Here is a 143885-nt window from a genome sequence, read left to right as displayed (position 1 = left end):
GAAATGATGATTTTTAAAAGCACTTTTTAAAACTCCTATTTTTTCCCCATTTTGTTTTCTTTGTTTTACTAAGCATGGAAATCCTTCTGTTAAAAATCCAAATTTTTTTAACAAAAAATTTGCAGAAAAGCATGTAGAGCTACAAATACAACTGATGTTGCAAATAGGTGGACTAGACTTTATTTTCCCTTTAAGAGCTTGGATTAAGGTCAAACAATCAGGGTTTTTGAATCTCAAATGTACCACATGCCAAGTGTGTGACCCTGGGCAATCACTGGAGTTTCATGTTCTCTCTCTTCATCCTATTTTCTGGGACAGGGACACGGATCTTGGTGTACCTTGCAGAAGAAGATTTGACTGAGGTGACTACTCTCTCCTTCCTGAAACGCTCTCCTCATTTCACTCCCAGGACACCACTAGCCCATGACCTCTTTCTCTGGCTAGTCATTCTCAGCCTCGTTTTCAGGTTTCTCCTAGGCCTCTCTGTCACATAAATGCTGGAGTCCCCACAGCTCAGGCCTTTGTTTCTCCTTTGGTGATCTCGTCCATTCTTGTGGCTTAAAGCACTATCTACATGTCATGAAAACAGATTAGCCCGACCTTGACCCTGAACTCCAGACTCATACATTCAATTGTCTGTCTGACGTGTCCATTTGCACCTCCTCACAGGCTGTAAGATCCAATACAAGATGATCTCCCAAGACTTCTCTTCTCACAGGCATCCCCATCTCAGTAAATAGTACTGCTCACAAATCTTGGTGTCATCCTTGATTTTTTTTTTTTCTCCTCTTACTCCTCATGTCTACTCTTTCAGGAAAATCCATTTACCCCACCTTTAAAATATATCCAGAAATTAAATCACTTCTTACTACCTCTGCTCGACCAACCTAGTTCAAACCACCATCATCCCTTGCCTGGGTCATTGCAAAAGTCTCCTACAGATCTTCTTCAATAGAGTAACTAGATGATCCTGCTAAAACAATGTTGTCTGTTCAAAACCTGTCAATGGCTCCCCATCCCACAAACAATAGTAGTCCAAGTCACTACAGTGACCTGTGAAGGCATACCTGGTGTACCTCTCTCTGTCCCCTGGCCACCTAGCAAACACCTCAGGGCCTTTGCCTTGCTGTTCTCTCTTCCTGGAATGCTCTTCCCCAAGGTTGTTGCGTTGCTCACTAGCACACTACCTCTGGGCCTTCCCTGGTCACTCTATCTAAAATTGGAAACCTGCCCCCCATACTTCCTACTCTCCTCCCCTCCCTTTTCTTTATTTATTGTACTCACCACCATCTAAAATCAAACATACTGCATATTTCATACATTGTTCATTGTTACCTACTACAATGTAAGATCCAGGAGGGCAGAAATTTTGTCTGCTTTTTTCCCCACCAATCTTTAGTGCTTAGAAGAGTGCCTGGCACATCGTAGGTGCTCAATAAATATTTGTTAAAAGAGTAAATGAATAATAGACAATGACACACTTTATTAATTCCATCCGTTTCCCATGAGAAGGAAAACAATATTACATGAAGGCATCAGAGAACTTTCAGGCCTCAGTGTGTCTTCTGAGGCTCTTCCCTATAGTCTATTATTTTATCATCATCATTGTTGTTTCTCTCTAAGCTGCCACAGTATAACTGATGAGAAAGCAATGACACAATGTAAAAATATGCATTTCTCTTTTCAACTCTGCAGTTTTCTTTTATTTCCTTGGATCATTTCAACATGGCAGTTATTTTTAACCACCTTTTTAACTTTTGACTGAATTCCTTACTACAAATAGATTCATATGGCAGAGTTAATAACACCTCAGTGAGCAAACAATACTTTCCGGGCTTCCCTGGTGGCGCGGTGGTTGAGAGTCCACCTGCCGATGCAGGGGACACGGGTTCGTGCCCCGGTCCGGGAAGATCCCACATGCCGCGGGGTGGCTGGGCCCGTGAGCCATGGCTGCTGAGCCTGCGCGTCTGGAGCCTGTGCTCCGCGACGGGAGAGGCCGCGACAGTGAGAGGCCCGCGTACCGCAAAAAAAAACAACAACAATACTTTCCATTTCTTCAGGAGAAAATGTTTCTAGCTACCACACTAATTAGATAGCTTTCTCTGATAATCAGGAGCAGAAAAATTGTGTGGTGTGTTAAAGAAAATGAGCAAACCAACAGATGTGCTCACCTTACAGGACATTCATTAAATAGCTCACTAATAAAAAAATCACCAGCTGAATTCTGAAAGATCAGGCATTTGCGTCGATAGGAACTTTGGTGTAAAGAAAATCACTATATTCTACTAAAATAGTAGAGATAATACATAGAATATACTTACTTACTTATTACTTTTCTAAATGTCATCTATTTTGTTTCAATCTAGCCTGTTAATTTTTTCAACGAAGCTGGGGTCGGCTCGGTGATTTATGCAGTGTGGCAGAGCTGGGGGCACAGCCACTTTCCTGACTCTTACTCCAGGGTTCTTTTACCACCTAAACCAACTTAACCGCTTAGAAACAGACCAGTAGTATGGACTTGGAGGGCATTATGTTAAGTGAAATAAGTCAGACAGAGAAAGAAAAATACTGTATGATATCACTTACATGTGGAATCTAAGAAATACCCAAACTAGTGAATATAACAAAAAAAGAAGTAGAATCACAGATTAAAGAACAAACTAGTGGTTACCAATGGTGAGGGGGCTGGGAATAACAGGTATAAACTACTGGGTATAAAATAAGCTACAAGGATATATTGTGCAACACAGGGAATATAGCCAGTATTTTATAGTAACTAAAGTATAACCTTTAAAAATTGTAAATCACTATATTGTACACCTGTAACTTATATAATATTGTACAGCAACTGCACTTCAATAAAAAATTAATTAAAAAGTAAACTATTGATAAAATAAAACCCTTAATCAATTCAGAAAAAGAAAGAAATAGACCAGTAGTTCTTACCTGCCTAAACTTTAGAATCACCCGAGGAACTGAAAAACCAAACAAAAAAGAAAACCCAAAACCTCCTGAAGCCTGATCACGGTCTCCAGCCCCATCAGTACCTTTTTAAAGGTTCATCAGGGGTATCTTGTGCACTGCCAGGGTTCAGAACCAGCCACTTAAATGTTTTTCCTTGTAAAAAGGAGCTTTTTGCCTTTGTCCGTTATTATTCAGCATCCCCACTTATTCCATGACCTCTTCTTCTCAGGGACAACAGACGCCAATCAATGGAGCCCCTTCCTCACCACCACCTCACCTACAAATTGCTTTCCCCCATCCTCTCTCCTTACTTCCATAAAGCAAAAGAGATACACCTTTCCCTTGTCAAGCTACTCTCTCCACCTGGCACTGGACTCGCCCCCTCATCTTGTGCCTCCTTAGGGACTGGCTATAGTTAACTGTTTATAAATCACACCCACCTCGTTCTTGTTTACCAGTGTCTGGCTCACCGTAAATGTGGTAGAGTCTTCTAGTTGTCTCTTCAGCATCCATTCTCACATTCTTACTTACTATCAGGACCTCTCTATTATTGAACCACTAAAAGCCATTTTCCAGCCTCCCTTACGACTACGTGTGGTCGTGTGATTGAGTTCTGTCCAATGAGATTTACATAGAAGTTTTTAGAGGGATTTCCAGGAAGTCTTTTAAAAAGGGAAGACAGACACATGGAGAAACCTCTTCTCCTTTCCTCCCCCTTCCTTCTTCCTGATGGCTGGAAAGTAGACATGATAGCTAGAGCTCCAGCAGCCATCTGGGACTGTGAGACGACCTGAAGGATAGAAGAAGCCACACACTGAGGACGGTGGAGCAGAAAGATGGAAGGAGCCCACGTCCCTGATGATTTTGAGGGGCTGCCCTGGAGAACTTACCTCTATTTTTAGGTGAGGCTAATATTTTTAACTCACTGTTATTGGTAGTCTAGATATTTGTATATGAGTTAATCATTATGGATGCAATAAGTAATCAGAAACTAATTTTCCTAAGAAAGGATGGAGTACACCCCTATGGTGGCCGTCTGTCGTCTGCCCAGTTCCCCCTCTCTGGGAACTGCCCCTTTCCTCCCTTCCACGTGTTCCTTCAGTGTCACACTGGTCAGCAGACTGCACTTGATTAGTGTGGGGCAGGCCGACCAAATGCCCTCCTAGGACTTGACTCTGGTTATAACAATTGGGCTAGAGGTACACACTTGACCTAAGCTGGACCAATGAAAGGCCTTCCCCAGAAATTCTGGAGAAACAGTCTCTCCAGTGATAGAAGTTTAGATGCAGAGTTCAGAAGCTGTTGTTAGTCATGTTTTTTTCTCACATGACCAGAATTTAAAAAGGAGGATGGTTTGCAGAGAGCAAGAAGAATAAACAGATGAACAGAAAAGGGCAAAGAGGAGAGGTGGAATGAGAACCCCAAATGTATCACAGTCCCTGGTTTTAATTGTTAACAAGGTTCAATTACATTCGTGACCTACAGTATAAGAGAAAACTTTATCATACAGTCATCTTTTTGCATAAACTACTTAGAGCTGTATTTCCGTTATTTGTAATTGAGAGTCCTAATACAACCCTCCAGAGTTATAGCTTTGTATTTTGCTCCCAGAATCTATATAGTTTTAATAATGATTAGCAATAGTGGTGTTTATCTTGTGCACTAATTTACCTGAAATTGAATAGGGACTACTGCACACACATGTATTTGGTGTTGTTTTCAGTAAATTTTTAGTAAACTGGAGTTAAACCTCAAGCCATCCTGACAACTTCTTCCTCGATCAACCTCTTTGCAATTACAGACAGAAGAATTGGCCATAAATGCAATTCAGCTTAAAAAAACACCAAAAATTTTAAAAGCCTGTGAGGGGACCACTGGATTGCATTATCAACTCATTGTACTTCCTATTTGGAAGACTAAAATTAGAAATGAAATTCTAATGTTTTTGTTTATATAAATGTTTATAACTGTCCTCTTTCCATCTCAAACAATTGTGCCTCAATAAAGACATTGCACGCTATTTGAGAAGAGGAAAATACCTTTAAATTATGTGACAGAGTTTTAGAATGTTAATAAAGTATGGCTAACCAAAATGTTCAAACTAACTGATGAAAATTTCCTTTTCTATGACTACGTAAACAAAAATCTTTTGCGCAGTACCAAGTTGTTTTCTGTTTTTTTTTTTTTTTTTGCGGTTTGCGGGCCTCTCACTGTTGTGGCCTCCCCAGTTGCGGAGCACAGGCTCTGGACGCGCAGGCTCAGCGGCCATGGCTCATGGGCCCAGCCGCTCCGCGGCACGTGGGAGGCACGTGGGATCTTCCCGGGACCGGGGCACGAACCCGTGTCACCTGCATCGGCAGACGGACTCTCAACCACTGCGCCACCAGGGAAGCCCCAAGTACCAAGTTTTATGTGGTATAATGTGTAAAAGAGAAAGCACCTTATCTGTGTTTGTGCAGAAACCAGGTAACCTTGTCATAAACTGGGGAAGAAATGACTTAAGTGTCACCGCCCACTTCTGCTGTGAATAGGCTTAAGGGCTACTAGGTGTCATAACCATTAACACAGACTTGACAGAAACTAAATCTCAGTGCACAAACTAAAAACAAACCCAATCTGCTCTAAATGAGTTCTATGAATTCATATGGGGCTATTCCCAAACACTGTTTAACTTCCCAACAACTTGTGAGGTATTATCATCACCACTTTGCAGCTGAGGAAACTGAGTCAGAGAGCTGTTGCATTGTGCCAGGGTCACCCAGCTTGTAAGATTTTGAACAAAGGTCACTCACTCCCACCATATGCCTAACTCAGCACTGTGCTCTACTTTGAATTTCTCAGCTGTGGTTTAAATTGTTTCTTTAAAATTAACATTTGCTACGCAAGACTGGAGTTTTCTTCTTGGTAGTAATACTGTACACAGCACCAAGAATATAGTAATTATACCAAGAGTATATTAAAGTCAGCAGGTGTGTGTAATAGAGCAATTACAAAAAGCACACCTGTGAAACATGTTCAGATGCAGCAATAATAAATCATTTGAAAACTAGGCTTGACCACTAAAACCGACACATGATTCTGGACTGAATCCTATGCCGAGGGCAAGTATGAGGGGCAATTTACTATCAAGACTATTAGTGGGACATTCAGCAGAATTTTAATGTGAGCTGCAGTTTACTTTTAAAATGCTGTATCAATGTTAAAATTTCCTCTATTTGATACCTGCACTGTGAATATTTAAAAATATATTTATATGAAAACACATTGGAGTATTTCAGCTAAAGGGCAATAATATATGCAAGCAATCTCTCTCAGATAGCTTAGTGAAGAAATTGTGTCTCAAGAGAGATAGGAGAGAGATGACAAAACAAAAGCGACACGTTAAAAATATCCAGTAAAGGTATATGTCAATTCTTTGTGTTATTTTCATGGTTTTCCTGTAAGTTTGAAATTATTTAAAAATATAAGATTAATTTAAAAAGAGCCCTATGGGCTTCCCTGGTGGTGCAGTGGTTAAGAATCCGCTTGCCAATGCAGGGGACACGGGTTTGAGCCCTGTTCGGGGAAGATCTCACATGCTGAGGAGCAACTAAGCCCGTGCGCCACAACTACTGAGCCTGTGCTCTAGAGCCCGCGAGCCACAAATACTGAGCCTGCGAGCCACAACTATTGAGCCCGAGTGCCACAACTACTGAAGCCCACGTGCCTAGAGTCTGTGCTCTGCAACAAGAGAAGCCACCGCAATGTGAAGCCCGTGCACCGCAGTGAAGAGTAGCCCCTGCTTGCCACAACTAGAGAAAAGCCTGCACGCAGCAATGAGGACCCAATGCAGCCAAAAATAAAAATAAATAAATTTATTTAAAAAAAAACTTACACACAAAAGAGTAGATATTAAAAAATAAAAACAAAGAGCCCTAGGTTAGACCCAGGGGTTCTGGATTCAGGCTCAGATTTCCCACTGTTCAACTGAGTGACATTTGCCATTTCACATAACCTCTCTGGACCATGTAAAATACAGAAGTTATTTGTTTTAATTATGGATTGGCATTCCATTATATGAATAAACCTCAGCTCATCCATTCCCCTACCTGGGGTCGTTTCAACTTTTTCACCATCACAAATAGTGCTGCAATGAGCAGCTGTATACATGCTTCCTTGTGCTCACATGCAAGCTTGTCCCAGACCTGATCCACATTATCGACAGGGATAAATTCAAGAATATGAGTGAGTGGGGAAAAAAGCACACTGCAAAAGGATATGTCAATCTGATTCCCTTTATACAAATTTTCAGACACTAAAATACATCATAAAAGTACAAAAACATATACCGGATTGATGTATACCAGCTTCACCATAGAGCTAACCTCTAGGCGGGAGGGAGGAAAGGAAGGATAGGGTGGGCTTTGGTCGTATCTATAATTTCCTTTTTTTTCTTTTAAACTTATTTTATTTTATTTTATTTTTGGTTGCATTGGGTCTTCGTTGCTGCACATGGGCTTTTCTCTGGTTGCGGCGAGCAGGGGCTATCCTTCGTTGTGGTGCGCAAGCTTCTCACTGCGGTGGCTTCTCTTATTGGGAGCATGGGCTCTAGGTGCACGGGCTTCGGTAGTTGTGGCTTGCGGGCTCAGTAGTTGTGGTTCACGGGCTCTAGAGCGCAAGCTCAGTAGTTGTGGTGCATGGGCTTAGTTGCTCCGCGGCATGTGAGATCTTCCCGGACCAGGGCTCAAACCTGTGTCCCCTGCATCGGCAGGCGGATTCATAACCACTGCGCCACCAGGGAAGCCCTATAATTTTCTTTTAATATTTTATTTATTGGAGTATAATTGCTTTATTGGAGTATAATTGGAGTATAATTGCTTTATTGGAGTATTGGAGTATAATTGCTTCACAGTGCTGTGTTAGTTTCTGTTGTACACCAAAGTGAATCAGCCATATGCATACACATGTTCCCATATCCCCTCCCTCTTGAGCCTCCCTCCCACCCTCCCTATCCCACCCCTCTAGGTGCTCACAAAGCACCCAGCTGATCTCCCTGTGCTATGCAGCTGCTTCCCACTAGCTATCTGTTTTTCATTGGGTAGTGTATGTATGACGTTACTACTCTCACTTTGCCCCAGCTTCCCCCTCCCACCCCGTGTCCTCAAGTCCATTCTCTATGTCTACATCTTTATTCCTGTCTTGCAACTAGAGAGAGAGAGAGAGAAGCAGAGGGGAAGAGACAGTGAGAGAGACAGAGAAAGTAAAAGGATTCAGCTAAAGAATCTTTCAGTCCTTTCCAGCTCTCATGTTCTATATTCGAGTTAGATTTGTAACCTTAAGAAACTTTATAACCTTTAGCCTAGTAGACAAGTCAGAGACAAGTAAAACATAGTTTAGTATGCTTTGAAGGAAAAAGGACTGATGTTGTATTGAAGAAAAAGCTTGATTAATCATTTCCTTGAGATAATGGAACTTAAGCTGCAATTAGAGGAGATAGTGAACATGGGGAGAAGGGCAGGCTTTGGTTACAGAAGTGCTTTTAGCCATAGATTCCTGATGGGGAAAGAGGACCTTTTCATTCTTAGCATTGTTTGCTCAGTGAACCACCTAAGGAAGTTACACCCCAGAAGGAAACCTGTTATTACACATTGGAATTGACTGGTCCTCCACTAATAGCTACAACTGAATAGCATGTTTTGAAACAGCAGAAAAGCACAAAGAAAAAATATTTTTGATCCAAGACTGGTGTCATTTAAAGTAAACAAAGTAGAAATTTCGTAATTATCTGGTGAATTTCTGCAACTTGATTACTAGACTGGATAGTTCAAGCAAAAAGTGCATCTATTGGGACTTCCCTAGTGGAGCAGTGGTTAAGAATCTGCCTGCCAACGCAGGGGACACGGGTTCAATCCCTGGTCCGGGAAGATCCCACATGCCGTGGAGCAACTAAGCCTGTGTGCCACAACTACTAACCCTGCGCTCTAGAGCCCGCAAGCCACAACTACTGAACCCGAGAGCTACAACTACTGAGCCTTCATGCCACAACTACTGAAGCCCACGCGCCTAGAGCCCGTGCTCTGCAACAAGGGAAGCCACAGCAATGAGAAGCACGCACACCGCTACAAAGAGTAGCACCTGCTCACCGCAACTAGAGAAAGCCCGCGTGCAGCAACAAAGACCCAACACAGCCAAAAAAATCAATCAATAAATAACATTTTTTTAAAAAAGTGCATCTATTGGTGAGTACACACAACTGCAGCAAAACATCTCTCTAGCTCTGAGGGTCACCTTATATAAAATTAAACAGAGAGGGGTTTATCCATCAGGGCTCTTTTGGTACCAAAGAGTAGAAAACCTGATTCAAATGAACTTAAATGAAAATAAGAGTTTATTGCATCAGGTAAAAAAAAAAAAAAAAATCCAAGGGTAGATTTAACTTTAAGTACCTCTTGATCCAGGAGCTAAGGCGATGGCATCAAGACTTTGTTTTCCCCCATCTCTTGGCTTGTCCTTCTACACAGTTGGCTTATTTTCAAGCTTCATATGGTGTCCACCATCAGGTCACTCTTACTGCTAGCAGTCCCAGGGAAAAAGAGATGGTCTCAGCTGAGCAGCTCCTACACAAATTCCGACAATTAAGGTGCTTGGAATAACCCACATCACATACTTATCTCTAAGCTAATTAATCACTGTTGCTAAGGAGTGCAATGCTTTCATTGGCCAGGCCAAGTCACATGCCCAGGAGTCAGGGGTGGAGTTAGTTCCAACCTCAGCTCCTAGGGGAGAAGAAGTGTTATCAATGAACACTTCTCCCACTTTAATGTGCACTAAATTGCCAGGGAACTCCTAAAATGGAGATTCTGATTCAGGAGGTCTGGAGTGGACCCAGAATTATACAGACAGAGAGTCTGTATTCACAATAATCCTGGCCATATATAACTCCCAAGGAGAATGCTAAACTACTGTTTAAGGATCTCAAGTGTTGTTAGTTACAGGCCAAGCCAGCTACATAAATTAAGGGGCCCAGTGAAAAATGAATTGGAGCTCCTTGTTCAAAAATTATTAAGAATTTCAAAAATTGGGGACAGCAGAGCATTAAACCAAGCGCAAGACTCTTTTAAGCTTGGGACCTGTGCATCCTTACAGGTCACACATCCATGAAGCCAGGCTTGATTGAAGGCTTCTGTTTTGATGAGTCTATGGCCAGAGCAGGATTTCTGTGAATACTAGGGGACAGGCTGAGGCAGACCCTGAGGTCCTTCTCTGCTCTTCCCCCAAAGAGATTCAGCCTCATCTTTGAATAAATGTTGAATATCTATTTGAAAATCATCTCCCTGAAGGAACACCAGTTATTAGGCTGCCTGTGGAGCCCACGAATCTCAGTCTGACTCTCATTAGAAGAGCCCTGCAATGCTTACTCCTCTTCTTAATTGCCACTGATTTTACTCCCATATTAGGCTAGATATTCTTGCTGTGTGTCCCAAGGCATCCCACACTTTCACAATCATTGCACTTAGCACATATATATTATTTGTTAGCTAATTTAGCTCTCTGTCTTCCCTCCAAGACCACAAGTTCAAGGAGTGTAAGAAAAGTGTCTACCTTGTTTAGAGTCCCTTTCTCTAGTACAGTGCCTGGGACAATGTTTTACAAATATCTGTAAACTGAGTCGACAATTATAGCAATAGTTAACACTTTTGGCACTGTCAGATGTTTAAATTTTAGCCATTCAGGTGGGTGTGGTGGTAGCCTAGTGTTTTTAATTTGCATTTCCCTGATGATTAGTGAGGTTGAACACCTTTTCGTGTATTAACTGGCCTTATGAATACTTTCTGCATCTGCTGGCTGGGGCTGCCATAACAAAGTATCACAGACTAGGCGGCTTAAACAACAGAAACTTATTTTCTCACAATTTTGGAGGCTAGAAGTTTGAGATCAAAGTGTTAGCTGGGTTGCTTTCTTCTGAGGCTTTCTTCTCTCTTTGACTTGTAGATGGCTATGTTCTTCCTGTCTTCACGTGGTTATCCCTCTGTGTATGTCTGCGTCCTAATTTCTTCTTATAAGGACACTAGTCAAATTGGATTAGGGTCCATCCTAATGACCTCATTTTAACTTACTTCCTCCTTTAAAGAGTCTATCTCCAAATACGGTCACATTCTGTGGTGCTAGGGGTTAAGACTTCAACATATGAATTGGGGGAGGGGGTGCATAATTCAGCCCATAACCCCTCTTCTGTAGAAGTGCCTTCAAGTCTCTTGCCCATCTTTCTTTTGAGTTGTCTGCTGCTAGAAGCTCTTTATATAGCCTGGATTCTGTCCTCTGCCTTCTTCTCTCTCAATGGACTCCAGCTCCATGTATGTTAGACCTTTTTACCGTGTTCTACGTGTCACTTAGCTCTTTTGTCTCTCCCTGCTTCAGTCTGGATATTTGACTCTGACATATATCCAATTTTATTTTCTCTTTAGCTGCATCGAATCTACTATTAAATCAATCTATTCAGTGCTTACTTTTTATTTTTCAGTTCTAGAACTTCCATTTGATTCATTTTTATAGTTTTCAGTTCTCTGACAAAATTATTCATCTTGTTCTTTAATTTCTTAAACACATTCTCATAGTTATTTTAAAATCATGTCTAAAACCCCCAACATTTGTATCTCCTGTGGCTCTGTTCATATTTTCTTTCTGGTTTAGGTTAATTATTATTTTGGTAGGCTTCATTCTTTTTTATTGAATTCTAGACATTGTACATGAAGAAATATGAAGGCAATTTGGGGCCCTGGGTTGATCTTTACTTTTGGCAGGAAGTTTGGCGAGAGGTAGATCATCTTAATGCAATCTGGGATTAAAATAATGCAAAGCTAGGCTGGAGTTCTTGTGAAGCCTATTTCCTACTCCCATTGACTCATAGGCTGAAGCCCTTCAGGATCCCAACTGAATGCCTGTAGAGTTTACCAGGGAACATTTTCTGAGATCCATTTTTTTGTCCCTGCAACTCCTGGGACTTCTCAAGGAGCTTCTCAGTCACACATTTGTCTGGCATCTCTAAAAGGAAAGAGTCCAAATGCCAAGCTCACATACCTAGACTTTACTTCCAGGTCTTGCTCCTGCAAATTCTCATGGTCTTCCCTGGCCTCTTGCCAGCCAGGTTTGGATGGGAAGAGGTAACCAGAATCAGTTTTTCAGAAGCTGACTTTCTCAGAGGGTCCCACTGTTGGGACACACTGGCTGGTCCACTGAGCTGTGCTCAGGTGTCTCTTGGAACCAGTAGTACTGCCTCTTCAACAAGGAGCCCCATCACCAATCTTAACGTTCTCCCACAGGCAGGAGTGTATGCCTGGGAACAAGTAAGCCTTAAAAAAATGTTCTCTAGAGAATCTTTTTTTTTTTTTTAATTTATTTTTTTGGCATGTGGGATCTTAGTTCCCTGACCAGGGATTGAACCCACACCCCCTGCATTGGAAACGTGGAGTCTTAACCACTGGACCACCAGGGAAGTCCCAAGAATCAATGTTTTGAAGGCATTTATTTTCAACAATTCCTCCTCTGAATCTGTGTATGTTTCAATTAGATAGGAAACTCCATCTTGAAGCTGGGTTGTTGCATGTAAGCACAGCCGGCAGCATAAGCTCTCTATGTGAGCAGCCTAATGTGAGAACTCTGCCTCATACCAGTTTGGAGAGTGACTGTGCTAGATTCAATAATGTCTCCAAAATTCATGTCTATCCAGAACCTCAGAATATGACTTTATTTGGGGAAAAAGTCTCTGCAGATATAATTAACTAAGTTAAGATAAAGTCATACCGGATTAGGGTGGGCACTAAATCTAATGACTGGTGTCCTCATAAGAACACATCATGTGAAGAAATAGGCAGAGATTGGATGCTGCTACAGCCATGGAATTCCAAGGACTGCTGGGAGCCACCAGAAGCTAGGAAGAGGCAAAGAAGGATTCTTCCCTAAAGCCTTCAGAGGGAGCATGGTCCACCTTGATTTCAGACTTCTTGCCTCCAGAACTGTGAGAGAATAAATTTCCATCGTTTAGGTCACCTAGTTTGTGGTAATCCTTTTTTTTTTTTTTTTTTTTTTTTTTTTTGCGTTACGCGGGCCTCTCACTGTTGTGGCCTCTCCTGTTGCGGAGCACAGGCTCCAGACGCGCAGGCTCAGCGGCCATGGCTTACAGGCCTAGCCGCTCCGCGGCATGTGGGATCTTCCCAGACCGGGGCACGAACCCGTGTCCCCTGCATCGGCAGGCGGACTCTCAACCGCTGCGCCACCAGGGAAGCCCCTGTGGTAATTCTTTATAGCTGCCTTAAAGAACTAATAATACAGTGACAAACAAATTTAATCACAACTTCTCCCATTAGTAATATTCAATCCGAGACATTGTCTTGATTGTACTTGGGATTTATTTTACAGAGATGACTGAGTGATGACATGGAAAGGAAACTGTGAGGGTTTTTTTTTTTTTTAACGTCTTTATTGGAGTATAATTGCTTTACAATGGTGTGTTAGTTTCTGCTGTATAACAAAGTGAATCAGCTATACATATACATATATCCCCATATCTCCTCCCTCTTGAGTCTCCCTCCCACCTTCCCTATCCCACCCCTCTAGGTGGTCACAAAGCACCGAGCTGATCTCCCTGTGCTATGCGGCTGCTTCCCACTAGCTATCTATTTTACATTTGGTGGTGTATATATGTCCATGCCACTCTCTCACGTCGTCCCAGCTTACCCTTCCCCCTTCCCGTGTCCTGAAGTCCATTCTCTACATGTGTGTCTTTATTCCTGCCTGTCCTGCCCCTAGGGTCAGAACCATTTTTTTTTTTTTTTTAGATTCCATATATATGTGTTAGCATACGGTATTTATTTTTCTCTTTCTGACTTATTTCACTCTGTATGACAGACTCTAGGTCCATCCACCTCATTACAAATAACTCAATTTCGTTTCTTTTTATGGCTGAGTAATATTCCATTGTATATATGTGCCACATCTTCTTTATCCATTCATCTGAAGATGGATACTTAGGTGGCTTCCATGTCCTGGCTATTGTAAATACAGCTGCAATGGACATTGTGGTACATGACTCTTTTTGAATTATGGTTTTCTCAGGGTATATGCCCAGTAGTGGGATTGCTGGGTCATATGGTAGTTCTATTTTTAGTTTTTTAAGGAACCTCCATACTGTTCTCCATAGTGGCTGTATCAATTTACATTCCCACCAACAGTGCAAGAGGGTTCCCTTTTCTCCACACCCTCTCCAGCATTTGTTGTTTGTAGATTTTCTGATGATGGCCATTCTGACCGGTGTGAGGTGATACCTCACTGTAGAAACTGTGAGCTTTATTACTCACAGTTCCCAAGAGAAGGGGGCACACCACACTGTGCAGGGCCACATAGGGAAGTTCCAGGATTGGTCAGGAGGCAGAAAGAGTGAGGTGAGAACATGTCCTACAGCCTTTTGGGGGGTTTTCATGGGAAGGAATGAGCAGGGCAGAGCAGGTAAGTTTGAGCAAGTTTAGGATTGGGTAGTTTGAATAATCCCAGTGGACTCTGGGCTATAAAAGTGGTCTTTAGTCGTCTGGTACTCGGACGTGGGGTGGTGTGAGGAATGGGAGATACTGACTTGATGCATGGAAATTGTATAAAGGAGGTGTTCAGGGATATGGACTTTAGGTTAGTTGGTGTTATGGACTGAATGTTTGTGTCCCCCCGAAATTCATATGTTGATGCCCGAGTTCCCAGTGTGATAGTATTTGGAGGTGAGGATCTGGGGAAGTAATTAGGCTTAGATTAAGTCATGAGGGTAGGACCCTCCTGATGGGATTAGTGTCCTTGTAAGAAGAGGAAGAGAGTGAGAAATCTCTCTCCATGAGAGTGCACGGAGGAAAGGCCATGTGAGCACACAGCAAGAAGGCAGCCATACGCAAGCTGGGAAGAGATCTCTCACCAGGAACAAATCTGCTGGCACCTTGACTTTGACCTTCCCAGTCTCCAGAACTCTGAGAAGTAGATGTCTGTTGTTTAAGTCATCCAGTTTATGGCATTTTGTTATAGCAACTGGAGCTGACTAAGACAGTTGATCTGTATATGAAGAGTGTTTGAAAGCAAACTGTTTACTATCTTAGGAATTAGCTAGTCCTGGGAGGGGAGGTCTCTCCCCAGGTCTGCAAGGCCCCAAAATGTCAAAGCATCATAAAACACAGAAAGTAAAAAACATGATCATCAAACTTATAAAAAAGCTTTTGCACAGCAAAGGAAACCATAAACAAAATGAAAAGACAAACTACAGACTGGGAGAAAATATTTGCAAATGATGCAACCAAAAATGGCTTAATTTCCAAAATATACAAACAGCTCATACAACTCAATATCAAAAAACCGAACAGGGGCTTCCCTGGTGGTGCAGTGGTTGAGAGTCCACCTGCCGATGCAGGGGACGCTGGTTCGTGCCCCAGTCCGGGAAGATCCCACATGCGTGGAGCAGCTGGGCCCGTGAGCCATGGCCGCTGAGCCTGCGCGTCCGGAGCCTGTACTCCACGACGGGAGAGGCCACAACAGTGAGAGGCCTGCGTACCGCAAAAAAAAAAAAAAAAAAAATGAGCAGAAGACCTAAATAGACATTTCCCCAAAGAAGACATACAGATGGCCGACAGGCACATGAAAAGGTGCTCAACATCGCTAATTATTAGAGAAATGCAAATCAAAACTACAATGAGGCATCAGAATGGCTATCTTCAAAAAGTTTACAAATAATAAATGCTGGAGAGGGTGTGGAGAGAAGGGAACCCTCCTACACTGTTAGTGGGAATGTAAATTGGTGCAGCCACTATGGAAAACAGTATGAAGTTTCCTTAAAAAACTAAAAATAGAACTACCATGTGATCCAGAAATCTCACTCCTGGGCATATATCTGGAAAAGACAAAAACTCTAATTCAAAAAGATATGCACCCCAATGTCCACAGCAGCACTATTTACAATAGCCAAGACATGGAAGCAATCTAAGTGTCCATCAACAGATAAATGGATAAAGATACGGTATGAAAGAATAAAGAATGGTATGATATGTATGTATATACATAACTATATATATATATATATCTGAATCACTTTGCTGTACACCTGAAACTAACACAATATTGTAAATCAACTATACTTCAATAATAAATAAATAAATAAATAAATAAATAAAAACATGATCAATACAGACATACAGACAGAAGTCACCAGAAGCAGAAGCTGAGAGAGAACGAGACAGAACCTGAAATTACCCCTTTGTATTCAGGGCCAAATTTCTTGAAAGGATAACTTACATTTCTTATTTATTTATTTCTCATTTACTCCTTACCAACTACAATTTGACCTTTTTCCTTACCTCTAAAGAATTCCTCTTACGCAGGTGATTGCCAAATCCAATTAATACTTTCGCATATGTCACCTTCTATATGAATCCTTTCCATTTCCCCTGCCCTCCACAGGTAGAACTGGTCTCTCTTGCATTGGTGTTTTTTGGTATAACTTACGGAAATTTTGATCAAACACCTTAAATATTTCATTGTACATATTTGCTTATATAAATACTCCTCTACCAAAATGTAAGCCACCAAACTCTGAATTTCTATCCTTAATATTTAGAATTGCTTCTATTCTTAATGTTTAGAACCTGACACAGACTATGTTCCCAATATATATTTCACAAATCAATTTAATGACTAAATGCACTCCTCTGAAGCAGAACTTATCATTTTGGACAGTTCCTTGCCTTTTTAAGTTAGTTCCTCCCTCAGTTTCCATGGTCTCTTTCTCTTCCTGATTTTTCCCCAGCCTCTTACAGTTTCTTGTCTATCCCTTTTTTTCTCACATTCTTTCAAGATTAGTGTTTCTAAGGTTCCCAAGGACTTTATAAAATCTCCCTGGATGATCTCATGTACTTTTATGTTTTCAATTACCACCTTCATGCTGATGCCTTCTATATGTCTTGGCTAGATCTCTCTTCAAAGTACCAGGCTTATATAGCCAGTTGCCTACTAGACATCCTCCGTCATAACTCCAAACTGCCTCAAACTCAGCCTGTCCAAAGCTGAACTCACAATCCTCCTCTATGTGACATTCCATAATCTGGTTAAGTCCTATTTTGGAATCTGTTTCTAAATGTCTCTTAATTCCATATTCTCCTCTGCATCTCTGCCCCACTCACAGAGTACCCAGTCTCTCCTTCCTCCAGGTCACTCTCCTCTCTATTTCAAGACTTAAAAGGAGAATTAGGTCAATGTTTTTAGTGCTTCAACAGTTCTCTATATACTTCAGGATAATTCTCTCTCCCTAAACATAACATGCTTATTCCTTTGTCCTCTACTTGGGAGACCCCTCCCTGTCACATCAGCCAGCCAGTCTCTTGTCCATGTAATCATCCAAGGAACTTTAATGTGTGCCTTCTATGTGCAAAACACTGGGCTCATATATCTTTTCTTTTTTTAAAGTACAATGATTATACATTGTAGTTGTTAATAACACTTTCTTTTTTTTAATGTTTATTTATTTATTTATTTGGCTGTGCCTGATCTTGGTTGTGGCATGTGAACTCTTAGTTGCGGCATGCTTGTGGGATCTAGTTCCCTGACCAGGGATTGAACCCTGGCCCCTGCATTGGGAATGTGGAGTCTTAACCACTGCGCCACCAGGGAAGTCCCTGGGCTCATATATCTTCCTTCAAAAAGCTTCCCTGATCTGCCTCCCCATTTTACAAGATGGCCACTTTCACAGAATTCATCAAACTCTATTATGATTACTTATCTATACATCTCTTTTTTTCCCCTCAGCATTAGTGAGGTATAGATGAGAAACAAAATTGTAAGATATTTAAAGTGTACAACATGACGATTTGATATACACATACATTGTGAAAGGATTCTTCCCTGCATCAAGTTAATTAACACATCTATCACCGCATATATTTACCTTTTTTTTTTTTTTTTTGGTGAGAACATTTAAGTTCTACTCTTTTACAAAATTTCAATTTGTGTCTCTTATCACCTCTTTCCTGTGGGGCCTATCATAACGCCCAACCCATACCAGGCATTTAACAAATTGCCACTAATGGAATGGACGGTTGAATCTTTCATGGGTCCTCACAAAAGACAAATGAGAATCTTCCAATCTGACCAACCCTACATGTCAGCTCATTTCTCACACTCCACCCCGTGCATCTTTAGGATTCGTAGAAATTATTCAAACCTTCCCAAGCTCAACCTACACTTTGACTCCTTACATCTAACCATACAATCCATCTCCATCGATGATCTTTCCACGCTCCTTTGGACCTGCAAAGTTCCTATTCATCCTTCCAGACCCACCGTGAGTGTCACATCCTGTGACTCTGTTTTTTATTCCCTCAGGATGAGTTAGATCCTCTTCTGATTATTACCATAGCAGTATACACATAGTAAAACTTACTCTTGCACATATGCTGTTGTTTAAAAATATCTTTATATCTGTTTTTTTTTCACCAAAATGGGAAAAGATTGAGGATATGAAATATCTACCCATCTTGGTATTCTCAGCAATTGGCACTGTAAACTGAATGAATGGTTGACTGGCTAAACACATGTTCAAATTTGGGCTTTAGGAAGATTAAATTGGCGAAAGAGTAATTAGGAATATAATACAAAGGCAATGAATACCTGAACTAGGATGCTGGTAGTGATGACAGAAATACTAAGAATATCAAGGTGGCAATGTTGAAAGAAATTGACAACCCAGCCAAAGTTAAAAAGGAGAGAGAAAAAACAAAATTAACTCTAAGTCAGTTTTATTCAGTTATGCACACCTTTGAAAATCTAAAGAAAGCTAAGGGCATCATTCCTGGAAAAGAATGCACATATGCTCATTCGCAAAAGCTTCTTTGCATAATAAATCAGGAGATTCCTTCCTTTCTTAAATATCACCACTTAAGTTCACACACCACTACTTTAGAGTTGTAAGACTGGATGGTTTGGAGGATGGTGATAGCATTAAGCAACCCATGAACAACTTGAAAAATAGTTGGTTTAGAGGAGTAGAGGGAAGTTGGGTTTTAAAAATACAGAACAAACACCTTATAGTGTGCGTGGTTTTGACTACTCTAGAGAGACCGTTGAGGAGCATGACGTGTAATTTCTAAGGATGCTGAAGCCTGAGGCAGTGCTCTATAACAGCAAGTGACTTAGTAGTTAGCCCAGCTGAGTGCCTAGCCAATGAAACTCAGCTTTTAATGCAATAGCCCTAACAAAGTGAAAAAGATCAGCTTGTGGAATGGGTATGTGCAGAGGAAACTCATGACTTTAAAGGCTAAGTTTAAATTATGAACTCAGACAATCATCTCCTTATGTGAGAATTAGATACATCATTGATCAAGGTTTACCGTATCGAGTTTGAAATGCTCATGGGCCACAGAAGCAGAGACGCTCGTTAGATGGCTGAAATGGTTATTGAAAAAGAAACTGAAGTTAAGGTACAGACTTGAGATTCATTCCTGCTAAAGAGTGAATTTCAAATAGTATTCAAGTATAAGATTACCAAGTGTGATAGGCAGACTTCTAAGATAGTCCCATGATTCTCACTCTCTAGTATTCATACCTTTGTATAATCCTCCTTTCTTGAGTGTGGAACCTGTGACCTGTTTCTAACCAACAGAAAATGGTAGTGGTGGTAGGATATCACTCCTGTAATTATGCTACCTTATATGGCAAAGGTGAAGGTATTTTGTGGGTGTCATTGAGGTCCCAAATCAGTTAGCGTTGAGTCAGTTAAAAGGGAGATTATCAGATGAGCCCTCTAAAAGAGGGACTGAGGCCTTCCCCACGTTCAAAGAGATTCTTCTGCTGGCTTGAAGGAACAAGCCACCAAGAGTTCTATCGTTGCATGGAAATGAATTCTGCCAACAACCCTGTGAGCTTGGAAGAGGATAGCACGCTTCAGATAATGTCACAGCCCTGGTCAACACCATGAGTGCAGCCTTGTGAGACGCTTTATGAGCAGAGAACCCAGCTGAGCCATGCCCGGGCTCCTGACCCACCAAAACTCTGAGATAATAAATATATATTGTTTTAAACTGTTACCTATGTGGCAATTTGTGATGCAGCAGTAGAATACTAATACACCAATGGGAAAAGAATATGAAGAGAACCAAAGAGGGTCAAAATTTCTGACAAATATTGATATATCCATATTTGAATGACTGGGAAAAGAAATACGGACAAAAATGGGTATTAAAAAGGGGTGGTGGTCAGACGGTGTCTTAGTTAGTTTGGGCTGCTATAACAAGAATTCTAGAGACTGGGTGGCTTAAATAACAATATTTAATTCTCACAGTTCTGGAGGCTGGAAGTTTGAGATCAGGGTGAAAGCATGGTCAGGTTCCTGTGAGAGCTGTCTTCTTGATTTCCTCACAATGTGAAGAGAGAGCTTAGGTTTCTTTAACTCCTTATGAGGGCACCAATCTCATCATGGGAGCTCTACGCACATGACCTCATCCAAACCTATTACTTCCCAAAGGCCTACCTCCAAATACCATCACACTGGAGATTACGGCATCAACATATGACTTTGGGGGGGAACACAAACACTCTGTCCAAAGCAGATGGAGACTTCCTGATAATAATATAGCAGGTGATATAAGAAGCTGTCTCTAATTCCAAATACATTGAAATTCTGAATTTTTTAAAAATTTTGTTTAAAATACATAGCCAAGCCAAAAGTAAGAAAGAACTACCCCATTTGCCAGAAATGAAGAGAGGCCCAAAGTAAAAGCACTGAGTAGGAGCTAAAGCAGAATTCACAGGGGTGAAGGAAATAATTACAGACCTTTGGGACTGGAGTTTCACTACTTGTGAGAAGAAGAAGCACATAGCCTCAGACCCAGGTTTGATGGAAAGCTTGAATAATTCTGTGAACCACTCAAGGTTGACCTGTTAGGGGAAATGGGTCAAGGAAAACTCCACCAAACCAACACAATAAGACAATTAAAAAAATAAGAAGTATAAGAATTAGAAGTGACAAAGGTTTCATATTTTTAGGTGATACAATCATTTATATAAAAAAAAGATAAACTATGATAACCAGTAAGATTAACTATTATAAAAGAGTGTTATAATAATTTATCAGAACAAGATCTGTATATAAGAATCATTAGTGCCCCGTGGTTCCAGCAATATCCAATTAGAAAACATAATAAAAAGATTTTTTTTCCAATTAAAAAACATAATAAAAAGATTTCTTTTATAACAAAAGATAAAGTTGGAATTAGCATAATAAGTAATGCCAGACCTTTATGCAGAAAATTTTAAGTAAAAATTATTCATAAAATAACTACAGCATACATATAGTTCGAAAATTTAAAATACAAAAAGAAAGAAATATTATTTAAAAATGACCTCCCACCCTTTCTCAGCCACTTAATTCCCTTCTCCAGGGGAAATCACTCTTGGTTTCTTATGCATTCTTTCAGAGATATCCTAGGGATACACAGGCAAATATATATTTTTCTTTCTTTTTTTTTTTATAAAATGACAGCATAGTGGAACATTGCTCAGTACCCCATCTTTCTTCACATATCAATATATCTTGGGGATAAATTCATATTAGTACATATGAAATTGCCTCATTCTTTTAAAGTGTAGCACTGCATTCCATTTACATAACCAGTCCCATACTAATTAATATTGGTACAAACAATGCTATTGTGAAAAGCCCTGTACGTAAATCACTTTCCACATTTCCATATGCAAAAGTATCTCAAGTTCAAATTGCTAGAAGAGGAATTGTTAAGTCAAAGGTTTTGTGCATTTAAGATATCAATAAATAAGCCAAATAGCCAAAATACCTCCCTAGAGGTTGCACTAATTCACATTCCCACCAGCAATGTTGGTTAGTGCCTGTTTTCTCCCGATATACTCTCCATCTCAGTGTTTTTTCAAAATTTGATCTTTGCTAATATGACAGGTAAAAAATGGTCTCATGCAAGTGAAAACCACAAAGAGATAACCACTTCACACACAGTGGGATGGCTATAATAAAAAGACAGATATTAAGTTTTGGTGAAGAACCTGTATACACTGCTGATGGTAGGAATTTTAAATGATGCAGCCACCTTGGAAAACAGATTGAACATTTCTCAAAAACTTAAACATAGAGTTGTTATATTAGACCAAGCAATTTCACTCTTAGGAATATACCCAAGGGAAATGAAAACATATGTCCACACATAAATTTGTACATGAAAGCTTATAACAGCATCATTCCACCAAAAGACAGAAACAACCAAAATGTCCATCAATTGATGAATGGCTAAACAAAATGAAGTATATCAATAAAATGGAATAATATTTAACCAGAAAAAGGAATAAAGTTAGTGATACATGCTACAACACAAATGAACCTTGAAAACATGCTAAGTGAAAGAGGCCAGCTGCCAAAGACCGTATATTATATCATTCCATTTATATGAAATGTCCAGAATAGGCAAATCTACAGACACAGAAAATAGATTAGTGGTTGCCTCCGGTCAGGAGGGTTAGAAGGGTTGGAGGTGATAGCTAAAGTTTACAGTGTTTCTTTGGGAGGTGATGAAAACAGTCTGAAATTGATTATAGTGATGGTTGCACAACTCTATGAATATACTAAAACCATTGACTTCTACACTTTACATGGATGAGTTATGTGGTATAATAACTATATCTCAATATATCTCAAACTGTTACCAAAAATATCTCAAATTGTTACAAAAAAGTTTCAGTGTAGTTTTAACTTGCATTCCTATTATTAAGAGTGAAGTTGAGCATCTCTCCATATATTTATTAACACTTCAGGTTTTTCCTTTTGTGACTTGTCTATTTATATCCATTACTCATTTTCTATTCATTTTTTTCTTATCAATTTATAAGATTTTTTTGTACATTTTAGCTACAATGAGATGCTTTACAAATTGGCAAGAACTATAAAGTTGGTGTGGTAGGCAGAAAAATGCGCCCCCCCCCTAAAATGATCCTGACATTTTAATCCCCAGAACCTGTGAATATATTAGGTTACAGGGCAAAAGAGAATTAAGGTTGAACGTAGAATTAAAGTTGTTAATCAGTGGACTTTGAAAGAGGGAGATTATCCAAGTGAGCATAATGTAATCACAGGGGTCCTTAAATGTAAAAGAGGGAGGCAGGAAAGGGAGAGTTAGGGTGATGTGACATGAAAAACACTTGACTGACCATTGTTATCTCTGAAGATGAAGGGAGCCGTGAATCAAGGAATGTGAGTTGATTCTAGAAGCTGAGAAAGGCAAGAAAATGGATTCTCCCTTAGGGTCTCTAGAAAAGAGTGCAACGTTGCCAACAAACTGATTTTAGCTCAATATGACCCGCTTTGGACTTCTGACCTTAAGAATGTAAAAATCTGTGTTATTTTAAGCCACCAAGCTTGTAGTAATTTATTGCAGAAGCATTAGGAAACTAATACAATTGGATAGTACAAGTTTCTGAAAAAGATGAGGAGAAATGGATATCCTCACATGCCACTCATGTGACTGCCAACTGGTGCAGCCAATTTTAAAGAGCAATCTTGTAGTACTTAGTTCATTTGAGTGTGTGCATCACTTATGACTCAGCACTTCTATTTCTGGGTGTACACCTTAGAGAAACATCCACATACATGCACAAGAGACATACACGAGGATGTTCAAGGTATTATTTGTGGCAGCAAGGAGTTCGAAGCAACTGAGAAGCCCATCAATATGAGAATGAATGTGGAAATGTGGATTATGCTTTTGAAGGAATGTTATGCAACAGGCTGAAACAATGAACCAAAGCTACTTGTAACAACATGAATCGATCATAAAAACACAATGTTGAGAGGGAAACAAATGTGAAAACAGTATTAAATTTATAAAGCAATACCATTCATTTAAATTTTGTAAAACATAACAATGTTAGATATTTATCATAAATTCATAAGTATGTGAATAAACACACAGAATGCAAATTGGAAAGATACATTATATAAATGAGTGTGTCAGTGAGTTGGGCAGTAATAAGACTGGAGATAGACAATTAGAAAGGAAAAATAAAAGTAAACAAAACAAAAAGTTAAAAGGGGGTGTGAACTAGACTCACCAAAAAAAAAAAGAGAGAGATAACTCAAATAAATAAAATCAGAAATGAAAGAGGAGACATTACAACTGATACCACAGAAATACAAAGGGTCATAAGAGACTACCTTGAATAATTATATGCAAAAAATTGGACAATCTAAAAGAAATGGATAATTTCCTAGAAACATACAAAGTACCAAGACTGAATCATGAAGAAATAGAAAACCTGAAGAGACTTATTACTAGTAAGGAGATTGAATCAGTAATCAAAATCTTCCCAACCAATAAAAGTCCAGGACCTGATGGCTTCACTGGTGAATTCTAACAAACACTTAAAGAAGAACTAATATCATGCCTTCTCAAAATCTTTCCAAGAAATAGAAGAGAAGGGAACCCTTCCAAACTCATTTTACAAGGTCAGCATTACCTCACTATCAAAACCAGAAAAGGCCACTACAAGAAAAGAAAATTACAGGCCGATATTCCTGATGAACATAGATGTACAAATACTCAACAAAATATTAGCAAACCAAATCCAACAATACCTTAAAAGAATTATATACCATAATCAAATGGGATTTATTCCAGGGGTGCAAAGATGGTTCAACATCCACAAATCAATCAAAGTGTTACACCATATTGACAAAAAGGAGGATAAAAATCATATGATCATATCAATAGATGCAGAAAAGTTATCTGACAAAATTCAACATCCATTTATGATAAAAACTCTCAACAAAGTGGGAACAGAGGGACTAGACCTCAACATAATAAAGGCTATACATGACAAGTCCACAGCTAACATAATACTCAGTGGAGAAAAGCTGAAAGTATTACCCCTAAGATCAGGAACTAAACAGGGATGCCTACTCTTGCCATTTTTATTCAGCCTAGTACTAGAAGTCCTAGCTAGAGCAATTAGGCAAGAAACAGAAATAAAATGCATCCAATTGGAAAGGAAGAAGTAAAACTATCATTATTTGCAGATGATATGATACTATTAGAGAAAACCCTAAAGGCTCAACTAAAAAAAAGCAAAGAAATTGAGAAGTAATAAACAAATTTAGTAAAGTTTCAGAATATAAAATCAATATACAAAAATCAGTGAGGTTTCTATACACTAATAATAAACTATTAGAAAGAGAAAATAAGAAAGCAATCCCATTTACAATTGCATCAAAAAGAATAAAATAGTTAGGAATAAATTTAACCAAGGAGGTGAAAGACCTGTACACTGAAAACTATAAGACATTGATGAAAGAAGCTGAAGAAGTCACAAATTGAAACATAGTCCATGCTCATAGATTGGAAGAATTAATATTGTTAAAATATCTATACTACCCAAAGAATTTACAGATTCAATGCAATTGCTATCAAAATTCCAATGGCATTCTTTCACAAAAAGAACATACAATACTAAAATTTGTATGGAACCACAAAAGACCCTTAATACCCAAAACAATCTTGAGAAAGAATAAAAAGCTAGAGACATCATGCATCCTGATTTCAAAGTATATTACAAAGCTATCATAATCAAAGAGTATGATATTGGCATAAAAATAGACACAGATCAACCGAACAGAATAGACAGCCCAGAAATAAGCCCACACATATGTAGGTTTATGACAAAGAAGCCGAGAATACACAAGGGGGAAAAAGCAGTCTCTTTGATAGATAGTGCAGGAAAAACTGGACAGACACATGCAAAAGAATGAAACTAGACCACTCTCTTACACGTTACACAAAAATTAACTCAAAACAGATTAAAGCTTGAACATCAGACCTGAAACCATAAAACTCCTAAAAGAAAATACAGGCAGTAAACTTTTGACATTGGTCTTGGCAATGATTTTTTGGCTTTGACACCAAAAGCAAAGGCAACAAAAGCAAAAGTAAATAGGTGGGACTATGTCAAACTAAAAAAGCTTCCACACAGCGAAGGAAACTGTCAACAAAATGAAAAGGCAACCTACTGAATGGGAGAAAAAATTTGCAAGTCATATATTTGAAAGGGGTTAATATCCAAAATATATAAAGAACTCATACAACTCAATAGCAAAAAAACAAACAACTCAATTAAAAAATTGGACAGAGGATCTGAATAGGCATTTTTCCAGAGATAATATAGAGATGGCCAACAAGCACATGAAAAGGTACTCCATATCACTAATTAAAAGGGAAATGCAAGTCAAAACCACAATGAGATATCACCTCACATCTGTTAGAATACTATTATTAAAAAAACAAGAAATAACAAGTGTTGGAGAGGATGTGGAGAAAAGGGAACCCTTGTGCACTGTTGGCAAAAATGTAAATTGGGGCAGTCACTATGGAAAACAGTATGGAGCCGCCTCAAAAAAGTTAAAACTAGAGCTACCATATGATCCAGCAATTCTCCTTCAGGGAAGAAAACAAAGACAATGACTTGAAAAGGTATCCATACCCCAAAATTCATTGCAGCACTATTTACAATAGCCAAGATATGGAAACACACTAAATGTCCACTGATGGACAAATGGATCAGTTGTGTGTATATATATGATGGAATACTATTCAGCCATAAAAATGAAGGAATTACTGCCATTTGCAGCAACACGGATGGACCTTGAGGGCATTATGCTAAGTAAAATAAGTCAGATAGAGAAAAACAATGCTGTATGATCTCACTTATACATGGAATCTAAAAAGCGAACAAACAAACACCAAACTGGTGAATACAGAGAACAGATTGGTGTTTGTTGAAGGCAGAGGATGGAGAGTGGGTGAAATAGGTGAAGGTGGTCAAAAGGTACAAACTTCCAGTTATAAAATAAAATAAATAATTCCTGGGGATGTATACAGTATGGTGACTATAGTTAATAATACTGTATTACAGGGCTTCCCTGGTGGCGCAGTGGTTGGGAGTCCGCCTGCCGATGCGGGGGATGCGGGTTCGTGCCCCAGTCCAGGGGGATCCCACGTGCCGCGGAGCTGCTGAGCCCGTGGGCCATGGCCACTGGGCCTGCGCGTCCAGAGCCTGTGCTCCACAACGGGAGGGGCCGCAGCGGTGAGAGGCCTGCGTACCGCAAAAAAAAAACAAAAAAACTGTATTACATATTCAAAAGTTGCTAAGAAAATCTTAATAGTTCTCATCACAAGAAAACAAAATCGTAACTCTGTGGAATGATGGACATTAATTAGACACTGTGATGATTATTTCACAATATACACATATATCAAATAATTATGTTGTACACCTGAAAGAAATATAATGTTATATGTCAATTATATCTCAATAAAAATTGTAAACATGCACTTTTTCTGATGCTTAAATTCTACTTCCAAAATTTATCCCATGAAATAGCCACAAATGTTCAGAAATGCGTATATAAACTATGTAAAGTATGTTTCTTGCAATATCATGTTGATAATGGAAAATTACAAAACAAAATGTCCATTAAAATGAAACTAGTTCATGAATTGTGGCCTATTTGTGTTATAGATGTGATGAAGTTGTTTAAGAAAAATACGAGATAGGCTTACACACTTTGACATGGAAAGAACTCCAAGATGAACAATGGTAGAAAAGACCAATATGTATACCATGGTCCCAAATGTACCCACACAAAGAAAGGCGTATGTTTGTGAACACAATGAATAGAAAGTGGGTGTAGAGGTTAGAAATTGTTAACAGTAGACCCAGCTAAAAGTTGTGTTTGCTTGGGACTTTGCATAAATTCAAACAACAGAAGGTGTCACTATCAAAGTATGGTCTGGATGGACTGATAGATATAATAAGAGGACCAAAATCTCCCTAAACTTAATTTGATAGTTGTTGGGTTTGTGATGAGGGTGGGGAACAAAGGGCATTGTTTATTTTGCTCTCCACTCTTATATTCTTGACTGTTGCCTAATTAAAAAAAAAAAAAAGTACTGATGTATTAACTGCAAAGAAAGAAAGAAGAAAGGCGGGGGTGGGATAGGATTTTAAAAGACAACTGCATGCTGTGTACTCCATGTACTGGCAGTTATACTCAACATGATTCTATACATCTAGGGCAAGGTTAGCAAATTTATTTTCTGTATAGGACCAGATAACAAATATTTTAGCCTCTGTAGATCCTGTAACATTTACAATATCTAGGATTCAGTAAAAAATTACTACATGGGCAAAGAAGCACAATTAATGTGACTCATAAGCAGGCAATAGAAATAAAATCAGAAATAGCAAAGATGAAAGAAATAGCAGACAAGGACTTTACTACAACTATTATAAATGCACTCAAGGATTAAAAGGAAAAACTGATAACAAGTGAAAAGGAAACTATTAAAAATGGAACTTCTAAAGATGATAAACATTTTAAAATTCTTTCTAAAACTAACTGGATAGGGGGCTTCCCTGGTGGTGCAGCGGTTAAGAATCCACCTGCCAATGCAGAGGACATGGGTTCGAGCCCTGGTCCAGGGAGATCCCAGATGCCACGGAGCAACTAGGCCCGTGTGCCACAACTACTGAGCCTGCGCTCTAGAGCCTGCGAGCCACAACTACTGAGCCCGCATGCTGCAACTATTGAAGCCTGTGCGCCTAGAGTCCATGCTCTGCAACAAGAGAAGCCACGATGATGAGAAGCCTGTGCACCGCAACAAAGAGTAGCCCCTGCTCGCCGCAACTAGAGAAAGCCCGCACGCAGCAATAAAGATCCAATGCAGCCAAAAATAAATAAATAAATAAATAAAACTGGATAGATTTAACAGATTTGACACTGCAGCAGAAAGAGCAATAAACTTGAAGACACAGCAATCGAAACTATCCAAGCTGAAGCAAAAAGAGAACAAAAAAACTGAAAAAGAAAAGGTTTACAGGAACAATGTCTGAATATTTTTCCAATTTTGGCAAAAACAAAAAAACCCCACAGATCTACCAAGTTCAACAAACACTAAGCAGAATTAACACCAAGGAAATCACACCAAAGCACATCATAATATAATATGAATATCAGTGATAAGGAGAAAAATCTTGAAGACATCAAGGGGGCAAAAAGGACATTACATATAGGAGAACAAGATAAGAAATCCATTGACTCTCATCAGAAACAATGCAACCCCAAAGACCATGGAATAATATCTTTAATATACTACGGAGAAAAAAACCTGTCACTTTATATAAACACGAAAAATACTGCAAAATGCAGGTGAATTAGACATTTTTAGACAAATAAAAGCTGAGAAAATTTGTCACTAGCACACCTGCACTATAGGAAATGTTAAAGGAATTTCTTTAGACAGAAGTGAAATGATACCCAGTGGAAACTTTGATCTCTACAAAAGAATAAAGGGTGCTGGCAATGAAAAATATGTGGGAAATATAGAAAATTTTGTTTTCTATTTTTAAATTTCTTTAAAAGATAGTTAAAGCAAAAGTAGTAATAATGTATTGTGTGGCTTGTAATATGTATGAAGGTAAAATGTGCAATGGAATAGCACAGAAGATATGAAGATAGAAGCCTACTGTTGTAAAGTTCTTGCATTATACATTATTTGAAGGTAGGCTGAGATAAATTAATAATACTTATTTGTAAAAACTATCAGACATAGGAAAAGATGATCGTAGTCAAGGATATACAGTTTAAAGCAATGAGATACCATTTCTCACCTGTTATATTGATAAAAATTACAGAAGATGGATAGCATTCATTGTTAGTGATGATGTGGTATGCTCGTAAGAGTGTGAACTACTACAGTTTGGATAATAATCTTGCATAATACATTAAAGTGAAAAAGCTCAAACCCTTTGATTCAACAAGCCACATGTCAGATTCTACTACACGCTATACATTTGTATACGTTTATGTCCAAGAATATTTTTCTTTTGGTGAGTATGTTGTATTTTTGTTTGGAGGAAAATAGGACAAAAACTGAAGACCTATAAATGAGAGAAGGGTCAAATAAATCTTAGTGTATACATAGTATGGAATACTTGTAGCTATGGAATAAATGAATTAGATCTATTATGTATGTTGTGGAATGAAGTTTATGCCAAGTGGTAAAGAAAAACAAAAGATAGATAGAATGACTCAATTTTTGTTTAAAGCAGAAAAAAAAAACCTATACATCTATAAAGACATGAAGAAAAATGTGGAAAGATTCTCACAAAACTATTACTTTAGGGGCTTCCCTGGTGGCGCAGTGGTTGAGAGTCTGCCTGCCGATGCAAGGGGACACGGGTTCGTGCCCCGGTCCGGGAAGATCCCACATGCCACGGAGCGGCTAGGCCCGTGAGCCATGGCCACTGAGCCTGTGCGTCCGGAGCCTGTGCTCTGCAACGGGAGAGGTCACAACAGTGAGAGGCCCGCGTACCGCAAAAAAAACAAAAGAAAAACTATTACTTTGGAGGGAGGGACTAGAAAGAAAGGCCAAATTATTAATTTACCCTATTATTACTCTGTTGTGTTTGACTTGTAGCAAAGGATACTTAATTGAGATTCTGTCTCAGTTTTAACAGAGGTCCTGTAGACTAAAATCAAAAACACTAATACATCACCCAGCAGATAGCAGTGCTTCAGACCAATGACTTCCGGTGTCTCACATTTTTCTCCCTTCCAAAGGGGAGCATTCATTGTTCCTGTTCCACAACTTTACATCATGGGTGAGGGAGTGGGGTACAGGTAATGTGTGTCTGGCGGTTATAGGCAGTGGACCAGAGGAGTCATAGCTCACTAGGCAGCCACTGTTGCTCACTACCCAGAAAGCTTGGCTCTGAGCTGGATACACTGACGGGACAGGATTGGAGGTTATCTCACTACAGAAATCAAAGAGTATTTTTTTTTTAACATTTTTGTTGGAGTATAATTGCTTTACAATGGTGTGTTAGTTTCTGCTGTATAACAAAGTGAATCAGCTATACATATACATATATCCCCATATCTCCTCCCTCTTGCGTCTCCCTCCCACCCTCCCTATCCCACCCCTCTAGGTGGTCACAAAGCACCGAGCTGATCTCCCTGTGCTATGTGGCTGCTTCCCACTACCTATCTATTTTACATTTGGTAGTGTATATATGTCCACGCCACTCTCTCACGTCGTCCCAGCTTACCCCTCCCCCTCCCCGTGTCCTCAAGTCCATTCCAGAGAGTATTTTTATGTATGGAAAGCATGGAGCAAAGAGATATTTGGAGCCTAAAAGACTGATACATAGAAAAGAATGTTGATGCTCACCAAGCATCTATGTTCCAGAGTGCCCTTCATTAGATTTTCATTGAGCAAATCTATAACTAACTAACTAATTAAATAAATAAGAATCTACTGTGTGATTTTATGCAGGAATGTTTGTAAGAAATTTGTCTTTTATGTGAACCACTCTCCTCTTTAGAAGAACCTAAGAACTTTCTCTTGGGCCACCGCAAGTTCTGCTTCTGATGCCCAGGTTACAAGCCATTATATGATGGGATCTGTGAATCCTGTGTGTCATATGTCTCTTAGATTTAGCTGTTGAGAAGAGCCAAGCCAGACTGCGAATCAAACTTATATTGTGCAGGGCCTGTGGCTGTCAGTGTTTTAAATTTGCCTCCCGTCTCATTTTACTCTTTAAGCTTTATTTTCATTTAATAAGGCTTCTGGCAACCTAAAAACCTCTTGTAAATGCATTGTTCCTATCTAAGACACGGCATTTTCCATGTGGTTTGTTCATCTATAAACAACATCTGTGCTTGCTGAATGTCAGCTGTGGAAAAGTTATGACTCTGCATTTTAAGAATCTTTGGGGATCACAAATAATCTAAGAATCTTACACTACAATATTTTATATTTTCAACATATGACACTATAAGTATATTTAGGAGTTACATTGGTGTCCTATCAGTGTAACACTTTGGACAGATGAGTAAAATTGATAATTAAGCAAAAACTTTCAGAAATGGAACTTTTGCAAAGTGAAGCAGTAAGAATGAATAATTAATCTTAGATTCTAATCTTCTTATTAAAGTAAAAGGTTAAAATGTATGTCAAAACTTCTTACCAAGCTTAAGTGGTGCCAGCATTTGTCTGATGCACTAAATCACTATGTTGGCAACCATCTCTTAATATTTATTCTGACAAATGACACTCAGTTGTTCATAGCACAGTATGATTAAGTACTTTCAGGACTTCTGATATCAACAATGAACCAAAATAGACATTTAAAGGAATTGAAAAATACCAGAAATGGAAACTGAACTAGTATTTCCTAGAAAAGTCTTTGTCACTGTCAGTGTGGTTATTCACTTAATTGAGCTTTTGATTTGCAAGTGCTACAGCTACACAGATGACCATCTCATATCCAAAGACTTAAAAATAATCATCCTAACCATCATAGGTTGATAGTTTGGTTTGTATGTTAGGCTCTTGCTTCACCAGCCTTTCTCAACTGTCTAGGGCTTGTTCTCAGAAAATACAGAAGCAAGATTTTTTTTTCTCTAACTAGATAGGCAACCACTGATAACCACCATGTATCTACTAGGGAAACTCCCCAGAGATTCAAAGAAGAGGAGGAAGGAAAGGAAGAGAAAGGAAAAAAGAAAACAGAAAGACCTCTACAGATGGTTAAATTCCATACGGAAGGGTCATTGACGTGCTAAGCAAAACTATATATAATTTCCCAACTATTCTTTTTTAACTCTGTTGAAAGTTTGAAGATTCAATACCACTTATAACTTTGGTTGACCAAAGAGAATGAGATCTCTCCAGAGCAAGTCAATTCAACTCAACAAGAATTGGTTGAGCCCCTATTCTGTGCTGCTCACTGTGCCAGGTGCTGGAGATAAGGGGGCAAACAAGACAGGACTCCTTGCAGTCCTGGAGCTTACAATAACAGGAAGGATGCAGGGAGGATGGGAGAACCCCTGTTATCAATAACTATTAGCACGAGCTTTCCCTCAATATTTAACCCTAAATTGAATGAGCTACTGATGAACTTAGAAGAAGATAATTTCTCTAATAATGCTTATGTAAGATAAGTCATCTTCTGATTTATTTGCATCCACGGAAAAGAAGAGAATAATGAAGGCTATCATTGTTGCCTGCATCTTATAGTTTTCTCATAATTTGTTTAGCTTGCTTAACTGATTCAAGTCCTTTCTCCAATACCTCTCATCTGTTCCCCTACAGAAAATGGCTCAGATGTACTGGAATACCAACTTGTGTCTGATTTAGCAATTTTATAACATGCTTCAGTTAGAAGTTAACAGACTAGTGGTTTCTAAACATTTTAGATTGTGCATGCCTTAAGAAAAAAGGGACTTGAGAATATATTCCCAATATATGGTCAGCTTTTTAAAAAATTTACTTAAAAATTTTATATATACATAAATATATATTATAAATATAAATTTCCAACATATATATTGTAAAATGTACACAAAAATAGAAATTAATTTTAAAATGAGAGTAAAATTCATTTTTTGAATAATTTATTAACAAAATAAGAAGCCTTTCTTCTCACTAAAAATTGTAGAAAAATAAGCTAATCTATGAATTATATAAGCTTTTTATTAACATTTGGTTACATAATTTTATTACTCCTGATATTGATTAGTTGTCCTTTCAAACTGAGCAGAAGCTGCTGCATTTTCATACTTTTTAACACCTGGGTTGAAAATTCACTCAATTACTCAACTGAAAGACTGAAAAAGATAGTAAATTGTTTCCAAGTTTTTTAAGCATTTTTTTGTAGGTGACAAAGTTACATATTTTTAGCAAAAAGAAAAAAAAAATCCCACAATAGTGGTAATGTTTTGAAATATTTGTTTTCAAATGTTCTCTTTATAGCACTTTCTCACTCAGTGTTGAAATGTTATCTTTACTTGAAGGGACAAAAAAGCCTTGTTTTTTATTTTTTTCCAAAAATATCTATTAGGTAACATACTACTAAGAGACACATCATTACAGAAAAGATCAGCGAGTTTAAAATATTTGCCTTCTTTGTAAAAAAATAATAATAATAGCTCAGTTTTAACTAGATTCTTTTAACTTTGTTGCAAATAATTTTCACAGTCACTCACCAGCTCACTAGGCAGTGATGTTAAGATTCTATAATTTAAGGATTTGTTTTTATCAAATTATTCACATAGATAAATTGCTGAAGTATGTAAACTACATGTCACAGTCTCATAAAAGCAATCCACTGTACTTTGTCATGTCTAAGACGTACATTTTTCATATTTAACATCTTCAAAACTGGGAGGTGTCTCTACATAATGATCAAGGGATCAGTCCAAGAAGAAGATATAACAATTATAAATGTTTATGCACCCAGCATAGGAGCACCTCAATACATAAGGCAAATGCTAACAACCATGAAAGGAGAAACCGACAGTAACACAATAATAGTAGGGGACTTTAACACCCCACTTACACCAATGGACAGACCATCCAAACAGAAAATAGATACATAAACAAAAGCTTTAAATGACACAGTAGACCAGATAGATTTAATTGGTATTTATAGAACATTCCACCCCAAAGTGGGAGAATACCCTTTCTTCTCAAGTGTACACAGAACATTCTCCAGGATAGATCACATCTTGCATCACAAATCAAGCCTCAGAAAATTTAAGAAAACTGAAATTGTATCAACCATCTTTTCTGACCATAATGCTATGAGACTGGAAATCAATTACAGGAAAAAAACTGTAAAAGACACAAATACATGGAGGCTAAACAGTGTGCTACTAAATAACCAAGAGATCACTGAAGAAATCAAAGAAGAAAAAAATATATACACAGAAACAAATGACAACAAAAACACAGTGACCCAAAACCTATGGGACGCAGCAAAAGCAGTTCTAAAGAGGGAAGTTTATAGCAATTCAATCTCACCTCAAGAAACAAGAAAAATCTCAAATAAACAATCTAACCCTACACTTAAAACAACTAGAGAAAGAAAAACAAAGAAAACCCAAAGTCAGTAGAAGGAAAGAAATCATAAGGATCAGAGCTGAAATAAATGAAATAGAAATGAAGAAAACAATAGCAAAGATCAATAAAACTAAAAGCTGGTTCTTTGAGAAGATAAGCAAAATTGATAAACCCTTAGCCAGACTCATCAAGAAAAAAAAAGGGAGAGGAAGCAAATCAATAAAATTAAAAATGAAAAAGGAGAAATCACAACTGATACCGCAGAAATACAAAGGGTTATAAGAGACTACTACAAACAACTATATGCCAATAAAATGGACAACCACAAAGAAATGGACAAATTCTTGGGAAGGTACAATTTTCCAAGACTGAACCAGGAAGAATTAGAAAATATAAACAGGCCTATTAAAGTAATGAAATTGAAACTGTAATTAAAAATCTGCCAACAAACAACAGTCCAGGACCAGAGGGCTTCACAGGCGAATTCTATCAAACATTTAGAGAAGACCTAACACCAATCCATCTTAAACTCTTCCAAAAAATTGTAGAGGGAGAAACACTTCCAAATTCATTCTATGAAGCCACCATCACCCTGATACCAAAATCAGAAAAAGATATCACAAAAAAAGAAAATTATATAACAATATCACTGATGAACATAGATGCAAAAATCCTGAACAAAATACTAGCGAACAGAATCCAACAGCACATTAAAAGGATCATACACCATGATCAAGTGGGATTTATTGCAGGGATGCAAGGATTCTTCAATATATGCAAATCAATCAATGTGATACACCACATTAACAAATTAAGGAATAAAAACCATATGATCATCTCAATAGATGCAGAAAACGCTTTTGACAAAATTCAACACCCATTTATAATAAAACCCCTCCAGAAAATGGGCATAGAGGGGACCTACCTCAACATAATAAAGGCCATATGACAAACCAACAGCAAGCATCATACTCAATGGTGAAAAACTGAAAGCATTGCCACTAAGATCAGGAACAAGACAAGGATGTCCACTCTCGCCACTCTTATTCAACATAGTTTTGGAAGTCCTAGCCATGGCAATCAGAGAAGAAAAAGAAATAGAAGGAATACATATTGGAAAACAAGAAGTAAAACTGTCACTGTTTGCAGATGACATGATACTATACATAGAGGATCCTAAAGATGCCACCAGAAAATTACTAGAACTAATCAATGAATTTGGTAAGGTTGCAGGATACAAAATTAATGCATAGAAATCTCTGGCATTCCTATACACCAACAACGAAAAATCAGAAAGAGAAATTAAGGAAACACTCCCATTTACCACTGCAACAAAAAGAATGAAATACCTAGGAATAAACCTGCCTAAGGAGGAGAAAGGCTTGTACTCAGAAAACTATAAAACACTGATGAAAGAAATCAAAGATGTCATAAACAGATGGAGAAATACACCATGTTCCTATATTGGAAGAATCAATATTGTGAAAATGACTCTACTACCCAAAGCAATCTACAGATTCAATGCAATCACTTTCAAATTACTAATGGCATTTTTTAACAGAACTAGAACAAAAAATCTTAAAATCTGTATAGAGACACAAAAGACCCCGAATAGCCAAAGCAGTCTTGAGGGAAAAAAACGGAGCTGGAGGAATCAGACTCCCTGACTTCAAACTATACCACAAAGCTACAATAATCAAGACAGTATGGTACTGGCACAAAAACAGAAATATAGATCAATGGTACAGGATAGAATGCCCAGAGATAAACCCATGCACATATGGTCACCTAATTTATGACAAAGGAGGCAAGAATATACAACAGAGAAAAGACATTTCTTCAATAAGTGGTTCTGGGAAAACTGGACAGCTACATGTAAAAGAATGAAATTAGAACACTACCTAACACCATACACAAAAATAATCTCCAAATGGATTAAAGACCTAAATGTAAGACTAGACACTATAAAACTCTTAGAGGAAAACACAGGAAAAACACTCTTTGACATAAACCACAGCAAGATCTGTTTTGACCCACCTCCTAGAGTAACAGAATTAAAAACAAAAATAAACAAATGGGACTTAAAAGCTGTTGCACAACAAAAACCATAAACAAGATGAAAAGAGAACACTCAGAATGGGAGAAAATATTTGCAAATGAAACAACGGACAAAGGATTAATCTCCAAAATATACAAACAGCTCATGGAGTTCAATATCAAAAAACAAACAATCCAATTAAAAAATGGGCAGAAAATCTAAATAGACATTTCACCAAGGAAGACATACAGATGGCCAAGAGGCACATGAAAAGATGCTCAACATCACTAATTATTAGGGAAATGCAAATCAAAACTACAATGAGGCATCACTTCACGCCAGTCAGAATGGCCATTATCAAAAAATCTAGAATCAATAAATGTTGGAAGGGGTGTGGTGAAAAGGTAACCCTCCTGCACTGTTGGCAGGAATGTAAATTGATACAACCACTATGGAAAACAGTATGGAGGTTCCTTAAAAAACTAAAAATAGAACTACCATATGACCCAGCAATCCCACTACTGGGTATATACCCTGAGAAAACCACAATTCAAAAAGAGACATGTACCACAATGTTCACTGCAGCACTATTTACAATAGCCAGGATATGGAAGAAGCCTAAGTGTCCATCGACAGATGAATGGATAAAGATGTGGCACATATATACAATGGAATATTACTCAGCCATAAAAAGAAACAAAATTGAGTTATTTGTAGTGAGGTGGATGGACCTGGAGTCTGTCATACAGAGTGAAGTAAGTCAGAAAGAGAAAAACAAATACCATTTGCTAACGCATATATATGGAATCTAAAAAAAAAATTGTACTAATGGACCTAGTTGCAGGGGAGGAATAAAGACGTAGACATAGAGAATGGACCTGAGGACATGGGGTGGGAGGGGGAAGCCTTGACGAAGTGAGAGTAGCATGGACATATATACATTACCAAATGTAAAATAGCTAGTGGGAAGCAGCCGCATAGCACAGGGAGATCAGCTCCGTGCTCTGAGATGACCTAGAGGGGTGGGATAGGGAGGATACGTGGGAGGCTCAAGAGGGAGGGGATATGGGGACATACGTATGCAAATGGATGATTCACTTTGGTGTACAATAGAAACTAACACAGTATTGTGAAGCAATTATACTCCAATAACGATCTATTAAAAAGAAATTGGGAGGTGTCTTATGCTTACTGCCCAAACAGTATGGTGATGGAGTTGGCTCTGCACATACTCAGCAAGCCTGGATTGGTTTCAGTGGAAGGGAAGAACATCCCAGAGGTAACAGTGGGACATTCTTTTAAGAAATGTGGCTTTATTAATACTCATGTCACTGAAGATGATATTGAGTGAAACAAAAAAGTCATCAGGAATGTTGCAGACTGAACGCGAATGTATCTAAAGAATATTTTAACCAAATTTATTTTGCTTCTATTTTCCTTTTTCTTTTCAAATGAACAAGACTGATAGCAAACACATATGTCTAATAAATCTAAAAGGGATATTTTTTAAAACATAAAAATTTTAGGGGCTTCCCTGGTGGTGCAGTGGTTAAGAATCTGCTTGCCAGCGCAGGGAACACGGGTTTGAGCCCTGGTCCGGGAAGATCCCACATGCCGTGGAGCAACTAAGTCCGTGCGCCACAACTACTGAGTCTGCGCTCTAGAGCCCATGGGCCACAACTACTGAAGCCCACGTGTCACAACCACTGAAGCCCACGTGCCTAGAGCCCATGCTCCTCAACAAGAGAAGCCACCACAATGTGAAGCCCACGCACCACAACGAAGAGTAGCCCCGGCTCGCGGCAATCAGAGAAAAGCTTCCACGCAGCAACAAAGACCCAACGCAGCCAAAATAAATAAATAAAATAAGATAAATAAATTTTTTAAAAATAAAAATTTCAATTAAAAATATTCTAAGTGACAAGAAAGCATTATGTCACAAGTTTATAAGACAGTTCTTTTTCTTACTAGTGTATAAAAAATAGTACAGGGCTTCCCTGGTGGCGCAGTGGTTGAGAGTCCTCCTGCCGATGCAGGGGACACGGGTTCGTGCCCCAGTCCGGGAAGATCCCACATACTGCGGAGCGGCTGGGCCCGTGAGCCATGGCCGCTGGGCCTGCGCGTGCGGAGCCTGTGCTCCGCAACAGAGAGGCCACAACAGTGAGAGGCCCAAGTGCCACAAAAAAAAAAAAAAATAGTACGTCTTAGAGTTGAATTCCTAGCATCAATGAAATATTGTCATAAGTAAAAGCACCGCTGTCATCCCCTCTGCATTTTGGACAGTTTTCCCTCTTCCCTCAGAATCCCACTTATAACATATGGAACATGGGACCATTTAGAGTCAGGGTCATGCCACCTATTTAATGTGAATTCTTTCTTACTTTTTAGTTACAAACACAAATTAAAGTTCTAGTATTTTCTTCTCACACCCAGTCTTACAGCCCGCTTTGGTGACCGCAGCACTAGGGTGTGGTAAGTGCTGGGCAAGCACAGAAGAAGAACATCTTTGAGGAAAGTTCTCTACAGAGTGTCAACGAAGTGCCGCTTCCCCGTGGCGGTGAAGGGCGAGAACATGATTCGGCCGTGCTTTTCATACCCTGGTGCTTAATTCACCTCACCACCCCGGCTGAGGAGCGAGGCTTTCCTACCCGCCTTGTATAGAACGGGAACCCGACGTGTGCCGCGGTTATTACCTTGCTCCGGGCGGCACGGGCACAGCCCGCCAGGAGCGGAACCGGACCCTGGCCGGCCCGCTTCGACAGCTGACAGCGCAGCCGCTTTCCCTCTGCCGACGACCACGGCCACATCCATCTCCTCGGCCCGGGCGCCGCCCGACGCATGTCCGCGCGCGCCCCTGCGCCGCCGGAGCGCCCACCCCGGGGTCACAGGCGGGGCGCGCACGGGCACCGGAAAGCCCGGAGCGCACACTGCCTGCGCCGCACGTGCGTCCCGCAGCAGCCGGGCCATCGGCTCCGCGCCGCCCCGCAGCGGGCCCGCGGGCTGGAGCCGCGCGGTGAGTGGCCGGGGAATCGGTGGGGCGCGGACGCTTGGGACCCCCGGCTTTCGTGCTTCGCTTCTACCGGGGAGGGGGATTTGGGGGCGGCCTCTGCTCATCTGGGTCCTCACTGTGGGCTGGACGTTCGCTTGAGAGTGCCGGGTCGCGGTTGGCCAGATGGAGCGGAGGGGCGCTCAGATTGAGTTTCCAAGGCGTTCGCAGAACGGTGGGAACGTGAGGAGGGGAGGGCTGGTGTCTGGAAACGGCAGCGGGTACCCGTCAGGGGCCAGCCTGGGTCCAGGCCCACGGGCGTGACTCGCGGCTCGGAAGTGGATCTTTTGAGAATAAGATATGGAGGAGTCTTACTTAGTCTTGCATGGGGGTGAATTGTCCCTTTCTCCGCAGCACTTTCCTGGGGCCTCTGTAGACGCAGAGTCCCCACCTGTCTAGTCACTAGCAGAATGCTCTGGGGCGAGCCGCCTGGCCAGTCGCTTTTCTCATCTGTGAAATGTCTCTTTAGAGAGGCTCTTTTCACTTGGTTGAGGGGCAGTAAATACAAACACTGGAGGAGATTAAGTATCCCTGCGATTAGATCCAGGTTTTACGAATAGCAATGCAAATGCATACAAAATGTTTTTTCCTGGTATCTCTAAAGAACAAGGCAAAACTCCGAATGTCTGTTACAATCCCCTACGAGTATATCCTGTGTGGATAAAAGTCTTCGCTGAGCACCTACTATGGACTTGGCCCTTGGGTATCACTGTTACCCTCTATAATTCTTTAGAAACTCAGTGAACTGGTTATAAGTATTCCTGTTTTACAGATGTGGAAGCTTTCACACTTTCACAGAGATAGTGAGTTACAGGTTTTTGGCTCCAGACTCTGTGCTCCTTGCCTTTGCACCTCTGACTCAAAACATTATATCCACCTCCACTTGGGCAAACAAACATTAGATTCTGGTTCCCTTTAACAAGGAATGGTACAGTGCCCTGTTTCTCTGTCCAGCATATAACTGAAAGGACCTTAGTGGCTGAGAGCTGATAGTCTTTCCCTCCATTTTAATGTGAAATTCTCAATTCATTACTGTCACTTTCTTGGGCACAAAAGGCTCCAAAAGAGTTTGCAGCATTCTTTTATCATGTATCATGTTTCTTGACTGTCATGATGTTTACATAAATTCCCAAATTTTGGCAAGCTTTGAATCTTTCTTACATTAGAATGAGTTCTAGTGTGGAAAAAATTCTAAAGCAGATGTGAGATTTTTATGGGAGAAGAATCCTATAAGTACAGTAGATGTACATCATTTCTCAATTGTGGACTTTTTTTTTTTAATTGTACCTGCTTTGTTCTTTGGCCAATTATTTGTCATCTTTGCAATTACACTCACAGCACTGCTCTCAACTTCTGCATGTACATTTGTGCAGGCTAATCTGGAAAGAAAGCCAAATCCCAAAGAAGCTTTGTCCAATTTCCTTTGTTCTTGGAACATTGTGGTGTTCTTTGCTAATGGTAACAATGTGTTTTTAAAGTATAGACATGTATTGAACATCTGTTATGTTCAAGACATTGTGCTGGTCATTGTAATATAAAGAAACGTAAGTCTCAGTTCCTGTCCTCAAAAAAGTTAAAACTGTTTAGGAAGACAATAATTATGAGAACACTTAGTATGTCATAAATTATAAGTGGCATGAAGTCACCTTTCATGAAGGAGGTATGGGATCTAGTTTTAATCAAATTAATTCTTCAGTGATGAGCCAGATGAATGGGCCAAGAGAGAGGTCAAAAAGCAAGGCTGTCTAGCTTAATTCTAACAATGTCCTTGATAAGTAAATGATATTATCTTTTTTCTTATAATAATAATAATGGATGATAGTATTTATTGAGCTCTTTCTATATACCAGGCACTTTGCTAAGAGCTTCTCATTTAACTCCCACAATAATCCCGTGAGTTTGGTGCTATTTTTATTTTTATTTTACAATTGAGGAAACTCAAGCATGGAAGGTAGTTCTAATTTATCTAATTCTGAATTTACTTCTGGTTTTTCTGTATTATCGTGATCAACTTGCAGATCTCTCCACCTGCAGAATAGAGATACCAATAGTTACTTTATTTAGTAGAAGACCAAATGTTAACAACTCAGTCACATGCTCTGCATTGTGATAAATTGCTAAGTAAATGCCTATAAAAGATTATTAAGATTAGAATCTTAATTTACATCCCTTTTGCAGTAATATGCAGAAGAAAAGGAAAATATTAAGTAAAACAGGCAGAGGTGCTGAGATATGGGATTATTAGTGTCGAGATTTCGGTTGAATTTTTAGTTTATAGAAGAAACCTTGAGGAATATTGTAGCATGGTGATCATTAGTCTTTGTCTGCCCCCTAGACCCAGGGTGCCTCCAATTATATTAAGATAGTTGTGAAATTCCGAGAAAACTCTTAAAACAAAGTAATTGTAATGTGCTTTAATATTTTTAATGCCTTATAGCACTAAGAAAAGACTCAGGGGTTGAAGCTACAAAACTTGCCAGGATTTTACAAGACTCAAGGATAAACCTGCCACTCCCATGCCATTGTCCACGAATAGAGACTTCAAGGTTAAATGTGTCAAAGGAGAGACTTTTCCAATAAGCTAAGGAAGAAAAGTTAGTGAAAGAGATCTAATTTTCTCAATAAATGTGGATTGCCATTTTTCACAGTTACTTGTGATGATGACACAGGTAGAAGTGGAGAAAGCAGGATGACACCTGACCCCAGGATGATCCTCTGGCCCTAAATACCAGGCTCCTTCCAGTATATCATCCTTTTCAGTAAAAGATGGCTTATTTTATTTATAGCTATTGAAGGATGCAGAGAGTGAAATTAGAGAAGATTGGATTGTTGAAACTTAATTGAACAAGTGCCATGAAAATTGTAGCCTTGTGAAGCTAATCAAAGAAAGAAAAAACATAGCAAATAACACCAACTGATCTGAAAGTACCTTGTTTCTTCAAGACTCCATCCACGTCTTATTTCTTCTTCCTTTATTTCCTGTTTATTGCTCTATTGTAGGAATGCTTGTTCAATTTATAAGACAGTTCACAGTACACATGATTCTGGGGTTGGGGCCTGATAAGATTCCCTAATGCATTTTAAATGTAATTTGTTTACACACAACATTTCAGGAGCCAGTATATTATGTCCAGGGTGATATATCTGAATTGGAAATAGAGACGAATAGGTCTGACAGAACATTCCAGAAAAACAGGAAAGAAGGGAAAAAAGCATAAGGGGATCTTTGTTAAGAAAAATTATAAAGAGGTCATAAAGCGGGAAAGGAGAAAACACCCTAAAATTTAAAAAAAGAGAGAGGGACCCAAACTTCAGAAGTCTCCTGAATTCAAGCAAGAGAAGAAAGTTCCTGTAAAATGGGTAAAATTAGGACTACAAATGCTAACCAGTGAGATGAGAGAAGGTTCAAGAGAGCCTCAGCAGCTGCATAAGAAAGGAAAACAGGTGTGCGTCCAATTCGGCTCATGTAATGGGGGTTGGAACTGTTGGCTAGAAAGAAGAAAAAGCAGAAGGGGTTGATGTGGTTACTTTCCTTCCCCTTTAAGCCATCTGACATTATGAAGGGGGTGATTTGATGATCTGAGGCTGGCAGGCCAGGGTTTGTCCGTGTTATGGCTTGTTCGATTTTTCAACAAATGGTAGACTCAGAAGCAAAAGGAGATGATGCTTTGGTCAGGAAACTCTTCTTTTTCATGACATAGCCCATGGAAAGGTATGGGGAAGAGAAGGCTGGCTCCAGTGGCTGAGTTGCAAGTTAGCTACTTGGTGGACCTGATTTTCCACTTCCATCCTCAGAGTGGAATAGATCATTAGAGATGATTACATATTGTATGTACACTGGGTTTTATTGTTTGATCTTCTTTTGAGGGAGGTGGGTGATTCAACCTTCTGAAAACTAAAGCATTAGTCATTGTAAGTGCTCTACTAGATGGGTATCATAAAGATTGTATGTAATGTACATCAAACATAATAAAAGATCAACAAACTGTAGCATTAGTATTAAGGGCAGTGTTAATATTAGTGTTATTTCTAGTTTTATGCTGCTATAGTTGCAACTGATCAGAAGCAATCTTACCTGCTAGAAGTAATCTTGGATTAGAAATTGGGACACCTCCGTTCTGATCTGGATTCTGCTATTAATGTGACCTTTGGACCTTTGGCAAGTCCCTTCTTTTCTCTAGGGCTCAGTTTATCTGTATATAAAATGAGGAATGTAGGGCTTCCCTGGTGGCGCAGTGGTTGGGAGTCCACCTGCCGACGCAGGGGACAGGGGTTCGTGCCCCGGTCCGGGAAGATCCCACGTGCCGCGGAGCGGCTGGGCCCGTGAGCCATGGCCGCTGAGCCTGCACGTCCGGAGCCTGTGCTCCGCGACGGGAGAGGCCACAACAGTGAGAGACCCGCGTACCGCAAAAAAAAAAAATGAGGAATGTAGAATACATGACCTCCAAAGTGTTGTCTCTGTACTGATCTGCCACCAGTAAGATATGTCTGTCAGTAGCTTTGCTGGCAGAAGAGAATGATTTTGTACCCTGCCTCATTGCGTCAACTGGGTAATTAACGGCATGTATTTATAAGGCAGACAGCCTTAACGCACATTCAGAACAATCACTTGGTTGTTCTCTGGTGGCCCAGACTCAAATGTCAGCTTTTGGGAGGGGAAAGGAGCAGTAGGACATGGTAATTATTGGCTAACCTTTGAGGTTCCTTCCTCCTCTGAGTTATTAAATTCTTTGATAGCCAGGGATAAGACTGCCTAACATATGACCTTTTACCTTGTCTAACAAAACATACAATTCCAATACGTTGAAAGTCGTAAACGATTTAGAAAAGAGATACAAAAGCTGGACCCAGAAGGGAAAATGGGAGCTAGCCTCCGTGGAGTGCCTACCCTGTGCTAGGTAATTCTCATGGGTCCATGACACTGGCATATTCATCCTCCTAGTAACTTTGTCTAGGTAGGTATTCCTGAACTCATTGCATGAATGAGGAAATGGCCCCCTGACAGTTAACAGCACGCAGTAGAACTGAGATTCACTAGCCTTTTTCTTTTCCACAATACCATGCTGCCCCTTGAGCTTACTATGGTGCTACAGAAGAAAAGTGATGTGGAAGTAGGAAGAGTTCTAGCCTACATGAAATTACCACCTGTGGTAAGGGTTTTTCCTAGTCTAGTCAAATATGATTTTAGCTGTTTATTTTGTGCTTCTTGGAGCAGTGGGGAAAGAGAGGCTCACTGAGGGGGAATTGTCTCTGCCCTCCTGCCAGTTGCTTTATTTCTGGCTGGTCCCCGCCCCCCCTCATTGAGATGTTGTTTTCACTGTCTGGAAATTGTCACCACTTGAGTGATGAGTCAGTGACATAGCACACTCTTTGATTTTCTGATTCAAGGCAGAGTTGTAGTTTTAATATTGACCCTCCAGGCAGACTGTATGAAGGATGTTTACAGCTGATAGGAGGTTTCATTTTATTGGAAGATACCTCATTTACTTGAAGGTCTTTGGGGTTCTGAGTTTCTTATAAATGAAGCATCTATTTTATCTGGTCATTCAGAGGAAATGAGCATGTTTGTGTTTGAATCAATGTACTATATAAACTCAAACTTATCCTCTATTTTGCCTATTTCATATATAGGTGTGTGTATAAATCTATCATATATATACATATTTCAGATATATACATTTTTAAAATTCTTATAATAACCAAGTAATGTTTTACTATTGAATATTTTACTATTTGGAGAATGTTATCGCTTCATAAGTTGCAAGGCACATTGAAAGATACCCTGTAGATACCCTTTGCAGTTAAGAAGCAGAAACCTATTTAATCCCTATATATCTGTTCATTCAGTTATCTTCTAATTCAATCCATAATTTCCTTTATGCCAGAATATTCCAAGGCTTAATGAAAACTAACGAATTTTAAACTAAACTAAGGTAGCTACAATAAAAAAAGACTTATTAATGATGTCGAACACCATGTAGCAGAATAAGATTTAATGTACTTTTAATGTATTGTAGTTATATTAAACTAAACCAGAAGTAAAAAACAGGAAAACCATTTAAATTTCATTCAGTTCAGCACATGCCTTTTATGTGCCACGGATTGTGGCCTCTGCCCATGAGGAACTTGCAAGCTAATGGAGGAGACAAGCCGATACCAGAAGAAATTAGTTCTATTTAATACAACAGGTGCTAAGATAGGAGGATGCCAGGATGCTATGAAGATACTAGTAGGAGGCTTCAGTCTACCTGAAGACATCAATAAGGCTAAGATCTGGCTACTTCTTTCCATCTCTGCTGCTATCACTGTGGTCCACATCACCATCATTTCCTACCTGGGCCTCCCCAGGTGCTTCCTAACTGGTCTGCTTGCTTCTACTCCAGCCTCCATACACAGAGCCAAGACTAGTTTTTCTGTTTGTTTGCTTTTGTATTTGTGTGTGTGTTTAATGTAATTCATATCTTGTGATACCCTAGTTAAAACCCAGTTAAATAAATAAATAAAACCTCTAATGATATACCAATGGTTTCCCATAGATTGGAGAGTAAAATCTAGGCTCCCTTCCATGGCAAACAAGCCCATGGTAGATCTGGCTCCTACCTTCTTCTCAAATTTCATTTCATACCATTCTCCCCAGAGTCACTTTCCCCAGCTACCCTGACCTTATTTCTATGCCTCAACCACAGCAAGCTTGTTCCTTTGCCTCCAGGCTTTGCACTCAACATTTATTCTGTCAGGAAGTCTTTTTGAGTCTTTGTCTGGCTTGTGCCAATCTCAGCTCAAGTTTCACCTCCTAGAAACACCTTCATTGACTGGCTTCTCTCCTCCTCGGGTTCTCTCTCCCCTTAGCCTCTCTTATTCTTTCGTCATTATCTGAAGGTATCTGTTTGTTATTTATTTGTCTTTTGTCTACCTTCTCCAGAATGTTGGTTCCATGAGACCTAAAACCTTGTCTGTCTTTTTCTCCACTCTCTCCCAAGTCCTTGGCACATAGCAATGGCTAAATATATATTTGTTGAATAAATGACTGAATAGAAGGTGCCTGAGCTGAGTTGGGCTGGATGAGTAAGACTTAGCCAATCTGGGGCTTCCCTGGTGGCGCAGTGGTTAAGAATCCGCCTGCCAGTGCAGGGGACATGGGTTCAAGCCCTGGTCCGGGAAGATCCCACATGCCGCGGAGCAACTAAGCCCGTGCGCCACAACTACTGAGCCTGCGCTCTAGAGCCCGCGCTCCTAGAGCCCGTGCTCTACAACAAGAGAAGCCACCACAGTGAGAAGTCTGCGCACCGCAGCAAAGAGTAGTCCCTGCTCGCCTCAACTAGCGAAAAGCCCGGGTGCAGCAACAGAGACCCAACACAGCCAAAAATAAATTAAATAAATTTTAAAAAATACCATTCACTAAAAAAAAAAGACTTAGCCAGTCTAAGAACAGTGGAAAGGTAAGAGAATAACATGAACAAAGACACAGAAGCATGTATTGGCATGGGATGTGCAGCTCAGTGTTACTAGGCAACAGTGTCAACAGTGGTGGATGTGGCTGGTAATGAAGACAGGAATTAGCTCACAGAAGCCATTGTGTGCCATGACCTGGGCCTTCATGATTTAGAGAGAGCGAAACTGTTGGATTTCAATTTAGATCAGTGTTTCTCAAACATTTTAAACCAAGACCCAGAGAATACATTTTACAGTATCTGTGAGCTGAGGGTCATCTCCAGATTTCAGAGGCACCACCTTCCTTGGCCCATAACCCCCTCCCTCCATCTTCAAAGGCAGCAGCACAGTCCTCGCTCTACAGCTGTCTGACCGACCCTTCTGCCTCCCTCACCCACTTTTAGGGACTCGTGTAATTAGATCGGGCGCATCTGGGTGTCCAGGATAACCTCCTCCCCTCAAGGTCCCTAACTTTAGTCACATCTCCAAAGTCCCTTTGTCGTGCAACATAATATATTCACAGGTCTGGGGATTAGGGCATGGACATCTTTGGTGGGCCATTATGCTGCCTACCACAGGGACGTTTATAGGGAATTGTCTATAGCCCCTCCATCCCTCCTTCCCTTCTCTCCTTCAAAAAAGACATATTGAGTACTCTTTCCCAATGCCAAGTGCTCGCATACGGCAGTGAGCAAGACAGTCAAAGTTCCTGCTCTCATGGTGGCTTAAACTCTAGCACAAAGACAGATGATAAATAAGACAATCAAATAAATAAACAAGATAGTTACAGATTGTATCATGAAGTAAATAAGGTGATGAGTAGAAAGGAGATGGCCAAGACCACTTTGGCTGAGTGGTCAGGGAGGGGCTCTCTGAGGAAGTGACACATGATCTGAGGTCTGAGAGATGTAAGCCAGTCAGCCACTAAGAAGAGCCAGGGGAAGAGGATTCTAGCAGAGGAAATGAAAAGCGCAGAGTCCCCGGAGCAGCAAAGGGCATGTCTTGCTCAAGGAACAGTCTGAAGGCCAGTGTGAATGAAGCAGAGCTGGCAAGGCAAAAACGTAGAGCAAATGATGGTGGCAAGATAGGAGACATGAAGCCATGCAGTGGCTGAGAGAGTCATGTATGGTAAGGACTTGGGATTTTTTTTCTAACAGCAATGGGGACCTGTTGATGTTTTTTTTTTTGCGGTACGCGGGCCTCTCACTGTTGTGGCCTCTCCCGTTGCGGAGCACAGGCTCCGGACGCGCAGGCTCAGCAGCCATGGCTCATGGGTCCAGCCGCTCCGCGGCATGTGGGATCCTCCCGGACCGGGGCACGAACCCGTGTCCCCTGCATTGGCAGGCGGACTCTCAACCACTGCGCCACCAGGGAAGCCCTGTTGACAGGTTTTAAATAGAGGTGATATGAAGCAGGTAACATAATCTGATGTATGTTTTTAAAAGGTAGTCAGCTATGTGAAAATGACTTAGAAAGGGGCAAAGATGGATGGAGAGGCACATTAAGGAGCTACTGCAGTCATCTAGGGGAGAGAGGACAGTGGTTTGGACTGGGGTGAGGATGGTAGAAATGGAGAGAAGTGGACTGATCTGTGATGTATTCTGGAGATAAAATTGACAGGACTTAGTGATGGTTTGGCTGTGGGGCATGAGAGAGAGGGTGGAATCGAGGATGACGTCTAGGTTTTTGAGCAATTCAGGGGATAAAAATGTTATTCACGGAGGTAGAAAAGGCTGGAGGAAGAACCAGTTTGGAGAAGGGAGACCAAAAATTCAATTTGAATATGTTAATATTGAGCAGTCTCTTAGATGTCCAAGAAGTGATGCCAAGGAGACATACGTATGAGACTAGAGCTCAGAGCAATGTCTGAGTTGAAGATAAGCATCGGAGAGTCTTTAGCATACACATGGTATCTAGAGCCAGGTGACCAGAGGAGATCCCTCGGGAGAGACTAGAAATAGAGACAAAAGTGTCTTGAGTACACTGAGGTCCTCCAAGACCTAACAGTCAGGAGGAGGAGGAAGAGCCACCAGCAAAGAGTATTGAAAAGATGCTGATATTACCTGGGGGCTTCCCTGAGTGATGATTGGGTTAGAGGCAGAGGAGTCAAAAGAGCAAGTGGGGCTTCCCTGGTGGCTCAGTGGCTGAGAGTCCGCCTGCCGATGCAGGGGACACGGGTTCGTGCCCTGGTCCGGGAAGATCCCACATGCCGCGGAGCGGCTGGGCCCGTGAGCCATGGCCGCTGAGCCTGCGCGTCCGGAGCCTGTGCTCCGCAACGGGGGAGGCCACAACAGTGAGAGGCCCGTGTACCGCAAAAAAGGAAAGAACAAGTGGACACTTTCTAGAAGCCCACTAGGGCAGGACTGTTGTATCTCTAGCACTTAACACGGTGCCTGGCAGATGAAAGGTAGCCATCACTGTTGAATGAATAAGTGAATTTTTCTGAGGCTCTCCAGTACGTTCTGGCCCATTTCTAGGTATGGGAATATGAGGTGAACATTTGCATTGGCTGGTTGCCAGTGGCCCAACATCACACAGCTTTTCAGCCTGCTTCATGAATTTCTGGTCCACCTTTAATAGAATTTAGGGATTTGCTAAAGCCATTCCTTAAGTTTAAAGTTGGAAACAAACAGAAATCACCAGCTTGCATTTTCCAAATCATTCAAGGTAAAAATACTCAGTAAAATAAATAAATAATGAATTAACAAGCAAACAAACAAAATTGAACTTCTATAGAAAACCCAAACAGCCCCCTAAGAACCCTTGGAATTCTTTTCTTACTGCCAAAGAGATCAATCTTTCACTGAATTCTTGGTGGGGGGGTGGGGTGTGTGTGGTTATGAGCCACTATTTTTTTATTATTATTTATTTTTTAATTTTTTTAATTTTTTATTTTTTTGTGGTTCGCGGGCCTCTCACCGCTGTGGGCTCTCCCGTTGCGGAGCACAGGCTCCGGATGCACAGGCTCAGCGGCCATGGCTTACGGGCCTATGAGCCACTTTTTAATCTCCTGTTACTTCCAGAAGCACATAACTAGATCAGAAATTCTCACTACTGGAGCTTCCCTGGTGGTCCAGTGGCTAAGACTTCGCCTTCCAAAGCAGGGGGTGTGGGTTCCATCTCTGGTCAGGGAGCTATGATCTCACATGCCTTGCGGCCAAAAAACCAAAGCATAAAACAGAAGCAATATTGTAACAAATTCAGTAAAAGACTTTAAATTTTAAAAATTAAAAAAAAGAAAGAAATTCTCACTACTCTTGGAATTTAATACTACTGCGTTTGACTATGATGATGCAGCCCTGTTTGGAAGAAAAAAGTTTTGTGTGAGACTGAAGCTCAGAAGGTTAAGTAAATTGCCCAGTAGTCTCAAAGTATTTAAACCAGTTCTAAAGGACTCCAAAGGCCAGATCTCTTCCCCCACCCTTTGCTGACCCCAAGAAGCTTAAATGACATGGGGGTTAGAGGTGGCTAAGATTTTCAGTTTACTAGTTTTAAAGGTAAACTTCATTAAAAACAAAAAAATCTTAACAACGTGAAGAAAATTAAAGGGGCATTTTAAACCCTCTGAATAGTATTGGTTCTGGTATTTTGTGAATGTATTTAACATGAATGAATTTGTCTTCTTTTACAAGGAAAAATACAGAGGTGTATCCCAGAGTTGACTGTTCATGGCACATACAGTTAACGGGTGCCCATTGGCACTTACTTTTATCATCGTGTGGCTGTTAGTTAAAGCAAAAATAGGTAAGATATTTCTGTAATCTAATCTGTGGAGGGATTTTTGGTTTAAATTCTCAGTTATAGATGAAATATGCATTTGTGGTAATTGTTCTGGTAGTTGGCCTTTTGTAGTCAATCTTCTGTCAAGTTTAAGTGGATAAGTCTGGTTCTATGTCTGTTGCTAATATGTATTTTATTTCATTAATATTAATGATTAAGAGTCCAATGATATCTTTTCCTCTTAACAAAATGGCTAGGTATCAAGCTAGGCATCATGAATGAATGTTTTACATTATAGTGCATTTTAACAGAGGGTATTCACGGATGGATTCAGCTCTGCTAAAAAAATAATGGCTGGCATTTTCTTTGCTGTTTTTATTGGCATCTTATTTTTTACTTTCTGGCCCCTTAGGATCAAAGAAACAGAAAACAAAAATATAAGTAAGATAAGAGAGAGAAAGAGATTTAGTTCTGAAAATAAAAGTGGAAACTTTTCAGAATTCAGTATTTCCTTTATTTGATTTGAATAACTTTTTTACCAATTTGTTTATGGTAGTTGATCCAAGCAATCTGATAATTACCAAAAAAGGCTTTCAGTGGAGGCTTTATATCACATCTAAAAATTCAAGGTGAGTCTATAATTCTGAGGTTTTTTTTCTTTTTTTCATCAGCAGTAGTGAGTACTACCCAAAACTGCTAATTTCTGATTAGTTGTCGTATCTACATATACAAAACCTCCTAGAGAGTAAGAATGACCTCTCTTTAAGTGTTTATTGTGGGACCTGGCATATAGAAAATAATATGGAGAACTCTTTTTAAAAGAAGAATACATTCATGTGATTTCGTATTAGCTGTATTGGGCAATGGTTCATCCTACCTAGGGTCTTACATCTTGAAGGAATACCATGGTAAGACTTGATTTCCATCCTTGATGCAAACTACACATACAGAGCCCCTAAATATTTTCTCTTTGTTATAAAATAATAGATTACACATACTTTATACCTCTAATATAGCAAGAGAGGGAATTATTCCCAAATCTGCCCTTTAACATTTGTAATAGCCTTTTAAACATTTCTAATAGCTTGTTAATCATTTTGGTATGAGTATTGAAGTAAGTGTTATAAATCATAAGTGGGGATGGGAACAAATGTGATTTATTCTGGGAAGTAATTTTTAGTAGTCTGGTGAATAATTTGCATATAAGAGAGATTGGTTTTTCCTAGAACTGTGCTCCTGAATGTTCTTCCAACCCTATTTTCTCACCACTTTCCTATTTATAGTTCTGGTTATAGTATTACTGTTTTGAGAAGGATGTACATTTTAATTCAAATACAGTTAGACTTTAATATGGTTGCCTTCTCTCCTCATTGTGCTTCACCAATACAGCCAGAGCAATGTAGCTTATGTATATTTCCATCATTTGACAGGGTTAGTTTTATCTAGCTTTGGGGAATTACACAAACCCTCCATCTTGCAGTGGGTTTCTTATATGCCATCTTATGTCTTTTGCATTTGTGTCTTATTGCAGATGTGTGCAAGAGAGGGGATGTGACTGTGCAGCCTTCCCATGTAATTTCACTTGGGTCAGCTGTCAACATTTCGTGCTCTTTGAAGACCAAACAAGGCTGCTTGCAATTCTCCAGTTTTAACAAGTTAATCCTCTACAAGTTTGACAGAAGAATCTATTTTCAGCATGGTCACTCACTCAGCTCACAAGTCACAGGTCTTCCCCTGGGTACAACCCTGTTTGTCTGCAAACTGGCCTGTAGCAGTAATGACGAGATTCGAATATGTGGGGCAGAGATCTCCGTTGGTGGTGAGCATTCCATCCTGAATTCCTAAAAATTGGTGATCTTCTTGTATTTGTCATGATTAAGCAGAAATCCAAGTAGAAGACAGTGTTCTTTCTTCTCCCACCACAAGGATATATTTAATCTTTTTGTTAATATAAATTTATTTATTTATGGCTGCATTGGGTTTTTGTTGCTGCACGCAGGCTTTCTCTAGTTGTGGCAAGAAGGGGCTACTCTTTGTTGCGTTGTGCGGGCTTCTCATTGCGGTGGCTACTCTTGTTGTGGAGCACGGGCTCTAGGCACGTGGGCTTCAGTAATTGTGGCACATGGGCTCAGTAGTTGTGACACACGGGCTTAGTTGCTCCGCGGCATGTGGGATCTTCCCGGACCAGGGCTCGAACCTGTGTCCCCTGCATCGGCAGGCAGATTCTTAACCACTGCGCCACCAGGGAAGTCCCGGATACATTTAATCTTGATAGTAACATGAGCACCTCAATGTAAGAAGTCCAGAAATCAATAGAACTGGGATCACATTTAGTAAGTCTCCTCTTCCTTCTCTTCTCTCTTTTCCACCCCTCTCCTCCCCTCTCTCTTTCGCTCCTCTTTTTGGCCATTAAGACCATTTACCTATTGCCCGTGGGCTCCAATGGCAGGAAAATGGCTCTCCACAGCTGAGTCTTCATGCCTTCTTACTTATGAGAATTGTTCAAAGCCACTGCCCCCCAAAAAGAAGAGAGATGTCTCTTTTGACTTATGCAGCCCAGGCTGATACCCAAGGCTGAGCACTTTTCCTCTCTCTGACTTAATGCACAAAAAATAGTTCTTCCATCCACCTCACTCCTGACCACTGGTTATCAGACTTAGCAGAGGTTAAGAGAGAACTATCATCATACTTAGTATCTTTTCCTGGGTTTTCTAGAAAACTGCATGAGACAAAACTGACGTGCTAAGACTTCATGGGGGGAGGGGAGTTGTACAGTTCTAGAGGAGCAAGAGTGAGGGAGTGAACTAGGAAAGGAGCAGAGCAAACACGAGGTGGTTAAGTGACTGAGCTGGCCTTGGCATCAACAGAAGATACAGCTGGTTTCTTGGTCAGTAGCAACATCCCCAGAAAGAACATATAGAAATAGAGTGACACGTGAAAGAATTAACAGTCTGCCATCGGTCTGAGTTCACCCACAGAGCACCAACTCCCCCGCACTGCTTGCTTGCACTGTGTGTGGGCTCCTCCACGCAGCCGTGGGGAGAAAGAACTAAGATGTCAGAGTTGGCGTCTACAGCCTGAGCCACAGTGCACAGGGTGAGCCGACAGCACACCTTCCTGCAGCCTGCAGCCTGCAGCCTTAAAGGCCCAGCCCAGCAAGCCAGTGAGCATACATAGGCCCTGAGCGATCCCATGGCACTCTGTGCCTCTGTGGATCCAGGGAAGCTCCGAAGGGGCAGGTGAGAGGCATAAGAAGAGTGGGAGGAATTGCTGCAGTAGGCTGACTGACCAAGATGCAAGGACAGGGTCCCTCTCATAAAGAGAGTGACATAGACCTCAGTGAGACTCTTTAGGATGGAAAGAGTCTCTTTCCCTCTTCTAGGGAAGAGGCTTCCATCCTCTTCTCTGTGACCTATAAGAAGGTGGTCGGTACCCGGTGGTCTTCCTGGAGGTCAACCACAAGCATTGAGCAGAACACCAAGCAAACATCTAAGCAAATCATTTGTGGGCACGGAGGCATAAACTAGGTCCTGTACTCCTCTTCCAGATCAGGGGCTCGTGTTCACACCACTTATGGGTCACGTACTCTCAGCTCTGATAGCCTGTGGTGTAGTAAAAGGTACCTAGGCTTTGAATCTCAACACTGCCACTAGCAGTGGACTCTTAGACAATTTCAATTCTCTGAGTCTTAGTTTCTCCATTTGTGTGATGAAGATACTAACACCTACCTCATAAGATGGTTGTAGTGATTAGATGACACCTTGTATGCAAAGTGCTTAACCTAGTACCGGTCACAAAGGAGGCACTTAAGTGATGAGCGCTAGGGTTGCAGTTCCATCGGTTTTACTCTTTTCTTCATGTGTGCAGCATGCTGAGCGCTGAGCCTGTTTCTCTTGAAAGGAAGTATAAGCATTGGTTATAGACAAAATGAAAATTTTTTCTTAAAAACACCATTAGTCCTCACCTCCCTTGTCCTCAGAACACCTGAATATTTCATCCAGGTAATTCACAATCTTACAGACCATCATACCATATTGGTATCAGACATTCTCAGCCCTGTGATGTCAGTTCCAGGTGTCCACAGTGCTGCAGGTGTTTTCTTCTTATTTAGGGGGCTAACAATGGCCTTGAAAGTCAGTATCTTTGCAGATGTCCTTAAGCCATTCCATTCCATTTCCTATCTTTGCTTAGGTGCATGAGAGTGATGTAACCCCTTTTCATTTGTTTACTTTTTTTTTTTTTTTGCAGTACGCGGGCCTCTCACTGTTGTGGCCTCTCCCGTCACGGAGCACAGGCTCCGGACGCGCAGGCTCAGCGGCCATGGCTCAGGGGCCCAGCCGCTCCGCGGCATGTGGGATCTTCCCGGACCGGGGCACGAACCCGCGTCCCCCGCATCGGCAGGCGGACTCGCAACCACTGTGCCACCAGGGAAGCCCTCATTTGTTTACTTTTCCATCCAGAGGTTGTGGATACATCTGTGACAGTTTGCAGCATCAGGAGATCTAGGGAGATGGTGAGGGGTATCTGCCCAGTGCAGCTCAGTTGGGTGACACTGCTGGAATGTTGCTTGTGCAGCATACTCAGGTGGTAACCACACTATCAAATGGCTGCTCTTTGAACAAGTTTAGCACCTTTGAGGTGAAGAACTGACTGGAAGCAACACCTTTTTCTGAGTATGGTTAGTCATTCCAAGAAAAGACACAATGAATGTTGGTTTCACCCAGTGTAGTAAGCTTAAACCTATCTAGTGAGGGAGTGAGCAGCCCATTTTCTTTTTTGTGATAAGCAGTAGCCCATAGTGCCATTGCATACTCTGAGTGGGCCTGTCATAAAGTTGACTGGTTCTTCAGAACTGGGAATGGGTAAATGGCCTTTAAGCCTTCTCTTTCTGGCCCCTTCCTGGGCTTGTGCTGCTCTGCTGCCTGGAGCTCATCCAAATTGTGCGGTAACTAAACAACCAGTGCTCTACCTAACCTCAGAGGATTGGGCCACAAACTATTTGGACAATCAAGGAAATAAATGAAAGACAATGGATCCTTGCTTAGTTGTTTTCAATATATGTTTAGCTGTTGATATTTCTGAAAGCTGTTTTTCTAAGACCTTTTACTTCACCTAGTAAGTAGGGCTTTTAAAAATAATAAGGATAATACGCATAACAATTCATTACATGGTAAACCATTTTAATTTTCAGAGACTTTGATTTCTGACCTTTCCTTAGCATCGGCTATTATATATTTGTATTGAAGAGAATCACATCTGGTTTCTCCTGGGACAGACAGTCTCTGCCCAAACCAAGTCCTGGGCTGAAGTAGGTAGACACCTTGATTTCATGGTCCAGGGAACTCACACTGAGAAAGTTGACTTGATTTGTGGGTAAGAGCTGTGGTCTTTAAAATGAGATGCTCTGCAAACTTTTAGGAGTAAAGGTGAGGGTGAGTAACATTTTCGTTAAGCAAAAGTGCCAGGTACTTTATCTCATTTGGTCATCAAAAGACTGTATGAAGCGTTAGGGTAATGATGCTGGTTTGAACACATGCATTTACTTTCATTCCTTGTGAAATAAAGCCAAGATGCAGTAAAAAAAAAAAGTTTTCTCGAGGCACAAACCCTAAAGGACAAAAGGAATGGGAGGGGAGACACAGCAACAAAGTTTTGGAAGCTGGAAAACAGGTGGGCCAGTGATAATTGGCTTAGCCTACAGCTGGCAGTGAGAAACTTCAAGATGCAACCTGATTTAATGCAGAAGCTCCCACCCCAGACAGACAGAAATTGGTGATACTGTATACTGCTGGGAGTGAGGGTAGCAGTGGGGATAAAAATGGGAGATTTTAATTGAAAAATCTATTTAAAAAACAGATTCTCAGATTCCCTTCCCAATTTCATGTATCCAGTTACTTGCTGCTTTTCTACACTGGCATAGCCCTGGAGGCCTGGTATCAGAGGGCCACTGAGCTGGTTTCAGCCCATTCAGTTGAGATTGGTGGTATGCACTGAAAAACAGAAGGATGAAAAGGATGTTGGCATATAGCTCCCTTCAGACCTGTACCCTCCTCCTGGCAGATTAGAAAATCCTTTTCTGGAAATCAGACCAGGCTAAGAGGAAATATCTAAAATTATTTGCAATAGAGGCTCCTAAGAAACCCTAGTCAGATCACCCTGGAGTGAAACCCAGAGTCAACAAATGTCCCTCAACTGACATATCCACAGAGCTCCAATCTATAATGTAGCGTTCCCCCTCCTATATATGAGTAAAAATACAAGGATCCAGGAATTCCCTGGTGGCCCAGTGGTTAGGACTCAGCACTTTCACTGCCAAGGGCCTGGGTTCAATCCCTGGTTGGGGAACTAAGATCCCACAAGCCACACAGGGTAGCCAAAAATAAAAAAAATAAAAAATAAAAAAAAAACAAGGATCTGAGGAAAATGCCTAACATAGAGAACAGAAACTGAAACAAACATGTGGAACAAAGCATAGAAGCAAAGTGGAAGAAACAGATGTATTCAGGGAGAAGAAATGTTAAGAAACAAAATCTATCCTTGATACACTTAGGAATTAAGAGCAAATATTGCATGTAGAACAAAAATAGGATGCTATAAAAAGGAAATATTCAGAGAATAAAAAACATCCCCCCCACCAAAAAATAAGTGGAAATGAAAAACTCAATAGGAGGGAAGAAATGTAAACTGAGGAGGTTTTTTTCCTCATATTAGAGCAAAAGGATCAAGAGTTTTAAAATATAGGAGATAAAATACAAAATTAGAGAAGAAGGTCCAACCTATGAAACTAGGGATTTTTAGAAAGAAAAAAACAGATAAGAATTATCAGAGAAATAATTCAAAAATGTTTCCCAAAATACTAAAAGTTCCCAGAAGTTATGATCTCTTTGAGAATCCATAAGAATGAAAGAGAAGAGACCCCATTAAGCACAGTCTATACTCAGCCAAAGTATCAGTCAAGTGTGAGGGTAGAATAATGACATTTTTAGCCATGTTCAAAATATTTCCTCTCCTGCAACCTTTCCCAGGGAACTACTGGAGGATATACTCCACCAGCACAAGTAATTAAATCAAGAAAGAAGAAAGCATTGGATCTAAGAAACAGGAGATCCAACACAGGGAAAAAAAAAAGAGAAGGAATTTCCAGGACACTGAGGTCTGGCAGTTCCAGAAAGATAGCTGTGTACAGGCATAGAGGCAAACCCATCTTACTGGAAAGTTCACAAGGCTCCCGGAAACTGGTCTCCAAGCAGATGAAACAAATATAATTCTCAGTGCTTCTGAGTATGTTGAACAGTGATTCAGATAATTGACTTGAAAGTTTGGAATTATATTAATAATAAAGAAACTAAACAAATGGAAAAACAAGAAAATGACTACCTCCAAGATAAACAAGAAGTTGTACATAAAATGAAAAGTTAACATAGTATTAGTCATAAGCGGTTGTATATACAGATGTATAAAGTATACATATAAATGTATACATGTATATATGTATATCTGTATATACACATATGAGTCTATTATCCTAGGAAAAGAAAGAGTTTATTATTCCATTAAACAAAACTCTATGAGCTACATATTGTTCTACTCACTTTATAGATGAAGAAACTGAAGCTCTGAGAAGCTCATCTGGGCAAGATCACACAGTGGGTACTTACTGTCCCCAGATCTATGGTGTGTGCTAAGGACAAAAAAAGCTTTTATTCCATCAATTACAGCTTTCTTTTTTTCTGAGCAGACAGTGTCTAGGGCTTCGGTGGTACCCTTGTTTTATCTCACCCAAAGGAAGCCTCTGTCTACATCTGGGTCTCAGTATTAGGGTAGAATGAGATGACCCAGTAACAGAGTATTTTCTCTTATCTCCATTAAATCTGAGAAACTCCTAGCTTTGAGTTCTGTCTTTGACTATAAAATGGCTTCATTTAAAAATACACACCTTATGATAGAAGGGACCATGCCTGCCTTGTTCACCTTTGCATTTCCACAGCTAACACTGCCTAGCCCATGGAAGGTTCTCAATGTCTGTGTACATAACGAATTAATTTATACATGTTCATTAAGTGCTCCAAGTGATGCTGCAGAAATTAGATTTAGGTGGTACAGCCCAGGAAGACATGACTAAGGGCCAGTGGGTAAAAGTGCCTTGGCAACAAATCTCAGGTCAATGGAGAAAGAAAGCCCCTCAGTTCTAAACGTTTCTAATATTTGAATGGGCTTCATTCTAAAAAGGTAAACTCATCATCAACCGGGGTAATGGAGCTAGCACTGGACGTTCATCTGTCAGGGAGAACAGTAAAATATGGTGGTGAAAGGCTTGGATTCAAGTCAGCCACTCCTGGGCTGGAGACCTGATTCTGCCACTTCATCGTTTTGTAATCTTGGGCAAGATGCTTCATCTCTAAGTCTTAGGTACTTGATGTAGCTGCTATGATTTCCAATTGAGAAAAACCACACATAAAACACTGAGCATAGGACTTGGCATATAATAATTGTTTGATCCATATTCACTATTATTGCCATGGTTATTAGAAGAAATTCATGCCTAGGAGGCAAATTTGAACTTCATGGGATCTGAAATAGCTCCCAGCTCCTCTGGGTATAGGAGACATAGGGGAAGTATTGTTATCTTGTTGGCAAATAATAACAATGTAATTGAAGTATCACCTGTGTGCTATTTAAAATAGGTGGTTTTGTTATTTATTTTTAAAGTTGTTCCAGAACAGCCTCAAAACTTATCTTGTATACAGAAGGGAGAACGTGGGACCGTGAGATGCACCTGGGATAGAGGACAAGACACCCACCTGTATACTGCCTATACTTTACAGTGAGTGAGACTGTATTTTTGCAGCTTTTTTGGTAGGTCTTCTCTTAGATGACATTTAGAAGTACCAAACAGTTCTAGTTTTACCAGAGAGAAGAAGCAATAAACACCTCTAGATAATTAAATACTTTAAAAAAAATTCTAGTGTTCACCAAGTAAAACTGGTTTATTCATCTAAAGTGTGACTAACTCAGAGTTCTCTTCAGGGCATCCAAGGCCCATGTTGTAGTCGTTCTTCCCTGCTTTATAGGATTAAACTGGCTGCATTATATCCCTTTCCTTTTCTGCAGTTGTGGACTCTTAGGGTCATGGTATAGACTCTTAGAGTCTATAAATAGACTCTTTTTTGTGGTAGCATTCCATTTGCCTTGGAGGAGTTTCTTTTTAAAGCACCTTTGCCTGACCTGAGAGTTCACAAAAAGAGAGAGTCTGGGAGATTCTTTTCCTTGGAGTTGATTCTGTAATCCTCTCCAAAGATCCCGCTGGTAGCACTATGCCTAAGTGAGTAGGAGATAAGGAAAAGGCAGTGGGGCTCGGGGTTCTGGTCTGTACTAGCATCTGGCATTTCTGTGCAGTAAATGCCAAGGTGGCCATGGATCCTTTGGATGATTGGATCTGTCCTAAGGAGCTAAGATGTCAGCCAGGGTTTTGGGAATTCAGACAGTGTAGAGATGGTTACTCATCCATACGAATGTCAAAAAGTCTCAGTCCTACCAAAAACAAAAGAGAGGGGTGAAGTATGGCCCTATTTATGACCACAGAATACAAATATTCCCATTGTGTATCCCCCTAGTAGTAAAACTGACCTTAAAAATGTGAGGAATTTTAAATATATGAACATTTTGTTCCTTTGTGCTAAGAAGGCAACAGCACATAAAGTATCCTGCTAAACACAATCGTCTTTCATTTACAGGTTAAAGGGACCAAAAAATTTAACTTGGCAAAAGCAATGTAATGATCACTATTGTGATCATTTGGACCTTGGAATTAACCTAACCCCTGAATCACCTGAATCTAGTTACACAGCCAAGGTTACTGCTATCAATAGTCTTGGGAGTGCTTCTTCATTCCCATCCTCATTCACATTGTTGGACATAGGTATGTATTATTTCACTTTTTGTAAGTGTCGATCTTTAGCACGTGAATATTATTTTTTAAATCACTTGAATGTTCTATGTGTGATTGTTTCAAAAGGGACAGGGGTTCATGGAAAGTGGCCAGTAGGCATAGGCAAAGGATAGATGTTTCTTTGATGCAAGCAAAAGGATGTATGTGTCTAGAGCTATAGAGAGATGTTCAAAATGGGATATTGAACATTATTCTCTCTGTTGGAGAAATAAGAGCCCCCTGGCCTCAAATCCCATGAAGGCACTGGCTGCCAGTGATACCATCTGCCTGAGGCAAGGGTCATGTGAGGTTATTCAGGTGTCTTTTCACCCCCATGGCTACTCCATTGTTCTGAGATAGGCTGCATGTGGGCCTGCAGGGCTAGAGCAGCCAGGTGCCACCTATAAAGAAAGTGTATCATTGTACCAATCCATCTTCCTCAGAGAATACCTACCTCCACCCCTCTCATCAGCTTGGGAGCTAGAGTGAGCCAGTCCCAGCACATTTCTGAGCAAATGTAATTGGCCCAGTTGAATCAGAGGCCAATCCCAGGCATTCCCAAGGTCTCAACATCCCATGTAGGACTGGGCTTCAGGCCTGCCTGAAGTTCTGGCCTCACACTATGTGTCTCTCTTCTCTCTTCCCAAAGCACCTCTTTGCACACATACTGCTAACTGTGAGTCTGAATGTCGGTATCTACTCTATATTTTCCTATCAAAGTTCTGCCCATTCTACCTTCCATCTGTTTACATTGATCATCTCTAGCCACCTTCTTTCCCTCTTATTCTTCTCTTCTATTCCTCTGTTGCTCTCTTTCCTATGGCTTTTCCTACCAATATTTCTTCTCCTTCTATGGTGATCACCACTAACCACACCTCTACCTTCTCAGCCACTGGAACTCCTGGGTTTTGGCACATTGGTTTTCTTTTAATCATTGAATTAAATGGAATCGAAATTATTACTGATGTTCATCGTAGTTTAGTAAAAATGAGGGTAGATTAAAGGGAATTACTTTAATGATTTAGAAATGAATCCAACTTTTTCTTCTTTCTAAAAGCCAGGGACCACTCTCTTGTCTATTTCACCAAGTTTAGTAACCATGCATCTTAGAAATGAGATTTGTTCAACTCTTTATAAGCCCATGTCAATACATAAGACAATTTCCAATTATGGAGCCTGAGCCACACTTTTTTTTTGTCCTGGTTACCAGCGAGGCCTCTTCCTCCGTGGGACATCAGAATCAAATTTGTAAACGCTTCCGTGAGCAGGTGTACCCTTCAGTGGAGAGATGAGGGGCTGGTGCTGCTTAATCGACTCAGATACCGGCCCATTAACAGCAGGTCCTGGAATATGGTAATGGTCTCTAGAGTGAAGGGGAAACCAGGGAGGGGTTCTTAGAAGCAATGCCCAGATCTCTCTTTTCATACCAGCAAAATATGGAGTTTAAGAATATTTAGCCCAAAAGTACACATACACATTTGAGACACACCAGTCACTTACACTTCTGTTTATTAAGAAATATCTTAAAGTTTGATCACTGATTCCGAAATTTTTTAAGCCACAGGCTTCTGTAAATCCACATTAATTTTCTACAATTTATTTCTAGTGAGTCATTTTTCCTTGTTATTTTACCCCCTACCCCATCATTACTTCCATTATTACTTTTTAGTAATTTTTTTAACATATTGGAAAGAGAAATATTAGGGAATGTTCAAAGAGGGGCTTATCTGAATTGAATATTCCAAAGAAAAAGCTTCACATTTTGATGTAATAGTAAACATTAATTTTTTTTTTTTTTTTTTTTTTTGCCATGCCATGTGGCTTGTGGGATCTTAGTTCCCCTACCAGGGATTGAGCCCCAGTCCTTGGCAGTGAAAGCACGGAGTCCTAACCACTGGACCACCAGGAATTTCCCTAAACATTAAATTTTTTACAATAAAAAATATAAGATTATAATTCCTTCCAGTATTTTGTAAAATATAATGGCTTATAATAATAACAGGATCAGCTCCACATGTAGAGAGGTATAATAATTAAATTTTTCACCTATAATTTTTCCTATATAATTTTCTTATATAATTAAATGTTTCTGTTTGGGACCAGTTTTATGTCTGTGTTAAAACATTCATCACATCCTAGTTGTAACCAAATAAAGAATAATCTCTAGTGTAGAAACAAGCTTCTTCAAGGCCCTTTTGAAAACTGGTAGTTTTCAATCTTGTTTTTCAGCTGGTTTCGGGATCCCCCTTGGAATCCATATAGATGGATTCTTAGACCCAGGAGTTTTTTGTTTTATTAATGAGAAGCTATTGTTTCAGATTAACATCACTGTATTCAGTAACCCAGTCATTGATATTTCTTATTGAATGACAGATTTGAAAAGTAAAAAGCGTTATCTGGTCTCGTTTTCCTACCTTTATTTAAATTAATTTAGTATTAACAGGCACTTTTTAAAATCTTGTTGGATTCAAGGTTAATGCCACAAATGCCAAAGGAAGACATGATTTGCTGGATCTGAAACCCTTTACAGAATATGAATTTCAGATTTCCTCTAAGTTACATCTTTATAAAGGTAGTTGGAGTGATTGGAGTGAATCACTGAGAACACAAACACCAGAAGAAGGTATGTGTCTAAAAAAAAACGGAGGGGAGGGAGGTGGATAGAGTGGAGGAAAGACAGGAGAGAGAGAGGAAGATGTAATGATTTCCTTGGAATAGAATCTCTAAAGAACTGTTACTGAATCAAAAAGTATGAGTGCATTAATTAACAAGCTCATTTTGACATTGACTTAAGTATTGAAGCTGTCCAGGGAGATATGTTTATATTGCTAAAAATTTTTTAACATTAGGTAACGTGTTTGCCACACGTTATCATGCTGGTTACAAGTTTATGCCCCAGTAATGTTTGATTATATCTCTTATTTCTATTTCACTTACTTTCTCAGTTACTTTCTCTTATTCCACAAAGCTGCAACCAGTAATTAATTTCATTCCTTTATCATTAAACCTTGATACATTTTACCCTTTTGATTCTATGAAAATTAATATGGCTTTATAAGCCATACTAAAAGCTTGAAAAAAGGTAAACTCTGGAGACAACATTTTAAAATAAAGTTGAACATCTGGCAATCTTTTCTCCTCCAAATGTTACAGCACTGCACTTCTTCAAACCTTTGATACTCACTGCTCACATGAGTACCACTAGACTGCCCATAGCTATAAAGAGGAGATCAAATATATTTTTAAGTCTGATGGACTTTTCTTTTTGGTAATTATTGGGAAGACAATTTTATTGAAGTATAATCGAAAAAGCAAAAATGCTTATATGAACTTTATGACAATACTAAATCTTTGGAGATATAAGAAATAGCCATCTGAATATTAGTTTTCAAAAGCACTCAGTGATACAGTGTACAGCTTCATAATTTATGAAAATTTGTTTCAGAGGAAAAATAATTGACATATAATCTGTTGCTTTATTATCTGGAGATTTTGAAGCATTAATGTCAGAAAAGCTAAGTCCTTATTTGTGAGACTTATAGATATGTGTGCATGTAAACTAGCCTAATGATTAAGCTACATTCATTTTCTGTGAGCTACTAGTGGTTTTCGGTAACTAATGACACTTATCAGTGATACCCCAGTGACTTTCAAGGATGTAAACTATTAATAAAATAAATAATATATAAATTGTAGAATAATTGTATACTCTTCCTTTCTTCTGACAATAATTGCATTTCGCTATTTAAAAAAATATTTTTAAATGAATTCATTCAGCAAATTATAATTTATTCCTCTCCTTTTATGATAAACATCTCTTAAATTAATGTTGAGCCACTTTTTCTCTGTTTAAATGTGTGTCATTTTTATACTCCGGAGCTTACTCTTATTATCCTTTTATTACAATGTCAAAGTAATGCATTTTAAAAATACCTCATGGATTTTTAGACTTTATTTATACATAGTACAGAAAAAATTCTTGAAAATGGGCCATATTTTATGTCCAAGTCCAAGGTAGTAAATAGACTGAAAAATTTTAAGTTATATCACATTAAGCTAAAGTATAAACTAGGGAAACTCTGGGCTTGTAAATTCTTATCATTTTTACTCACACTTGATAATGACCCATTTAGAGATGTATGAAAAGGTTTTTCTTTCTTTCTTTTTTCTTCAAGTGTTTATCTGTTGCATTAAAAACCCAAGGCAGGACGGTAACTTTCTCATATCCTATAAAATAAACCACCATCATAACAATGAGTGCAGCAACTTGTTACGGTTATGAACTCGTAGATGGTTATGAATTGAACCAAGGAAGCTGGCTTATTCAGAGTAGTTGCAAACATTCATAAAGAGAGAAACGCATTCTCTGAGATACACCACGCTACCAAGCTCTGGTGGTTTCCTTTCAGTGTCTGAATCTCCCTTTTTTGTGTTTGATCTTTCTGCGGATTGTTGTAGGTTCTCTTTTCTCTAACTCTAAACTTCATGGTTTTCACCTCTAACCGCTGTTCCTGTCATCAGTTTCTGTATGAAACACCAACTGATGTAAACCTAAAAGGTGTGAATTTTTTTTTAACACTATTTCCTTTTGACCCCTGAGATGTGTACGGATATATAACTTGGCATTAAAAAAAAAAATACTAGTAAGCTTTTTTCTTTTTTTTTTTTTAGTTACTGTCTAAAACTGAATGATCTTATGGTAGAGCTTTTTCTTTGCAGCCTTGGCTACTCAAAACAGAGCAATATGTTACCTCCTGGTGGATTGGGCACAGTTATTTATAGCACTCCAGCAGAGAATGAGGGTATTATTCACTCCATATGGCCCTTTCCCATGTCATTAAATTCAACTCTTGTCATGGTCCTCCATGAAAAACACTTTTTAAATGACCACTAAGTAAGGGGTGGAAGGAAAGAGATAACTTTCTTATGTTTAGGAGGACAGTCCAGCAATCAGTAACCATCAGTGGGCCTGATACTGGGAAACAAGCAATCATATTTTACTTCTAGTGGGAAAACAGTCTGAACTTGGGCTGCATAGTGTCCAAACATGCCTGAGAATATGCCCAGATGTTGGGGGGAAGGCACTCCCTCATCATTTTGAACACCCAGGAAGAGACTCCAAAATAAAGATGAATGAACCACTTCTTAGAGCTGTATTATCAGTTAGGTGTTTCTGTCTGTTCATTCACCATTTTTCAGTCTTATTTATATGTTTGGTCTTGCTAAATGTGACTGTGAACAATTAATAAAGGAAGTGTTAAATGCTCATACTAGTGCCAGAGCAGCAAAGGAGGAGTCCTCCCCCACTGTGGTGATGGCATAGGTGATTGGTGAGAGATCCCAAAGAGGGAGAAAATGCAAGGCTACCAGCTGCAGCCACCCATGTTCACATTAAGAAGCTAGACAATTATTCATTCATTTGTGACTTTGAACTATTGCTAGGATAGGTTAGGTGTGAACAATTAAATACTAGAGGTTATTTTACCATCTTAGTTAGCAAGCAAGATGGTAAGTCTAGCTTAGGAGTCAGCAAACATTTGCTATAAAGGTCCATATAGTAAATATTTTCAGCTTTGCAGACCATATGATCTTTGTCACAACTACTAAAATCTAGTGTTATCACAGGCAAGCAGCCATTGACAGTATACAAATACATAGACAAAGCTGTGTCCAAAATTTTATTTTTGCACACTGAAAATTGAATTTTATAAAATTTTCATGTCACTAAAAATGATTCTTCTTTTGACTTGTTTTCAACCATTTAAAAATGTGAAAACCATTATTATTAGTTCACTGGCTATACCAAAACAGGGAATAAGGAATCAGCCAGATTTGGTCCATGGGCCATAGTTTGCTGACTCCTAAACTAGCTAAACTTGAAACTATTATACTTGCATCTTTTTGCCTAAGGCTTCAGGAAATGAGAATGAATGGTTCTTTACATTCTAAAGGGATTTACCTACAAACATTTTCATTAGAGGGAAAATGTTACGTTTTAGATCCAGTGAGTGTCCCTACCCTTTTATCTTCTTGTGGTCTCTTCTAAGCCCAACATCTGTCCTGGAAGAAGTAAATGCCTGAGCTTAACTATTTGACAGAGTAGTGATCACCCAAATGGGAAGAAATGTTTTCCATGAAGCCCTCCAAGAGAAGCCACTGGGGGAAAAAATACTTCTCTGGATGATCTGTGAGGAATGTGTGTATATCAGGAACTATGCCAGGTGCTCAGACATAATGATAACCAGTCAGATCCTCAGACTCAAGAGCTTATAGTCTATCTTGAAACATCACGGAAAGATTCCTGGAAGAGATGACACCAAGAAAAACCTGCAAAGTCCAAAGGGAATCTTGTGGCCTTCCTCCATCTGGAACATGTGGTCTCCAAGGTTATTGCAGTAGAAGAAAAGAGCTATTTCCTCCTAGAAGTACTTGATTCTCTTGAGTTCTGTGAAATCCCTTGTTCCTGGTTTTTACTCTACCATGTTGGTCAGTTCTTCTTTGTCTCTTTTGCTGGCCATTTTTCTCTTTTTAATCTCAATCTGTAGGGCTTTATATTGGACCCCCTTCTTTTCCCAGCTGACCTCATTCAGTCTCATGGCTCTAAAACTAGATAGGTAGGTAAAGAGAGAGAGAGAAAGATAGAATATAGTTTCTGTCCTGGACTCTTTCCAGAACTTCAGGTTTGTGTTCCAGTCACCTATTCCATATCTTCACTTAGATGTCAACAGACATTCTAAACCTCACATAGCCTAAACAGACACTTTTATTTTTTTCTCCAAAGCAAAATGTTTCCAAAATGCCTCTGTTTCAATCTTTCCTATCGTGGTAATTGACACCACCATCTTCCTAGCTACTCAAGTCAAAAATGCAGAAATCATCCTTAACTTCTCCTTTTCTCCTATCCCCTCATACCAGCAGTTGACTCTTCTAAAACATTCAAAATGCATTCATTCTTTCCATTGCTACTCTGACTATCCTAGTTTAAGCTACTTTCTCATTACACAGTGTAACAATAAAATGAACACTTAGAAACCCACCATTCAGCTTAAATGCTATAAAATTACCAATACATTCTTACCGTGTCACGCTTCACTATACGTAACCACTATTCTGGACTGTGTGTTTATATCATCCTCATACTTTTTCTCGTAGCTTTCAGAAATGTATGTATTTCTAAACAGTGATTAGTTTTGCTTATTTTTGAGCTTAATCAAAATTATATGTGTATGTAATCTTTTGCAACTCACTTTTTTCCCTTGGCACTCTAACATGAGGCCTCCATTGACTTTAGTATGGATGAAACATTTCTGCTTCTATTAAGAAACAAGCTCTTCACTTGTGATCTGGATGTTGAAAGGTTATGTTTCTTTAAGAAAAGAAAAGATGGTGGAGTATTCAGCTATGTCAAATGCTGCCAATAAATCCAATGAAATGAGAATAGAGAAGTGATCATTAGATTTGGCAAAATAGCATTCATTGCCGACCAGGAGCAGCATCAGTAGTGTGATGGAGACAGAATCAATTGGCATTGCTTGAGAGTGAATGTTAGGTGAGGGAATAAAGACAGTGACAATTCACAACTCTTCAGGACGTTCTGTGAAGGAGAGCAGAGATGTTGGGCAGTAGCTGGAGCAGGATGTGGTATTAAGAAATTCCCTATTTGTTTTTGCTTTTAGGATCAGAGATAATACAGTATATTTGCAAGGTGATGATAAGGGCCCAGCAGAGAGGGAGAAATTAATGATACAGGAAGTAGGATAATGGTGGGAGAGAGATCCTTGATGAAGCAAGAGGATGGGATCCAGAACTCAAGGGGTTGGTCTTTGATGGAAGTGGGGATGCTTCATCCACAGTAAAATCAGTAGGGGTGCTGTGTTAGGGAATTGATGGGGAAGTTCGAAAGTTTCCAGGGTGGAAAGATTAGGGAATCCCTGTCTGATTGCTTCCTTTTGCTCAGTGAAGAAGTTGAGAGAATCAGATCATTGGAAGTGAGCAGGTGGAGGGAGAGACAGTACCAGCCATTGGGAAGGAACACCAGGGTGGATGATGAGCCCCCAAAAATAGTGACAGAAAGGAGTGGAAAGAGAGAGTGAACCAAGTGTTGAAAGTTATCAAAGAGGAGGAAGGGTGGGAGCATCTGTGTAGGGCTTCCCATGGAGACATAGCAGGTGGTAACATATAAAGGCAAGAGTGTACCACTAAAAAATTGTTTAAGCAAATGGGTGTTTGTAAATCTGTTTGAGTTATTTGAAACTAGATTTTAGAGAAACGTATCACAGCCCAAAGAGTGGACGTGGAGTAACCAAGATGGCAAATGACTTATCTCTATCTTGTCCTGCTTGGAGCATGGTTTGGACCAAAATATTCTCATGGGTTCAATTTAGCCCACTACCTGAAATCTCTCAAGATATTCCTTTTTCATATTTACTTTGTGTTAAATTCTCCATTTTCACTGTTCTTAGAGATCTTTCTACTCCACTCCACTGCCTGCTAAAATCTCTGTGGAGGGATTGCTTTCCACTTGCAATTCAATTGCTCTTGTTTACGCCCTTGCACTTGCCTTGGCTTCAGAGACGGATGCTAACCTCAGAAGTAGCACATGGCTTGGCCCTGATTTATTTACCACATGTGCTATTTCACAGAATCCTAGAATCTTGGGATTTAGAGTTGAAAGAACCCTCGAGGTCAGTTAGGTCAGTTAAACTGATCTTCTGCTTAATTTAGGATGTCCTCTTTTTTCATATTGGTGATTCCCTCCTCTTTAACCCAATGGTTTTTTCCTTTACCTTGAAGGTACATTCATCTCAGGAGAACTGACTTCCATTTCTCAATATTCATATTTTTAATCATTTGTACCCATCTTTTTTTTGTCACTTGGACATATGGGCCTTTGACTTACCTTTTCTTGCCTACCCATAGTAGTTTTATCTGTCTTTTGTTAGATAACACTGAGGTTAGGACTTTAAGTGATTTTATGACAGTTGAATGTCAAAGATTGTCTCTAATATTAGCCCTTAAGTTGCTCTAAGCAGAAATGGTTTGACATTCCTGGTCATGAAATTTTACACTTGACACTCATACAGATTTGATTAATGATTTCTCTGCCATAGAGGCTTATGCTGCAAGTGGGCACCATTAAAATTTCAGCTTCACTTGCAATTTATCCTTTGAACAAAATATGACTCTAGAATTTGATTCTTAGCTCTGTAATAATCTGGTAGGTTGTAGAGGCAATGAGTGACAATGAGAGGCAATGAGTGACAATGAGAGGCAATGAGACAATGAGTGTTCCCTTTAAATTTCTTACCAATATGTAATTTACTGAAGACATTTAGCACCATGGAACACGTCCACTGGCTTTGACATTGAGCACACCCAAGTTTCCAAATCCTGATTATGTAGTCAATGTCTGGATTATCTAGTTTGTGGAGTGTTCAGATCTTTGCTCAACACGGTGGACTGTAATGGACGAGCGGGGTCTTTGGAGACAGTGAGACCTGGGCTCGGCTCTTAGCTTTGCCATCACCAGCTCCACGCTTTTTGTAAATCACTTAGCATTTGTCAACCTCCTTGTCCTCAGCTGCAAAACAGGTATAATCACATGTACCCTCTGCCTTGTGTGAGGATTAAGTGAGATCATGCATATAAAGTGTCCAAAGATTACCTGGCGCATGGTAGGTGGTTAATAAATGTCAGGCCTCCTTTCCTTCTGTTGCCTGTGCTTTTTTCCTTTTATGCATCTGGACTAGCAGAAAAAAAGTTCTGAGCTTGACTCCTGGCTCCCTGTAATCCTGAACGATTGAGAGCACTTTCAGAATGTCTTCTGTACACATTTCTTACTTCTAATTCCTGGCTGCAAGGGTAAATACTACCACTGGTGGGAAGAGAAGGGGAAGAAAAGAAGTGGATGTTTAGAAATAAAAAAAGAGAGACAAAGGTGAGAGAGGCAGGAAGAGGAAGTGACAAAGGAAGAGAATAGAAAGGTGTACCTGATGGAGGATGAAAGTTTTATAGAGAAATCATAACCCTTCACAGAGCCAGGCAACCGCATGATGCAGAGCAAAGAGCGCAGGCTACGTGATAAAACAGAGCTGTGTTCAAAGCCTGGCTTCTCCGATGATTAGTTCTGGAACCTTGATCAAGTTCCTTAACTTCTCAGTACTTCAGTTCTCAAAGGAAGAAAACACAGCAGCAAAATTTACTGAGTACTTACCATGTGTCAGCACTCTTCTGTTCATTTACATTCTCACAACAGCCCCATCTGATGTGTAGAATTAATGTCCTCATTTGACAGATGAGGAACCTGGCTTGAGGACATGGTAAACATTTGTTCAAGATCACAGAGCTGGGATTTGCCCATAGACAGTCTGGCTCTGGAGCTCACACTTTAACCACTGCACTGAACCTAGTGCATCACGGGGCTGAGGAGGACGGGAGATGTAATTGAATGGGCCCACAAAGGACCTGCCCATAGTATGTGCTGGGACATGTGCTTCCTCCCTGTCCTTCTTTCTCTTCTCCCCTCTCTGGCTGTTTGTCTTCGGCTCTCCAGATGGGACTTAGTTTCTGGAAATTTCCATCTGGTTAAATGGAACTTGCTGCTCCAAAAGGAACCCCAAGATAGCCTCACCCTAATATACTCTGAATGTCACTGTTACACAAGTAAGGTTGGTGCAGTTGAAGCCTGTTTTCAGGGATTGCTCCTGCTGATTCCACCCCTGGCTGTAAATCAAAACAGATCTGACAGTGGGAGAAATAAAACTACTTGACCCATTCATACACACACACACACACACACACACACACACACACACACTCTTAGACACAGGAGTTGATTATTCAGTTTCTTTTCAAGTATGTTCTGTTGACTTTCTCAAATTAAATTAGGTAATATTTGACCATCGTCTTATGGATTGGTGATTATTTCTTCTATGAGTTCAGCCTGTGTTTCAGCATCAAGTAGATAATATTGCCTGTTTTTTTCATTTGCTTATTCATCATTTAACAAGAGTAACTGGGAGTCTGTTACATTCTAAGCATTGTGCTAGGTATGAGGAGTATTAAGATGAATGAGATAGGCCTCCTTACTAATAGATTATTGTCTAGTGATCATAAAACCAAATAATTATACTCCAGCATAAGTTCAGGAACGGAGATGAACTCAAAGTTCATCATTTGTATTTTGTATTTTTACAGGATCAAAAAAATGTTTCCCTTATGATTTATGTTTATTTTTCTATTGAGAATTCTTTCTGCATTCCAATAAAAAAGAATTAACCAGACGTACTTTCTGTGAGTTGTTTTACTAATACACGTTTTAAGAGTAAGTTAAGAATCTAATTTCCTCGTCATTTTTAAAAATTTGTCTTCAAGGTAACCTTGTTTTTTCTGACTTCTGTAGTCAAAGATATATACATGTTCATTGTATAACAGCAGAAAAAGGAAGATACTGGGACACAAAGAAAATTGAAATTATCCTATAATCCTACTCCCCCTGAATTATTTAATGAATAACCAATTGACTTCCAAAGTCTTCATATTGTATAGATATATATGTATATATGAAACTGTTTTTTTTCCCCTTCAAAACAGAGCCTACTGGAACATTAGATGTCTGGTACATGAGACAGGCCATTGACTACAATAGACAACAGATTTCTCTTTTCTGGAAGGTAAGTTTGCAGTGTTCACTTAAAATTCAGGAAAGTTATAGATTTGGGTTTTTTGTTTTGTTTTTATTGAGATATAATTGACATATGAAGAGAATTACATATTTGAATGATACGTTTCAAGGCCAGAAAAAGACCTTCTGTTTCCATAGTGGCTTTGGTATGAGCCTTCAGAGTCTGTGTTGGAGCTCATTTTCTCAGCCAGATCCTCATGATGCTTGATTCTGTGTCATTTATTTTTCCCAAACAAGGGTGAGAACTCTGACTTCCTGACTCCACACAATCACATCTTTCCCTCACCCACTTCCAGTCGGATCAAGGTTCCCTCCCATCCCCGAGCATGTCCACCCTTTGACCCCACTCAGTACACCTTCTCTTCTGATTCATACAATATGCCCAACAGTGACCATGCAACCTCACTTATTCATTTGTGGGGAAATTAAAGCTGTGGATGTTTAAGATTATGGTTTCTTGCAAATCAAAACTACAATGAGGTATCACCTCACACCAGTCAGAATGGCCATCATCAAAAAATCTACAAACAATAAATGCTGGAGAGGGTGTGGAGAAAAGGGAACCCTCTTGCACTGTTGGTGGGAATGTAAATTAATACAGCCACTATGGAAAACAGTATGGCGGTTCCTTAAAAAACTACAAATAGAACTACCATATGACCCAGCAATCCCACTACTGGGCATATACGCTGAGAAAACCATAATTCAAAAAGACATGTACCACAATGTTTATTGCAACACTATTTACAATAGCCAGGACATGGAAGCAACCTAAGTGTCCATCGACAGATGAATGGTTAAAGAAGATGTGGTACATATATACAATGGAATATTACTCAGCCATAAAAAGAAATGAAATTGAGTTATTTCTAGTGAGGTGGATGGACCTAGAGTCTGTCATACAGAGTGAAGTAAGTCAGAAAGAGAAAAACAAATACCGTATGCTAACACATATATATGGAATCTAAAAAAAAGGTTCTGAAGAACCTAGGGGCAGGACAGGAATAAAGACACAGATGTAGAGAATGGACTTCAGGACACAAGGAGGGGGAAGGGTAAGCTGGGACAAAATGAGAGAATGGCATGGACATATATACACTACCAAATGTAAAATAGATAGCTAGTGGGAAGCAGCTGCATAGCACAGGGAGATCAGCTTGGTGCTTTGTGACCACCTAGAGGGGTGGGGTAGGGAGGGTGGGAGGGAGACTCAAGAGGGAGGAGATATGGGGATATATGTATATGTATAGCTGATTCACTTTGTTATGAAGCAGAAACTAACACACCATTGTAAAGCAATTATACTCCAATAACGATGTTAAAAAAAAAACCAAATGGAAAACAATATGTTTTCTATGGTCACTGAAAAGGGAAAGGATGGAAAAAAAGCTGCTCTACCTCAGGAATACTAATAATAGTAGACAATAATAGGAATAGGAAAAGGAAGCAGCCTTTACGAATAGTAGTAAAACAGTAGTAAACTGAACAACCTTCCAGAAAACAATGAGGCCTAATGTTATTACAAAATGTAAAAGTTTTACAGAGTACTGAAAGCTGGCATTATCATTTCACTTAATCCTTACAAAAACTCTAAGAGGTACATACTGGTATCCCCACTAACACATGAAAACACTGAGAGTCCAAGAAAGGAGGTTCTTCTCAAAGTCACCCACCTACTAAGTGCAGAGCTGGGACTGAAACCCATCCAGAGCTCTTTCTGCTACAGCATGACTCATCTTTGTCCAAAAAAATACTATTTGAATTGAGCTACTGATTGGCATGTTCACAAGAAGAGGTTTTATTTCCCAAAACTTACATCCCTTTTACGACAGTTCTTCTAGTTAAGGGCAAATAAACAGTTCTGGAATTATGAAGCTGATGAGCATGAAACCAGAAGTCAGACTAATAAAGTCCTCTGGTGGGGTTAGCTTGATAGATTTTGATAATTGCAATCTTCTTCGGTTTTAAGAAATGAGCTCTTGCTCCCTCTTTCCCTTTCTCTCTCTCACACACACACACACACGAAATGTCTGGCATAAGAGGAGTCTACTATAAATAGCTTGGTGAGTCATAATCAAGTTCTTCCCTTCGAAACTAAAACTGCAGCTTAAAATTTGTCTTAAAATAAAGCATTGTTAATAGCAAGATTATTCCTAAAGCAAGGCATTTAGAGCAGCCATGATTTGTAAATAGTATAGAAGAACCCAGCTCAATTCCTGGCTATTGGTTTTCGTTTTCAGAAGTAAGCGACTGGTTAAAACGAATATTCTTCCTCCCATAAAGATCCCTCCTCCCAAAATGTGCTTTACAATTATCTGAAAAGATACTCTGTTCTGGTCCCATTTCACTCCTCTCTGCTCTAGGGTATCTCTCGGTAGAATGAGGGTAATGAGCCTGGTACCTGCAGAGCTGACAAGGCCGTTGTAGGGCCCAGTCAATGAGAAGACACAAACGCAGAAAAATCACGGGGGCCACCAAGGAAAAATTAAATGATACTGCATCATGATTTTTATCCTAACAGGGTAAGCAACGTGCCTGGTGCTATATCTGTGTATACTGTCACAGAGAGAATTTAGAACAGGCACGAGCAGGGTACCCTGAAACCAACGTCAGAGCAAAGTCAAAATAACTATTTGTTAGCCAACAGGTAATGCTTAGCAAGCTTGCGTATGCAAACTCCTCTCTGCTACTCATCCTGATCCTGTCGCTGTTCCTCACGAAGCTTAGATTCTAAAATGAAGCCTTGAAATTCAAAGAGGCTTTAAAGCACTTCTAGTCCACGCTTTCTCTCATAAACATTGCTCCCAGCCCAGCCAGGACAGACAGATATCTGGGACCTTCTGGGACAGGGAGAATCGCTTTGGAGGAAGCCCATGCCTCGATGGCATCTCTTATTGAGAAGTTAGAAAATCTTTCCTTTTGTGGAGCCAGAATTGTGGGCCCAAGAAGGATGCTTTGGACTGGAATCGATTTGAATAAGAAACCAAAAATGTAAATACTAGAAGCTTCTATAACCTTGTGCCAGATGGTAGTCATGACAGGGCACCTTCAAAACCTTCAGTGATTGTCCAGCCTGAGAAAGGAAAGTTGGACCCAGTCTTCAGTTTTATAGGGTCATTACAGGATTTAGTCCTTCTCTGTCGAATCCTGGGCTTCTTCGATTGCCTCTCCACGCACCTGGGAGAGGCAATTAAACCCCGGCTGGAGTTGCTGAGATGAGCAGTCCTGCTCTGGACCCCAGAACCACAAATCCCAGACCTCTAGAGCCAAAGAGCATTTAGCAGCATGCAGTTCTAACACTCGTTTTACAAACACGGAAACTGAGGTCTAGGGAGGGGAAGTGATTTCCCATGAGAGGATTCCATGATGTGGTGCTTGTGCTGGAAGCCTTTCCTGGGCAGAAATACTGCCCTCTGGAACCACCCCTCTCCCACTTATCCGCCTGGGGATTCCTCTTGCCCCCCTTAGGCAGGCTTGGGAGTCTCACGCACAGGGCTGTGCTGTGACACAAGGAACTCATCTAAACCTCAGGCTAGAAAGAAACACTGTAGCCGGATCAAGTGCTTTGTGGTGGGGCCTCAGTCAGACCACACTGGGGAAGGGAAGCAAAGACGTGTGTGGTGGCTGATTTTTCTTTTTTCACTTTGATCAATACTGGGAAACCAGATAAGGGGGACACCCCGCCACTGCAAAGGGGAATTTGGGGCTTTGGCACCAGAGGAAGCCCCAAGTAAAACCCCATCAGCCTGTGAACACAGAGAGAACGCGTTTCCCTCGCAGATTGGGAGAAGTGAAATGACCTTCCGCTTCTGTGGGATGTTTACACTAGGGGAGAGCAGCGTGGTGCTGAATGGGTACAGCCCCGGTGTGTGTGGAGGGAGGCGAGGATGTGTGAATGTGCGTGTCTGGAGTGGCGTGTGTGCATGTGTGTTGTCTATGTGAGTGAGTGCACATGTGTGTGAATGCGTGGGAGTTTTGTATGCGTGGGAGGGATGTGAGTGTGTGGGTGTATATATGTGAGTACGTGTGTGAGTGTGCGGGCATGTATGTTATGCATGTATGTGTCTTAGTATAATAAAATACCACAGACTAGGGGCTTATGAATAACAGAGATCAATTTCTCACAGTTCTGGAGGCTGGAAGTCTGAGATCCAGCTGCCAGCATGGTTGGGTGAGGGCCCTCTTCTGTGTCGCAGACTTCTGTTGTATCCTCACGTGGTGGAAGGGGCTAGACGGCATTCTGGGGTCTCTTAGAGAGTGCTAATCCCACCCATGGGGGCTCCACCCTCAGGGCCTAATCAACTTGCAGAGGCCCCACCTCCTGACACCATCACATTAGGTGTTAAATTCCAACATGTGAATCACCCTCCTCAGTGAGTGTGGGATACATGTGGGTATAAGTGTGGGTGTATATGTGTGGGTGTTTGAGTGTGAATGTGTATGAATGTATCTATATGCGTGTGTATTTATGAAGGTGGGTGTGTGAATATGTTGAGGGTAAAGGAGACCTTTGATGTTCTGGTTCCCACATAGTTACTCATTTTCCCACACCTTGGTTTCTCCTAAAAACTCCATTTCCTCAAAAATATCCTGTACTATTTTTTGCCATAGTTGCTTTTTAAAATTTTTTTATTTTTAAATTTTTGGCCACACCACGTAGCTTGCAGGATCTTAGTTCCCCAACCAGGGATCGAACCCATGCCCCTGGCAGTGCAAGCCAGAGTCATAACCACTGGACCGCCAGGGAGGTCCCCATAGTTGCTTTTAAGAGAAAAAATACTTTCTATGTTGAAGCCAAAAAGTAGAACCTAATCTATGAATCAAGCAAAAACACCTGGGTGTTGTTAAAACAGTAAATGTAATAACAGGTAGAAACTGTTGCTGTGTTACCAACAGCCTCAGTGTTGGGTTAGAGCCCTTTAAGGGGTAGGGGGAGGAGTGTCACCAATTCTTTCCCTCAGATTCCCTCTATCATCTCCTTCTGCACAAACTTTCATACTGTTTCCTTTGCTTTGACAAAGCATTTCAATCCATGATTCCAGCACACTTTTCCTTCAGTTAATACAGCTTCTATCCTTTAAGAAGAAAGTCACCTCGACTATATATGGGGATGATGTATGAAAAGATATGACGATGGGTTAAAGCCACATTAACCTTTCCAATTTCCTCTGTAAATTTCTTCAGTGTCCTCTCACTGTCTCGATCATAGCAAGTCACAAACTTTCTGAAATGGTGGTTTGGGCCATGGGTCTGGAAGAGAAATACCTGTGTGCAGATGGAGCTGAATTCACTCCTTCATTCACTCACTCATTCATTTATTCATTCAAGCAAACACATACATGAAAACCCCTCTTTAGGCCTAGAGCCCTGCTGCATGTGGGGATATGGAAGTGAACAAGCCGGGTCCAGGCTCCATGCCCTTGAGCTCACAGTCCAGCAGGAGGACAGAAATAGCAAGGAGGTGGTGAGGGCCCTCAGGTTCAAGGAGGGGTTCAAGGCTCGGCTGGGGGTGATGATGGCCAGGCAGGGGAAGGAGTGAGGAGTCAGAGAGGACCTTTCAGAATGTAATACTGCAGATTTCAGCATTGTCCATTCTCCATGCAGCTGACTAACTTTGTGAACCATAGAACAAAGTGGAGCTCAGGCAATGAGCGAGTCACTGCAGTTAAAAGATGGAGCATCAGAAGGACAAAGGGCATAGGAGAGTCTACACATCGAAAGATAGGCCTGACAGTCAGAATCCCACGTGAGTTTCTGCTTTTTAGTTTCTTAATTGGTTGGAAGGATTTCGAGGTGTGGGTAAAGTGAGTCCACAGTCGAGTTGCTGAGGGTTAAATAGGGTGAAGTTTTTGTTTGTTAGCTTGTTCTTTTAAACAATTTTAAAGATAAAATCTTTTAGAATAGTTTAAATCTTTAGAAAATATCACGTATAAACTTCCCCTTAAATTGTTAGTATTGATTCTGTCCAGGTGTTATTAAAGTTTTCTGACCCTAAAAAAAAAGAGAAGCTAATACTGGAGCTCCCCAGAAGAACAAGTTAGTCAGGACAAGGGTGGGAGAACATTTGACAGGAGAACCCCTGGGGACACGACGTCGGCTTGAAGGATCACATTAGTGAAGTGCTATCCCATAGAAATATAAAGCAGGCCACGGATGCAAGCCACATGCATAATTTAAAACTTTCTTGTAGGGCTTCCCTGGTGGCGCAGTGGTTGGGAGTCCGCCTGCCGATGCGGGGAACGCGGGTTCGTGCCCCGGTTCCTGGAAGATCCCACATGCTGCGGAGCGGCTGGGCCCGTGAACCATGGCCGCTGAGCCTGTGCTCTGCAACGGGAGGGGCCACAGCGGTGAGAGGCCCGCGTACAGCAAAAAAAAAAAACTTTCTTGTAGCCACATTTTAGAAAGTAAAAAGAAACGGGGACAATTTTAATAATACATTTTACTTACAGATATATTTGGAATGTTATCATTTCAACATGTAATTGATTTAAAAAATATGAATGAGCTATTTTACATTCTTTTTTTCCTACTATGTCTTTGACAACTGGTGTGTCTACTAAGTGCCAGTATGGCACAGTGTCCAGGGGCTCACCCTCCAGATAGCAGCCGGTCTCAGGTCAGGAGAGCCCCGTTTTGAAGGCTGCAGAGCTCCTTCCTGTAGTGGACAACAACCAGTCTCCTGAGCCTTAACAAGCAAGATAGAAGAGGGATAGGGAATCTTTTGGTTCCAAAGGTGGGGAAAAAACTGGGTGTTTTATATTCACTTGTTCAATGAAGTAATTCATTTGGATAAACAGCTACCCTCGAACCATAGAAGTCAAGAAGAAAGAGAAAAGAGCCAGCCCCATACACCAGTTTACAGCACAGCCTCAGACTGTTGAGACCAGAAGCGGCTTATTCAGTACATTCACTTGGTCTCTTTCTCCCTGTCTTTGTCTTTGGTGAAAGAAGAATATTCCAACCTGTATCACATTGCACTGAAGGGATGAATTCTTTGGCCTCCTCATATGAAAGGGATTCAGTAAAAGTAGAAAGTATTATTTGTAACCTGGTTTATATTGATGGAGGACAAAGGTCTATTGTAAATCCCCAGGGAAGATTGGCTGCCAGGAGCCTGAGGCCCTTATATAATTATAGGAGGTATCCAACCTCAGAATCAATGTTTAAATACAAAAGCAGCAGATGGGAAGATTAGTTTTGCTGCAGTATTCAACTCTCTCTCCTTCCCTTTCCCAACCCTGTCTCATCACAGGCTGGCACAGCATTTCTGGAGATATTTTCAGACAGAACAGGTTGCTTTCCCTTGCTTACTAGTCACACATACTGTACCAGATGCAATGCAGGGAATTTGGGTTGGATAGCAGAATGTGGTCAGTGACAAAGATAAGAGTAAGTAGCAGAGAATTAACAGAAGATAGAAAACAGAGATGGAAGGGGAGTTAAAGCTTTGCTCTTAAAAAGTTTCCATTATTTTGCTGTTTTCTAGCTGTAAAACAAGATAGACATCGTTATGCCCGGGTAACGACCAGGAGGTATGACTATCAATTAAATCAGTTCAGAGTAGCAGGACACCTGGGGGATGCCTACTACGTGCCAGCATGCCAGCAGTTAAGACTTTATTCTCCAGATAGAGCAGCTGTGCTAGCTGGGTTCAAGCTCCAGCTTTACCACTTACTTTGTGTTCTTGAGCAAGGCGCTTAAATTCTCTGTGCCTTACTTGCCTCATGAGTACCATGCAGATAATAAAAGTATATATAACATGAGGTTGGTATGAAAATAAGAATTGTGAAGTGTTTGCCAGGTCATTCTTAGGAGGCGGACACTGGTCATGACACTGAGGATGCAAAGACGAACTGACAGGCTAAGGGGGAGATAGATCCACAGATGGAAATTTCCAGTACAGTGATTTTTAAAACTTCCAGGTGAGGATTGTCTTCACTTTGGACTGGGGTTGCTGAAGGCAGTCATAAGTTCTGAAGTCAAGGTACCCAGACTTAAACCCACAAATTGCATATACTTTGTAATCAACTGTATGACATTGGTGAAACTTCCATAGAGAGCTGTGGTATAAGCCAGGTCAAGATTAATAGAAGAGCCATATAAGTATGATGGGAAAAGTGCCAATTATGATGATTTTTATATTAGAGCTAAGTGAGAGAAGAGTACCCACCAAGTGTCTTCATATCTCTCATGCACCAAACACTCTTTTGAAACAGTTTACTTCCCTTAGCTCATTGAATCCTCCAATAAGCCTATGCTGCATATAGAATTATCCTCATTTTACAGATGAGGAAATTGAGGCTCAGAGAGGTGAAATAACTTGCCTAGGGTCATGTGGCTGCTAGGTGGTGGAGCAGAAAAGCAAAAGATCTTCCCGAATAACAAGAACCAAGTCAGCAGTGTTCCAAAACCAAAAAAAAAAACAAAAAAATCTTCACAGATAAAGCTGTGACCAGTAGTGTTCAAACTGCCCAGCTTTCCAAGGGGTCTTGATTACAGACTCTCTTCTCTGATACAGGCTAAGCTCTAACAGTTTTTTAAAAGTTATTATTTGCATCAGGAAAAGTTCAGAAGTAAAATATTACTTTATTATAAGTACAGTAGTTTTTTTGAAGTCTTAAGAGGAAATGATTTATCAATTCACAGAAACACCTTTCCTATAATATACTTCAAAACACAAACGGGGCACGCATTCACAAATGCATCAGACTTTGTCCTTTCTTGGATTACATTCACCAAGTTATTTTTGATGCTGAAAGCCTTTTCAGGCAGCAGAATTCTTATAATGGTTTATGAGGGAGCTGTTCACTCTTCGCTTCTCAGACAAAGCGAAGTCAGAAAGGCTACGCTCACTAAGTTTAGATCATTTTCCACAGGGCAGAGCAGAAAGAAGACTGAAGGGAGAGAGGCAGTGGACAGCTTTTCCTTTTTAGTGTATTCTTACCAGTAGGAGAGGGTGACAACAACAGTAGGACCACTGGCTTGAAACCCACTCTCAGCACTGCCCAAGAAGGGACGAGAAGTACCCTGTCTTTGAGATGCTCCTAGGGACCCCAGACTCCGTCTGGATATCGCCCTCCTCTCTCATATCCACCAGGGGGCGCACTAAAATCTCGCATTACTTTTCTGTAGGGACTTTTTTTTTTTATTAATTTTTTTTTTCTTTTTTTTTGCGGTACGCGGGCCTCTCACTGCTGTGGCCTCTCCCGTTGCGGAGCACAGGCTCCGGACGCGCAGGCTCAGCGGCCATGGCTCACGGGCCCAGCTGCTCCGCGGCATGTGGGATCTTCCCAGATCGGGGCATGAACCCGTGTCCCCTGCATTGGCAGGCGGGCTCTCAACCACTGAGCCACCAGGGAAGCCCTAATTAATTTTTTTTAACATCTTTATTGGAGTATAATTGCTTTACAATGGTGTGTTTCTGCTTTATAACAAAGTGAATCAGCTATACATATACATATGTTCCCATATCTCTTCCCTCTTGCATCTCCCTCCCTCCCACCCTCCCTATCCCACCCTTCTAGCTGGTCACAAAGCACCGAGCTGATCTCCCTGTGCTATGTGGCTGCTTCCCACTAGCTATCTATTTTACATTTGGTGGTGTATATATGTCCATGCCACTCTCTCACTTCATCCCAACTTACTGTTCCCCTCTCCGTGTCCTCAAGTCTGTTCTCTAAGTCTGCGTCTTTATTCCTATCCTGCCCCTAGGTTCTTCAGAAGCTTTTTTTTTTTTTTAGATTTGTAGGGACTTCTTGAGTCAGTTTCTTAACCTCTCTAAGCTTTAGCACCCTCATCAGAATGAGGAGTTATAAGGAATAAATATGACAGGATGTAGAGCTTCTGACTCATGGTATGGCCCAATAAATGATAGATTCCCCCTTCTCACCCACCCAAATAAACAAACACTAGAGTAAAAATAAATTTATCTGAGAAGACCCAGCTGGCTCCTCAGGCCAAGGTTTTTCTTGATTCAGAGCTTCTCTCCTTCTGACTCAGGGCTCGTTGGCTCTGGAAAAAAAGAATTCTGGATCTCCACTCTCCCCAAATTGCTGACCTCTTGCCCACTGTTGATGTTCCAGTTTCTTTGCAACTCTGGGCCAGAAGGGTGAATGGGGATCCAACTATGCAACATGGCGCTCGTACTCACCAGTTCATTGTCTCACGCTTGCCGTTAGAGGGAGCAGTGAGTCAGAGTGGAGGGGTCATGAATCCAGAAGTCAGGAGCCCTGGATTCCACTCTCAGCCCCTCTATCTGTCCCTTGAGTGGCCTTAAGCAAGTCATCTCTTGTCCCCAGGGCTTAGTTTCCCCGTTGATAAAATGAAACACTGAATTCATTGTTAATCTGTAGAACCCCTTCCTGTTCTGTTGTTCTGGGATGATAGTCCATTCCGTCAGGGCCAGGTGTCATCAAGAGGTAATGCATTATATACATGATTCGCAAACTTGATGTTACTGGGGTTTTTTTAACCAACCTAATCACACTCTTTTTAGTTGCTTCAGGAGACTGAGTGCCCCTCCAGCTAAATACCTGTTTTCCCACTGGCTCATTGAACTCATTGAATCTTTTATTCTATGGACCCTGCTGGACAAGTTAGACCCATTTTCCAGTTTGGTTAAGGAGACCAGTTATCTGAGAGATGTTTATCGCCAAACTGGAGCTTGACATTTTATACAAGCATAACTCAAGGGTTACCATATTTATTTGTCTAACTCCTTGGCCCCATCCTCACCTTCTCACTGATATTTACAACTCAAAACTAATGCAAAGTGGGTCCAAGCCCTTCCCTGCCCTCTGGGAACATTTACTCATCTTTCCAACCTACACCTCTGTTTACTCCATCACTGGGATCAGCTGGATTTCCACAGCGGTCTCTAGGTAGGTTCATTGTATCCAAGAGGACTTGACGTTTCCTCCCTTCTGTCAGCACTCTACCGCTGGATTGCATGAGATTGCTGAGGTGTCTGTGAACGATAATGAGCGCGTGGTAATGCAGGCTGTTTCCCTATTGCGCCTTGGGTTCCTGGCAAGAATGAGGAGCTTTGTGAGCCCAGTTAACTCTTGGGGAGTGCCTTTGGGTGGGGTGCCTGGGATAGGGGTGACAGTCCTCCCTCTGGAGCTGCACAAGGGACAGGGAGGGAAGAATGGAGTGAGAGAGAGCTGAGGGAATGGTCTTCCCTAGCCAGCTTTTGCTTTAATTTATCTTGTTTTTTCTCCTATGACAAAGGGCATGTTTATTAATAACAGTTCAGAACATCACAATGTCAAAAGCACTCACTTGTTTTAATCCACACCATGGGCCTATGAGATCAGCTGTGATGGACGTTTGCAGCGCTAACTTTCTTGGTTCCTGCCAGGACAACAGGATGTCTTCTAGGGAACGGCTGAACGTGCGCCCAAAAATGCCCCCAACAACATGGCATTCACCCAGTGTGTTGACCATGGTTTATGATCCAGTCTTGGGCCTTGTGGATCCAGAAGGGTACCTAGGGCATGATCTGCATTATTCAAGCTCCTAGAGCCTGAAATATAAAAAGCTGGATGTTCATGCATTAATTTATAGTGAGAATTGCAGCTGTTGGGCCAACCAGAAGGCTTGAGTCAGCAGATAGGAACATCCTCTCCCAGCGTGCTAATTATTTCAGAAGCCAAATTATAATCAGAAGGCCAGTTTTTTCACTTTAAGTGAGAAATACAAATTTTAAGTGAACCAGATGTTCACGTTAGCCCAGCCTCTCCTGACAGATAAATGACGATAAATGACATAGGAAACCAAATTATTAAAAGATTGCTTAGGGAGCAGAGAACCAGAGAAAGGGGCATTTGCCAATCCTAAGGTGTGTCTTTCAGCGGCTTGAGGCCACCCCACACCCCATGGAAGGAAGAGCCTTGTCAAGAAAACTGTGATGCTTAAGTCTGGTGAGCAATGCCTTTCTCTCCCTGCACTAGGCATGGACAGGCACCGCCAACACAGGCCTTGGCAACTCCCCATTTCCAATGCTTCTGTTTCCCATGGTCCTTGTCCAAACAGGGTTACAGTACAAATAATTAGTTTTCTGCTTACTTTCTGGGATTGTTCCCAAGCCATCTCAATTGGAATTCTTGCAGTTCCAAAACTTGTTAGTCACACATTTATAAACAGTGTCTTAGTTTCCTAGCACAGATGGCTAATCCAATTCACTAAGTATGGATTTTACTAGTTTAGCTCTTAAGAAGCTTGTTTTTGATTTCAGGAGCAGCATTGCACTTTCTATGTAAAAATATATACGTGTGTGTGTTTCACAAATTTGGAAATGGAGACTCAGAGGGTCTGAATGCCTTGCCCAGGGTCACACAGCTGGTGATTGGTAGAGCTGGAACTCAAACCCAGATCTTCTGAGTCCAGATCCCTCACTTGTTCCATTGAATGTAATTGAGTTTTCTCCTATTAGGAAGTGTCACTTTGAAGCAAGAAAGGAAAATCAATATGTTTTTAAGAATTAGCTTTAAAAAATGTTAACTGATTTTTTTTTCTAAGTGGCGGGGCTGGATGGAGACATGAAAGTGTGCAATGGAGGAGATGAGATGTAAATAAAAAGGTCACTCCAGTGTAGCCACCTGCTGCTGGCAGTCATGAGGTCCTAGCATAGAGCATCCAGCGACCTTGTCTGAGAGTACATAGTAAGGAGATGTGTTTTGTTGCAGAATCTGAGCCTATCAGAGGCAAAAGGAAAAATCCTCCACTATCAAGTGACCTTGCAGGAGGTAGCAGGGGGAAAAGCCACACTACAGAACATCACAGAACACACCTCCTGGACCTGGGTCATTCCCAGAACTGGGAACTGGGCTGTGTCCGTGTCTGCAGCTAACTCGAAAGGCAGTTCCTTGCCCACTCATATTAACATAACAGACCTGTGTGGGGCAGGTAAGTACCAAATTTTCTTTAATATTACTTGAAGGAGATTGTTTTACTAAACTCTTATCTCCCTCAGGTCCAGCTCAGGGCCTGGTATGAGTAACACAGGAGTTTAGAATTTGGAGTCAACAGCCTTCAGAGGCCATCTGAAATTTCCATTTAGCCAGTGAGTGTCCTTGGACAAGTGAATTAACACCTCTGAGCTTCAATTTCCCCCTCTCTAAACTAGGGATTTTATTACCTGAATTACAGGTCATTGTGAGATTAAATACAGAGACTAATACATAGCAGGTACCTAATAAATACTGGTTAAGGAAATATTCATTACATTAAATTGAACACTATTATCTGGCTCATTTTTCCAGAAGCAAGAATAATATGTGTTGTCAAGTTCTAGAAAAACCATACCTATAGTCAAAATATGTTTTAAAACCAATAGTATTAAAATGAAATTCTGGCTGTTATGGAACTATAGTACAATTTTGCCATAATACAGCTCTTTATTACACAAATTTAGATATGTATCCAGTTATCTACACTGAAAACCTCCCAACTAGCTATACACATTTTATAGTTGCATCCCCTGAAAACTAACTTAGGATGTAAGCCCGTAATTCATCAAAAAAAATAGATATTAAAGCTATTTCTCAAGATCTGTATAATAAAAGTATTTCAAGTCAAGATCATTGGCCTAACTTTTTCAAAAAATGCCTGATAGAATAAAACTCTATAATTAGATCCTTCCTTAAAATTCAGTGTAACAGTTTATCCACATGGGGGTCTAGCAATTATCATTTTGAAGAAGCTTCTACCAAAAATGATTATCTTATAGACACTGTCAAACCTTGGTTATATGTCATTTCAGTCGTACATCTGTAAATGTAGAGGTAATATAGTAGATAAAAATACAAATAAATATTGATATAACCTTGGGTTGGCATATGAGTTAGGAATCGCTCTTAGGAGTAAGAGTTGCTCTTACCAAAGGCCTGACTACAGTGACTTATTTATTCTCTTGTATAAAAGAAATTTGGAGTTGGACAGCCCAGGGTTAGTGTGACAGCTTCATTACATTGTGAGGACTCCAGGCTCCTTTCTTCCGTACCCACTGCCAAGTTGACTTCCATCCACAAGATGGAAGTGGCCCAGGATGGCTGCTGGAGCTCTAGCTGTTTCCTTCTAGGCAACAGAAAAGAAGAAGGGAGAAGCCTCAACTCTCACTCTTCAGGAGTTTTGCCCCAGGTCACACAACAACCCTTGCAGTCATTGACCCTAACTGGTCACCTGATCACACCCAACTGCAAAGGAGGCTCAGAAATACATTGTTCCCTTGCTAAAGAAGCTGAGGAGGGAGTATTTGGTAGGTAACTGGTAATCTCTGCCTCATGTGGGGAAGGCATGAAACCTGAAGGAAAAGATGGATTAACTATAGGGAAAAAAATCTCAAACTTTATGCATAGTAAAGTAAAAAATTTTAAAACACCATAAATAAGGCTTTAAAATGCAAAGAGCAATTTAAGAAAAGTGTATGCTACATTCTTGGTAAAAAGAGGATTGATTATCTATATATATAAGTTTTCAAATAATAAGAGATCATGGGATATGAACAGGCTACTCAAAACATAAATATAAAATAAAAGTAATAATAAAGATATGAAATTTTTAGCCTAGTTAGCAATCAGTGAGATGCAAATTTTGAAAAAACATGAGAAATCAAACCAGACCGAGAAAGAGTAAGTAAAATTAGCATAACCTATATTGGTGAGAGTGTGGGGAAAATATACCCTTGTATACTGCTGGCAGGTGTGTAAATTGGTACAACTTTTTTAAGAGAAAGTTGGCAATTGGTAAACACTAACAAACTTTAAATATGAACATATCTTTTGATCAAGAAATTTTGCCATTAGAAATGTGTCCTCGGGACTTCCCTGGTGGCGCAGTGGTTAAGAATCCACCCGCCAATGCAGGGGACACAGGTTCAAGCCCTGGTCCAGCAAGATCCCACATGCTGCGGAGCAACTAAGCCTGTGCACCACAACTACCAAGCCTGCATTCTAGAGCCCTCGAGCCACAACTACTGAGCCTGCGTGCCACAACTACTGAAGCCCACGTGCCTAGAGCCTGTGCTCTGCAACAAGAGAAGCCACCCCAATGAGAAGACAATGCACCTCAGTGAAGAGTAGCCCCCACTCAATGCACCTAGAGAAAGCCCGTGCACAGCAATAAAAACCCAATGCAACAACAACAACAACAAAAGAAATGTATCCTAGCAAATAATAAGGCATGAGCTTAAAAAAATGTAAGCACAAAAATGTTTGTTGAAATGTTTTTGAAATAATGAAACACCTCAATAATGAAACACCTCAAAGCCTAAATATTTAATAATAGAGGATGGATTGGTTAAATATATCATGACCCTCACCCACCTTAATCCCACTCCAGCATTAAAGTGATATTGTAGCTATGTTTTTATTAGCATGGAAATATGTACATAATAAGTGAAAAAGTAGGCTTTCAAAAGTATACATGGTATGATGTCATTTAAAAAATATATTTACACAAATACACATTTTAACATAGTAAAAAAAATCTAGGAGAATGTACATGGAAATATTAACAGAAACCATATCTACAATATGGTATTACAGGTGATTTTTATATTTAAATTTTTTTTCTTCAATGAATAAGTACTATGTATATAAGTTTTAAAGGGAATTCTGTTGGGGAGAAATTGAGATCTTACCACTGTTTAGTATCCTGCTCTTGTTAAGATGTAGTATGTCAAAATACGTAACTTCTTTAAACCTCACTGCAGATGGGTCTTGAGGATATAAGCTTCTTGAAGTTTCTGGGCCCATTCCAGCTTCTTTATTTAGATTTGGAAACAGCTTCTCAAAATGACACATTCATTATTTTAGAGTTGGCCTCTACATTATTGATTCAACAAAAATTTATTGAGATTACTATATAAGGTAACTGGAATTCACAAGAGGTAAAAAATACAATCAAGGTCCTACAGTTATATTTTGATATTTTGTCCAGTGGGAGGGATAGACATATAAACAAGTAAACTGCAGTACAGGATAAGTGTAATATTAGAGGTGTGCACAGGGCACTCTAGGAACAGAGAAAAGCTGAAGCATGGGCTTAGAGAGGAGGCTACATGTGAACAGAAATGGAGAGACAAGATGGTGTTAGCCAGGCAAAGTAGTGCAGGTGTGCGAGTGTGAGGGTTTGCTTTAAAGTGAGATCTGAGCAGGCATGTAAGTTGAAAAGGAGAAATGGGGTGGGAAAGAGTTGAAGGGAAAGGGGAAAGGGGATCATTAATGGAATGAAGTTCCTGGGGAGCTAAAAGATGATGGGATCCAATAGCAAAAAAGATGTAAGAGACACACTTCTTCCTCTCATAATGGAAGGTGTTAAATAAGGGTGAGGCTCAATAAGGAGGAACGTGGAGGGGTGGTAAAGTAGGATATTGAAACAGTTCTCTAGAACCGAGCTGTGGCTAAGAGGGTCCTACTCCCAGAAATCTCAAGAGCCTATTGTCTCTCCTAATGCCACATCTAAACCATCCATTAAGAGTAGTTGTGCACCCCAGCGAGACCTGGAGGACAGATTTGCAAACCACATGGTCCCATCCTGGAGCCCTCTTGTCTTATGCAAATTCTGCATGATCTGTAGGAATAGCGTACCATGATTTTTGTCTCCCTCTCTTTCAATATATGTTCACACTACTCACATAAATAACTTTCCTTCTAGGAAGAGAAAAATAATGCCCCAAGAGGCAGAATTATGTTGATTTTGAGAAAGTAGGGACAACTTTGTTGTAAAAGGTATATGCCACAGCACTGCATATCAAGAAGCACTAGAATGATTTTGTTGGTTTATGATGAAAATTGAATGTGTGCTAAACCCACCAGTCAACAAGTAAAACATATTTAATATTTCAGACCAGTCCCTGTGCTCAAGAATTCTTGAAACTATGGCAAGAAACAGCAGTACAGCCATAAATAGAGGCCCACACAGATGTCAGAGACTGAGGCCCCAGGAGGTGATGTAACTTGGCCAAGATCATATACACAATTAGTGGCAGAGCTGGACTGGAAAACCAAGCCACCTGTCTCTTAGGTGGGCACTTTTTCCAAATACCTTATGACTCCATAACTCTATTTAGAAGTTCTCAGTGAAAATGGAGGTGGGAAGTCGAATGATAGAGGCTAAAGGAATAATTTGAAAGGTGTCAGAGAGGTGAGTTGTGAGCAGAGTTCTAAAGGAGAGAGCATGCCCTGGCAAACATGATGGAGAGGAAATTCAGGCTGGCTCCTGCCAAGTGTGGTGACTCAGAGGCTAGGCAATGCCAGGTTGATTTACTTAGCTAACTGCAAAGAGAGCAGTGGTTAGAAAGGCTCTTTGGCTATTTTAGCCCATCATCTGGCAAAGGGTCTTGCAAACCCTAGGTGCTCAATACATATTACTGAATGAATACATTTTATTCTCTAAAACAAAACAAAACAAAAGCAAACTTGTGACATAACCAGAAAATAAGATACCAAGGCAAATGAAGATAAAGAACCAGGGCTGGAGAATTCGAGTTCCTGGCAAGGGAGCCAACACACAGGTTCCAGGCTCTCACCACCAAACCTTCCCTGAAGATAACCACAGGAGAGACAGAATAGAATGGCTGAGTGCCTGTGGATGGGTAATAGTGATAAAGGGGGAGGGCTGAGGTAGCACTTGCTGGTTGCACTCCTTTTTCTTCCCCTTGTTGCCCTGAGATGTCCATCTCCTGGGCATTTTTACTATGGGCAGGAAAGTCTGGAGGGCAGGGCAGAGTAACTTCAAGGAAGCCCTGGAACCTGACAAAGAGTGCCTGAGATTTTCTTCTGCCACCCATCCCATGGCCTGGCAATTATAAAAGAGAATAACAGCCCTACCCCCCATGAAGAGCAGTGCCATCCACAGAGACATGGGTAGGTTCTGGAGCTGCCAGGTACACCTACGGGGAACAGGAGACAGGCAGAGCTTAGGGTGAACCACTACAGGCTCCCTGGCTTTCCTCTCTGAAAAGCTCTTCCACCCCACCTAAACTTACCTGGAGGAGCGTGAGCTCTGGCTAAACTTTCACTCCTCCCCCAACAGAAAAATAAAGGCCAAGGCTGCTGATCAATCCAAGAAAATAAAACATGATCCCAAAGGAGGAAATTAGTAGAAATCTGAGGGGCACAAATTCTGGGAAAGAAAGGCAGCAAATGGGACTACCTGTATGGTAGGAAGTATAACCAGCACAACAGAAAGAGCAAGAGTTTAGAATAAGCATAATAAGTATCCTTAGAAAGATAAGAGAGGATGCTAGGAACATAAATCAGAAATAGGTGGTTGTGGAAAAGGCCCAAATAGAGATTCAGTATGGAAAGTTCAGTTGTTGAAATAATGAACTCACCCAATGGGTTGGATTGCAGAAAGGACTCATCTGAAGATTGAAAGAGTACATGGAAGATTGGATGAGAAACTCTTTGAAAAGTCATCAAAAGGGGAAAAGAATTTGAAAAATGAGAAGACTTAAAACACTGAAAGAATAAAAAGAAAAGTAATGACAACCACCTAAAAGGAGTCCCAATAAGAGAAAAAAAGTAAATGAAAGGAAAAAAGTATTCTAAAATATTTATCAAGAATCTTATAGAACGTACTACTCTGATGCAGGATGTCAATAGTGGGGGATGTGATGTGTGTATGGGGGCAGGGGTGTGTGGAAAATCTCTGTGCCTCCCACTCAATTTTGCCATGAACTTAAAACAGCTTTAAAAAATAAAGTCTATTAAAAAAGAAATAAGAGAAGAAAAGAATATGAGTGCAGAATGATCAAGCAGGTGTTGCTCCCAAAAATACAAAGATAGATCAGTATCAGAAAAATGCATCATTGTAATTCATTACTTTAATACTGAAAGAGAAAAAAAAGGATATGTTCTTAACAGATGTAGAAAAGTATTCAGTAAAACAAAGTTTTTAGTAAATAAATAGTTTTTTTTGTTGTTGGTGGTGGGTTTTTTTTGCGGTACGCGGGCCTCTCACTGCTGTGGCCTCTCCCGTTGTGGAGCACAGGCTCCGGATGTGCAGGCTCAGCAGCCATGGCTCACAGGCCTAGCCGTTCCGCGGCATGTGGGATCTTCCCGGACCGGGGCACAAACCCATGTCCCCTGCATCGGCAGGCAGACTCTCAACCACTTCGCCACCAGGGAAGCCCAAATAAATAGTATTTTATAAAAATCAAATCTATTTGAAAGCTATGAATAAAAGAAAACTTTTTAGCTTTGCTAAGACTTTCTACCAAAAACATGCAGCAAGCATCATCGTAATTAAGATATGTAGGAACATTCTCTGTAAAATTACAATATAAAAGCAAAAAAAAAAAGCATAAGATTTAATTCAAAGATTGAAGAGAGAAGATATTTTAAGTGTACAGCTAATAAGATTATTACATGGAAATTTTAACAAGGGCAATAGACAAATTATTAGAACTAATTAGAGAGTTTAGCAGGTCTGCCAGAATAAGAATAACATACACAAATTAATACTGGAAAAAGCAGTAGAAAATAAGATGCCATTTAAATTGCAAACTAATAGTATAAAGTGTCTAGTAATTAACCTAAAAAAGAATGCATTAAACTCTAAGGACGAATTTTTGAAATTCCATTAAAAGATATAAAAGGAGACCTAAATAATTTCAAATAGACAGCATATTTATAAATGGGACAATTTAATGTTGTCTAAATTGAGCTATAAATTTAATATAATTCCAATAAAAGTACCAGCTGAAATTTTTGAGGACTCTGATAAACTGATTCTAAAAGCTATATGGAAGAATAAAGTTTCTTGAATACCCAAGACCACTTTGAAAAAAGAAGAGCAAAATGAGGAGGGACTTTAACCACCAGAGAGTCAGGTGTCACAGAGCCTCGTAATGTAACCAGTGTGTTCTGGTGAAGAAGCTGACCTAGACACAAACCCATGAATGTGTGGAACTTGGTGTGGGACAGGGATGAAACCACATTTGGAAAAATGGACTCACTGTGTGGAAAAAATAATAAAGTTTATTCCCTTAAAAAAAAATACGCTTTACCTAGATTTGGATTAAAAACCTAAATGTGAAAGGTAAAACCAAAAGCCAATGGGTGGAAATGTAGTTTAGTATCTTTGTGACCCCAGAATGAAAGGATTTCATGAACAAGACTCAAAATACACAAACTGTGGATAAATTTACCCACATCAAAGTATGTTTGTGCAACAAACACATCATAAAGTTTTCAGAGATTGAAAGACTGGAGTGAGATATATTTGGTGTTGAAAACTAACAAGTGATTAATATCTAGAATATAAAAACTATTTCTGCAAGTCAGGAAGAAGACAGGAAACACAACAGAAAAAATGAGTGAAGTATGAGAAGGGGAAAGTCACACAGCTAGTAATATGGGAAGAGAAGCTCAGCCTCATAAGAAATCAGAAAATGAAAATAAAACCACAATTAAATACCACCTTACATGTACCAGATTGGCAAAATGAGAAAGTCGGAAAATACCAAGTGCTGGTGGGGAAATGAGAACTTCTTATGCTTTTCTTGTTGGAGTGTCAACTGACTATTTTAGAGATCACCCTGGCTGTATTTAGTGAAATAGGTGAATTTAGTCTATAATCAAGAAATTCTGTGCATTTAGAGAGAGAGAGAGAGAGTCACTTTTTTTTTAAATTGGAATATAAAATAAATGCAGAGGAAATAGGCAAACTACCTGAAAAAGAATTCAGAGTAATGATAGTAAAGGTGATCCAAAATCTTGGAAATAGAATAGAGAAAATACAAGAAACATTTAACAAGGACCTAGAAGAACTAAAGAGCAAACGAACAGTAATGAACAACACAATAACTGAAATTAAAAATACTCTAGAAGGAATCAATAGCAGAATAACTGAAGCAGAAGAACGAATAAGTGAGCTGGAAGATAGAATGGTGGAAATAACTGCCACAGAGCAGAATAAAGAAAAAAGAATGAAAAGAATTGAGGACAGTCTCAGAGACCTCTGGGACAATACTAGGCACACCAATATTCGAATTATAGGCATCCCAGAAGACAAAGAAAAAAAGAAAGGGTCTGAGAAAATATATGAAGAGATTATAGTTGAAAACTTCCCCAACATGGGAAAGGAAATAGTTCATCAAGTCCAGGAAGTGCAGAGAGTCCCATACAGGATAAACCCAGGGAGAAACATGCCGAGACACATAATCAAACTAACAAAAATTAAACACAAAGAAAAAATATTAACAGCAGCAAGGGAAAAGCAACAAATAACATAAAAGGGAATCCCCATAAGGTTAACAGCTGATCTTTCAACAGAAGTTCTACAGGCCAGAAGAGAGTGGCAAAATATGTTTAAAGTGATGAAAGGGAAAAACCTACAACCAAGATTACTCTACCCCACAAGGATGTCATTCAGATTCAACAGAGAAATCTCAAAAGCTTCACAGACAAGCAAAAGTTAAGAGAATTCAGCACCACCAAACCAACTTTACAACAAATGCTAAAGGAACTTCTCTAGGCAGGAAACACAAGAGAAGGAAAAGACTTGTAAAAACAAACCCAAAACAAGAAAATGGTAATAGTAACATACATATCAATAGTTACCTTAAGTGTAAATGGATTAAATGCCTCAAACAAAAGACACAGACTGGCTGAATGGATACAAAACCCATATATGTGCTGTCTACAAGAGACCCACTTCAGACCTAGGGACACATACAGACTGAAAGTGAGGGGATGGAAAAAGATATTCCATGCAAATGGAAATCAAAAGAAAGCTGGAGTAGCAATACTCATATCAGACAAAATAGACTTTAAAATAAAGACTATTACAAGAGACAAGGAAGGACAATATATAATGATCAACGGATCAATCCAAGACAAAGGTATAATAATTGTAAATATCTATGCATCCAACATAGGAGCACCTCAATACATAAGGCAAATGCTAACAGCCATAAAAGGGGAAATCAACAGTAACACAATCATAGTAGGGGACTTTAACACCCCACTTACACCAATGGACAGATCATCCAAACAGAAATAAATAAGGAAACACAAGCTTTAAATGACACATTATACCAGATGGACTTAGTTGATATTTACAGGACATTCCACCCAAAAACAACAGAATACACTTTCTTCTCAAGTGCACACAGAACATTCTCCAGGATAGGTCACATCATGTGTCACAAATCAAACCTTGGTAAATTTAAGAAAATTGAAATCGTATCAAGCATCGTTTCTGACCACAATGCTATGAGACTAGATATCAATTACAGGAATAAAAACTTTTAAAATGCACACATATGGAGGCTAAACAATATGCTACTAAACAGCCAAGAGATCACTGAAGAAATCAAAGAGGAAATCAAAAAATACTGAGAAACAAGTGACAATGAAAACACGACGACCCAAAACCTATGGAATGCAGCAAAAGCAGATCTACGAGGGAAGTTTATAGCAGTACAATCTTATCTCAAGAAACAAGAAAAATCTCAAATAAACAACCTAACCTTATACCTAAAGCAATTAGAGAAAGAAGAAGAAGAAAAACAACAAAAAAACCCCAAGTTAGTAGAAGGAAAGAAATCATAAAGATCAGATCAGAAACAAATGAAAAACAAATGAAGGAAACAGTAGCAAAGATCAAGAAAACTAAAAGCTGGTTCTTTGAGAAGATGAACAAAATTGATAAACCATTAGCCAGACTCATCAAGAGAAAAAGGGAGAAGACTCAAATCGACAAAATTAGAAATGAAAAAGGAGAAGTAACAACTGACACTGAAGAAGTACAAAGGATCATGAACGATTACTACAAACAAGTATATGCCAATAAAGTGGACAACCTGGAAGAAATGGACAAATTCTTAGAAAAGCACAACCTTCTGAGACTGAACCAGGAAGAAATAGAAAATATAAACAGACCAATCACAAGCACTGAAATTGAAATTGTGATTTAAAATCTTCCAACAAGCAAAAGCCCAGGACCAGATGGCTTCACAGGCGAATTCTATCAAACATTTAGAGAAGAGCTAACACCTATCCTTCTCAAACTCTTCCAAAATATAGCAGAGGGAGGAACACTCCCCAACTCATTCTACCAGGCCACCATCACCCTGATACCAAAACCAGACAAAGATGTCACAAAAAAAGAAAACTACAGGCCAATATCTCTGATGAACATAGATGCAAAAATCCTCATCAAAATACTAGCAAACAGAATTCAAGAGCACATTAAAAGGATCATACACCATGACCAAGTGGGGTTTATTCCAGGAATGCAAGAATTCTTCAGTATACACAACAATCAATGTGATATACCATATTAACAAACTGAAGGATAGAAACCATATGATAATCTCAATAGATGCAGAAAAAGGTTTTCACAAAATTCAACACCCATTTGTAATAAAACTCTCCAGAAACTGGGCATAGAGGGAACTTACCTCAACATAATAAAGGCCATATATGACAAACCCACAGCCAACATCGTTCTCAATGGTGAAAAACTGAAACCACTTCCACTAAGATCAGGAACAAGACAAGGTTGCCCACTCTCACCACTATTATTCAACATAGTTTTAGAAGTCCTAGCCACAGCAATCAGAGAAGAAAAAGAAATGAAAGGAATCCAAATTGGAAAAGAAGATGTAAAACTGTCACTGTTTGCAGATGACATGATACTATACATAGAGAACCCTAAAGATGCTACCAGAAAACTTCTAGGATACAAAGTTAATGCACAGAAATCTCTTGCATTTTTATACACTAATGATGAAAAATCTGAAAGAGAAATTAAGGAAACACTTGCATTTACCATTGCAACAAAAAGAATAAAATACCTAGGAATAAACCTACCTAAGGAGACAAAAGACCTGTATGCAGAAAACTATGACACTGATGAAAGAAATTAAAGGTGATAGAAACAGATGGGGAGATAGACCACATTCTTGGATTGGAAAAATCAACATTGTGAAAATGACTATACTACCCAAAGCAATCTACAGATTCAATGCAATTCCTATCAAACTACCAGTGGTATTTTTCACAGAACTAGAACAAAAAATTTCACAATTTGTATGGAAACACAAAAGACCCCGAATAGCCAAAGCAATCTTGAGAAAGAAAAAAGGAGCTGGAGGAATCAGGCTCCCTGACTTCAGACTATACTACAAAGCTACAGTAATTAAGACAGTATGGTACTGGCACAAAAACAGAAATATAGATCAATGGCACAGGATAGAGAGCCCAGAGATAAACCCACACACTTATGGTCACCTTATCTTTGACAAAGGAGGCAAGAATATACAATGGAGAAAAGACAGCCTCTTCAATAAGTGGAGCTGGGAAAACTGGACAGCTACATGGAAAAGAATGAAATTAGAACACTCCCTAACACCATACACAAAAATAAACTCAAAATAGATTAAAGACCTAAATGTAAGGCCAGACACTATCCAACTCTTAGAGGAAAACATAGGCAGAACACACTGTGACATAAATCACCTCAAGATCCTTTTTAACCCCCTCCTAGAGTAATGGAAATAAAATAAAAAATAAACAAATGGGGCCTAATGAAACTTAAAAGCTCTTGCACAGCAAAGGAAACCATAAACAAGACGAAAAGACAACCCTCAGAATGGGAGAAAATATTTGCAAACGAAGCAACTGACAAAGGATTAATCCCCCAAATATACAAGCAGCACATGCAGCTCAATATCAAAACAACAAACAACCCAATCCAAAAATGAGCAGAAGACCTAAATAGACGTTTCTCCAAAGAAGACATACAGATTGCCAACCGACATGTGAAAAGATGCTCAACATCACTAATCATTAGAGAAATGCAAATCAAAACCACAATGAGGTATTACCTCACACCAGTCAGAATGGCCATCATCAAAAAATCTACAAACAATAAATGCTGGAGAGGGTGTAGAGAAAAGGGAACCCTCCTGCACTGTTGGTGAGAATATTAATTGATACAGCCACTTTGGAGAACAGTATGGACGTTCCTTAAAAAACTAAAAATAGAACTATTATATGACCCAGCAATCCCACTACTGGGCATATACCCTGAGAAAACCATAATTCAAAAAGAGTCATGTACCACAGTGTTCATTGCAGCTCTATTTACAATAGCCAGGACATGGAACCAGTCTAAATGTCCATCGACAGATGAATGGATAAAGAAGATGTGGCACATATATACAATGGAATATTACTCAGCCATAAAAAGAAATGAAATTGAGTTATTTGTAGTGAGGTGGGTGGACCTAGAGTCTGTCATACAGAGTGAAGTCAGAAAGAGAAAAACAAATACCGTATGCTAACGCACATATATGGAATCTAAAAAAATGGTACTGATGAACCTAGTGGCAGGGCAGGAATAAAGATGCGGATGTAGAGAACAGACTTGAGGACACTGGAGAGGAAGGGGAAGGTGGGACAAAGTGAGAGAATAGCACTGACATCTATACACTACCAGATGTAAAATGGATAGCTAGTGGGAAGCATCTGCATAGCACAGGGAGATCAGCTCAATGCTAGAGGGGTGGGATGGGGAGGATGGGAGGGAGGCTTAAGAGGGAGGGGATATGAAGATATATGTATACTTATAGCTGATTCACTTTGTTGTACAACAGAAACTAACGCAACATTGTAAAGCAATTATACTCCAATAAAGATATTTAAAAAATTTTTTAATAAGTTGGAGTATAGTTGCTTTACAATATTGTGTTAGTTTCTGCTGTACAGCAAATTGAATCAGTTATACATATATATATATATATGAACTCTTTTTTAGATTTCCTTCCCATTTAGGTCACCACAGAGCACTGAGTAGAGGTCCCTGTGCTATACAGCAGACTCTCATTAGTTATCTGTTTTATATATAGTAGTGTATATATGTCAATCCCAATCTCCCAGTTCATCCCACCCACCCCTTCCCTCCTTGATAACCATAAGTTTGTTTTCTAATCTGTGACTCAGTTTTTGCCCTGCAGATAAATTCATCTGAACAATTTTTCTAGATTCCATATATAAATGATATGTGATATTTGTCTTTCTCTTTCTGACTTACTTCACTCTATATGACAATCTCTAGGTCCATCCACATTGCTGCAAATGGCATTATTTCGTTCCTCTTTATGGCTGAGTAATATTCCATTGTATTAATATATATGTACCACATCTTCTTTATCCATTCCTCTGTCGATGGACATTTAGGTTGCTTCCATGTCCTGGCTATTGTAAACAGTGCTGCAATGAATATCGGAAGCATGCATCCTTTCAAATCATGGTTTTCTCTGGATATATGCACAGAAGTGGGATTGCTGGGTCATATGGTAGCTCTATTTTTAGTTTTTTAACGAACCTTCATACTGTTTTCCATAGTGGCTTTACCAATTTACATTCCCACCAACAGTGTAGGAGGGTGAGAGAGACACTTTTGCACAGGCACACATGAGGACATGCTAGAGAATGTTCATTGCATCCTTGTTTGTGTTGGCAAAAAGTTGGAAGGAAGCTACTGCTTGTCACTTGGAGACTGGACAAAGACAAGGTTGAGGCAGCAGTCTGAAGGAATGAGCTGGATTTTCATATAGCAGCAGGATGGATGTATCCTGGAAACATAATGTTGAGTGAAATAAAAAGTTAGGAAATGCATTAGATTTACTCCAAACATGTTTCATGAAAATTCAACACACTAGCATAAAGCAACACTAATTCTCAAGGACACATATATATGTAAATAAACATATGGGAGGTGGATTAGAAGGATGCATATTATATTCACTAGAGCAGGTACCTTTGGGGACACAGAAATGGGAAGTGAAATGGAAGGTGAAGGGGAAAATAATTTCATAAATAACACTACATAGGGTCCTGGCACTGATCTGAGAAGCTGGATGAACAAAATCTGTGAACCTGAAGTTCTTTAAAAGAAATCGGTTCTTGCTACAACTTTGCTGGGTTGAGTTGTTGTTTTCTATGTCTTTATCCACTGTGATTTTACTTTTACCCCTCCCCCTCTTTCCCCATAAAGGGTTGCTGGCTCCTCAACAGGTCTCAGCAAACTCAGAGGGCGTGGACAACCTCATGGTGACATGGACACCTCCAGGGAAAGCTGCCGCTGCTGTGCAGGAGTATGTGGTGGAATGGAGGGAACTCCATCCGGGGGCCAGCACGCAGCCCCCTCTAGGCTGGTTGTGGAGTCCCCCCTACAACCTGTCTGCTCTGATTTCAGGTACTTAATTATTCACCTTCCTTCTAGAGGGTTTCTAAGTTCACGTTTTTTGAGGAAATTGCAGGTGGGAACCCAGAGTCATGCCTTCAGTTACAGGCAGCTGCATGAGAAGAAGGATAGTGATGACCTAGAGCCCATCAGGATGCACCACTGCAGCCATAGAAGACTCACTGATTAACTAAAAACTCTAGAATTTATGGAAAACTTATGTGCCTGATACAGTGCCGTATAAGATGACTGAATAATGAACCCAACAAACATGGCTGAGAGCTAAGTAGTAGCCAGTCAGTGTGATGGACACCTTGCATTTGGGAGTTCATTTAATTTTGAGAACAGTCATGTGTAGCAAGACTTATTATACCCATTGTACAGATGAGGAAACCAGAAGATCTTTCATTTCCAATTCTGCTACTTACTAGTTGTGTGATAAATCCAGAATTATCTATATGATAATTGGTGTCTCTAGTCCTCAAATTCTGAATCTGTCAGTGGTTAAAATCAAGTGATAGAAAGTGTCTGAAAATTTATTCAAATAATTGGACAGAAGTTAATCAATGCCTTTTCTTTTTTTTTTTTTACAATTTCATTTTACCCTTGGAGCAAGCACAACCTAAATTTCTGTATCATACAATATGAATTTAAATGAAAAAGAAATCTCACAAATAGTTCAATCCTGAGCATAAACCACATTGGACAATTGGAAAATAAGGTAGCCAAAGGCTCATTTAATCATTTTTATAAATGATTGCTATGGTGCACATCTTCCTCCCATCAGAGTGTGACACTTGCCCTTTAGCTTTCATCATAGCAATCCCTAAATGGGGCTTGCCATTCCTGACCAGTGAAAAGAATCCTTAACCTCTTCTCTCAGAGGAGAGATCTAGTCCTAGTCACACAGCAGGCAGTTGACATTTGCCAAACAAACATCAAACGGCAAGGTCTCAGGTTTATTTTTTCTCAAGTTCTTAATTCACAAACTCTGAAGTGTCTTACTCTATCTGTTAGCCACAGTCAGCTTCTTATTTTTTTATTTTTTTATTTTTATTTTTGGCTGTGTTTGGTCTTTGTTGCTGCACGCAGGCTTTCTCTAGTTGCGGCGAGCGGGGGCTACTCTTCGTTGCGGTGCGCGGGCTCCTCATTGCAGTGGCTTCTCTTGTTGCGGAGCACGGGCTCTAGGCGTGCGGGCTTCAGTAGTTGCAGCAGTGGGGCTCAGTAGTTGTGACTCGCGAGCTCTAGAGCGCAGGCTCAGTAGTTGTGGTGCACAGGCTTAGTTGCTCTGTGGCATGTGGGATCTTCCCGGACCAGGGCTCGAACCCGTGTCCCCTGCATTGGCAGGCAGATTCTTAACCACGGCACCACCAGGGAAGCCCCACAGTCAGCTTCTAAGATTGTTTTGTGTTTAAAGTACTCAGAGGCCTCCCTTACTTACCGATGAATACGTTACCAAAAACCTATTAGTGAAATTCTTCTTATTTTAATTTTCCCAAAGAGAAATGGTATTATTTGCATATCAAAGTTAGGTTAGTTAGGGCTTCCCTGGTGGCGCAGTGGTTGAGATTCCGCCTGCCGATGCAGGGGAGGCGGGTTCGAGCCCCGGTCCGCGAGGATCCCGCATGCCGCGGGGCGACTAGGCCCGTGAACCACAACTACTGAGCCTGCGCATCTGGAGCCTGTGCTCCGCAATAAGAGAGGCCGCAATAGTGAGAGGCCTGCACACCGCAATGAAGAGTAGCCCCCGCTTGCCACAACTGGAGAAAGCCCTCACACAGAAACGAAGACCCAACACAGCCATAAATAAATAAATAAATAAATAAATAAAAAGAGTGCTGCCTGGATAATCCAGTGAACATCAGAGGAAAGTGAGTAAGCCATTAGGGGTCTGGAACTTTTTTTTTTTTTTTTTTTTGGTACACGGGCCTCTCACTGTCGTGGCCTCTCCCGTTGCGGAGCACAGGCTCCAGACACGCAGGCTCAGCGGCCATGGCTCACGGGCACAGCCGCTCCACGGCATGTGGGATCTTCCCGGACCAGGGCACAAACCCGTGTCCCCTGCATCGGCAGGCAGACTCTCAACCACTGCGCCACCAGGGAAGCCCGGGTCTGGAACTTTTAATGTGGAAACCACTTAGCCCATAGAAGAGAATTCTGGATTGGGGCAGTGGGGGGTGGTTGATGGCTGTTACTGGCTTCGACATGTATATAAGAAAGAGTATGTGTCCTTTGTTGTTTTGGAGAGCATAATGAAGGCCCTCTGCATAAAAATTATAAGAAGACAGATGTCAGCTCAATTTTGAGAAAGAACTTTCCTTATACTTGATGGTCTCTAATAGGACAGTTGATTGCCCCTCAAGGCAGTGTGTTCTCTGTCCCTAGAGTTGTTGCAGTAGAACCATTTTTCCTTTAGAGCTGTTATGCCCGTCAAATCAGATAAAACAGTGGATAGAAAAGGCATTTACTGAACTCTAAACTGCTATATAATTGTAAAAGCTTATTATAAACTGTATTAGGATTTACCCCTTTGGGATAGTTTGAACTATATAGTCCCTACAGTTCTTTCCTTTTAGAAATTCTATATTCTACACACAATGCATAAAATAGATGACAAGAGAGAATGTTTTTCATACTTAGGAAGCTAAAATGTTTCCTAAGTATGACATATTCATTTGAATAAAATGAATAATACTGGGTAAGATAACTATTAATTCAAGTTGTTCTCCCACTTGAAAACACTTGATCAACTATGAGTCTGTGTTGATGTTATGTTCTGGAAATAAACACTTAAAACTTAACTCATACTTATCATGAATTCAAAGTAACCCTCTCCAATAAGTAAGATGACTCATTGTCATCAGATCCTTACCAGTCTTTTCTCAGCATCTGGCTGGGGCCAAGTTGGGTGTTTTGGAGCAGACTACAGTGAAGTCCACCTCCTGGATTATAAGTTGGTGTGGCCTAGGCTAGAAACTGTCAGTCCTGTCTTGTCTTGCTGAAAACAGTTCTGACCTTATAGAGACACTCCTTTTACAAATATGTAGACATCACAGTGTCTAGAAAACCTTCCCTGATGCCTAGCTATTTGGGCCCCTCTTCTGTATGGTCCCATCATACTTCCTCTGTGATTACTCCTCATTGCTGATCATTTAATGTTTGCCTTCTCCCAGACTTAATAGGTGAATTTAGCTTTCTGCAGAAAAACCACCTAAGAGGTGGTTTATAAATGTGAAGACAGAGCCTTTGCCCAAGGGTGCCAGGTATATGTGTATGCCTGGGGGTTTCAAGATATAAGCCTGGAAGTTGGAGCCAGACTGTAGAAAGAAATGAAAATATTAAGAGTATGGGCTTCGGGCTTCCCTGGTGGCACAGTGGTTAGAGCCTGCCTGCCGATGCAGGGGACACGGGTTCGTGCCCCGGTCCGGGAAGATCCCACATGCCACGGAGCAGCTGGGCCCGTGAGCCGTGGCCGCTGAGCCTGCGCATCCGGAGCCTGTGCTCTGCAATGGGAGAGGCCACAGCAGTGAGAGGCCCACGTACCGCAAAAACAAAACAAACAAACAACAACAAAAAAAAGAGTATGGGCTTCATCCACCAGCAGCAAAGGCTAAGGAATTTTTGAGGTAGGGAGCAGACAATGATTAGGGGGTGTTCATGTCAGAATTAGCCAGTAAAACAGGAGTTCTTAAGGTCAGAACTGGGGAACAAGCTTGCCAGGGCTCTGCTCTTCATAGAAAGGAAAATGTCAGCTAAGTTATGGAGCCACATTTTCCTCCCTCCTCCACTAAGGGTGGGCTGTTCATAAGAAGGAACCCACAGCTTCTGATGCAGCAGCTCCCCAAGGCCTCTGCCCTGAACTCACACTTTGCATGGCAAAATGCAACGAAACCATTTGCCTAATGAGCTCATCTGGAACTCCCACATGGCACGGTGGTTGGTGGGTCCCTTCCAGAACTAGCGACAGAGCAGCCAGGCACCAGCCCCTCCCAAATGAAATGATTCCATATTCCGTGTTGCCCTCGGAGCTTCTGGGTCTGGAGGCTACCCACAAAGTATCTTTGGATTACAGGACTAAGCTGATTGCAGCCTCGCTCCATTTCACTCGGTTCACGGATACGAGTTGGAACTCACCCATGGTGTGAGTTTTGATTTCCTCATGGTCCCTTCTGACGGTACTGGTTGCACGTCTGAGCTTCATATACTACCTACTTGCTGGAATATTTAAGGGACAATGGATTTTTATATAACACACACACTAGTAAATTATTTTGTGATGTAAAATTCTTCTTCCCCAAAACGAAAATGTTAAACCCTAATCAATTGTCAGTGTAGGGGACCAGACCTACCTATGGCAGGGCATTGAACAATATGGGAGAGAGTCCTTACCCTGACCACATGAGACTACAGTTAGGTACCTAACAGAAATAATCTTTTTCCTTTAAACTTTCATTGGGAGTTTAAAGATATGTCATGGGCAGTATCTATGAGAGGGGACTTTTCTTTACAGGAAGTAGAAATCTGAGATTCATGGAAATAGGGAGTTCAGAAAGGGAAGAGTGACTTGCCAATAAACTTCATGATTGACAGAAAACTGCCAAGTGTGGCACTTTAAAAGCTAGGAAGGAGGGCTTCCCTGGTGGTGCAGTGGTTGAGAGGCCACCTGCCGATGCAGGGGACACGGGTTCGTGCCCCGGTCCGGGAGGATCCCACATGCCGCGGAGCGTCTGGGCCCGTGAGCCATGGCCACTGAGCCTGCGCGTCCGGAGCCTGTGCTCCACAACGGAAGAGGCCACGACAGTGAGAGGCCCGCGTACCGCAAAAAAAAAAAAAAGCTAGGAAGGAGTATTAACATTCCCAGGTGTCTTCCTAATCTTCCAAGCTGTGAAACAACTGAGATCCGAGTGGAACATGGTACGAGGAGGGGGGGAAGGGGGGTAACAAGGGGGTAGATTGCACTGAGCACCCCTGATTAGTCACGCCTGAATGTGTCATCCCATGCTACCCTGTCAGAGCCTGATAAGCATCTAGGGAATTAGAAGAGCCGTTCCGGTGCTATGTCTGCAAAACACCACCCTTACTTTTCTGTAAACAGCAAATAATTTATTTGTAAAAGTCAAAGTTTTTTCTTGAAGGTGAGTTTTGTTTCAAGAGCTGTCTGTGTGGTTTTCTTTAAATCCTTGTTTCACCCGGAGTAGCGTCTGTCTTTATGTCTTGCAGAAAACATAAAACCCTACATCTGTTATGAAATCCGTGTGCATGCACTTTCAGGGGACCAGGGAGGATGCAACTCCATCCGGGGTAACTCTAAACACAAAGGTGAGTCTTGGGACCTTTTGCCCAATTTTGCTGTAGTTTAATGGTTTGGATTTGGAGGGTGACAAAAGCCTCCTGTGTTCTACTTCACAGCACCACTGAGTGGCCCCCACATTAATGCCATCTCAGAGGAAAAAGGGAGCATTTTAATTTCATGGAACGAAATTCCAGCCCGGGAGCAAATGGGCTGCATCCTCCATTACAGGATATATTGGAAGGAACAGGACTCCAATTCCCAGCCTCAGCTTTGTGGTATGTGTGAGAAACAAAGCCAGCAGGGTCTTTCTTGTTTAGGTGTTGGGAAAACACAAGGGTGTACAAGTGCTAGCACCATACCTGGCACTTAGGAGGTGCTCCATAAATATATGTGAAATTAATTGAATGAAGAAAAATAGACATCTAAACACACACACACACTCACACACACAAAGTTACTGAATATGTGTTACATGCCAAGCAAATTGAAGAAATGAAGTTACTGGACGAGGCTTTCAAGGAGCTTACTCATATGGGGAGATAGCATTTCAAAAAGCAATAAGCGTGCTTTGATACTATTATATAGACCCTTGAGGCTTGCAGGAAATGCATTTGGAGAATCTTCGAATCACCACACTTGCAAATACCATCATAGCGTATTATTTTCTCCTTAAATGGATAAAATACAATTTAAGTAACTCCTTATGACCCATAATTATGCTGTAAGACTAAAGCAATTAAATTCTGGCTGGAGCATTATCTCAAATGATTTCATCACTCGTTCACCGAGCAGTTCCAAGTCACTTGCCAGATTTAATGTTCTAATCTTTGATTTACTCAGTTTTGTTTTGTTTTTCCTGGCTTGAGCTTCCCTTTAGTATTTCATAGGCAGCTGGCTTTCTTTCGGGAGCATTTATCATAAAGAAGCAAGCATTTTATTCCTTTGTGAGAACTATTAGGTCCAAGAAGAATGTAACAAAGCCAGCCTGAGATGTAGGTGTCAGAGGGCTGCCTGCAGAGTGATTTTTACCTGGGAAACCTGAGGAACTGGTCCTCTCTCTTGACCTTAGATCTGCAGTACTGCTTCTCTAAAAGTTATGACTTTTAAAGCTAATTAATTTCTTATTACATAAATAATACTTGTATATAGTAAAAGCATTCAAATAGTTCAAAAAGATATAAAGTGGAAATTATCCCTTCCTCCATACTTAGGCTGTTAGCAGTTCTTTGTGTGTTCGTCCAGAAAAAAACTTAATGCATACATTTGGGATAAACATCTGTATTCTGATCTGCACCTTACCTTTGCCTCTCAATAATGCATACTGAGATCTTTCCACATCAATCCATGTGGACTTGTCTCATTCTTTTTTAACAGCTTTATAGTATTCCACTGTAGGATCTTACGGTAATCAGCTTAATAACCCACCATTGTTAAATACAGCAGGTCACTGAACAGAACTGCTCCCCGCTGTCAGGGTCAGTTCTGAAATGCACCCCCAAAGGTGATGAATCAATTGATCTCGTCATGAGCCATTTGGAATACTTCATATGAAATTTGCTCCCCCCCAATTTTTCATTTTGACAGAATTTAAACCAAGATGCTTATTTACAACAAGATCAACATGGTTAGATGGTTCTTAAATCTGCTCTTGTAGATGTTGAAGAAATTACCTACCTTTTTTGCACCAAATCTGATGAATCTAAAGTCTGTGTAAGGGTATTTTAAAATAAGTTTAAAGGGGAGAAGGTGCAGATTCAAAGTCCTGTTTTGTACCAGTTTTAGATGGTTTCCCTCTTAGCACTTACAGATGAACGAAGACCTGTTCCCTATCTTCAGAGAGCTCACAGTGCACCCAGGGAGATGGAAAAGCACACAAAATTGATATGTAAGTGCTGTAATCAAGGACTGACACCTACTATTGCATTGGGCAACCAGAAATCATTGGCAAATCCACAAGTGCCATTTCTAGAGAGTGGTAGAGGGCAGTAGGTTGAGGAGGAGGGAAAAAGAAAGCAGAGAGGCTCCACATCAGCAAAAGGAGGATGGAGTTCCGAGGCGTCTTCTGTCACGGCCCCTAACAGCACAAGCAGGGTGCAGTAGGAACACTTCGCCTGCCTGGGCAGGTGAGCAGGGTAGCCCTGGGGTGGGGCACCTGCATTCCCCAGGTGATTTGGGTACACAGCCACTCCTCTGGAAGTTTGTTGATACTGCCATGTGCACTGCTCTATGGGCACACACATTCTACTTATCACTTGGCTGTTTTTGCCAACATGAGGGCAGAAGCCATGGCAGTTAGTTCACCATTGTCTCCCCCTTACCTATAATACAGCCAAGCACCCAGTAGGTGCTTAATAAAAATAGTATTTTTTGAGTAACAGATGGGTTCATACTGCCGTGGGCTTTGTCAAACCAATGCAGTTGTTTAGATAAAAGCGGATTTCCAGGCGCCATGCAGCTGTTTTGCCTGGTACCACTTGACCTTCTTACTGGTGACCTTTCAGATGATTGGCAACCATCACATCTCCCTAAACTGGTGCCTTTGTCATTTAACCACCTTAAACCTAAAGTTTCAGACCCAAGAACAGAATGGCCTCCTTTATCTCTGCCAGAGATCACAGCCCAGACAAGGCAGCAGAACCAGTATTTCCTGCATGACTTCTTTCTTCCTTTACTCAACTCAACCTATTTGCCAACCAAACTGCTGACACCATCACCCTCCTCTTGGCTTCCCCCATAGTTTCTATTTTTATTCTTCAAATATACACATGTGCATGTATCTGTGTTGGCGTGTAAACTTTTTTGGCCCAACAAATCATTCAAACTCCTTCCCTTGTGTTCCAACGGCTCATTCACTCCTGGAGTTAAGGATGCCCTAACACAGTTGGACGACTGACTCCCTGATGCTCGCCTATGCTTTGCTGCAGGAAGATGAGCAGAAAGTCTCTCCCAAATTATTGTTTTAGTCCCCTGCCTTGGGAATAAGAGACATTTTAGTGTAATCATATAGCTGAAGTCTGTGCAAGCAATTTCATCAGGTTAAAGTAGGCTTGGGAATTTTCCACATGGTACTTTTTCTCAAAAGGATGTAAAATATAGAAATTGCTCTGATAGTCACAGCTGTTAAATGATCTGCTCAGGCCTCAGCTCCTTTGGGTGGAGTGGATGCAATAATACAGGGTTCCATCTTGCTGGTCACACATAGTAAGTAGGGGTGAGTGAGTGTAAGGGGTCTGTTTTCCCTACTAGATGGTGAACTCTTTGAGGCAGATTCTGTGCCTTGGTGCCTTGTCCAGGGCAGACACTCAATAAATATGTGTGACTGTTGAAATAAATTCAGCAAACAGGGTCAAAATCTGACTTGCCCTGGGGTTTGTGAGACAGTAAATAATGTTGAGGCACAAAGTGCTGAGTTCTAGTTTCCACTTTGATCACCAGCACACACACAAGTCTGCTGAGCAAACCGGTAGGCTACACCTGTCAAAGTTCTTGCCTCGATTTTATAGCCCCCCTCAGTTTTTGAGAGGTCACTCCAAAACTCACACCCAGCAGATCCCTGGAGGAGGAGACTGCCTATTTACTAAAGGCTACAGATATTCATATCTCTTGGAGGAAAAAAACAGCATAAACACATTGCTCAAAAACCAAAATCTTACTTGCTGAGAACCTGCAGGGGTGTTAAAAGCATAAAGAACTGACAGTCTAGCCTTGAACTACCAAAATAAATCTAAGTACCATTGTTCTCATTTTTTAGATTTTATGTCAAATTGAAGCAGATCAATGATTAAACCCACTAAGACCAGTACCCAGAACTTACCAAAAAATAAAAAAGAAAGTCAGAATTAATAAATGTTATTAAATGTCTATTTCATTAATTGCTAAACTTAGCTTGCTTAAAAATTCCGTTGAAAATAATTTGTACATTTAATTTCCTCCCCAGGGGTTCTCAAATATACCTGATAAATGTCGGAAACATTATAGTCATAGGAAATAAAAGAATTTAGTTACTACAGCTAAATAGTTTCAAAAGCAAAATAATAAAAATTCTTTGAAAAGATTTTACCACAGAAAAAAAATGTAATTCTTCTGATATGCTGTGAAGTGGTGCCTTCATAAATGACAGTGCCCAGGGCCTTTTAAAGTGTTAAGTATTAATGAATTAGGACTACTTTAAAGCAGCAATGTGCTTTTCTCTTTCAAATTAAATGAAGCATTAACAAATAAAAATGAGTAAGAGCCCACATTCAGATATTTCCTTTAATTTGTGCCTTAACCTTTATATTTATCTTCCTTTCAGAAATTCCCTATAGGGTCTCCCCAAATCCTCATCCCATAGACAGCCTGCGGCCCAGAGTGACATACATTCTATGGATGACAGCTCTGACAGCTGCTGGTGAAAGCCCCCAAGGAAATGAAAGAGAATTTTGTCTGCAAGGTAAGAACCACCCTTAGAGAGGGCAAGTCCACTGTGAATTCCTATACAGGAGTATACTCCCACTACTTGCTATGGAGATTATCAGATTTTCTGTAATTCACTAATTACTTTCTTGCTGCTATACCTTTGCACTTGCTATTTCCTCTAACCACAGTGCCCTACCATTACATTGTCTGCTTGGAGACAGTGTCTACTCGTTTTTCTAAACTCAGCCAAAATGTTGCCCCCTCCAGAAAGCCTTCCCAAATGCACATCCATATTTCCTTCATAATGCGCTATACTTGACCCCTATTCAAAACTCTGAATCCAACAGGCAGGGACTAGTATCTGTTTAATCTCTATCATCAAGGTCTAGAATGGCACCCAGCACATAGTACTTGTTAAATGAATATCTGTTCAGTGAATGATGAGAATAATCCCCAAAGTAATACAGCTACTGCATATCAGCTAGTTATGTGCCAGGCACGTGTTAAGCTCTTTGAATACTGCATTAGTTTGCTGGGGCTCTTGTAACAAAGTACCACAAACTGAGTGGCTTAAACAACAGAAATTCATTTCCTCACAGTTCTGGAGGCTGGAAGTCTGAGATCAAGGTGTCAACAGAGTTGGCTTCCTCCAAGGGCTGTGAGAGAATCTGTTCCATGCCTCTCACCTCGCAACTGGGGGCAATCTTTGGCATTCCTTGGTTTCTAGATCCCTACCTTCATCTCACTTAGAGTTTTCCTTGTGTGTTTCTCTTTGTTCAAAATTGCCCTTTTTACAAGGATACCAGTCATGTCAGGCTAGGGGCCACCCTACTCCAGCCTGACCTGTCTTAACTAATTACCTCTGCAATGACCCTATTTACAAATAAGGTCACTTTCTGAGGTACTTATTGAGCTAGAACTTCAATATATGAATTTTGGGGGTGGGAGGACACAATTCAACACATGTAACACATACGTTTACTCGTTTAATCCTGCCCACAACCATGTAATGTGCCTGCTTTACACGCCTGTACCTGGCCATACTACCAGGCACTCAATATGAAATGAATAAAAGAATGAGAGATTATGATGCCTTTTTACAGGTGTGAGGTACAAAAAGATTACCCAAGGTCTTAGAGGTGGCAAGTGGCAGAACTACAAATCAGACACAGATTTGAGTATGTGACGAAGTGACCCAGCTAACATGAGTTTCTCTCCACTGGCTAAATTATGCTTTTCTCTCTGGCAGCCCCTGTTTGCATCTGCTCTAAGCATAAAACAAGCTGTTCTTGCTTTGTGACATGGAGTATCAAGTTAATCATTCAGGACTTTGTTGTTCTATGCCAGATACTCCTCCACTGGGAAAAGTGACAAGCCCTCTTCTCAAGCACTCCCATGAAAGTTAACTTGTGAGCAATTAATTGGACTAAGGACTCAGCATCTTTCTACTCCTGGTACTCCAGACTCGTCCCATCTGCCCAGAAAGAAAGGCAGATGCTAACGAAATGTCAGATTGTGCCGATTGTGTGGGGTGGTAACAAGGTTTCCTGCATTAACTCCCCTGTTCAGCCCTGGGAAAAGCCCCTGTCACAGGGGCTAGCAGGTCTCTGGCCGCTAGTGGCCCCTGGTCACCCTCCCTCCCACCCTGTTCTTCACTCTATCAGAAGAATCTTTCTACAAGATCCCTGTTGCTGACATTCTACCTCCTGTTGCAACCCATCGGTGGTTCCCCACGGGCTTTCAAGCTAGAATTTAAACTGCTTTGTTACCAAGCCCTGCACGACCTGGTCCTGTTCATCCATCTAGCTTTGTTGTCTGCCGCATACTCATCATTCATACTGGAAAGCAAGACCAGACTATTTGCGGTTGCTGAAGCACTCGCTCTTTCCTCCTTCCGCGCTTGCTGTCTAGTCTGCACTTCCCTAATTTGTCCACTTAGCCAACTCCTAGCCATCCGACTCTAAACTTTCGACATCCTGCCTTTTGGGAAACCTTCCTGAGCTGCTCGTGAAGCCATTTCCCATGCTGTTCTCTGTGACACAGCCTTGTACATGCTGTTTTTAGATGTATCCCGTGGCATCATGGTTTACTGTTTACATGTTTACACATCTGTCTCCTGGACTGTCTTCAGAGCCCATGTCCCATTCATCTGTGTATTACAGCACCTAATCTGGCTTGTTACATGGTTTACATTCAATAAATGTTGGATGAATTAATGAAAACTTCCAACACGTAGTGAAATATTTACATGTCATAGGAAGGAATCAGAACAATTTCAAAGACCCTAGGTAGACAGAGGGCTTATCCAATGGTTTGGTAAAATTGATAGCTACCATTTCTTGAGGCCTCCTCTGTTCAAGTACATGGCTGTGCCCTTTAAATACACCATCTCTAATGTTCACAACAACCTGCAAGGTAGATGTCATCGTTCACCTTTTATAGATCAAGAATCTGAGGTCCACACATCAGTCAGCGGCAGAGTTAGGAATGGAATCCAGGGCTCCCAGTTCACAACCAGTGCTTTGTATACCACAGTCCCTTTCTTTCTGCACCTATTAGATGAAGAAGCCCTTGTAGGGCTGGAGCTCCTTCCTTGGAACCTTAGTATTGGCCCCTTTGGGCCCTTCTTCCTTCTTCAATGGGCAAAAGAGAGTTCCTGAGTCTAGCTATCCAGGAGCTGTGGGTAAAGCCCAGCGGGTTCACACAACAGTCAGTATTTAGAAATGTTCATTGACGATAACTCAGTCACAGGGTATGCTAACTTTTCGTTTCAGGTAAAGCCAATTGGAGCACATTTGTGGCACCAAGCATTTGCATGGGTGTCATCATGGTGGGCGTTCTCTCAGTGCGTTGCTTCCGGCAAAAGTAAGTTCATTACACCTGCCAACTTTGGTAAATTTTTTTTTTTTTTCATATAATAGCTGTTGCTGCTATGGGTCAAAAAAATGGTTACTCTCCTACATCGCTGGTAGAACACTAAATATATTCACCTTTTTGGGGTGACAGTATATGTTTAATTTTTAAAAATATTAAACATTTCACCTAGCAATTCCCATCTCACTATATCATAGGTATATACAAATATTTAGTGGCAACTGTGTTCACTGAAGTATCGTTCATAGAAGGAAAACAATTTGAAGCAACCTAAATGCCTAACGATGTGGGATTGGTTAAATAAATCAGTATATTTCATGCTATACAGCATACTATGCATTCATTAAAGATGTAGAAGAAAATTAAATGGTATGAATATTTGCTATGTTACATTTTAAAAAACAAGTTGCAAAACATGTACTTTCATTTTTTAAAAATAGTGCATACACACGTGCCCACAGACACGCAAGGTATATTAGTTAGCATTTAATTTGGTTGTATGTAACATAAAAATATGACAAATGAGCTAAGTTTCTCACCCAGGTAAAGTAAGTAAACTCAGGTAACGGCTGGTGTAGGAGGTCCCCAGTCATCAGAGACCTAGGCTCCTTCTTTTTCTGCTTCACTATCCCGACATTGGCTTTCATCATCAAGTTCACCTCATGGTCCAATGGCTGCAGGAACTATGGTCATCATGCCTGCATTCTACAACTACAGGGAGAAGGGAGGTGCCCACACCCACCTTTTCAAGACACATGAAGAAGTCACACATGGCACTTTAGGTTACCTCTCATTAGCCAGAACTTGGTGAGGCAAGGAAGGCTTAAAACTGTGGCCTTTTAGCTGGGCTTATTGTTGTCCCAGTAAATCAGGGTCCCCTTTCTAAGAAAGAGGGGAAAATGGGTATTGGACGGCAGTTAATACTCTCTGCTCCAAGGACATACACTAAAATATTAATGGTGGTTATAACAGGGGATAGAATCATAGCGCTTTTAGTTCTATTTAACTGTATTTCCTAAAATTTCTTTAAACATGTATTATTTGGTAAAGAGAATTTTTAAAATGAGTTAGTTATTCAATAGTTTTCTTCAGATGTTGTGTAATATAGGAGAAGAGGTTAAAATAAAACTAGCTCAAAGTCATTCTACTAGTCATTGAACCTGTCTGAAAGGTTTTCCATTTATTGAAGTTCCCCCATATGTGATAGATAATTCAAAGCAGAGCTCTCTTTAGGTAGACTTTGAAAAAGTTGAACTCAAAGAGTCAACTAGGATCACATGCATCCTCTCTTCAGGGAAATAGTATCAGTTAGGGTGGAGGCTTCTGCTGTTAAAGAAAAAAAAAGAGCCCCCAAATATAGTGGCTTTAATAAAATAGCTCATTTTTCTCCCATATAATAGTTCTAAGGTATGTCATCCAGATTGGTTGGCAGCTCTGCTCCACACTGTCATTTAGGGATCTAATTGTCTTCCACTTTATTGGCCCACCATCCCTTGGGTACTTTCCTCATCCGCATGATCTATACTAGGTCACAGGTACCTCTGCTCACATTTCTTTGGAAAAAAACCTAGTCACATGGCCTCATCTCTTGTTTCAAAGGGTTGAACACATCCCAGAAGCTTACTTTTCTTATTAAACAAAGTGTGTTAAAGCCAAGTCTTTAAAAATGCTTCATATTGGTCTTGAATTTTTTTAAAAAAATAGTCAAAATAGTTAAGTCATATGCATGTGAGAAACATTTTTAGGATTTTTTTCTTTCACATAATAAACTCACCTTAAAATATTTTCAAAAACCCAGAGATGTGGAAAGAAGAAATAAAAAGACCCTCTGATCACCAAATACAACTACTTTAATAGTTTGGATATTTCCATATTGGTATTTTTTTTTGGCATTTTTTTAATTGGTTATGTCCAAGCTGTTTATACCACCTGTATCCCGTTTTACTTTGTTTTCATTACAAGCTCTTTATAAACATTCTAATTTACTAAATATAAATAGTAATCTCCCCAAGGGTATTGACCATGTCCTCTTGTTTGCTGTTTTATCCCCAGCATGTGGCACTGTGCTGGTCATACATTAAGGATTCAATCAACGTTTGTTGAGTGAGTGCTTGGCTGCTTAGTGATAGCTAAACATTACACCGAGCAAAAGTTCCGTAGTTTATTTAGCAAACCCTAAGTCGTTGCACCACGAGTCTTTATCATCTATCCAAACTTCACAGAAAACTAGTCCAGACTTGGACGATGCATCATCTTTCTCCTGCAGTGTTTAGTTTACTCATTTGCATACCCCTACACTGAAGTCACGGTGCTTCCAGGCCACCGTGTGCCCACTTAACCAATGTCACTGTTTTCTTTACCTGCAGGGTATTTGTTCTCCTTTTGGCCCTCAGACCTCAGTGGTGTAGCAAAGAAATTCCAGACCCAGCGAATAGCACTTGGGCCAAGAACTATCCCATTGTGGAGGTAAGGTATAAAGCCTTAGTGGTCAGTCGATGGGGTTCTGGTGATCAGTACATCTAAGTCTTTCATTGTAGTACAGGGAAACCTCGGTGGTTAGATCCTATGGATAAGCTGCTTATCACGAGTGCTAGGTTACCATCTGAGTCATCACTCCCATGCACAGGAATTTTCTGAAGCTTATGACCAAGACTAAAAGACCCATAACTTTTCATTCCTCTCTATGCCTTCTGTTCCTCTCCTCACCTCAGCTCACATCAAAAGAAATTTTAAAAGCAAATATATTTGCCAAGCACTAGTCTGAGCATTGGCTCATCCAAATTCAAGAGCACTGAAGCTTTACTGTGATGTTCCCCGTCCTGTGTGAGCACAGAACAGATAAATACAGCCCAGACTATTTTGGTCTTGGCAGGAAGCCAGTAAGTCATTCCACTGTGCAAGGAAAAGGTTTGAAGGCAGGAGAGGTTGCTCAGCTGGCAGAGGAGCATGCTGGGAGTAAAGGACACGCAGGGAGCGGCTGACACAGTCCTAGGAGGGAAGAGCAGCTCACAGCGGGCAGCAGGGTCTGTCTCTGACGGAGGGTCTTGAAGGGGAGGAGAGGGGTGTCCACATTCTTCCCATCACCCGGCGCCTTGGCAGCCCCACACTCTCGCATCGTATAGCCCTCCTCCTCCAAGATTCTTCTCTTCAGTCACCCATGCCTCATCCAGAAGCCAGTGGTACCAGCCGCCTCTCAGAGAAAGAGCTGGTCCCAGCCATGTCTGCCTCCGTAGGAAGTTAAGTCACCGCAGTTTAATGCCTTTGAAATAAGGCCACCTCTGCCACTTACTATGTCAATGACCCTTGAGCGCTTGCCCGATGACATGAGCCTTAGTTTCATCCTCCGTAAAATAGGAATTGACAATATCTCTCATATATATTGTTGTGAAGACTAGGTAAGATGCCATGTAAAGCACATGGCTCATACAAGGCAAAGATCATTCATTTCCTTCCCAGGAAGATTTACACTTGAAGTCTCCTCTCTCTATTGAGGAGTTTTGTTGCTGTTAAGTTACAGTAGCAAGAACAGTATAATAATAACAGTATAGGTATGTGCGTGTATATGTCGTATATATGATAGATGTTTGATATATATTTGATTATACATGACATATAATTATATATGATATACAACAATATTACATAATAATATATTTACATTTATATATACACATAACATACATTACTTTCTCTATGCCAGGCACTTAAAAAAAATTTTTCATGCATTAACACCTAATCTGTACAACAGCTTTATGAGACTGTAGTATTATTATCCCCATTTTTCAGATGAGGAAAGTGAGGAACAGAGGACTCAGTAACTTGCCCAGTGTTAGTCAGCTAGTAGGTGGACCCTGGATTCACATACAAGCAGGATGTGCTGTCCTCCATTATACTATACGTTCTAAAAGATCTTAAGCACAGGGTGAGGGGTGTGTTTCCAGCAGTCAAAACCTCTGAGCTGAACAGACTAACTCAAGAGGTGTTCACACACTGGGCCCTCACTTGGTGGCAATATTGTGATGACCTATGGGAAGGCACTCAATAAGGATGCCACTGCTAGTATTAGAGGGGATTCAGGTACCAGGAACTGAATCAACTGAGCTCTGAGATCTCTTTCTTCCAATGCGGAGATTCCACAGTCCCATGTCCTAAAAGCCTGAAATAGCACAGTGAGAAGCAGCTCTGGGTCAGTCGCTGACACCTGGCTCCCAAGCTGGTAGCTGTGGCATCATGGCCTCTATTTGCCACTGCCTGGACATGAGGGGATACAGAGCCATGCAGAGCCCATAAAAGCCTAGAAGAGATGCTGAGAAAGACAAAGAGTTAGAGAAAGTAACACATGGAAAAAGTAACAGAAATTGCCATACACATGCCCAAAGTTGTGCAGTATGGGTATGTTCACTGCAGCATTATAAACAGAAGCCATAACGTAACCGGCCACCAGGGGGCTAGGTTAAACATTTGGGTATATCTGTACAACAGGATGTTATGCAACTACTAAAAAAAAATGAGATCTGTATGTGTCTAACATCTCTAATATATTTAAAAGTGAAAAAAAGCAAAGTTTGTACTAATTGTCTAAAGTGGGTTCTCATTTGTATAAAAAGATGATTTTATACACACACACACAGTCTCCAACATGTGCACAGGATATTTCTGGAAGCCTAAATATGAAACTGATAATGGTGGTTGCCTTTGGGGAGGCAGCTGTAGGCATGAAGCCCACTTAATTTTTATTACAAATTCCCTTTGAACTTAAAAAATTTTTTTACAAAACTATGTGCATATATTTCTTTTGCAAAAATAACCAGTAAATTAGAAAATTTTAAAAAAAATTAAACATGCCATCTATGATGGCCTTGTGGCAGCCTCAGAACCCCATGTCACTTGACCCTTGAAGGGGTAAACTGTTTTTAAAGACCCAAACTGCTCTCCTGGTGACAGGCTGGGGCAGACATCAGAAACACAACAGTCTTTCACCTCCAACAAAATGTGCTTTAAGTTCTCAGACTGTACATCCCCCTACCATTGCTTAAAATGTAGCTAAAAAGCCATGGGTCTTAAAGCTGTAGAGGAAAAGACCCAGTCATAAAGGGGATCACTGGGATGTTATCTACTTTGAGCTTGTAAAAGCTTAAAATAGTTTCCATGATGTACCTGAGTTATCAGTGGTCCAAGACGCCTTGCCCCAGGACTTGTCAGCCAGGGGGGCTGCTTTGTAAAAGCTCTGAGGAACAGCCTCTATTGATACTGCCAGAGCTTTCAAGAAGGCAGAGCCTCGCACTGTGAAAACAACGTGATCCTCATCCAGTGAGATCTCTTCCATAGCAGTGGTCTCAGCACTTAGGCCGCTGCCAGTCACGTTCCAAGCCAGACCAATGTGCCAGGGCCAGTTTGCATAGCGATAGGGAAAAAGCAGGCTCCCGAAAGAAAAGTACACACGTACCCTCTGGCTGCTCAGCGCCCTTTGCAGAAGTCTACCCTAAGACAGCATCGTCATTCACTTTGGGGACAATTGCCATGCTCAAGGCAAGGGTGGGGACATCAGAGGCCAGTCCAAACCAAACCATTCTTGCACAGCTTGGCATCCGACAGATGAGGGATCCAAAGGCCAGACAGGTAGACTGAGTTTTCCCAAGCCGTAGAGTCTCCGAGTTGGGACTAGTCCTCAGGGTTTGCCCTGTCCTAATGCTATTTTTTGTTATTCTCCTCCTCCCTTAAGGCATGGTCCCTACTTGCAGATAGCTTACAGACATGTTAAAAAAAAAAAAAAAAAGTGACAGCATAAAGCTTCTTGTGCTAAGAACCTAACAGGTGGCTTCTTTGCTGTTGTAGGAATCCAGTGGAGGGAACAGTCACTAGGGGCTTCATGAAAGCAGGCTTTGGAGATCTGCTTCAGAAAGATCAAGCAGTCAGCATAAAACATAGTTTCAAGGACGTAAAGAGAGCCCAATAAAGCCTGTAAAAAGAAATGTTAATAAAGTGCTTGAACTTGACTCAGGAATCAGTAATAAGTTTGGAAAGGAAAGATATGACACTGAAGAGCTGGTAACCAATCAGATGTCGAGAAAGACAAAGCAAGAAAAGTAACAACTGAAATTAGCTGTAGGGAAGAAAGGATGAACATCATTTCCAAAAAGTTATTCCAGAGGGTTCTTTCTTATAAGCATAACTGACAAGGATATTACCCTGACAAAAAAACCTTCAGTAGTTGTATCAAAGCCCAAAGTCTTTAGCATCCCATAAAAGTCCCATCAACATGTGACCTCCTTCTATTTCTGAAGCCTCAGTGTGTCTGTCCTAAGAAAGAACTAGCAGGTTCCAGAATAGACCAATTCTCCTTGCCCACCACCTCCTTACCTGGAAAATACTATACATCTCTCAGGATTCAGCCCTAGTGTGACCCTTTTAAATTCTTCTGTGCCTCATCCCCAGACAGATGCAAGCTCAGCCCTTCCTTTGCACACCCTCATACCCTCTCTGCTAGAGGAAAAGCAGCTGGTGCAGTTTGACTCACCAGAAACAAGTCTAGTTGAAGGTTGAGCAGGGTAGCGAATCGCTCACTGGCTGGGGTTGAGAGGAGTCCACGGCTCCTGCCTGTCTGCCTCCCCAGCAATGTTAACTGCTTCTCTTACCTCACAAAGTAAAGGCCCACAGTGTTCCACATCAAGCTGACTAGGCAGTGCAGGCTGCCAGGCCTTTTGGAACCCTGGAGAAGTCGGTCGTCATGGCTACTTACTCAACATAGCCACATGAGTTTCTTCCTCCCCTTTCTCAGGAGAAGACGCAGCTGGCCTTGGATAGGCTCCTGACAGACTGTCCCACTCCCGAGGAACCTGAGACCCTGGTCATCAACAAAGTCCTTCACCAAGTGACCCCAGCCTTCAGACGTTCCCATCACCCCAACTGGCCAGAAAAGGGACAAGGAGTCCAAGGTCACTATACCTCTGAGGAAGACACAGGATACAGTGCCTCGAGCCCCCCACCTCCGAGAGCTCTCACAGCAGAGACAGGACAAGGGGTGGATCTGTACAAGGTGCTGGGGAGCAAGGGCCCCGACTCAACACCGGGAAACCCAGCCAGCCCCTCGACAGTCCTCCCAGTGGACTACCTTCCTGCCTATGAGGGCTACTTACCCTCCAACATTGATTATCTCCCTTCACGTGAGCCTTCCATAACTGACCCTCGGGAAGAACTGCCTCAGCACATCTCTCTTTCCATTTTCCCCTCGAGTTCCCTTCACCCACTCACCTCCTCCTGTGGTGAGAAGTTGACTCTGGATCAGGTAAAGATGGGGTGTGGCCCCCTCATGCTCTGAGTGGCAAAGCTTGAAGTTTGGAAAGTCGATGTGCCTCCACGTGGCACAGCGTGCCCCATCTCCCCAGCCACCTGCTCCAGTGGTTGTTACGTCTGGGTGCTACCATCAGGTCTGGTTGCAGCTAGAGGGCAGGCAAGCCAACTCAGGGTGAATCTCATCTCAAGATACCTCATCTTGCCTTCTCCAGAGCCTTAAGATCACATCCTCTGCTGTGTGGACCTAGAGACTCCAATCTGGGTTCCTGCAACTTTCTTGGCTATGTTGGCCAGAAAGGAGAAAGGCAAGAGTGGAAACCAAAACTCTTACTAGCAATGGCAGACAGTCCAGAGGACCATTCATCCAACAACTATTTACTGTTGACCCTGAATAATGTTTGAGCTGCATGGGTCCACCTATATACAGATTTTTTTAGATAATAAATTCAGCCCATGGATGCAGAACCACAGATGAGGAAGGCCAGCTAAAAGTTATATGCAGATTCTCAACTGCACAGGGGAGTTGGCACCCCAACCCCCACATTGTGTAAGGGTCAACTTATAAAGCAGCTACTACAAACCAGGTCTTATGTCTAGATCAGTACCGTCCAATAGGCCTGAGATAGAAATGTTCTATGTATAGCTGCCCTGTTTGATCCAACAGATACTAACCACATTGGCCATTGATTACTTAGGGATGTATCTCTAGTATGACTGAGGAATTGACTTTTTATTGTAATTAGTCACATATGACACTTGGCCACTGTATTGGAGAGCACAACTCTAAATGATGGACATATTAGTGAGAATTACTGGGTACCTTCCAAACAGATCGACCTAGTTTTACATATGCAGGCATAAAAGACCCCAGTGAACACCAATATAAAAGGGCTCCTAAGATGGTCATGGTTGTCCTTATTTGTAGAAGCCTAAGAATGTACCTTTTCCTTAGTTTTGCCCGTTTGTTTTCTTTTGCCTTCACCCTTTTTCAGTGAAAGCAGCTTGATGGTGGAAAGCTACTGCTAAACCCACTGTAGGACCCTGGGCAAGCAGACTCCCCTCTCTGAAATCCAATGTCTTGTAAAAGAGTGGGCCAAAGCTTCTCTGACCCCTCGTGTTTCCTCTTCTTTCTACTGCAGCTGATACTGCCTTTAGGACCAGGGCTACCTCAGGGTCTAAGACCAAACTGCCTAGATTGCACTCATAAGTCATCCCTTCTGAAGGCATTCTGCTTTCCTTCCTCAGGAAAACTCTTGAGCTGGTCCTCAGACAGGTCAAGTTGAGCATGGAAGATAATTCTCTTTTCCCCAGCATGAACTTGGAAAACTTTAAAGATATGGCCTCTGGCTTATCGTCCTCCCTTCACCCATCACTGCCTCTATCCCTTAACTATAGGCACTTCTGCTAAGCTGATAGAGAAGAATCTTAGTCTAAATGCTAATAGTACTCTTTGCAAACAAATGGGATGAAAGGTCCACAAACCTTTTTCTTAAATCCCTGTCAAGCCTGGGTCATACACCCTACCACCATCCCACTCAAACACTGGAGCTGAGGCAGCTTTGGTTTATCAGATGTCCCTCAGAGCTCTAGAAATTGAAATGAGCATTTGCTCTGTTTGTTCATGTTTAACACTTCATCCATGCCTCCTGCTATTCCAGACTAACACGTTTAGTTCTTCCGAGCTTTATTTGAAAAGCTTAAGCTTCTTCCTTACATCTCCATTCTACTCTATTTAGCTGCTGTGTAGCACCCCCATACCATGGTTCCCTGCATCTCAGCAGCTTCAGTACTGGCTTGTCTGCACCCAGGATGTGGAGCCCCTTGACTGTTTGCAATGGGCCATGACAAAGCTGCCACCTCAGAAGCAGGCCAACCTATCACCTCTTGACAATAAGAGCCAACTTTTCTTTCTTGCAATACCTGCTTTTCCTATATTTACTTTCCTTTTGATTACCTGATAGCCATCTTAGTCACTCTTCCCTTACCCCGGGGGTCCACAAGCCCCAGGCCATGGACCGGTACCGGCCCATGGCCTCTTAGGAACCGGGTCGCACAGCAGGAGGTGAGCAGCGGGCGAGCGAGCGAAGCTTCATCTGTATTTACAGCCGCTCCCCATCGCTGGCATTACTGCCTGAGCTCCGCCTCCTGTTAGATCAGTGGCGGCATTAGATTCATAGGAGCGCAAACCCTACTGTGAACTGCACATGCGAGGGATCTAGGTTGAGAATCTAATGCCTGATGACCTGAGGTGGAGCTGAGGCAGTGATGCTAGCTCTGGGGAGCGTCTGCAAATACAGATTATCATTAGCAGAGAGGTTTGACTGCACAGAGACCATAATAAATCAATTGCTTGCAGACTCATATCAAAACCCCATCAGTGAGCGGCAAGTGAAAACCAGCTCAGGGCTCCCACTGATTCTGCATTATGGTGAGCTGTATAATTATTTCATTATTTATTACAATGTAATAATAATAGAAATAAAGTGCACAATAAACGTAATGCGCTTGAATCATCCCGAAAACATCCCCCCTCCCCCCACCCCCCACCCTACCCCCGTCTATGGAAAAACTGTCTTCCATGAAACCAGTCCCTGGTGCCAAAAAGGTTGGGGACCGCTGCCTTACCCCTTTGGCCTCCACACACAGGCCCCAGTCTCCCTTTTACCCTCCACACCTTTTCCCCTCCCTTAAAACTCCAGGTGGTACTGCAATCCTCACTTGCTTTCCTAAAAGGTGAAAAAAAAATTTATTTTTAAGGGAGAGTTCCTTGACCCCTAAAGGCTCCTTCTAAGGATGCAGAGGCCTCCTCAGTGCTCCCCTAGCATGATGCACTTACTTCCTCTAGTGGACTGTAAACAGCTGGAGAGCAGGAACCATGGCAATCTCCAGCACCATGCCTGGTCCATAGTAGGCTATCAATAAAAAGTAAAAGATGTCTTCTGCCACCACTTCCACCTTGTTCCTTCTATTCCAGAAGCCAGTCCAGCTATGCCTGCTCCCTCTTTATTGAGACAATTACATTTGCTTGTAATCTCTTCATTCCCAATCCCCATTCTACCCTACCATTTATTGACAGCACTATTGTAATACATGTAGCAGTTTCTTATATTAAAAACATATTTGAACATGCCTTTGGCTGCTCACTCTGCCAGATAAAATGTCCTCTTTCCGTGAATGACAGGACGGGTAACCTCATTCTGCCCTTGCCCCAAAGTTTTTATTATCTCCCTTCCTGCCCACACACAGTCAAAATCCCAAATCAGATTGCCTAGTTTACCAGGACTAGGTAGAGCTCACTAATATTCATATAGCCAGGCTTTCATTCCTCAGGAAAATTGCAACTCTTTAAATCCTCTCTCCTTATATCCAAAAGCCAACCCAGAAATCTCTGCTCTACTGAAACACATCAAATTCCTTAATTCTCTGGGACCTAAATACTACAAATAGTCCAAGTTCATTCTCAATGAATTCATGGGAATCTCTACCAATTCCTGTGTACAGATCATTACCCTGAATTAAAAGGGCCCTCTTTTCCAGAAGCCAAAAATTCTATTTCCTGGGCCTCTGTTTTCCTTATAGGCAATAGGAAAGCCAAACTGGTGTTATCTAGTTCTTTCCCTTTTAGTGCCTTTTCCCCTCCACCCTGTCCCAATTTCTCAGCTTCCATTAATAGCCTACAGCTGCAACTCTCCAATTCCCAGAGGCCAGTCAAAGAAATGCCAAACTAGGCACATTCTATTCTAGTCAATCCCCCCGTGTTTGATTCTTGGTTTTCTCGATCAAGCTTTTTCTTTCACCTGACGTAGTTGTCATCTGTCCCAGTATCACTGCTCATGCCCTCCAAAGGAGCCCTGTTTTTCTCTTCCTAGCCTGCAGGACACAAAGACACTCACATTATCCACCCTTATGAAAGGCTAATAGGTGAACCCTCAAATTAATCAATCTCTAGAATAAAAGAGATCAGAAAGGCCTCTTCTTCAACCTAAAAGAAAAAAAAAAGATAAGCAATTTAATCAACTGGCCAACTGATGATAGAAAGAAACAAGTCATATTTTTACATCACAGCCTACACAGGAATAAATTTCCAATTAAAACTTTGCAAAACACACACACCAAGTTAGATAAAAGTATTTGCAAGACATGCCAAGATACTTAATAAGGCACTCTTACAGATCAATATGAAAAAAGCCAACACTTCAAAGAAAAATGGAGTGAGCAACTCATAAAATACATATAAATGTCCGATAAGCATAAAAAACCCCTACTGTAATCAAAGAAATAAAAATTAAGTACCATTTTTCCCTTACCAAATTAGCAACAGTAATGAAAAAATTAGCGACTATTAATCAGAGAACTGCGGTTGGCTACAGGAATGTTAGTTGGCTCTTTTCTGGAGGCACCTGGGCAATATTCAATAAAATTTGACTAGCAATGTAGACTAAAGAACAGTACAAATACCATAAAGTCTATAAAAGATTTATCACAGCATTCATTATAATGGGGAGAGGAACCTAAATGCCCTTCAGTAGGGACATGGTTAAATCACGCATACAAACACTGAATTTCATGGAGTCTAAGACGCCACCAATTTTAGGGGACACCTCATTACTTTGCTATGAATAGGGAAAAAATGCAAATTAAACTGTAATATGCCATTGATTGCTATGGTGTACACTTCCCCGCCCCCTCCACATAATTTTAACATGACTGAAATTGGGATGCATCTTAGAATTGATGCAAAGCATACTATGCAGCCTTTTAAAAAAAACATAACAATGTTTGACATGGAAGTGGTTAAAACGGCTGAATAGAATCATCTCTTTTATAAAGCAATGCAAAAAAAAATCTAAATATACACCAAAATGCTAACAGTGACTACATCTAGCCACAGGTTTTTAAATCACACTTTTGCATTCCTTTCATCACAAAGGCTCATTACTCTTAGAAGTGGAGAGTCAATGAAATATAAAATATTACCAATTTCTTTCCAAAGACCTGAGACAGTGGGTCCTAATGACACACTCACCACTTTCTTTATGGCCCATGTCTCTTTCATCCTCCACCTCCTCTGTCTGGCACTTCGACCCTTAATACTCCAGTCAGAGGGTAGAAAAGACAAAGTAGCTTCCACACTAGGTGAGGCGGGGGGGGGGGGGGTGTTAGAGTAATAACTGAAGCAATGGATCTTTGAAATACAAAGTTTATATAAAAAGCCAAATTTTGCCTTCTTCCCATTCTAACAGGAATTGTTAATAATGATCAATGACCTCTAACACAGTACTTAATACATGCAGTTTTTAAGGGGTGTAAGATGGTTCTCACCATGACTGGTTTAAGGTAGGTGTTATCTCCACTATAGAGATGAGGAAACTGTGATACAAGTAACTTAACCAAAGTCACACAATTAGTACCTGATACCGGTCTGGTTTTAGAGCATAATTTTCAACTACTTTCTTTTCTGTGCAAGTGACTACACAACAAATTTATATCGATTAGGGTTCCGACTGTAGTTGACTGTAACTGTGAGTCCATAAAAATCTTTGAAGCTATTGTTACTAGGTAACCAAAAACTGGCATCTCTCTACTTCTAAAGTTCTAGAGCCTTCTTGGTTCTTGAGAAATCTACCCAAAAAGCATGACACCAGGACAAATCTGGCACTCCTGAATTTGCTAACTTATCTACCCAGCTAATCTAAATCCTACAATACAAGGCACACTGTAGGCCACAGAAGGGAAATAACACTCCTGAGAAAGTCCATTATTTTAAGGAAATTGGTAAGTATTTAAAACTATGAAAACATTATGCCTTTCAAAGAAAAAGTAACCAGAGCAGTGTGTTCTCTCTTTAATTAAAATAACTATAACCCCATCCAACTTACCTGATTTTTTCCAAACATGGTTATTTCTTAAGTAAAAAGTAGGGCTGCATTTGACTCAATTGTGTTGCTTGTATGAACTGTTGAAACATAAATGCCTTTCCTTCATTCTATGGTAATTGGCTCCACATTTTGTTAATCGTCCTTTCTTTTATTTACAAGTGGCAAAACCATTCTTAATTTGGCTCCGAATCTCCAAGAAACATACAAACCTATTATGTGCTACCTTGGGGTTCCTTTACATCAATTCTGGCCACTTGTCAATTTCCACAACTGTACGGAATTCTTCCACAAGAGATCTGGGCCTTGCCTAGGCAAGAGAATGTCAGGTGAGGCCCGTAATAACTTCCCTTTTCCAATTTCACATATTTTGCTACCCATAGGTAATTGGACCCAATGAAATACTTATAAAAGCTGTTATGAGATTCTCACAGAGACTAAATTGTTTTCAAAGGCCCTGAATTTTCACCAGAAAGGTAGAACACCCACAAGCCGAAACATTTTCGCAAGTTCAGAAAACTGCAAAAACATTCTTCTGAAATTGGATAGAAATTATTAGTAACGAAACACACTTGTTCCTTTAGGAAACAAAATCTAATTCACTTACTAAAATGTCAACTATATATCCTCCTGCACATTAGCTGAGAATGTAGCCTGTGTTAACTAGAGGGTTTCTCCTGTGCTATTCAAAGCAAAGAGCCTGGAGACCCTCATCCCTAGACAAAAAAATCTCTCAAGGTGAAAATAGGATGTCACACGAGTTCATTTAGAAGCAGAAATCTTACTTTACCCCATCACAAAGGGGGTTAAAAGACCATTTGCCTTTTCACAATACTGTAGAAAATACTAGTTTTCTAAGTTTTCTCTCCTTTCACTTTAACAACTGCATATGACTGGATTCCTTTGCATACCTATGAACACTCCCTTTAGACTCCCTCTGGTCTATGGCAGGATAGCTTTCAGAGCAGTTGTATAGATGGTTTTTAAAAGAAAAAAACCACCCCACTTTTGACATACTTAAAATAGATAAAATAACTAGAAAGGATAATTAAGTCAGTAATTTCTCCAGCTACAGATACTCTTCAAACTTTTTCCTCTAAAAATCTGCAGTTATTTTTAAAGTTTAATAACTCTTAAGTAGCAAGAAACTGATGATCCTGAAAAAAAAGGTGAGGGGAACATCCATGCTTTGCTGTAATTGAGGTGCTGGTTATTTAAGTTCTTCAAGCAAATATTTTCACCTGGTATCATACAGCCTCCAAAGCACTTCTCTATTTCTGTCAACGTGACTTCCAGCTCTACCATTTGACTCAAAATGCGGGGCTGAGTGGGGGTGGGCCAATCCAACTGTTCAATGTTAAACACTTTCATCTACTGGATTTTGTCAATACAGTGACAAAGTGCCACTCAATCTTCAAGGGATACTGTTATGAACAAAACACAGTGGTCTGAAGCACACACAATATACGTGGCTGGGTATGCTGATTTTCCTCCTATGATTAGTGACCAATGGACACCTGCATGAAAAGTAGTTTTATCCAATCCAGTCTTCCATGGCATAGTTAAGAAGCTACTACAACTGTAGCACCTAAGTGAAGCCTTGATAGACAAGTACACAAGATCAAGCTGAAACCAAATTATCTGTAGTTTTTAGGAAAAGGTCCTCCTCTTTTACTGGGAAAAAAAAATGTGGAAGCTTCACTGGAAATTCAGAATTTCCACAGAAAAGACAAACCACTGTATCTCTAAACAGAAAGGTTTTCTGTGTTTAGTTCATTTTGCCAGTCATGTAAGCCTACACATTTTCAGCTATGAAATAGTGTTGGGGGGTGGGGAGGATTCTACCATCTTCGTTGATGTGTTTAGTCAACTCCTGAGCACTTTGACAAAATGTCTAAACATGTGCTCATCTAACTTTTGTCAGTATGGCTGCCAAACAAAGTAACATTTCACTATAGATTATTACACCCAAGGTGTGAAACAACGAATTCAACATGTAAAAGTTCCCATAATTTCTGACATTATTCATCAGCTAACAAAAAACTTGAGATCCAATCTGACAAAATTCTGGGCAATGTCAAGAACCAAGTTCAACTGCATCACTTTACACAAAATCTCCATTCTAGGTCGATGAAAACCTGTGCCATTTCTTCAAATTGAAGCTCTTTCTAGGTCCTAAAATCTGTAAGAGAAATCAACTACAATTGCAATTAAGGTGACAGGGTAAACTGTATACAGTGTATATTATACTATGTATTGTATATAGTGTAAACAATACTGTCCAAACAAACTACTTCCCAAATAACTTCTCAGTTCTCCAAATAACAAAATCCTAAATATTCACTAGCCTTTGCTTTTCACATTTCCACACCAGTAACACTAAAGCAGCTATTTAAGGAGTAAAGCCACAGCAAGATCAGTTCAGAGCAATTCTCATCACTTTAGGTACTGTCTGTGAAGTTTTTAAAAATCCATTATGAACCAGAATTGTCAGATTAGTTATCAGCAAGTATCTCTTTTATGTTTTCCAAGCACAAGACTTAAGAGTACACCTTCAAGTGCCAGAATTCACATTCAAGTGCAATAGAACTTTCATACCCTCCTAAATGGGCAACAAAAGGGACAAATGTTACTGATTTAACACTACCTATGTAATTAACATCTCCAACAAAAATGTAATTTGGTAAATTATTTTCTAACTTGAACAGGCCGTTTCTCACCTTTTCTTTCCTTCTATTTCAAAGCGAACTGACTTCCAGTTATTTTGTAAGACAGAAGCGAACAACTGACTCCATTATTTAAGATGGAAGTAATGGCACAAAAGCTAGATTCTGCCCAGATAACCTCCTGGTTAAGCTGAGAAATGCAGTTCTCAGAAGCCATTAATTCCCGCCCCAGTCAACCTATGGAGTTAGAGACATTAGTTTTCTTACCTATACAAAATACTCATAATTCTCATCTTACAGAAAAGTCAAAATTAGCACAACAGAATTATCTTAGCACTAAGTGGTTAAGTGCCACTAAATGTGAAAAACTATAATCGGGCACTAAATATACTATTTTAGCAAATTTATACTTTCCTAACAGCTTTCAGAATTTGCAAGCTAAACAATTTTTTTAAATAACAAGATCTTCTTTACTAAGAAGCTATCAAGTATCTTGCCCTTATTCTGATTAGAGGTAAGGGGTAAAAAAGTTTTTTAATACTTCTAATTTCACAACTTCCCAGGAGGTAGGGTGATTTAATCTGTACCTGGAAGTAAACTTTTTTTTTAAAAAAAAGAACTTATATGTTTACCTGAGAGTGATGCTTAGATCAGGGGTCAGCAAACATTTTCTGTAAAGGACCAGATGTTTTAAGCTTTGTGGGCTACACACATCTTTATAGAATAATTTTTAATCCTTTTAAAATGTAGAAGCCATTCTTAGCTCAGGAGCCATACAAAAACAGGCCACAGGCTGAAATCTGTTGACCCCTGGCTTAGACATAGCACTTATTTAAATGATACTCATTACTCATTTCCAATGTTAGTAATGACTTCAATAATTTATATCCTAATCACTTTCTGAAATTAAGCTTATCCTTTAGGTTACAACCTTTCCCCATATTACTGATCTAATGAATTCCTCTCAGCTTGACTTATTTCAATCACTTCTCTATTTGTCTAACTTACATCAAGTAAGATTCTGAAGCTGAGAGAACATGTCATAGGTAAACCCAGGCCGAGCAAAATATCATTGAGCCCAAATTTCTGAAAGCTGCCACTTAACATACAGCTCAATGATAAAACCTGATAGTTTTACAATGTTTATAGATTATCTCACTATTTACTAGAACTGAAAATTTGACTAGGGATTTTACTGCCTTGTTACTACTGTAAAGCATTCTAGTCATCACGTTCTGGGCTTTCTCCAGTGAACCTGGAGATGTGGCTTGTAAGTGTTCCGACTCCCTAAACATTTATTTACACGTTAATCTCAGCAGAATTACAAATGTCTGCATTAGAATCTATTTTCTAAGCATTTATTTATTTTCTTTACAAAGTAGAACTACAGGCATCTGAGAGCCTGAGAATTTGCTTTACCAATTACTTCAACGTTGGGATACAGATGTCCATTAGTATACCTGATATGATCTTACCTTAAAGTCAAAATCATTCCAGTTCTAGTAGCTCCACATTTCTAAGTTTTTATTTAGCCCTTTACTATTTGTTGATTCTTTCCATATAATGCTAGTGCTCTTAAAAATGTATTTTAAAAATCCAATATACCGTATTCAGACTTTCTATGCAACTCCCTAACAGCATAACAAAATTTTTCTATTTCAGGACAACCATCTACAGCAATTTGAAAAATAACACAATCAAAATGAACACTTAATATTCTCCCTCCACACCCACACCAACAAGCCCCAAATGTATTTACAACTAGATATATGTCCTGCCTCCACTTTTTAAATAAAACTGAGTAAACTTAGACGTATAGTGCCTAGCAACACATATTAAAATCTTTCATAACTCCGCACAGGTCTCAAAACATTTAATTATAAAAAAAGAGACCTCATCCCAATCATCAATGCAAACTGGAAACATGTTAATAAAAAATATAAGCTCTGGCATTATTTCCATTTAAAAGCATCAAGATAAAAGTTCATTAGAACATTCTATCAGCCACCAAAAAACAAACGACCCCCCGACATTCAGTATGGTTAACCTTCACACTCAAAAACATGGTTTGCTGAAAAGAACTGCCAATTGTCTTGTCAGTCCTTGAAATTCATTTTATAAGAACTTTCTTATTATAATTAAAATAGGTATCCCTCCCAAATGTTGACAGCCTAGTTTAATAAACAACCCACATAAACAAAACCTAAGTTTAAGGAGGAAAAAAGAAATATGAGCATTACCCTTGGGGGTGCACACATAGTCAGAAAACACATGACGATAAATGGGATCCTATTTGATTTTTATGACTTTTAAGAAGTGAGCATGAAAATAAAATCTTTATTTTCAGTTATTACCCACCAATAAGAGAAAGTTAGGTTCACAGTTTTAGCTCTTGACACAAAGTGAACTAGGAGGCAAATTTACATCCATCAGATACAACTAATGGACCAACTTTTAAATTCCAAGCTATCTTGAAAGCTTGCAACATACCAGATATTGCTGTGTATTCTCTAGTGACAGAATGCCAGCAATGGCTGACAATGAATAGAACTTGTGATGGGTTTTTAATAGCAGTGTTTTTTTATATGTTGCTAGAAATCAGGAGGTTTATAACACATTCATGTCCAGAAATGAGTTAAGATACTTCTAAGTCTAAACACACTTATGTATGAGTGTGTTTAGGAGTGTGTATGTTGCAATCTCAAGAGGGGTAAAAGTCCATATGGACTAAATTAATACTTGCCTCTGGGTAGCAGGTATGTTTGTAAATATAAAATTATGTTAAACATTAGCACCAGTGCAGAACATGCTCAGCATCATAAGATCCAAAACACCAGCACAAGTTTATCCATCATTAAAAAAAACAATTACCTCCTTCCTAAGATGTCAAACTAGTAGGTAACTAGGTTAATAAATCTAATCCCAATGAACAACACTTGTACTGTACAATTTCTCATTTAGAAGTATAGGGGAGAACTAATCAGCTAAACAGACATTTTATGATTTAAAGTCTTAAATCATAAAGTATTTTAAAAACTGGACATTACCATAGATAGAAAATTACTAATAATAGTGACAAAAAGATCTTCAAAACTGTAAATAAAACCCCTTTCCTGTTTATCAATAAATGTTGCAGAAGACTTAAAAAAAAAAGGTCCTAGAAAGCCTGTTTGATTATTCTCTCCATGTATGTTTTAGTCAGTGGTGATGCTCTCGATCAAGAAATCCATTATTAACCTAATTTTCTAACGGAGGAAGAGGTAAAAGATACTTATCACTTTCTGTGGAATCTATCAACTTAAGACCAAAATGAATAGCAATATAGGAAATTCAGAAACAGTAAAATTTTTGGTTTGTATTTCATGGATGGTGCTGCTGTTCCAACCTTATAAAGTAAAGCTGTCTGCTTTCCAAATTCCAAAAATTAACATACCCCCCCACTTACCATACTAACCAGTGCCCTTTGGTTTCTTTAGAACAAGGGTTGAAGGGTTGATTATGGATGTACAATTTTGATTCGGGACCTTTCACACATACAACTCATACTGAGCGGCCACTTACTTTACAGAGCAGTTTAAATATTACGCATTAGCCAAATTAACTTGTTCCACCCACCCTACTGGAGGAGGAAAAACCCAACACCCATAAAACTACTTCACTTGACAGTATGTGTCTATCAACAATAAGTAGCTTAAACAACTTTCACCAGTAAGGTGTCTAGATTGGTTTTTAAAACAGGAAAGTGACATATTTTAAAAGTAAATGTAATTAAAATTGTGAATCAATTATAAATTGAACCTAATGAACCATGCAGGAGCAAGGGTTAATAAACCAATGTGCTTTGAATTTTTTCAAGTACGGATATTTCTGTATATAAAGATCTAGCATATATAACAGCTATCATGAGAAGTGAAAAAAGACCTTATCCCCAGAAATGAAAATATTAAAACTAAGTTAAAATACATAAAGTAGTTAGTATTCCACACAGCATAAAATTTGACAATCAAAGTTTACATGTCTCAGTTGACCATGTGTGAAAATGCAAAGCAGGTATTAAAACTGCTATTATGTCCAATATTTAAAACCAGTTTGTAATAGGGGGAACATCTAAATCCTTAATTAAAAAACACAAATGAAGTGAAAGCTTTAAACTGGTATACACTGTTCACACCTATATTTCAAGTTTGGAAATGCATATTTGCAAGCAGCAATACAAAAGTATTCATGAAGAATGCATAATCTCTGAAAATTATGAAAACATCCCCGCTACCAATACATTTCCTAAATACAAAACTGACTACCATATTGTTACTTCTGTGTAGCAGGAGAAGTTCATTTTCAAAACAGATAAAATTCAGTCTTTAGGTGTGAATGGTATGAATGACAGTCTTTTTTTTTTTTTTTTTTTTTTTTTTTTTAAATTTCTTAGTCGTTTGGGATCCTTAAGCATGCAAGCCTCAAAGAGGAGGGTCCACAAGGAACCAGGGTTGTCTTATGGCATCCAGTTAAGCCAGAGCTGGGAATGCCTCTGGGTCATCCACATCAGGAGCAGAAGCACTTGACTGAAAAAGAAACAGAAGCAAAATTAAAGATTTTCAAATCTTATTAATATATTTCCAGTGTCTACATTTAGACACAGAATTCTGAAAAAAACTTAGTCTTATTACAATAAGTAAAATATGTCAAAGCTTTTACTTTTGAAAGACAAAATTATGGATCAGAATAGGACTACAGTTGGGGAGAGATTGGGATTGGCATATATACACTACTATATATAAAACAGATACCTAGTAAGGACCTACTGTATAGCACAGGAAACTCTACTCAATACTCTGTAATGACCTATATGGGAAAAGAATCTAAAAATGAGTGGATATATGTATAACTGATTCACTCTGCTGTACACCAGAAACTAACACAACATTGTAAACCAACTATACTCCAATTAAAAAAAAGAAAAGAATAGGACTACAAATATTTGCAATAAGCCTTGTCCTAAATTTCTATCAAGATCTCAGAAAATTCCCTAGTAACAGCATGGGTTATTTTTCTAATAAATCACACAAGTAGATTCACACAAGGTATGTATGTGGATTCTTACTCAGTTGTTCAGTATCCTTTTATTTTCCCCACTTGCTAAATAAGAATGGCAGCAATGTGACAGCAGGCTAAGAAACCAATTACAATTATTGAAGCAGCACATTCATGGCTATTTACAGTCAAAATACAAATTTTTACAAAACAAAAAAGTATTGAAAAGATCCATATACACAATGCCTTTAAAAAGAACCCATGTCACAGAAAGAAATAAAAAATCACTACATTGTTATGGGTGACCATAAAATCTAGGATATTAAGTTACCACTATAATCAAACATTGGCGGACTCAATCAAGCAGATGGGTCCCCCAATTTGCATATCAGGTGTTGAGAATTCAGGAGGACATTATGGTTGTTTCCTAGGTAGACCATAAGAGACAATAAACTAACCCAAGTTATCTCTAATACTTTAGTAACATCTAGTCATTAAAACCATGGACTTTGGCATCCGACAGATCATTTCAAATCTACCAATTACTAGGGCTTCTATCAACGTATTTCAGAAGAAATTTGTTTTTTGTCACACTTAGTACAAGGCAATGGAGATTACAGAAAATAGGACACAAATGAATCCCAACTTACAGAACAGCTCTCATGAACAAAAAACAATCAGTCAATGCCACAAAATTATACAAAGGAAACAAAGGTTTTATTAAGCTGAGCCCTAAAAAGCAGTGAAGATTTGTCAAGGCAAAGTAGGTATTTGGCATTTCAGGCAGACCTTACCAAAGGCCAAGAATTACCTTGGTTCCCTTCACCTGAATTTCATCTTCTGTAAAATGGTGGGGTTTTTGTTTGTTTGTTTTTGTTTTAGCACAGTACCGTAACTGGCACCAGATAAGTACTCGATGAAGGGTGGTAAACTTAACTACTGGCAGCACTATTCAGTCACGTAAGTGCTTTCAACAAAAAATATAACCTAAAATGCAATTTCTTAAAGGCATGCATGTCAACCTTTTTCTTCTTCGACTTATGTCCCCAAAAGGACCTAGGGCAGTGATATGTGGAAAGAGGTCCTCGAATTACTTAAAAGGGTAAAAGAAGCCTTAAAACTACCTTGTCAGTCCTGATGCCACGGTTTGGACGTCCACCACGCCCACGGCCACCTCGTCCTCCCCTGCCACCACGTCCTGGGCGGCCAAGGTCTCCAAAATTGATCTCCAGCTGAGACGTTATATCATTTGCTGGCTTCCGGAAATGGTGATCCATAACCGAGTCTTCAGCATGAGCCTAAAAATTTAAGTGAAGGCCACTGGATGATTAATAGGAAAGTAATGTTGCACACTTCTAAATGAGTTTTCTCCTAAAAAGACCAAAAATCCAACCTGCTCTTTGTGTGAAAAAATATAGAAACACCTCTACAGGTAATAAGTAAGCTTTGGGATCAGCTACAGTAATCTAGGAGGAATAATTCCTTTCACTTTTCTCTATTTCACGTTCCCTTAACTTTAAATTATAGATGATATTAGCAAGTCTTGATTAGAGATATAATCACAACTATTCAAGTGGCTGGGCCCCATCTCACACCTACTGAATCACCATCTTTAGCAGTGAAGTATGAATAAGTACATTTAAAATATGCCCTTCAGATTAGCATTCCAATGTGAACCTCTGAGGAAGACTTGGATAGATGGTATATATTTCTATTAGAGACATTATTGAATATTTAAGTTTTAAAGAGAACTTTTGCTCTATACTCTTCCAACTATGACCTGGGAAAGAAATTATATATAAACTTCTCAAAATGCTTTTCTGTTCATATTTAACTATGTGTTCTTCCATATAAATTGGAGAACTACAAATTCAAGTGAAACACAACGTTACATAAGAAAGGAACCTTGAAAAGCTGTGCCCAAATAAAACCATGCCTTAAATTTACCACAGGAACCTTCTTAAAAATGAAGTCATCATATTTGGGAAACCCAGATCCAAAGCTACATAATGGACTCTGCAAAAAAAGGCCAGAGAATTTTACACTGCTTAATGTCTGATCTCTTTTGTATGCTTGGGGTGAATGGGTTTTAATCTTCTAGTTAGAAACTTCTCATACTAATTTAAAGTATGTTTTGATTTTTCTAAATACATATATAATCCTCTTTTCTGAAGAGATATTTCACTCTTTCTAAATAGCTTGTAATATTACAACTGTTAATAATTACCTTTTAAGTACAAATAAATTTTGTATTTTTACACAGATTTTCATTCCTTTAATCATCGAATACCCAAACTAAATGTCATCCCTTTAGGTTAACTTTAAAGGCAACAGAAGATTCTTTTTAAAATATTATAAAGGAGCATAAAACACAGATGCAAACCCACAAAATCACTAGCAAATTAAAGTCAATGATATATACTAAGTCTCTGATTTTAAACGTTAGCTATTGCAATGATATCAATTTATCAATTAAAAGCATTTATAGATTTCCAGAGCACAGAAGCAAAAAAATTTAAGTTGATATACTACTGAAAACATCTTGAAGGTTTTACTATAATAAAGAGGAAGTCTGGATGTTCAGGGTACATCCCCAACCTTCAAGTTAACTAGTAGGATAAATTTTTTACAAAGTTTTTTTCCTAGAGCACTGTATGACAATGAGGAAATAAGAGCTCTGGTCTCAGCTGTCAATAATTCAGTTCTCCATTTCTCAAAGTTTCTTTCTTTCCCTAACTATGAAGGGAAAGATGAAGATGAAGATAAGTAAAAGAGAAAGAGTACTTAAAGCACTGTATACAACAAACTTGAAGACCTATCATACCGATCTTCCTCAAATTACAATGGTGTTGCATCCTGATAAAACCTGAATATCTTTAAATCCAAAATACATTTAATACACCTAACTTACCAAACATCACAGTTTGGCCTAGCCTACCTTAAATGTGCTCAGGACATTTACATTAGCCTATAGTTGAGCAAAACCATCTAACAGAAAACCACAAAGCCTATTTTATAATAAACTGTTAAATATCTCACATAATTTATTAAATGCAGTATTGAAAGTGAAAAACAGAATGGTTTTAAGTGTATCAGTTGTTTACCCTCATAATCAGGAGGCTGACTGGGAACTGCAGCTCGCTGCCGCTGCCCAGCATCACAAAAGAGTAGCGAGTACTGCATATTCAGCCTGGGAGATCTAAATTCAAAATTTGAACTATGGTTTCTACTATATGTGCATTGTGTTCACACCATTTTAAAATCAAAAAACCAAAAAGTTCTAAGTTGGGATCAATCTGTATTCAAATGATAAGGCCATATATGCCAGTAAGGCTGGATTTCATGTACATACATCACAAAGGCAGCATAACTATAAGGGTCCAAACATACAAAAGTGGCTTGATAATGAAAATGTCCTGATTTCAAGATTACTCACCACCAATTTCACATTTTATAATTTTCTAAAATTTCTAATTATATACATCACCTTGTGTAATAGTTATTTCTTAAAAGCTCAATGTAAAATAATACTTAAAGCTGGGACACCTAACCTGATGTCTAAAAAATGCATGAAGAGGCTTCAGGGTATTAATGATACTAATGATACAATATATCAAAACATTTTATATCTATGTGTCCTATTCTGGAGAAAAGTTCCATCGGGACCCCAAAAAGGTCATGAATAATTGTCTCCAAGGTGCCAAAATAAACCTCTTTCACATTAACCTGAACAGTTTAATAATTAGTTCAAATGAACAATCTCCCCGAAGTGAACTTTCATGGTTCTTTAAATAAAGAATTCTCTTTGTTTTACACAGATACACAAAACAACTTTGTCTGCAAGAACTACAAAAAAATAACCAAAAGCATTCTAATGAAGGAAGATGTTTTTTCTTCCTTACAGGAATTGACAATATCCTCATTTATACTACCTTCATGAAGTCAATGTTTAAAAAATCATCTCCAGGGCTTCCCTGGTGGCACGGTGGTTGAGAGTCCGCCTGCCGATGCAGGGGACACGGGTTCGTGCCCCGGTCCAGGAAGATCCCACATGCCGCGGAGCAGCTGGGCCCGTGAGCCATGGCCGCTGGGCCTGCGCGTCCGGAGCCTGTGCTCCGCAACGGTAGAGGCCACGACAGTGAGAGGCCCGCGTACCGCAAAAAAAAAACAAAAACAAAAACAAACAACAACAACAAAAAAAGTTAAAAAAAAAAAAATCATCTCCAAACCTCTATTTTATTTAAAAGTATTTCCAAGTTTATTTCACAGCTATTTTTTTGTTTAGAAAATTAAAATGTGGATTTTATTGAATCTTTTTATTACAGGTTGCCTTCATAACATTTCAATTTAACTTTGTGACTAAAATCTCATACTTACACAAACCCTAAAAGGATACAGCAGTGAGATTTTCCTCTAAGAATGTGCCCCAAGGCTTAAATAGAAGCTACCAAATCAAAAGCCACACACGTTTTTCTCAAATATTTTCATTAGTTTCCTTGTTTCCTAAGGAAAGGAAACTCATAAATTAATTCTCTGGTCTTTACAAGACATCACTCCTCAGTAAAGAAGGATAATACCATTTACTAAAGATTCCTGGATATTACATATGGCATACGCAGACAGTTTCCCACATAAAAATGCAAACCACCTAACCTAATACAAGTCTTAATGACTCCCAGTTAAGATTTTTTAAAATATTACGCAAATTTGAAAGAATAATTTCTTAGACTATATGATAATGCAGTTTATTTTCCTCTTGGGGCAATTTATCTGCCTCAAATAATCCTATGTAAAACTTTATAAACAGATTACCCATGTGAAATTTTAACACAAAAATTGTAAATGCAATTCAAGACATCTGAACATTTTCAAACACCACAAAACTTCATTTTACCTCTTCACTCTTTGACTTATGAAGAACAAATCCCTTCTTCCACTGCCCATCAGCACCTTCATTTGGTTTTCGGATATTAAATTCTACTTTTGCCCGGTCCTTATTTTGAATAGCCTTCCATTCATCCAAAGTCATTTCTTTTGGGCCTTCTTCCTTTACTTCTTCAACTTCATTCTCCCTGTGTGAAAATGTTTTAAGTTTTACATGTGGTAAGGGGGCTTACAAAATCATATAACTTACAATTATAAGTAAGGAAATTAACCTTGGCTGGTTGGTAATCTTCTAGATTACCCAAGGACAGGAGAATCACAGTTTTCTTTGTAACCCAGTGGCTAACATGTGACTTGGCAGAGACCAGGAATCCAATGTTTGAATTATTGAAAGCGTGGATAACTAAGGAACATACAATTCATCTTCATAAACTCTTAAATGATCATCTATCAGTAACACAATCTTGAATTGGCTATATCAAACCTAGAACATTTTTTAAAACCATACTACTGTTTTTAAAACTTACACTATGTGATTAAAATCATTAACCTAACTTCTCCTAAAACACATTTTTAAATTTCCGTAATTTTTCACAATACATAATTTATAACATATATGAAGGTAATCATCTAGGACATCCATAAGCAACCAAGTTTCATATTCTAGAATATAAAAGAACTGTTCCCCTATCCTTTAACACTTAAGGCAAATCTTTAATTTCTACAGATCTTAACGTTATATACTCCAACTTTCAAACGAATCGGTATATGAAAAGGAGACTACAGTTTCACTAGTAATGGAAGTTTCTACAAAATACTGGTTTCAATGCTTAACACCAAATTAGTTATTTCTAAATATAATTCTCAGGCTATAACTATTACATATTATCCCTTTCCCTTTTTACAGAAACAAAGCATGGGCCTAGGAATCCACTATTTAATCTCAATTTCCAATTGTCACCAAACAAGTTGTTTGCTATTTTGGGAGCACTGCTTTCCAAAGATAGCAGGTGATTCAGTTAGCCTTGCTCAAATATCTCCTGTCTGTGCTACTCTTTACTGTTTGACAAATCCCATCTTAAAACTTCCCAGACCAAGCTTACACTGAATTGATGAGATCTAGGCTGTAAAGTCCAACCCTGTCAGTTTACCTATCAGAAAACTAAAGACTGAAAAAAGGTCCTAGGCTACGCGTAAGTTGTACCACAGCCAAGAAAAGAACTCGGCATACCTTTATCATATCATGAAACCATGACACCTACCGTCAAGGGTAGGATTGTAAGGATCAAATGAGACAAAACAGAAGCTCTAGAACTATACATAAGGAAGCTAATCAAATTCAGCCAAAGCTGTTTCTTAAATTTACACCTGCATATGCAAGACATAATACTATGTTCAGATTCTCCCCTATTCTGGAGTAAGACTAGAGGCTGTTCTAACGTCATCATCATGGTCTTTAGACCCAATACCCCCTTTTTAGTCCTGGGAACTGAGCTAAGGATTTGCTGCCAATACCCTATCAATAACATCCTTTCCTTCTGGTAAACAGTTATAATCTTGTCAGATTACTCTTTTTTTTGCAGGGGGGTGTGGTTCGCGGGCCTCTCACTGTTGTGGCCTCTCCCTTTGCGGAGCACAGGCTCCGGACACGCAGGCTCAGCGGCCATGGCTCACCACGGGCCCAGCTGCTCTGCAGCATGTGGGATCTTCCCGGACCGGGGCACGAACCCGTGTCCCCTGCATCAGCAGGCAGACTCTCAACCACTGCGCCACCAGGGAAGCCCCCCAGATTACTCTTAAAGTGAGTTAAACATGAACTCTTCATTAAGGGAACAACATTTATGTTGAGCTTTGTAAAGTACTTAATGTTACGTAAGGTTCATCTATCTCACCTATCACAATTTCATTGTTTACCACACAAAATTAAGACTCCATAGTTTCGTATAAATTAATTTATATTACCAAGTTCTACACATCACTTAACACCATGTATTTTTATCTACTCTCTCCAATAGTAAATTGATTATTATTCCTTATTCAAACAAATCCACAAAATATGATTTTCCAATCATTAATAGTGGTTCACTGTAAGAACAACTCCTTCTGGAGAAAAAGAAAAGTTTAGAAAAGCATTGCCTCCCTAAATGATTTGAATATGCCCTGATTAAGAATTACTGACCTAAATAATCTGTAATGCAAGACTTTAAACCACATACCGAAAGAAATGCCTGGCATATAACTTCTGCTTGTATTGATGGAAACCAGAGGAAGGCATTAAATTATTTCTACTAGCATAACTCGAGTCTTTAAAACTCTCCCACACCCTTGAACAAACAATTTCAAAACCGTCTTCTAGTGAACTGACAACATATTCTGGTGCTTGCTCTCCTCACACATTTTAAAACAAGCCAATAATGCTATGTTCCAAATTCTATGTTGATGGAAAAAAAAACTTCAAGGAGATGGAGAAACTAATTTTAAAATGGTCATGTTTTCTCATTTTAAACTGTATTAGAATAAAATTTGTATAGTTACATAGAGTCCAAAGTACTTTGAACTATGAGTTCCAAATATTTCTCAGGTTAAAACGGCTATTTTTGTGCTTAGGGTTAACAGGATTTACTAAAATACGTATCTTCCGTATCTTTTTAAGATGACAATGGTAACTTCAAATAGAAATAACCACTTCTATTTGTCAAACCATTAGAGCCCAACATATACATTTGTAAACCACTCCTCTAAACACTATTTGAGGGAATGGAGTACAATAAAGTCTCTCCTTTTAAAAAGCAAATAGATAATAGTATTAAGCCTACAGGTTGTTTTCTTGTTAAAACCCAAACATTTCAATGCTCGAGCATTACCGCTACCGTACACACAAATCACTTACTTATTTTCAGTGTCCGCAACTGGATGTTCTTCACCTTCAGGTGTTTCCTCAGTCACATTTGATTGCTCCAAGTCACTGCAATTATAAGATATTGGTTTCTGAATGTATTTGGGGGACTCTCTAAGGAAAGAAAGAAAAAAAAGGCATCTAGGTCCATTTACATGTAGCTGAAAGTCTTCACAGAAATATTTTAAAATTCTCACATTCCCAATGTCTTTTCCTACTAAATTTACTCCCCAGTAGACCACTAAGAGAAAATAATTTAAAAATGTATACTGATCCAAGTTATAGCTCAAGTACATTACTCAAAAAGTAGTATGACAGCAGTTAGTTCTAAAATAAAGCCTTACTGGCTTTTCAAATTTTTGTCATCACCAAAGGGGTCAATAGCTAGAATAAGAACTATTAAATAAGAAACATACAATAACATAATACCCAAATAACCTCAAAAATAGGATTTCAATAAAAGCTATATATCCATATTAAAAGAAAAATTAATACCATATATTTTTGAAATGTAGAAAAACTGGTCATTTGATACATTATAATCCAAACATATCCAAAAAAGCATTCATTATCTTGTAAGGAAGTAGCTCTGAGATAAGAGCATCCATCCTTGTCCCAGGGGCAAGTAAAAATTTAATGGGCAAACCTCTAGTAAGGTATAAGATCAATTTTATTAAAAGTATTTATTTAAAAAAACCAGAATACCAACGTTAATTCATCTTTGACAGTTCCCCAGTTGTGAGATCCGCTACCTCCACGCTTGTCCTCATGCTTCAGGCCACTGTAATGTGAAAAAGAACTAACAAAACTGAGTTAACATAATACTCTTTAGTTCTAGAAATTCAAATTTTGTTTTATTAAAGAAGTAGCTTCAAATATAAAAGTATAATAAAAACCAATATAAGACTTACGATCTATCACTTCCACTATGCCTATCAAATTCACGTTTGCCACGAGAATCAAAGCCATCTCCCCGGCCCATTCCTCGTCCACGACCTCCTCGACCTCTTCCAAGACCACCACGGCCTCGGATAGGCCGGTCAATAATCGGTCTGTAACAAATAAAAAAATATTATATACTTCTAAGGTTTCTGGTAAAAGGAAGAAGGGAAATTCAAAGGCTCAAAGATGCAGGAACATATTTACTGGCTCATGTCCCAAAGGAAATCAAAACTAGGAAACTCCCCAACGTAAGAAAATTACTTTGACATTCTCTAAAACTTTACTACTAATGCATACACTTCTTCCTTGTTACTCATTTCACATTATAATCTAGTAAAACTGCTATTCACCAATATACATAAAAATTAAAATAAACACACGTAACCTTCATAACTGAAGTGTTTCATTACAAGAAATCTAAGTTTGAATACTAAAAACTGTTACCAAAATGTCCTAAGAACAACAACACACACACTTAGACGTTTCGCTAGAAAAACTGATAAAATTAACTAGCTACACTGCTTCCTGGCAATTATGCTCAATTTATCTGTGTTAAGATGTCTCTCTATAACTGACAAAACATGAAGAGATTAAGAAACAATCTTGCCTATCAACTGAAAATTCTCCTCCTTCACCCTTTTCTTCAAGTGGTTTTTCAAATCGTCTTTCACGAGGTGGTCGCCTTTCCGGTCTCCTATCAATTATCTTCCCTTCACCCTGAAGTTGTTGATCAGGTCTTCTTCCAACGCGTCTTATTCCTAAAATGATTTTAAAAAAACCACGTAAGCAAATTATTTTTTGCAACACAAAAAACTAGGCCTAGGCTGTTAAAAGAAAAAAAAATTTACTCTTTAAGTCCATTAACTAGCACTTCCCACTGAAAAAGGCTAACACTGGGCATCTCTAAAGTGTAACAAGGTACTTCAGAAAAATTCCTATTTAAATAAACTTGTTTCAAACTTCCATTCAGTTTGCCAAATCACTTTTTTCCCCTAAAGCATTCTCTATAACTGACCTGGAAGTCATTTGGGTAGCCATTATTTCTCTCACTTTTCAAGATGCCAGTCTCTTAATTTAAAATTCTAAATTTAAAGAAATTTTAAGCAAATGATACATTTTGGTTTTAAAGATACCAAAGATAACACCATTAGCCATTCATAAATAATAACCAAGCAAACCAACACAATCACCAGGTAAAGACCCCCCAAAAAACCCCAGTGAAGACATTATTTTATTTTATATAATCTGGAGGGGGAAAAAACAACACAGTAAAAAGACTGATGATTCTATGAAATTACAAAACTGAAAGGAAAACAAATGGCATTTAAGATTACATCTCTGATGGATAACAAGGTCTTAACTGTAGAACATGGGGAACTATTGATATATTCAATATCCTGTGATAAACCATAATGGAAAAGAATATATCAGAAAAAGGAATGTATATATGTATAATCGATGAATCATTTCACTGTACAGCAGAAATTGACATTGTAAATCAAGTATACTTCAATAAAAAATTTTTTAAAAATTTTCTCTATAGTTGAAAATAGCTATTTAACAGCAAAAAAGTACCATTTTCCTCTCCTGTTGCAGTCTACATACATATATATGTATACATATACATACATACCACACCTAACCTTTAAAACATACTGTTATGCAACCAACAGGAAATAGTCCACTTATTTTATTATTATGGAGATTTTTTTGGTTTGCCCTCTCAAGTATCTTCGTTTCCAAAGAATCTTTAA

At 39.8% G+C, this 143885-nt stretch overlaps 2 protein-coding genes across 8 annotated transcripts in view; one reads left to right on the top strand and one right to left on the bottom strand.

The window, feature by feature from the left end:
* The first annotated feature begins 39506 nt into the window (after positions 1 to 39506).
* On the top strand, positions 39507 to 120284 carry IL12RB2 (interleukin 12 receptor subunit beta 2). Of its 4 annotated transcripts, none has more exons than XM_029228550.1 (16): positions 39507 to 39979; positions 51076 to 51187; positions 52695 to 52982; positions 59873 to 59987; positions 60898 to 61082; positions 62302 to 62444; positions 63564 to 63714; positions 72684 to 72763; positions 85461 to 85680; positions 99790 to 99990; positions 105199 to 105297; positions 105388 to 105546; positions 109566 to 109703; positions 112444 to 112534; positions 114910 to 115009; positions 119322 to 120284. In XM_029228550.1, the coding sequence occupies exons 2-16, from the start codon at positions 51112 to 51114 to the stop codon at positions 119859 to 119861; spliced, it is 2586 nt and encodes an 861-aa protein (XP_029084383.1). In that variant the 5' UTR covers positions 39507 to 39979; positions 51076 to 51111; the 3' UTR covers positions 119862 to 120284. The 4 variants fall into 4 exon arrangements, with proteins under 4 accessions (XP_029084383.1, XP_029084384.1, XP_029084385.1 ...); XM_029228551.1 differs by lacking the exon at positions 119322 to 120284 and adding an exon at positions 118379 to 119305; XM_029228552.1 differs by lacking the exons at positions 114910 to 115009; positions 119322 to 120284 and adding an exon at positions 111017 to 111078 and having other exon boundaries at positions 112444 to 112501.
* A 12481-nt stretch (positions 120285 to 132765) lies between these two features.
* SERBP1 (SERPINE1 mRNA binding protein 1) overlaps positions 132766 to 143885 on the bottom strand; it is a 14355-nt gene continuing 3235 nt past the window's right edge. The window contains exons 2-8 of one of the 4 annotated variants that reach the window (XM_029228707.1): positions 142739 to 142889; positions 142101 to 142241; positions 141899 to 141970; positions 141184 to 141303; positions 138304 to 138481; positions 134534 to 134707; positions 132766 to 132940 (exon numbers count right to left, since the gene is read on the bottom strand). In XM_029228707.1, the coding sequence (XP_029084540.1) occupies positions 132884 to 132940; positions 134534 to 134707; positions 138304 to 138481; positions 141184 to 141303; positions 141899 to 141970; positions 142101 to 142241; positions 142739 to 142889 (893 nt within the window). In that variant the 3' untranslated portion in view covers positions 132766 to 132883. Of the gene's footprint in view, positions 132941 to 134533; positions 134708 to 138303; positions 138482 to 141183; positions 141304 to 141898; positions 141989 to 142100; positions 142242 to 142738; positions 142890 to 143885 lie in introns of all 4 variants that reach the window. The other 3 variants (XM_029228709.1, XM_029228708.1, XM_029228706.1) reach the window with 3 other exon arrangements.

The sequence above is a fragment of the Monodon monoceros genome, unplaced genomic scaffold, assembly GCF_005190385.1.
Source record: "Monodon monoceros isolate NGI ecotype Baffin Bay Population unplaced genomic scaffold, NGI_Narwhal_1 Super_Scaffold_18, whole genome shotgun sequence".
NCBI lineage: Eukaryota > Metazoa > Chordata > Mammalia > Artiodactyla > Monodontidae > Monodon > Monodon monoceros.
The sequence above is the reverse complement of the archived record's forward strand: the minus strand, read 5'-3'. Positions and strand labels throughout refer to the sequence as shown.

Coding starts and splice junctions, on each gene's coding strand:
- IL12RB2 (XM_029228550.1), top strand. CDS start 51,112: ATGGCACATACAGTTAACGGGTGCCCATTGGCACTTACTTTTATCATC. Junction 109,704..112,443: donor AAGAGAATTTTGTCTGCAAG/GTAAGAACCACC, acceptor TTTTCGTTTCAG/GTAAAGCCAATTGGAGCACA. Junction 112,535..114,909: donor GTGCGTTGCTTCCGGCAAAA/GTAAGTTCATTA, acceptor CTTTACCTGCAG/GGTATTTGTTCTCCTTTTGG.